Source organism: Schistocerca gregaria, chromosome 1, assembly GCF_023897955.1.
Source record: "Schistocerca gregaria isolate iqSchGreg1 chromosome 1, iqSchGreg1.2, whole genome shotgun sequence".
NCBI classification, from domain to species: Eukaryota; Metazoa; Arthropoda; class Insecta; order Orthoptera; family Acrididae; genus Schistocerca; species Schistocerca gregaria.
In genome coordinates this window covers 618,444,160-618,588,338 of record NC_064920.1, presented here as the reverse complement: position 1 = coordinate 618,588,338, position 144,179 = coordinate 618,444,160, and the positions used below count along the sequence as shown (strand labels likewise).

Sequence of the window (144,179 nt, the reverse complement as noted above, 5' to 3'; positions counted from 1 at the left end):
ATAGTTAAATTTCCAACACCTTTCAAAATTTTAGTAAATTGGGGAAGAGTCCCTTGCTGTTCATTTTATGTACTTTGGTCTTTAAGAAAATCCATGTTTTTGGACCACATGGCCTCTATCTCTGCTGCCATGTTTCCTACTGACTGACTACGACGTTAGCCAAGAGAGAATAGTTCTTCAAACAATGGAAACCCCAGCTAGGAATATCAACACTGTAGGACAAGACAGATAGTTACTTACCGTAAAGATAACACACTGCATTGCAGACAGGCACAATTAAGACCCAGGGCGGCCGTGCAGTTCTAGGCTCTACAGTCTTAGTTAGGTTTAAGTAGTTCTAGGGGACATGACCTTAGAAGTTGAGTCCCATAGTGCTCAGAGCCGTTTGAACCATTTAAGACACTTACACATATGCTTTTAGCCACAACCCTCATCAGAAAAAGAGAAACGCACACCATTCATTCACACAATCAAGCGCACCTCACGCACACACGACTGCCAACTCTGGCAGCTTGTATCAGATCTGGACGAAGGTATTGGAGATGGCAGTCGTGTTAGTGGGTATGCTTGCTTATGTGAATGAATGGTGTGTTTTTCTCTTTTTCCAACGAGACCTGTGGCCAAGAACTTGTATGTAAATGTATTTTAATTGTATCTGTCTGCAATTTAAAATGTTGTCTTTATGGTAAGTAGGAATCTATCTTTTCTTAGAGTATAATTTGCATGAGATTATGGATATTTTGCTGTCAGGCATGTAACAGTGTTACATGTGAATTTCTGCATTTTAATTTGAGTAGCCTTTCACACCGATTGGGAGCACAAGAAAAAATATTGCAAATTAAAGGTACAACATTACTGGGGGTTTTAGGTTTATAGTCAACATATACTTTCAGTTTTTAGGAGAATAGTGACAACGTACGCTAACAGAAAAAAATGCTACTCAAGAAGGAACTGTGAGACATAAATCAAAGTTGGTAGTTGTGTTTCTACATCTGAAAGATGATGTGTATTCCAGTTTCACACCTATCACATAACAATGGTGGTAGTAGTTCCACTATGTGGATGCAAATCAGGTTAGCTTTAAATATCTGCTGTAATGGTCATGAGAATTAGTTTCCTTTGAGACTAGATGTGGTGATTAGATGTTAGTCAAGATGTCTTTTAGGCAACACATCATTATCAACACCCCACTGAGTTTGAACAAGGCCATGTAATAGGGCTGCAAAAAGTTGGATGTTTCTTCTGTGACACCGGTGAAAGACTTGGTAGGAATGTAGCCACTGTAAGATATTGCTGGCAGTGGTAGTCATGAAAATATACGGTTACAAGAAGACTGGGTTCCATACAGCTACATGGCACTTCCAAGAGGGAAGACCATTATGTTTGGTGTATGGCTCCGGCGCGTCAGACTGAACGTGCAGCAGGAATATGAACAGCAATTAACACCATGGTGACACAGCGAACTGTTACAAATCAGTTACTTCAAGGACAGCTCCGAGCCAGAAGCCGTATAGCGAGCATTGCGATGATCCCAAACCACTGCCATTTGTGTCTTCAGTGGTGTCAAGCCAGAGCTCATTGGAGGTCTTCTGTGTTTTGTGATAAAAGCTGGTTCTGCCTCAGTGCCAGTAATGGCTGTGTGTTGGTTATGAGGAGGCCAGTTGAGAGCTGCAACCAACCTTTCTGTGTGATAGACACATTGGACTACACCTGGAGTTACAGCTTGAAATGTGATTTCTCATGACAACAGGAGCACTCTCGTGACTATCCCACACATCCTTAATGCAAGTTTGTATGCCAGTATGGTGATTTGACCTGCTAGGCTGACACTAAAGGACATCATTCCAGTGGATGTTTACCAACAGGATAACACACACACACATATTGCTGTTGTAACCCAACATTCTCTACAGTGTGTCAACATGTTGCCTTGGCCTGCTCTATTACCAGTTCTGTCTCCAATCAAGCACATATGGGACGTCATCGGAAGACACCTGCAAACAGCATTAATCACCTCTGTATTGACCGACCAAGTGTACCAGGCATGGAACTTCATCCCACAAACTGACATCCGGCACCAGTACAACACAATGCATGCACACTTTCATGCTTGCATTCAACATTCTGGCAGCTGCACTGATTATTTATGTGCCAACATCTCACATTTGCCGTGACCTATTTCATGCTTACATTAACCTGTGATCTTGCAATTTTAATCACTTAAATATGTTACCTAGACAAATGTATACTTGAAATTTCATTACTCTACATAATTTTTTTTTGTTGTAGTGATTTTTTCCCATCAGTGTAGTTTGATGTTATATGACATAGTTCTGGGTCCACTTGATACTAGTCAGTGCTTAAAATATTAAAAGCTCTGATTTTCTTCAGATTCATGTACCTGCATGTATTTTCGAACAGTACATATGTTGTTGATGCCTTATAGGGTTCTTACTGGCCAGAAAAGGCTTTCTCTGCTGACCATATTTGTAAGTTTGTCCACAGTTTCACTGCATGCTGTGCCAACCATTTATTCAGAGCGCATGAACATTTATATTATTTTGTTTCCTTCAGTGCTGGCTTCATCTACAGCATTGCATTACACCCTACACCATATTCACTATAAAAATGAACAGGGTAAAGATTTAAGTTACATTGCCTGGTGTGTATTGCGGAATTATTCGCACATATTCATGAGGAAGTGTATATCTGTGTCTGTGTATATCCTTGTATGTTGTTGTTGTTGTTGTTGTTGTTGTTGTTGTTGTTGTGGTCTTCAGTCCTGAGACTGGTTTGATGCAGCTCTCCATGCTACTCTATCCTGTGCAAGCTTCTTCATCTCCCAGTACTTACTGCAACCTACATCCTTCCGAATCTGCTTAGTGTATTCATCTCTTGGTCTCCCTCTATGATTTTTACCCTCTACGCTGCCCTCGAATGCCAAATTTGTGATCCCTTGATGCCTCAAAACATGTCCTACCAACCGGTCCCTTCTTTTTGTCAAGTTGTGCCACAAACTCCTCTTCTCCCCAATTCTATTCAATACCTCCTCATTAGTTATGTGATCTACCTATCTAATCTTCAGCATTCTTCTGTAGCACCACATTTCAAAAGCTTCTATTCTCTTCTTGTTTATCGTCCATGTTTCACATCCATACATGGCTACACTCCATACAAATACTTTCAGAAACGACTTCCTGACACTTAAATCTATACTCGATGTTAACAAATTCCTCTTCTTCAGAAACGCTTTCCTTGCCATTGCCAGTCTACATTTTATATCCTCTCTACTTCGACCATCATCAGTTATTTTACTCCCTAAATAGCAAAACTCCTTTACTACTTTAAATGTCCCATTTCCTAATCTAATTCCCTCAGCATCACCCGATTTAATTTGACTACATTCCATTATCCTCGTTTTGCTTTTGTTAATGTTCATCTTATATCCTCCTTTCAAGACACTGTCCATTCCGTTCAACTGCTCTTCCAAGTCCTTTGCTGTCTCTGACAGAATTACAATGTCATCGGCGAACCTCAAAGTGTTTATTTCTTCTCCATGAATTTTAATACCTACTCCGAATTTTTCTTTTGTTTCCTGTAGTGCTTGCTCAATATACAGATTGAATAACGTCAGGGAGAGGCTACAACCCTGTCTCACTCCCTTCCCAACCACTGCTTCCCTTTCATGCCCCTTGACTCTTATAACTGCCATCTGGTTTCTGTACAAATTGTAAATAGCCTTACGCTCCCTGTATTTCATCCCTGCCACCTTCAGAATTAGAAAGGGAGTATTCCAGTTAACATTGTCAAAAGCTTTCTCTAAGTCTAGAAATGTAGGTTTGCCTTTTCTTAATCTTTCTTCTAAGATAAGTCGTAAAGTTAGTATTGCCTCACGTGTTCCAACATTTCTGCGGAATCCAAACTGATCTTCCCCAAGGTCCGCTTCTACCAGTTTTTCCATTCGTCTGTAAATAATTTGCGTGTATTTTGCAGCTGTGACTTATATGCTTGTATATGCAACAAAATTTATGATATTAACCTGATATTAAATTCCTGCCACACTCAAAAGTACATGTTCATACTCTTTGTCAGTTATGGCATCCGCTGTAATAAAAGTGGCCACAGTTGTTACTACAATCTTGACGAGGCTCCTTGCATCACTTTATGGGTTCCAAAGTATTATAATTATGCAATCAGCCATTGTAGAATACATAAAAGTGGTATTTGAAGCTCTTGTTAAGAATGGGTATCTCACATGCATACTCTTTGATCTGTCCTAGTCATAGACCACATGATTTTATTAAATATACCAGAATAGTTACAAATACAAGCTGTAGCTAGCAACTTATTCCAGTTGTAGCTAGCAGATATGTTGCAAACAGCAGACATAACACAAACCTAAAATAAGGTTAAACATTTAATGGAACACTTGCCAGAACTAAAATATATTGATACAGGATTTACTCAGGGTAGCATATTATGGCTAATACTGCTCCTGGTGTACATCAGTGGCTTTCCTTGTAGTGATTGTCATAAGGGAGGGAGCAGTTACCTTTGTTGATAACCGCAGCAACTAATCACTAAAATCAAGAAAATTTCTTGCAGAAAGCAAATTAAGTGCTCAATAAAGTTTAAAAATGTTAATATACAATAAAGTAACATTGAAAACTAATGCTATGAATTTCAGTTTGAACAGGATAAATGACACTGTTAAATTAAATGTAGATGGGATCTCTAGACTGTGTGGAACAAACGAAATTTCTAGAAATGAATACTGACTATTAGGAAACATACATGCGAACAGAATCTCATCAGCATGTAACACCAAGTGTCTGTCAGTTATATTCTATTCATGCTACTCTATAATTTTCAAACTACAGAAAAGGGCCGTAAGATTCATAACCAAAAACTGTAATCAGCTCATGCCGTGCTGTACAACTTTTGAGATTTTAACTCCATTGTGTGAGTAAATTTATCATTCAGTTGTGCACATAAAAAATAACCTTGATAATTACTACACAAACAGCTCTATTCACAGCAATGGAACAAAATTTAGACTGAAGGTACAGTTAATTAGAAAAAATCAAACAATGGAAACTCTAGGTTGCAATATCCACAATCTAAGGGAAAGATAGATTGCTACTTAGTGTAAAGATGTGATACTAAGTTGGAGACAGGTACTACTAAAGGAAACTTACACATTAGCTTTCAGCCAGAGTGTTTGTCAGAAAAGGAAACACATATATGTGCATTCACATAAGCAAGCATGCCTCATGCATGCTAACATGCCAGTCCCGGCTACTTGAGATGGCGGTCGTGTGTGTGTGTGTGTGTGTGTGTGTGTGTGTGTGTGTGTGTGTGGTTTGCTTGCTTTTCCGATGGAGGCCGAGGTGGAAAGCTAATACGTAAGTGTCTTTTAATTGTGCCTGTCTGCAACTTAACTTCTCACCTTTAGGGTAAGTAGCAATCTATCTTTTTCTTACAGTGTTACACTTTGCTAGAAAAAAGTAATAAAACCCAAAGCAGCAATTTCTCCCAAAGAATTACAATTATTTGAAATTTCTTAAAGCTAATCATTAAGTTATTTTATTAGTAGGAGTTAGCTAATTTCACTCCTTTGGTCATTATAAAGCTACCTGTTGATAAGAATAATAACAAAAATAGTGGACAGCTTCAAGCAAAAAGAAAAATGCAAATAAAAAAAGTAAATGAACAAAATCATTTTTTAGTTATTTGAACTACAATTTAATGCGCAGAATACTACTTCCCCAGACAAAAATCTGACACAGACCAAATCCGTGCGGCAAAATTACAAACAAATGGCACACATAGTTTCCTTCCCTTAAACTGACTGATGACTGTGGCAACAGGAAGGGCATCTGGCCATAAAATTACAATTAAATCAAATTTGGCATATCATTAAAAATGGTGGACCTTGTAACGCAGGATAAATGCTTGGAAAGAGAGGGATAGGCTTTGTACATCACACTATCAGTTTTATGACATCCAATATTGTAGGGGAAAAACACACTACTGACATCAAACTCAGTACCACAACCATAGAAGGATGACTACAGCAACCACATGGCAATCCGTTACCTCCTGAAAATAGATATGCTTGGGGAAGCTGCTCATCAAGAAGGCTAATCAATTAAAGTCTCTTTCCTTACATCCGTGCTACGTGGAGAGACCATGATCCCATGGTAAGTAATAATGCCAGCTCTGCTGTCATCAGAAGTATCTTTCTCTATGCAGGTCACACACTGCTACAATAGCAAATGAACTGGAGTCACTTTCAACCTTAGACTGGTACTTGATTGATGTGGCCACACTGTGACAACATATGTCATCACAAATGTGTTTCACAGATAAGCAGAAAAGGAATTTCAGCTGATATTCAAAACCGCCATATGTTGCTGAACATAAATTGTGGTAACGAGAGAAACTGATACGAGTATTGGTTAAGCATTTTCTAAGGGGCTTTATAACGGAACAGTGTTACTTTTTGTGACCTGTGGTTTGTTATAAAAATATGATCTGACACATTAATAAAGATGGAAATAAATGATAATTGACACCCTCAGCTGCCGACAGGTGTTGTTGATATACCTCAATGGGGACAGCTGAAAATGTGTGCCCCGACTGGGACTCGAACCCGGGACCTCCTGCTTGCGTGGCAGATGCTCTATCCATCTGAGCCACAGAGGACTCAGATGAATGGCATGACTGCAGGGACTTATCACTTGCACACTTCCCGTGAGACCCACATTCCCAACTGTCCACAATTTACATACGTAATGTAACTAATAGAGGATGGCTGCGGTCTCCAAGCGGTTCTAGGCGCTTCAGCCTGGTACTGCGTGACTGCTATGGTCGTAGGTTTGAGTCCTGCCTCAGACGTGGATGTATGTGATGTCTTTAGGTTAGTTAGGTTTAAGTAATTCTAAGTTCTAGGGGACTGATGACCTCAGATGTTAAGTCCCATAGTGCTCAGAGCCATTTGAACCATTTGTACCTAATAGATATTTACCCCTCTGCTCATTACCGGCACACACTAAGGTGACAATTCCCGTAAGAGTTCGGGCAACCTGTGCACATTGCACAGACGAAGGTCAGTGGCTGGGTAGCCTTTAACTATATATGAAGATAGTAACTGCTCTCGAAAGAACAGATACCATTGATGGCCGTGCAGCTTCTCTAGAATAAATGATAATTAACTGGAACCTTCAGCTGCCGCCAGGTGCTGTTGATATGCCGCGATGGAGACATCTGAAAATGTGTGCCTCGACCGGGTCTCAAACCCGGGATCACCTGCTTACATGGAATCATCACCTTAGTGTGCGCAAGTAATGAGTGGATGGGCAAATATCTATTAGGTACATTACATATGTAGATTGTGGACAATTAGGAATGTGGGTCTCACGGGAAGTGTGGAACGGATAAGTCCCTGCAGTCGCGCTATTCATCTCTGTCCTCAGTGGCTCAGATGGATAAGGCGTCTGCCATGTAAGCAGGAGATCCTGTTTGGGAGGCACGTTTTCAGCTGTCTGCATCAAGGTATATCAACAACACCTGTCAGCAGCTGAGGGTTTCGATTAATTATCATTTATTCTAGCGAAGCCACAGCCATCAATGGTATCTGTTCTTTCGAGAGCAGGTATTATCTTCATATAAAGATGGAAACGGTGTTCATACGGAAAGAGAGATGTAATCAGCACCTTATGAAACCCCGAAGATTATTTGATATCATGTATTTAATTACTATTCTAATTTTAAATATACATAATGAACATGAAATGGGAACTGTCTAAGCTAACCCTAAGTCTAATGTAAATAATTGTTATGTAATGCATAGTATACTGCATAGAAACTGTGGTAGACATTAGGCCTTACGAAGGGCAAGGTGTTCCCCTTGTAATTCTGTTCTGGAGATACTTCTTTTCTGCTAGGGGAATTGTGCAACAGGTTGTCCCCGTGGGTAGCACAGTGAATCGGTGGGAAGCATGACATGGCATTTTCCATTTTGGGAATCAACTTTTTCCAGTAAGAGATGTGCTGCAGACAGACAGATGGTCAGAGTAGCCTGCTGGTAGTGATAGTGAGAGACTGCTCTCAGAAACACAACAAATATTTGTGCTAACTTTGGGACAACTGATGGCAACAAGTAATAACTAGCACTTGTGCAAATAAAATTAATCTCTCTTAGATCACTGCTGTCGATGCAAGACTTTTGCCATCATTATTGGGTGTACGGCCAGTGTAGGAGATCGCTCCCCACACCATGATGCCGGGTGTTGGCCCTGTGTGCCTCGGTCGTATGCAGTCCTGATTGTGGCGCTCACCTGCACGGCGCCAAACACGCATACGACCGTCATTGGCACCAAGGCAGAAGCGACTCTCATCGCTGAAGACGACACGTCTCCATTCGTCCCTCCATTCACGCCTGTCGCGACACCACTGGAGGCGGGCTGCACGATGTTGGGGCGTGAGCGGAAGACGGCCTAACGGCGTGCGGGACCATAGCCCAGCTTCATGGAGACGGTTGCGAATGGTCCTCGCCGATACCCCAGGAGCAACAGTGTCCCTAATTTGCTGGGAAGTGGTGGTGCGGTCCCCTACGGCACTGCGTAGGATCCTACGGTCTTGGCGTGCATCCGTGCGTCGCTGCGGTCCGGTCCCAGGTCGACGGGCACGTGCACCTTCCGCCGACCACTGGCGACAACATCGATGTACTGTGGAGACCTCACGCCCCACGTGTTGAGCAATTCGGCGGTACGTCCACCCGGCCTCACGCATGCCCACTATACGCCCTCGCTCAAAATCCGTCAACTGCATATACGGTTCACGTCCACGCTGTCACGGCATGCTACCAGTGTTAAAGACTGCGATGGAGCTCTGTATGCCACGGCAAACTGGTTGACACTGACGGCGGCGGTGCACAAATGCTGCGCAGCTAGCGCCATTCGACGGCCAACACCGCGGTTCCTGGTGTGTCCGCTGTGCTGTGCTTGTGATCATTGCTTGTACAGCCCTGTCGCAGTGTCCGGAACAAGTATGGTGGGTCTGACACACCGGTGTCAATGTGTTCTTTTTTCCATTTCCAGGAGTGTATTAGATACAGGCTCCCAGGTAGATGCTATTTTCCTTGACTTCCAGAAGGCGTTCGATATAGTTCTGCACTGTTGCCTGATAAACAAAGTAAGAGCCTACAGAATATCAGACCAGCTGTGTGGCTGGATTGAAGAATTTTTCGCAAACAGAACACAGCATGTTGTTCTCAATCGAGAGACGTCTACGGACGTTAAAGTAACCTCTGGTGTGACACAGGGGAGTATTATGGGACCATTGCTTTTCACAATCTATATAAAACACCGAGTAGACAGTGTCGGAAGTTCCATGCGGCTTTTCGCAGATGATGATGTAGTATACAGAGAAGTTGTAGCTTTAGAAAATTGCAGCGGATAGGCACTTGGTGCAGGGAGTGGCATCTGACACTTAACATAGACAAATGTAATGTATTGCGAATACATAGAAAGAAAGATCCTTTATGGTATGATTATATGATAGTGGAACAAACACTGGTAGCAGTTACTTCTGTAAAATATCAGGGAGTATGCGTACAGAACGATTTGAAGTGGAGTGATCATATAAAATTAACTGTTGGGAAGGCAGGTGCCAGGTTGAGATTCATTGGGAGAGTCCTTAGAAAATGTAGTCCATCAACAAAGGAGTTGGCTTACAAAACAATCGTTCGACCTATACTTGAGTATTGCTCATCAGTGTGGGATCTGTAATAGGTTGGGTTGCCAGACGATATAGAAAAGATTCAAAGAAGAGCGTCGTGTTTCGTCACAGTGTTATCTGGTAAGCTTGATATCGTTACGGAGATGTTTAGCAAACTCAAGTGGCAGACTCTGCAGGAGAGGCGCTCAGCATCGCGGTGTATCTTGATGTCCAGGTTTCGAGAGGGTGCGTTTCTGGATGAGGTATCGAATAAATTGCTTCCCCCTACTTATACCTCCCGAGGAGATCACGAATGTAAAACTAGAGAGATTCGAGCGCGCACGGAGGCCTTCTGGAGTCGTTCTTCCCGTGAACCATACACGACTGGAACAGGAAAGGGGTATAATGACAGTGGCACATAAAGTGCCCTCCGCCACACACTGTTGGGTGGCTTAAGGAATATAAATTTAGATGCAGATGTAGATGTTTAGTGCCTATTGGTAGTTTCACTTTTCTTCTGCCTCTTCTGTAGATGCTCACGACAAAAGCATATGAGCAGTAAACCAGCTTCGCCATTTTTGAGATTTTTCATCCATAGGCTTTGTGTAACAATAACCTGTCCTTTGTCAAAGTCTCTTAACTCAATGGATTTTCCCATTTGCAGCCATATCTTCGTTAGGGTGATCCCCCATCCATGTCTGCTCTACTTACATACTTTTGTTACCAAATCGTGTGTCCGTAACACCACCAGGCTGCATTCAGCATTGCAGTGGTCAGTGGTTCTCAGTGTATTTCATGTGTTTTAAATCTAATTTTAAAATTAAATGCTACATCAAGAAGGAATTGTGAGACAAAATAAAAATGGTAGTTGTGTTTCTACGGCTGAAAGATGATGTCTATTCCAGTTTCACACCCTTCACATAACAATGGTGGTAGTAGTTCCACTATGAAGATGCAAATCAGGTTTGCTTTAAATATCTGCTGTAATGGTCATAAGCATTAGTTTCCTTTGAGACTGGATGTGGTGAGTTGATGTTAGTCAATAGTGTCTTTTAGGTAACACATCGTTATCAAAACCCCACTGAGTTTTTAACAAGGCCATGTAATAAGGCTGCAAGAAGCTGTGTGTTTCTTCTGTGACACCAGTGAAAGGAGTACACCCACTGAAAAGCGGGAACGCTGGGTTCTCTCTAGGCACAAAAAAAGTTAGCAAACTTGCTAATTTTCGAGGGAGCACATATTCATTTCCTCAAAGTTCAGGATTTATGTAACTGATAGTCCAGAAGCTTTTTAAAGTAATAATTGAATACAAAATAATTTCATGTCAGTTTCGTCATAATATAACGAACATTAACAACTTTCATGAAATACTCAATTCAATAATTGTTGTTAGGGGAACAAACAAGTACATTTTCTCAACATTCGTTCTCCTTCAAGACATGGCGACCGATTATAGCAAGTACTAAATTATTTTCTAAAGTATTTGTTCACAAGGTGACATGCAAGGCACCATGGTAAATTACAAATCAAAGTCTCACTCCCAAACACACTCAAGTGCCTTTGATGGATCCTGAGGTACTAAATAACTTTTTTTATTAATTCAGTTAAGGAAGTAACAAACAGTGTTAAAGAAACAAGTTCTTCCGCAGCGGACCTGCTGGGTGCCCCTCTGCCCAATGAACATGTATTTCACTCGAATCCTATCACATCCACTGACTTTTTAAAAAGTGTTGACAAATTTTCAAATTCAAAAAGTGTGGATTGCTACTGGTGGTCCAACTACATCATTAAAATTACAATACACTTAATATGCTCACCATTAGCCAGTACTTTCGATAAATGCTTAGAATTTGGAGTTTGTTCTAATACAATCAAGATATCTAAAGTCATCCCAGTTTGTAAAAAGGGGAATAAAAAATTGCCTGAAAGCTATCGACCAATTTCTATTGTTCCAATATTGACAAAAATATATGAGGCACTAATGCACAACCAGCTATATACCTACTTTGAAGATCATGGCATACTTTTTAACTTTCAGTTTTGATTCCGCAAGGAAAAAACACAACTGCTGCTGTTTTAGAAATCAGCGATCGAACATTATCTGATATCGAAAACAAAAACAAAGTATCACTTGTATTATGTGACTTAAGCAAGGCATTTGATTGCATTCCTGTTGACATCCTACTAAAGAAATTGGAGCAATATGGGTTGCAACAGAACACTTTAGCCATCATCACTTCTTAATTGGACAACAGGAAACAATTCGTTTCAGTCGGGAATATGCATTCTTCCCCGCTAGAGATAGACACAGGTGTTCCCCAAGGATCTATCCTCGGACCCTTCTTTTCCATTTTGTAATCAATGACCTGTCTTACAATATACCACATTCTGTCATATGTTATGCAGATGAAACTACACTGTTTACCTCTCATCACAACATCTGCGAACTCAATCACATAGCAAAAGAATCTCTTGAAATAGCTTTGGACTGGTTTACTGCTAGTAAACTTCCGATAAAACATAACAGTTCATACCAGTCATGACAATGGATATAGAAACTAAATCACTAAAACTTAAAGGTATTCACATTGACTCCAAAGTTAATTAACAAGAACATGTCAATCATGCGTGCAAAAAGATATCTCGGGTATCATACCTCTTTTTGAAACTAAGGGACATGATAAGCCTGGATTACCTTCAGATGACATACTTTGTACTTTTCCAGTTGCATATATCATCATATAGCCTTATTATATATATATATATATATATATATATATATATATATATGACAGAACTTATTGACAGGGGGGAAATTCATGACCACAATATTATGTCTAAGTCGAATATAGATATACCTATGCACTGGTAGCAATGACTGGAAATACTTACAAAGTAAACCCACTCAGAATTTTCAATAAGTTACGAGTCTTTGCCCAGCCCATGGCTATAATTAATTTTCAACATAAGTGGTACAACTGGTTAAGAAATCACCCATTTTATAAAATTAAAGAATAGTTTCATTTACCAGATTATTATATTAACTTTTAAAAACTGTTACTTTTAATTGTATTATTATGCACTGCATAAACTTTGTAGAACTAATATTTAATGCTACACATTGTATTACTGTGCACTGTATATACTTTATTTTGTATCAAATTGACGAAATCCATATCATTGTCAAATGATTTATGGTGATTAAAAAAGATTCTTGATTCTTGGTATCGTCTGAAGGGACGAAGTCGATCACCAATACATCATTATGCTTTCCGCTATTGCTGCCTGGTGACAAATCCAGGAAGTTCATGATATATATTCTCTTCCTAAGCCAAGGAGCTGCAGAGTACTTTCTATCTATGGATTGTTCTCTATGAATAACCTTTCAATGGCACTGTGGGAAATAAACATGAATTTTGGCGACCTATGAATGAAACCAGACAAAATGTGTCGCAATACCACCATATAGGTGTATAATTCTGCTGTTTTCACACTACTTGTCGATAGGTGAAATTATTGTCATGCAATTTAGGTATCAACATCAAAAAAAGTTTTGCATCACCTTGGTTCCCAGATTTCCGGAAACTGAACAGAAAATTTGGAATAGAGATCACCATAAACATAATTTCTGCCCTTTTTTATTACTCATGAAAACCACACATATTTTGTGCCACAGGGTGTATACGATCTGGGGAAAATCTGGGAATTTTTTCATCCTGGAGAAACAGGGAACAACACGGGAATTTTTTTAGAATTCTGAGAATTTTTTATTGTTTTAGTTTTCAGTTAAATTTTTGTGATTTTGACTGGTAAGAACCAATAGTCTAACAAAGGATCTTATTGTATCCTGCTTCTGCAGAATAATACTACAGCAACAAAACATGAAGGAGAGAAAAAAACCTAAGTCGCAAAGTAAATGCGCCATATACAACAACAAAACACAGTATTCATACGAGCGTCTACCAACAGCAAAGTGTGTCAAAGGCCTTAGGAAGATTATGCAATGCTTCCTAACAACAAGTTGCCTCCGATGATCGTGGCGTGACAGCTGTTTACATTAAGCCTAGTATATGCGACGACATTGGGTTGCGCCTCTCATTGTTTGGAATGAGTTGCACGCAAGTGGTTTCATATATGGCTGTAGGCATGGGACACCAGTACACACTTCTGTTTCGTCGCTTTGTGGATCCCTGAGTCGTGCCTGAAATGGAAGTTTTGGCACGTCGCACGAGATGTGATGGAGTTAAAGCTAATTGCATGGAATCGGTACATAAGATAAAAATAAGAAACGTGTTTCGATTCGTGACCAGATGAAGAAAAGACGTCAGCTCGGTTGCTCAGCATCCTTGCTCAAATAATTTATAACATAAGATCCCAGAAGTTCTTTTAATTATCGTACAATGTCACTAGAACTGTTCACATTTCTTCTAAATAGGGTTAATTATGCGATTAGGAATAAAAGTACTGTAAGGCACGAAGCACTGTCGCCAAAACTGAAATCACATTCAAGAACACTCGGCACGCTATAAGATACGGTTTTAGTTGGTGATGACACTATTTCATTAATACCAATAATGATTAACATTAACAGTAATAGTTATTAACATTCACAACAATAATTATTCGAAGCAGGCCGCATTAAGAAGAGAATGGTTTGCAAACTACTTTCTTGGAGACATATCTGTACAGTGGCAATATTTCAAAATTCTAATATATGTGACTGGGGAGCACTGCAGCGACGTTTTAGATAGATGAATATTGAATAAAGAATGCAGCTTTTTGAATTTGTATAGCCTTCCCTCCTGTCAACAATATTCCCTAACAAAGAGTTGGCCAACTCGAATGAGGAGATTTTAGTCTTGTAGATGAGAGCATTGCCACAGCTAAAATTACATTTGCTTGTATATTTCTTAAGTCAGTTGTATATCTGCTCCTAACTCAATACATTTTGCCCTGTAGCTCACATATTGTCAAGCCACCAATGTTATGATCGCACATGACGTTCTCAGCGGCAGCAATATGTTGCTTATTTTTGTAATCAGCATCACTGAAATCCCACAAACACCTATGCAAAGCATAGATATTCAAAAAGCGAACATTATTCTCCTTTCCCCACTTCATATTTCAGTTTGTCTACACTCTACGAACACACATAACTTCAAAACTCATGCAACTAATGTCGCCAAAGTTGGAACACGCCGAAAGTGTTTCGTTTCACCAACGGGTTGCCCAAACGCGCGGCGCGCATGCGCAGTGGCCGGTAGCGCAGTTGCCTGCAACCTAGTTTCTCCATGTAAACTAGCCCTTAGATTTGATTGAACAGTTGAGGGCGGGCTCTTGCGCATGCGCAGTTGTGTTGCATATGAGTAATACCTTCTCCCACTTTTGGATACAGATGTGTGGCTTGGCGCCACTATCTAACATTGCCCCGGTTCGGAAATATCGTAGATGTGGGGCTGATGCACAGTGCAGCCTGAGTTGTAGTGAGGAGGTGGGTAGTCCCCACATTACCTGTGTTTGCGTTTAGTGATTTTGCTGTTTGCTCTTCATTTATTGCTCTCACATTAAATGAAAACAAAACGTATTTCTGTGAACTGGGAACTATAAGATGAACTAAAATACGTTCTCATAATTATAGAAGGCTAAATATGTTATTAGTTTCAGGTTTTATTTCCACCTTTCTGACAGTCAAGCATTAATCACCTTGCAGAACAATGAAGTTATTTTTGTTGGTTTCCTAAAGAGATTTTGCTTTTATTAATCTAAGGCAGTCACTTTATTTGAAACGAAGTGTTTAATTTCACTCTGTTGGCTAGTTTCAACTGTTTTCTGTGTTTCAAGTGCACATTTTACATCTTCTAACTCGTATGGCATTATGCCATAATAAAGAACCAAACATGAGGTAATACAGTACAGGTAATCAAAAAAATTTTCATCCAAGTCTGGACATTTCAATGTGCACTTTAAGCCTAATTATACATTTTAGTATGGTTCACGAAATTACGATGCTCTTCAACTATCCTCTGATGTCTAGTTTCTTTTATGACATAATGCAAGAGCTTTTAATGTTTTACACGTGCGAACATATGGGGTTCCTTCGTCATCGTAGCTGCGCAAGTGCAGTGACGCCTGTTACCTGGTGCTCTCTCTCAACTGCTTAAACGAACCAATTTCTAACAGGTCCCGGGAAAATATTGCGAATGGCGGTTTGACAAGCATTCCTTTCAAAGTAAATTTCCTTTTCGCAAGACGAGTGCGAGAATGTACCAAAAATTTCTTAAATCACAGAGCGTTTGACTCTCATTTAAAAATCAACTTTTTGAGGACGACCACCCAGTAGAATTTCGAGCCTAGATCATCAGACATTTACGTCGCTATTAAAAATTTTACTGGCACATTTGTGTGATGTATCTTAAACTGTAGCACACGCAGAGAAGAGCAACATTATATGTGGAAGCTTTGCTTCTCTTGCAGCTTATTAATCTTCAAGACCAAGCAAGACCAATATCATATGTGAAATCTTTGTTTTTCTTGTAGCAACACTATTATATTAATTAAAACCATTAACTTTTCTTATTTGTGTGTTCGCGCTACTTAAGAGTGATCTTGCTATTGGCTGACATCATCACGTGTCCTATACTGTCATCAGCTTGCGAGATCACGTGACATGAGCTATGACTGGCTTACAAAAGCATGTCGCAATCTCGATTTCAATGCTTCAGAACATAACATGTGGTGTTTGGTGGAATTCGACATTATACCTTCGCAACGTGAAAATATTCAGCGTACATGTTGATGCACATCAAAGACCTTTCTAAAACGTGTTTTTCCTCTCAGTTTCGTTTTCTAAAGAGCTGGGAAATTCTACATAGGTGTATAAAACAATGAGCAAAGGATTGATAAGTTTTACAGTGCTGAGGAAAAGTATGCTGTCACGTAACATGGAAGAAGTGTATTTTCAATCGGGAAATATCCGGGAATTTTTTTTTCCTTGTCCATGTATACACCCTGTGCCACCATACAGCGAGACCTTCAGAGGTGATGGTTCAGATTGCTGTACACATCGGTACCTCTAATACCCAGTAGCGCGTCCTCTTGCATTGATGCATGCCTGTATTCGTTGTATAAATGAATGTAATCTATTTTATTTGTAGTATATGCATATTGTGTTACCAGTAACATCATTGCTGTTCATTTCAAGTAATGTATCCTTGATGCCAAACGAAATAATAATAATGTATTCGTCGTGGCACACTTGTACAGTTTCATCGAGGCACTGTTAGTCTAGATTATCCTTCACCTCAACGGCGATTCGGCATAAATCCCTCAGAGTGGTTGGTGGGTCACGTCGTCCATAAACAGCCCTTTTCAATCTATCACAGGCATGTTCGATAGGGTTCATATCTGGAGAACATGCTGGCAACTCAAGTAGAGCGATGTTGTTATCCTGAAGGCAGTCATTCACATGATGTGCACTATGGGGGTGCGAATTTTCGTCCATGAAGATGAATACCTCGCCAATATGCTGCTGAAATTGTTTCACTATCCGTCGGAGGATGGCATCAATGTATCGTGCAGCCATTATGGCGCCTTCCACGACCGCCAGTGGCGTACGCCAGCCCCACATAGGCTAATACTACCCCAAAACAGCGGGGAACCTGCACCTTGCTGCATCGGTGGACATTGTGTCTAAGGCGTTCAGCCTGACCGTGATGCCTCCAAACACTTCTCTGACGATTGTCTGGTTGAAGGCATATGCGACACTCATCAGTGAAGAGAACATGATGCCAGTCCTATGCTGTCCATTCGATATGTTGTTAGGCCCATCTGTATTTCGCTGCATGGTGTCCTGGTTGCAAACATGGAACCATCAGAAAGGACCGGCCTCCCCCCTGCCAGGGAGGCGTTTATTGACATCTCATAAACAACATATCCCACCACTATGGCAAGTATCAACTAACAACCATTCCAACAACATTATGACACTATTGGAAGATGGAACTTGGCAATGGCTGTGCAACAAAGTGTGGTGAGGGTATGGGGGTAATTCCCGAAATGGCCCAACTCCAGTTCTGCAATTATGATAACGTCATAATTGGACATAGATTGATGGAAGCAGTTTCATGTTATGGGAGAAATTTTCCTGCGTTTGCATGATACCTATGGCAGTAATCGGTGAAACACTGACAGCTGCGAACCATCTGCATCCCTTCATACTTCATGACCTCACCGAAGGCGATGTCGCCTTTAGCAGTACAATAATCTGTGCCTCAGAGCCAGAATCATACTACACTGGTTTCAGGAGCGTTGTACTGTCTCGGCTATCAAATTCACCAGACGTAAATCCCACATAAATCATCTCGATTGCTTACAGGCGCTATCATTGCATACGCAAATCAGCGGCCCTTCATTTATACAAAATACGTGACCTGTGTGCAGACATCTAATGCCACATAGCTGCTGAAAACTGCTAACAAACTTGTGGATCCCTTATACGCAGAATCAGTGACGCATTTTTTTAATTTTTTTTTTTTTTTTTTTTTTTTTTTTTTTTTTTTTTTTGAGAGACGGACGAATAACCTATTAAGTAGGTTGTCATAATGTTTTGGCTAATCAGTGTAAATGCTTGAAATGAAATGTGGACACTCGTTAATTTTCGCAGATGTTGTATTAAATCACTACACTTCTCACACCTGGTGAGTTAATACGAGTATGGCTCTCCTACACAACACTAAAAAGTAAATTGTCTGTAGCTCGCTTGACTAAAGTGATATAGATGAGGAAGTTGTGCTAATATACAACTACATGTTCTTCACATCTCTAATAACTTGGGTAGATTAAAGTGCCATAATGGCTTTCCTCCATCAGCATACTTGAAAAAATATGGTGAAACATTCGTCACACCAAATAATGATGGCGAAAGTCTTGCATCCTCAGCAGTGATGTAATAGAGAGGGATTTTGTTACTTGTTGCCATCAGTTGTCCCAAAGTTGGCACAAATATTCGTTGTATTGCTGAGGGCAAGCACTATCACTACCAGCAGACTACTCTGACCATCTGTCTGTCAGCAGCACACCTCTTACTGGAAAAAGTTGAATCCCAAAACGGAAAATGCCATGTCATGCTTCCCACCCATTCACTGTGCTGCCCACTGGGACAACCTGTTGCACAATTCCTCTAGCAGAAAAAATGTATCTCCAGAACAGAATTACAAGGGGAACACCTTGCCCATCGTCAGGCCTAATGGCTGCCACAGTTTCAATGCAGTATACTACGAATTACATAACAATTATTTAAATTACACTTAGGACTGGCTTAGACAATTCCCATTTCATGTTCATTTATGTGTATTTAAGATTAGAACAGTAGTTAAATACATGATATCAAATAATCTTGGAGGTTTCATAAGGTGTTGACTACATATCTCTTTCTGTATGAGCATCATTTCCATCTTTATTAATGTATCAGATCATATTTTTATAACACACCACAGGCCATATAAAGTAACACTGTTCCATTATAAAGCCCCTTATGAACCAAGACTTGTGTCAGTTTCTCTTGTCATCTTATTCTAAATGGTACATTGACACAATTTATGTTCATCAACATATGTTGGTTTTGAAAATCAGCTGACATTCCTTTTCTGCTTATCTTTGAAACTTTTTGCGGTGTGTTTTGTTGTCACAGTGTAGCCACATTGGTCCAATCCTAGGCTCTTGGTTGAAAGTGACTCCAATTGTAACGCATTTGCTATTGTAGCAGTGTGTGGCCTGCATAGAGAAAGATACCTCTTATGACAGCAGATCTGGCATTAATACTTACCATGGGATCATGTTCTCTTCAGGGTAGCACGGATGTAAGGAAAGTGACTTTAATTGAATAGCCTTCTTGATGAGCAGCTTCCCCAAACATATCTATGTTCAGGAGGTAACTGATTTTGGTACTTAGTTTGATGTCAGTAGTGTGTTTTTTACCTACAATATTGGATGTGTCATAAAACTGTTAGTGTGATGTACAAAGCCTATTCCTCTCTTTCAAAGCATTTATCCTGCCATACAAGGTCCACCATTTTTCATGACCTGTCAAATTTGATTTCATTTTAATTTTATGGTCAGATGCCGTACCTGTTGCCATAGTCATCAGTCAGTTTAAGGGAGGGAAAATATGTGCGCCATTTGTTTGTAATTTGTGTAAACTTTGTTGTCTGTGAGAACATATTTTAACTGCTTGTGTATCATATTTTTTGAAGCTGAGAGTGCGGGACCAGTCTAGCATCTGACTTACCAATTGACGAAAACTACCTGAAAATCATGCTCACACTGTTGAGTGTACTAGACCCACGGTCATAAACTGCCGCACGGATTTGATCTGTGTCAGATTTATGTCTTGGGAAGTAGTATTCTGTGCATTAAATTGTAGTTCAAATAACTAAAAAATGATTTTGTTCTTTTGCTTTTTTATTTGCTATTTTCTTTCTGCGTGAAGCTGTCCACAATTTTTGTTTTTATTCTTATCAACAGGTAGCTTGATAATGAGCAAAGGAGTGAATTTAGCTAACTGGTACTAATAAAATAATCTGAATCACTGGCTTTAAGAAATTTCAAATAACTGTTATTCATTGGCAGACATTGCTGTTTTGGGTTTTATTATTTTTTCCTAGTAAACTGCAACACTGTAAGAAAAAGATAGATTGCTACTTACCCTAAAGATGAGACGGCAAATTTAAACGACATTTACGTATTAGCTTTCCGCCACAGCCTCCACGGGAAAAGCAAACACACACACAAACACACACAAGAGGAAGCAAACCTCACACATACGAGCACCATCTCAAGCAGCCAGTACTGGCATGTTAGCATTCATGAGATGTGCTTGCTTGTGTCAGTGAATGTGTATGTTTCCTTTTCTGACAAACGATTTGGCTGAAAGCGAATGTGTAAGTTTCCTCTGGTAGTGCATTTCTGCAACTTTGTATCACATCTTTTGACTAAGTAGCAATCTATCTTTTCCTTAGATTGTTGAAACTCCAACCTGGAGTTTACATTGTTTGATTTTTCTAATTAACTGTGTCTTCAGTCTGAATTTTGTTCCATTGCCATGAATAGAGCTGTCTGTGTAATAATTATCAAGGTTATTTTTATGTGCATAACTGAATGGTAAATGTACTCACACAATGCAGTTAAAATCTCCAAAGTTGTACAGTATGGCATAAGCTGATTACAGTTTTTGGTTATGAATCTTACGGCCCTTTTCTGTAGTTTGGAAATGATCGAGTATTATATAACTGACAGACACTGGCTGTTACATGCTAATGAGATTCTGTTTGGAAGTATGTTTCCTAATAGCAAACTAGCTGACAGTTTCAGAGGTCTTTCAGATACATTTCTTTACCCAATTCTTTCTACTAGATTTACCAACGGAATGTACTCTCTTAGGAAATGCCTCTCAAATTTTAATTTGAAAATGTTCATTAATTTGTTAAATTTTTCGTTTACATGTGTTCATGAATATACCTCTGGCTATATCTGGCTTGTCGTATGCCATTCATTTCAAAAACACGCTTCTGAAGATAAGCACGATTGTTTGTTGCTTTGTTGTTTTGAGTTCAGCAGTTTCACCAAAATGGTCTCATACCCTAATGGTTTGACAGCTACTTTAAAATATTTATGGCTGATATCTGTTAGAACATGGTCAATAACTGAAGATGAGTGATTGATTATTCTTGTGTGGCATTTGTTACACGTTGCGAGAAATCATACAGGATATTCAAAAATCTGTTGCTCACTTCTCTACTTTCGTCATACTTATATTTAAATCTCCACATTTAACAGTATGTCCTTTAGGAGTACATATCTTCTCCAGCACTTTTATTAATTTAGTGAAAAAGGTTTCACTATCACAATTAGGTGTCCTATATGAGCATAGTATAAACAGTTTCTTTAACTTTATTTTGTACTTTTAACTCTACTACTGAGAGTTCAAAATGTTTTTCTTCACTCAGACATGTCCTCTTTTTACATAAGTAAATAAGCCTCAGACGTCTTTAATGTCTGCTATAGTAACAAGCTATTTCACTAGAAGGTAAAACTATTTTATTCAATTTCAGTTCCTTTACAGCAGTGACGAATAATGCCATAACCATGATGTCTACAGTTTCCAGTTCAGTTACTAATTGTTGCAGTTCGTTTCTTATTGACTGAACATCTTGGTGAAACACGGTAAAATAATTAAAGTTACTTATCTTGGGCAGTTCTTCTTCCTTCCTTCTATTAAAAAACCTGTAGATGGGAGGAGGTACTGTTCTGCTTTTACTCACACTGTTTCAAGCTAGTTCTTCTACAGTTTCTGCCCTGACTACTATTGATTGCTGCTTCGTTTGTGGTTCCCTCCATTACCATTGTTCTTCTACTTTTTTCCACTTTTTCCTGGATCTTCCATTGCCACTGATTTGATATCGTTGTTGTTACTGCTGCTGTTGCAGCTGTAAATGCTGACATTGGGTCCTCTTCTGCCAATGTTATTAAAGCTGCTTCATTTGCAAATGGTGCTTCCATGGTATCTGCATGTATAAGGGCAGGCATTTCATCAATAGCCAGTTGCTAGTTGTATTTCTGAGTGGAGGCTCTTCTGTCTGAGTGTTATGTTTCTCCAGTGGAATTGAATCGTATATTTCACTGTTTATGTAAATAGGTTTCATTAACTCTGCAATTTCTTTTACATAAATAGGATTTGCCTTCCTTGTTCAAGTCGATTCCAAGTTTCGTGAAGCACATTATTTCCAAATCAATTATATCAAGAAAGAAAACATCCATCGATATGCAGATTTCTTGGTGAACTCTGCTCACTTTCTGGATTTCCTTGTTTACACAAGATTATTTCATTAGATCATGCCTCTGAGTTAAGGATATTGCAATAACTGTTCGATCTTTTATTCGGTTTAAGTGTCCGATAAAATTCAATAAGCTGGTTTTTATGTGTCATATGCACCACAGAATATTATTATGCACTGATTTTGCAGCGCTTTATTGCTATAACTTCACTATGTGAGTGCAGGCTTTCTCGGCAAATTTCTTATATGAAGTCTTTACGAGTTGTCAGCCGAGTAGCGTCGTCCTCTCGTAGCAACGTTTCGATGGAATGCGTCTCCATCATCTTCAGGCGAAGTTGCTACGAAACGACGACGCTACTCGGCTGACAACCCGTGAAGACTTCATATATGACTACACTGTTCTAAAATTGCTTTCATACAGACATTTGGTTTGATGAAATCTGTAGCTTTGTGTTTTTCGTGATAGTAGCGTTTCAGCTAAGCCTCTTCTGTTACCCTCTCGATGTAAGACAATATCCACCATGTTATTAAACAAGATGTCTTGTCCTAATTTATCTCTGTTGCGACGCTGCCGCGCGCTAATTCAAGCTCGCCGGTGTCTGTGTTTGTGGTGTGTGCGCGTGTGTCAGTGCAGTGCTGTGCGGTCGTAATTACAGTACACGATGTCTGTGCAGTTCCGCGCCCAACCTCTAGAGGCGCTGTGTTTTCTAGCTTTCATATACGTTCTGTTTATTATTATTGTTCCTTGTTTTTTGAGTTAATTGGTAGTTCCGTGCCTTCTGGCTTGTGTGGACGAGTACTGTTTTCTCTCCTATAACTACGGAAGTTTTCCCAGGATTAAGGATCCTTCTGTAGAGACCGGAAGCAAATTTTGTAACTCCGATCATTCCATGCATGCCGGGCGTCGTCAGATACGCGCTCGCAATGAAGTTATTGTTGCTGAACTGAAGGTCTTTATTTTTCTGAATCACATTAAGCAAAGGTCGGACAGCCACCACTTTAGCTGAACCCGAGAAGTGGTGACCCCGACGTGATCCAAGCAGAAACCGACGTGATTAAGAAGAAGCAGGCGTGAGCTACGTAAATAACGAGCACATAATGACCGAACAGCAGGCCGTCTCCAGGACTTCAGTCCGTTTGCCGCCATTCTGGCCCGACAACCCGGTACTCTGGTTCGCGCAGGCAGAGGCAAGTTTTGGCTGCGCTGGGATAACGGCCGAAGCAACTAAATTTGCGCTGATTGTGAGCCAGCTCGACCAACGTTACGCAGCCGAGGTGCAGGACATAATCACAGCACCGCCCGAGACTGGAGATTATGTCAGGCTAAAATCAGAGTTGATTCGACCGGTGGCCGCGTCACAAGAGGACCGGATACGTCAGGTTCTGACACAGGAAGAAACTGGCGACAGGAAGCCTTCTTAATACCTAAGACACCTACGCAGCAAAGTTGACACAGTTACTGGGCCAGACAGTCTGCTCAGAACGCTGTGGAGCAGTAGGTTCCCTCCGCAAATAAAAGCAATAATCGCCTCACAAACGGACATGCCGCTGGATGACGTGGCGCAGCTAGGAGACCGGGTTCAGGACGCGATAACACCGGCTCAGGTCAGCGCAGTCGTGGCGTTGGACAACAGTATAAACAGTACCGCGTCTGTAGCACGGGCCGGCCATGATTCACTCGTGGCCAAGGTTGAGCTTTTGTGCGCCCAGGTCAGTGCGCTGCTGGCACGTGACGACGACAACGATAGAAGAAGCCGATACAGACGGCGGCGTTCGAGAAGCAGATCTTCCGGTGGTACTACCACTCCGCAAGGCGAGGTACCGTTGTGCTGGTACCACCGACGATTCAGCGATCAGGCAAGGAAGTGCACATCGCCATGCTCGCACCCTAACACCACCGGCGATCGACAATAGGCGCAAGCGACTGCCAGTTATCCTCGAAGCGCCTATTCGTTACCGATAGGAGTTCCGGCGTATAGTTTTTAATTGACCCTGGGTCGGACCTGAGTATGATAGGATGAACAGCCATACATCGTTGCCGGCCGCCAACAGCCTTCCGTCTGACTGCTGCCAACAATTCTTCCATCGCAACATATGGCACACAGAGGATGGAGCTTAATGTCGGCCTACGTCGCCCGTATGAGTGGAATTTTACAGTGGCTGACACCACGGAAGCGATCGTCGGGGCTGATCTCCTGGCGCACTACCACCTGCTGCCGGGCGTCGCGAACGCACGCTTGGCAGACAGCGTCACTGGCTTAGCAGTCATGGGTTTCCGTCGCAACACCGCAATGCACAGTGTCAAGTTGGTCCATGCTACGGAGGGTGAGTACACTGAATTACTGCTTAACTATCCGAACTTGACCAGGCCGCCCGGCGCTCCCAGGTTCATACCACATGACATGGTGCATCACATTCAAACGGCGGATGGTCCCCCAGTAGTATGCCGACCTAGGCGTCTCGCTCCAGACCGATTGTCGATAGCGAAGGCAGAATTTGACGCCATGATTCGCGAGGGCATAATGCGGCCATCTAAGAGCCCGTGGTCCTCCGCATTACGTCTTGTTCCGAAGAAGAGTGGAGCTTGGCGCCCATGCGGTGACTACCATGAGCTTAACGCACAAACAGTGCCAGACAGATATCCCGTTCCATTACTGAGGGATTATAATCACGCTTTACACGGTACCACGGTGTTCACAGTTCTGGACTGCGCTAAAGCGTATACACAGATTCCGGTGGCCAATGACGACGTTCCAAAGACTGCGGCAATAATAACGCCTTTCGGTTCATTTGAAAGCAAATTTATGACTTTCTGTTCACGCAATACCGCTCAGACCTGGCGAAGGTTTATAGACTTGGTTCTCCAGGGGCTGCCGTTCTGTTTATTATTATTATTCCTTGTTTTTTATGTTAACTGATAGTTCCGTGCCTCCTGGCTTGTGTGGACGAGTACTGTTCTCTCTCCAACAGCTACGGAAGTTTTCCCAGGATTAAGGACCCTTCTGTAGAGGCTGGAAGCAAATTTTGTAACTCCGATCATTCCACGCATGCCGGGCGTCGTCAGATACGCGCTCGCAATAAAGTTATTGTTGCTGAACTGAAGGTCTTTATTCTTCTGAATCACGTTAAGCAAATGTCGTACAGCCACCAGTTTAGCTGAACTCGACATCTCCACTAATTTGCGTATCACGTCCAATTGATCAATTGGGATTACTGTTTTTTTGTGAGCATGCTTTTCCTATCTTCTCACACATGCGAAGTTTTTGTTTAACTCGCACATACACGGAATTCACGGCCTTTCGTACGATCACGACGGGAAAATTAGGTGACGTCCTCAACATGATGAAGAGGAAAATGTTAATCGCGTTCTGGACCACCACCTCTGAAGGTCTCGCTGTATGGTGGTACAACATGCAATGTGTGGTTTTTATGATCAATAAAAAGGGCGGAAATGATGTTTATGTTGATCTCTATTCCAATTTTCTGTACAGGTTCCAGAACTCTAGGAACCAAGATGATGCAAAACTTTTTTTGATGTGTGTATTATATGACACATAGTTAAGGAGATATGAGGAAAGGGAGACGTACAGTGAAAGGTGGAAGAGTAGGAGCTGGACATAGAATAAGGAGAGCAGGTGATGGCTAGGGAAAGGGGAAGTGGAAATGGATGTAGAAATGAAAGAAGGGGGGATGGACAAAGGGTGGAGAGGGGTGGAGAAGATGGAGAGAGAGAAGAGGAGAAGGAGATGGATGGAGAGGGGGCAGAGGAGAGGGACAGAAAAATGAAAGAGAAGGAGAGGGGCAGAGGGGGGTCAGAGAAGGTGGACAGAGAAAGGGGGAAGGAGGAGATCGACTAATGAGCTTGAAATGAGTACATATTAGGGCAGCAGCAGGTATTCATGTAGTATTTAAGTAAATTACATTATAGTCAGACTTTCAGAAATACATAGTTTATTGTTTTTTTTTCATTGAGTTCTCGGAATCATTGTTTCCATGTTATTGTACACTAATGGTCAATTTACATTGGCCATCACGTCATGTCACAGCATGTCACATGATGGCACCATTTTGTCAAAGAGTATTCACAGTGTCTGTCATGGCACATCAATGCACTTAGCCCAGTGCCAAACTGTGAATGCAGGCCATCAGTTACCATCTGTATTCAACATTAAAGTTTATTAATGGCCAAAGCAAACTTCATTATGTACATTCTTGATCAGTTTTGTGTGGTAAAGTGCTTTGATGTGAAACAAAATTTTGAAAATGGGCATTTATTTAGTAACTAAAATGCACTCACATAAACGCATCAAATAATATTTAGGTAATAAATAGCATCTGTTACCTTATCAGTTACATTTTTTCTTACATAACTAATAATGCAATAAAGAGCTACAGTCTTCTTCTTCATTGGAGCTGACATTTTCACTCATAATGATGTTTAATGAAAATTGCTTTACCAAGTTATGTTCTTATTTACAGAGTAGAGTAGAGTAGAGTTCTATTGGTCCTGCTAGTCATATTGCACACAAATGGCACATTCTTATGTAGGACAAGTCAATGTATAATAAAATATAATAAGAAGCAATTTATATGTACTTTAACATCATTATTTCCACATTAAACAATCTTTGAGTTACAATATACAGTGCAAATTTTGTACAAAAATAAAGGGAAGATATTACAAAGCAGAATGAGCATAATCTATACTGGCAAATTTATATTTGTATTACAGTAAAATTTATATCTTAAATCATCAAGGCTCTCATAGCACTTATGTGATTCATCACTAACGAAAAACACAAATTTTTGTTTACTTCCTGAAAGAACTTGTGGAGGCTGTAAAAATAGTGATCAGTCAGATATGCCTTAGCAGCTGACTTGAAATTTGCCATGTCATTTATTGGTTTAGTTTCCGGGGAAAGTTTATTATAAATAACTTCCTCATAGTATAGTGGAGGTTTATTATAAATAACTTTCCCATAATACAGGGCATCCTTTTTATTTAGGGTGGTATTGGTGGGCTTTATATGAACGTTTCCTTTCTGCGTACTATTATGGAAGTGGATATCTTAAATTTTTTCCAAGCAAGTGGGACTTTTCCATTGAATACTTTACCACAAAAACAATTATCTCATACACATATATACATGAAAGTTAGAGGATTTCTAGCTTTTTAAAGAGTGGTCTGCAGGGTTTGTTCTGTTTTACACTTTCCATTGTTATTATAATTCTTGTTTTTAGCCTAAAGAGCTTTTGCCTAAGAGAAGAATTACCACAGAAAATAGTTCCTTGTATTAAGTTATGAGTTTATATAGAAATAATATACAGTTTTGAGACAATCTTTGTTGCAGCATCCTTCTAATATTTTCATTAAGAATTTCTTACAGATTTTTCAATATGCATCCCTCCATTTAATATTATATTGGAGTGCTCAACCAAGAACTTAATGCTGTCTACACTATGAAGATCCTTGACAAATATCTGAATCTGCACAGTTTGTTCATCCTTGTTCATATTTCAGAAATGTAGTACCACTGTCTTACTTGCATTTATTACCAATTTGTTGTGACTGAACAAGTTTTCAATATTGTTCAGTGTCTCTGTTGTAGACTTCTGAAACATTTTCATTTCTTTCCCACTCACTAGTACACATGTATCATCAGCAAACTGGATGGTGTTCTGGCAGAATTTGTTAGCTCATTCACATACAACAGAAATACAAAAAGTCCTAGCACTGCACCTTGTGGAACTCTATATTTAATGGCTCCATAATATGAATTGTGTGGGGTCCATTTGCTGAAACTTTGATTTAGTACTTCAACTACTGGTTTTCGATCGCTTAGGTGTGATTTTATCCAATTGTTAAATGTTCTCTTCAACGCCCATGTTGTCAAACTTAGGCAAATGTTTTGTGTGACCTCTGACAACAATACTTCTGGTCAGGTGACTACAGGGTAATAAATACAAAATCAAATAAAGGTAATGCAGGAGTTGGTTTAATAATGAATAAAAATAGGAATATCAATAAGATACTATGTACAGCATAGTGAACACATTATTGTAGCCAAGATGGACACAAAGCCCTCGCCTACCACAGTAATACAAGTTTGTATGTTAACCAGCTCTGCAGATGACGAAGAGATTGAAGAAATATATAATGTGATTAAGGAAAGCATTCAGATAGCGAAAGGAGATGAAAATGTAATAGTTACAGGGGACTGGAGTTCGATAGAAGGAACCAGAAGAGAAGGAAAAGTAGTAGGTGAATGTGGAATGGGGATAGGGAATGAAAGAGGAAGCCACCTGGTAGAATTTTGCACAGAACAATACTTAATCATAGTAACACTTGATTCAAGAATCATGAAAGAATGTTGTACACATGGAAAAGGCATGGAGATACTGGAAGGTTTCAGATAGATTATATAATGGTAAGACAGAGATTTTGGACCTAGGTTTTAAATTGTAAGGCATGTCCAAGGGCAGATGTTGACTCTGACCACAATCTATTGGTTATGAACTGTAGATTAAAACTGAAGAAACTGCAAAAAGGTGGGAATTTAAGGAGATGGGGCCTGGATAAACCAAAAGAATCAGAGGTTATATAGAGTTTCATAGAGAGCTTTAGGGAAGGATTGACAAGAACAGGGGAAAGAAATACAGTAGAAGAAGAATGAATAGCTTTGAGAGATGAAAAAGTGAAGGCTGTAGAGGATCAAGTAGGTAAAAAGGCGAGACCTAGAAGGAATCCGTGGGTAACAGAAGAAATATTGAATTTAACTTATGAAAGGAGAAAATATAAGAATGCAGTAAATGATGCAGGTGAAAAGGAATACAAACATCTCAAAAATGAGATCGACAGGAAGTGCAAAATGTTTAAGGAGACATGGCTAGAGGACAGGGTCATGGATGACGAGGCATATACCACTAGAAGTGATACAGGAAAACTGAAGAGACCTTTGTAGAAAAGAGAACCACCTGTATGAATATCAAGAGCTCAGATCGTAAACCAGTCCTAAGCAAAGAAGGAGAAAAAGAAAGGTGGAAGGAATATATAGAGGGTCTATACAGAGGTGCTGTACATAAGGGCAATATTGTGGAAATGGGAGAGGACGTAGATGAAGATGAAATGGAAGATATGATACTGTGTGAAGAGTTTGACAGAGCACTGAAAGTCCTGAGTCGAAACAAGGCCCTGGGAGTAGACAACATTCCATTAGAACTACTGACAGCCTTGGGAGAGATACTCCTGACAAAAATCTACCATCTGGTGAGCAAAATGTATGAAACAGGCGAAAAACCCTCAGACTTCAAGAAGAATATAATAATTCCAATCCCAAAAAAAGCAGGCGTTGACACATGTGAAAATTACCGAACTATCAGTTTAATAAATCACAGCTGCAAAATACTAGCGCGAATTCTTTACAGACGAATGGAAAAAATGGTAGAAGCCGACCTTCTGGAAGATCAGTTTGAGTTCCGTAGAAATATGGGGACACGTGAAGCAATACTTACCCTACGACTTATTTTAGAAGTTAGATTAACAAAAGGCAAACCTATGTTTCTAACATTTGTAGACTTAGAGAAAGCTTTTGACAATGTTGACTGGAATACTCTCTTTCAAATTCTGAAGGTGGCAGGAGTAAAGACAGGGAGCGAAAGGCTATTTACAATTTGTACAGAAACCAGATGGCAGTTATAAGAGTCGAGGGACATGAAAGGGAAGCAGTGGTTGGGAAGGGAGTGAGACAGGGTTGTAGCCTCTCCCCGATGTTATTCAATCTGTATATTGAGCAAGCAGTAAAGGAAACAAAAGAAAAATTCGGAGTAAGTATTAAAATCCATGGAGAAGAAATAAAAACTTTGAGGTTCGCCGAAGACATTGTAATTCTGTCAGAGACAGCAAAGGACTTGGAAGGCAGTTGAACGGAATTGACATTGTCTTGATAGGAGGATATAAGATGAACATCAACAACAGCAAAACGAGAGTAATGGAATGTAGTCGAATTAATTTGGGTGATGCTGAGGGAATTAGATTAGGAAATGAGACACTTAAACGAGTAAAGGAGTTTTGCTATTTGGGGAGCAAAATAACTGATGATGGTCGAAGTAGAGAGGATATAAAATGTAGACTGGCAATGGCAAGGAAAGCGTTTCTGAAGAAGAGAAATTTGTTAACATCGGGTATAGATTTAAGTGTCAGGAAGTCGTTTCTGAAAGTATATGTATGGTGTGTAGCCATGTATGGAAGTGAAACATGGACGATCAATAGTTTGGACAAGTAGAGAATAGAAGCTTTAGAAATGTGGTGCTACAGAAGAATGCTGAAGATTAGTTGGGTAGATCACATAACGAATGAGAAGGTACTGAATAGGATTGGGGAGAAGAGGAGTTTGTGGCACAACTTGACTAGAGGAAGGGATCGGTTGGTAGGACATGTTATGAGGTATCAGGTGATCACCAATTTAGTATTGGAGGGAAGCATGGAGGGTAAAAATCGTAGAGGGATTCGGAAGGATGTAGGTTGCAGTAGGTACTGGGAGATGAAGAAGCTTGCACAGGATAGAGTAGCATGGAGAGCTGCATCGAACCAGTCTCAGGACTGAAGACCACAACAACAACAACAATAACAACAACGTGGTAATGCCGATGTGTTTAGTGATATAAAGGAAACCAATCATATCTTTTATTACGATTAACTGTACAACCTAGGCGATAAGACAGTTGTGAATATTGTTAGTGTTCGCTATGCAATGTTATTTTCTCTTAATATTTCGACTGTCATTGGGTTTTGCGTCAAGTTATTTTTGACACTGTGACAACTAGTTGTCTTACCCTGTGTGATATTGCGTAGGCTGTAAATATGTATATTATCGTAATTAACACCTTACTTATTTTACTTTAAATGAAGATTGGTACTTGTATACACTAGGCGGTTCCTCATTTAAAAGAATTTTGTAGGATTTTATTATTTTAAAAAGGATTTTATTATTTTAAAAAAGGGCTTTGTTGCTATGGAGATCTTGGTTGTATGCTGTCTACTGCTGATCTTTTTAATGAATTTATATGTTCCCTTGTAAGTAAATCTATGATGTAAAATAGTTTTATGACTGTCAAACATGTACAAATGTTTTAGTCTATTGTGCTGGATGTACAGAGAGGTTTAGTTTAATGCTGATAACATCTATATACACATTTTAGTCTATTGTGCTGGATTTACAATAGATTTGATTTAAGACTAATACTTCTATCATTTTTAAGTTAAAGTGGAAGTATGATTACATGTCAATTGTAAACTCTATTTGTACACCCTTATATTACGAAGTATATATTCCTTTACGATGCTGGGACCTGAAGATGGCAAAATGAATTGCCGAAACTGGTTGTGTTCGAAATAAAATAAATTAACCTAAAGTATATGGCTGTTGGTAAAGTTTATTGAAATGAAAAGTACATACCAACTGAGGTCCCCTGGCCATAATGGATCGACAGAGACTAAATACGGTGGACCAAATTAATACAAAAATTGCCAAGAGATTTACAAAACTTCAAAGTTGAGGTGTTCCCTGCAACCCTAGAAAAGTTTCTTGTAGAAGAAGGATTCTATAGAGTGGCTGAGTATACGTGCACAACCTGAGTGGAAAATTGTATGCACCACAGTTAAAGAAAAATTAGCATAGAAAGCAAACTGGAATTAGAACCACTCATGCCCCATGTTAGATAATATCATGTCACAAAATTATATAATTTTAAACTTTAGAACATTTATTTTGAATCATTCTACATTATGTAATATTATGTATGTACTGTGGAAACTGTTGTATGTATTTACTGTGTAACCAATTATATGTATATATTGTCTAGATTGTAAGCATAATGATGTGTCTATGTTATAAGTTCATAGCTGTACAAAAGGTAATTTATAGCGCCAATAACAATCACAATCATGTGATCTGCTGCGATGTGACTTGAAATGATTTGACGTGACAAGACGGCAAATGTGAATTGACCATAACCAGTGTTTTATTTTATTACTTAGTTCCATGTATGTTTTCTATGTGACCCTGTGATAGCTGGTATAGGTATTATTTACTTTGCCTCAGTTTGTCATCTACAATGTTCATTAAAGTTGCAATGAAAATCTGAACTCATTACCATCGTCTTTCATAGGACATCCATTTCCTGGTTTCCATATTCGGAAATCATTTTGTTGCTGACTGTGATTATTCTAACAGGGTGTCAAATGCACTAGAAACAAAATCCGTTTCATATTGCATACCAGATACAAACTATTAAAATCGGAATGACGAATTTCCTATCAGTGATAGAATGCATGCTGCGCCGAAACATATTACTTAGGTCACAAACTGGTGTTAAGAAAAAAGTTGGGAAGTATTATTAATTTTTACGATAATTTTGATTATCGTGCCTGTATCTTGAGCATATTTGGCGATATAAGCTTTTACTATTGGCCTATGTTTCAGGACACAAATTGCAACTATATATTTCCACTATCCAAAGAAAAGTTGTTTTACCATAAACATGCAATAACTAAAGCACAAGTGCAGCACACAGGAGACTACTGTACAACTGCTCAGTAAGTTTTTGCTGTCTGCCAAAGGAAAGCACTGCGAACCACAGTCTTATGTTAGACTGTGCTTCCCGTCCACACGCAACGATCTGTCTGCGCACATCACATCTGCGCAGACAGATCATTGCGTGTGGACAGAAGATTGGCACCAACCTGAGGTGTGTGCAAACCTGGAAGTTGGAGCTGGAGGTTTGAGCGAAACCTCTCAAATCTGTGGGTTTAAACCACATCTGCGCAGACAAGTTGGTGCGTGTGGACAGGAGATCGCCGCAAATCTGGCGCGAAACAGCTGTTTGCTCAGTTTAGTGTTTGAATTTGTGCGCACAGGGCATTACAATGGCTGATAACTCGTCAGTGTTCTGGAGAGTTCGTTAGTGAATTCATTGAAATATGTAGAAACCAGCCATGTTTGTGGAAGATTAAAAGTAAAGAATATAGTGACCGAGACAAAAAGACAGCACTATACAATGCTCTAATTGAAAAATTGCTGGCAGTTGATGCCTCGGCAAACAGAAAAACAGTAATAAAAAAATAAATTCGTTGCGAACTGTTTACCGAAAAGAGTTATTCAAAGTTCAGAAATTTAGAAGATCTGGTGTAGGAGAAGATCAAGTATATCAGCCAACATTATAGTATTTTGATCTGCTTGGCTTTATTAAGGTTCTCCCTGCAAATCTCGCAGTAAATTTACGCGAGAAAACTGCTTTCGCTTTAGCAGCCACTGTCTACACCATTCTGACCTCTTTCTGTGTTTCCTGCGGTTGGTCTGAATGTTTTTTGCAACACAAGTTGCGAACACAGACCACAACAGAACTTCCTCCATTTCTGTATTTCAAAATAACTGAATATTTTTTTGACGTTTACGGGGAGTGTAGTCGCTTGCCACTGATTTCTTTTCTGCACCGACAGATGGCGGGCGAGTAATAGATTGTGGTTTGTGTCATGTGAACCGTGGAGGTAGAATAAGGGGAGATGGCGCTACAGACTTACGCTGTACGTTGTTTTGAAGCCTGTGGAACGAGCCTGCGCCATCTCAGATCCCCCAAAACATTAGCATACGAGTGTTTACAATTACTTCTTGTTCGTTATTTCTGTAGTGTGCACGCGATATTCGTTCAACATAGTAAATGTTACACTGTTTTAGTTAACAACAAAGCATAAGAAACGAACTTCAAAAGTTTTTCTGGTCTTAAATGCGTATTTGATACATTAATACGACACGAAAATTTGACGCTTCTGGCCTCAGTACTGTAATTCCTTTTTTTATACACTTCGAATAACCGAGAAGAGAAGTATGTGCTATGAAAAGCGTGCTTTCGTAATCCATTTCTCCTCACTTTCATTGTGTTTGTGTCGATAATTGATAAAGCCAGAACTCCAAAAGCAATGATTGATAGTTTAGAGGCACCGATTTATATTCATTGTATTTTCAAGTCAAATGCAAATTTCAAATGTTCCAGTTTGCAAGAAACAAACCCTGTTTCCTTCGGTGTCTCATAGATCTATGCAGGGGTGAAATAAACAAGCCATCTGTCATGTCAACAAAGTGAAAGATTCGTTAAATTACGAAGGAAAAGAAGTGACTTTAAGATTATCAGGCCCATTGTAGTTTATACATCTGCTTCGTTTCTAAATTGTACCTACCAAATGACATTCAGTGTGGCAAATAACAGCAGTTTACAGGGTAACACGATAACACAGTGATTAATGTAATAATCTAAGACTGGTCTTAGATAGGGAGCTTTGCTTTAACAAATATGTAACCCTTTAAGTACTTATAATTTAACCACTGTAACAGGTGTTTCACACATTTTACTGAAGATTTAATTAACTAAATGTAGTTACATTACGTTTATATTAGATTATTGCATTTTAAAACATTAGTTCCCATTTCCAGGATATTTCTTGCCAGGACTTTTCGGTTACTTGGGAATAACCAAACAATGAAAACCAAGTGTATTGCTTACCTCACAGAAATAAGACATCTACATCTACATGACTACTCTGCAATTCACATTTAAGTGTTTGGCAGAGGGTTCATCGAAGCACAATCATACTATCTCTCTACAATTCCACTCCCGAACAGCGAGTGGGAAAAACGAACACCTAAACCTTTCTGTTTGAGCTCTGATTTACCTTATTTTATTTTGATGATCATTCCTTCTTATCTAGGTTGGACTCAACAAAATATTTTCGCATTCGGAAGAGAAAGTTGGTGACTGAAATTTCGCCACGACGAAAAACGTCTATGCTGTAATGACTTCCATCCCAACTCGTGTATCATATCTGCTACACTCTCTCCCCTATTACGTGATAATACAAAACGAGCTGCCCTTTTTTGCACCCTTTCAATGTCCTCCGTCAATCCCACCTGGTAAGGATCCCACACCGCGCAGCAATATTCTAACAGAGGACTAACGAGTGTAGTGTAAGCTGTCTCTTTAGTGGACTTGTTGCATCTTCTAAGTGTCCTGCCAATGAAACGCAACCTTTGGCTCGCCTTCCCGACAATATTATCTATGTGGTCCTTCCAACCGAAGTTGTTCGTAATTTTAACACCCAGGTACTTAGTTGAATTGACAGCCTTGAGAATTGTACTATTTATCGAGTAATCGAATTCCAACGGATTTCTTTTGGAACTCATGTGGATCATCTCACACTTTCCGTTATTTAGCGTCAACTGCCACCTGCCACACCATACAGCAATCTTTTCTAAATCGCTTTGCAACTGATACTGGTCTTCGGATGACCTTACTAGACGGTAAATTACAGCATCATCTGCGAACAATCTAAGAGAAGTGCTCAGATTGTCACCCAGGTCATTTATATAGATCAGGAACAGCAGAGGTCCCAGGACGCTTCCCTGGGGAACACCTGATATCACTTCAGTTTTACTCGATGATTTGCCATCTATTACTACGAACTGTGACCTTCCTGACAGGAAATCACGAATCCAGTCGCACAACTGAGACGATACCCCATAGCTCCGCATCTTGATTAGAAGTCGCTTGTGAGGAACGGTGTCAAAAGATTTCCGGAAATCTAGAAATACGGAATCAACTTGAGGTCCCCTGTCGATAGCGGCCATTACTTCGTGCGAATAAAGAGCTAGCTGCGTTGCACAAGAGCGATGTTTTCTGAAGCCATGCTGATTACAAGTCAATAGATCGTTCCCTTCGAGGTGATTCATAATGTTTGAATACAGTATATGCTCCAAAACCCTATTGCAAACCAACGTCAATGATATAGGTCTGTAGTTAAATGGATTACTCCTACTACCATTCTTGAACACTGGTGCGACCTGCGCAATTTTCCAATCTGTAGGTACAGATCTATCGGTGAGCGAGCGGTTGTATATGAGTGCTAAGTAGGGAGCTATAGTATCAGCGTAATCTGAAAGGAACCTAATCGGTATACAATCTGGACCTGAAGACTTGCCCGTATCAAGCGATTTGAGTTGCTTCGCAACCCCTAAGGTATCTACTTCTAAGAAACTCATGCTAGCAGATGTTCGTGTTTCAAATTCTGGAATATTCCATTCGTCTTCCCTGGTGAAGGAATTTCGGAAAACTGCGTTCAACAACTCCGCTTTAGCGGCACAGTCGTCGATAACAGTATCATCGGCACTGCGCAGCGAAGGTATTGACTGCATCTTGCCACTTGTGTACTTTACATACGACCAGAATTTCTTCGGATTTTCTACCAAATTTCGAGACAATGTTTCGTTGTGGAACCTATTAAAGGCATCTCGCATCGAAGTACGTGCCAAATTTCGCGCGTCTGTAAATTTTAGCCCATCTTCGAGATTTCGCGTTCTTCTGAACTTCGCATGCTTTTTCCGTTGCCTCTGCAACAGCGTTCGGACCTTTTTTTGTGTACCACGGGGGATCCGTTCCATCCCTTACCAATTTATGAGGTATGAATATCTCAATTGCTGTTGCTACTATATCTGTACAACTTAACAGTTCATCAGAATTTCAAGTGTATATAAGTAAATAACGCTTAAAGAAGCCCACTTACGAATGGAATGTGATTTGTTTAAACTTTAGACTACAATCACAACTATTAGTACACTCGCAAGTGACGCAAGCTGGCATTTTTTTTTATCAAAACACTTCACGACTACACGGAATCAAACCACCAGAAGCGAATGTTTTGGGGTAGCTAACATGGCGGATCTTCACTTGGGACGGCTTCAAGTTTGTGAGGTCATGACAACTCCTCTTATTTTTACCTCCATGGTGTGAACCACGGGCGCCTGTATTAGAGGCCGGAGTCGTCAAGCTGACAACGACGTAGCCTGTGACGTCAATAGGCCGGCTAGCGTGAGGCCGTGACTGAAGTTTTGATTTCGTCAAATGCAGACGACGTGTCAGATATAAATACGCAATCACTTTTTTATGTAGATTTGGTCCCTATAAATAACACAGTAACTTAGAAAAGCTAATTTCTCGCAGTATTATGCCGAATTTATGTGAGAATTACGCATTTTATTCTCGTTTCCTTGCAATGATGAACTTTTCAATAACTCACATGTGCTTCATAGCAGTATATTAGACTTTTCTTAACCGAGATTTGGAGATACAAGTTCAGCAAACAAGTTTGTGAGGTGCCTACTAACATTATTTGCAGACTTGCAGTTATTTCAGTCTGTTATTTGAAATGTATTATCATGTTCCTTCCTATATAAATGACAAACACCTTGGAGGCTGCACCTTACTTAAATACGATGGTAACCCAGGGAATATTTTTGGCACAGCTTCTGGTAAAAGCAATGACCTTTGACGAGGAAACTCGTGGCAGTTCCCATCAGAATCCTTGTAAATCTCCACTCTTGATACATCACTTTCTTCAAAATGTTTAATGCAAACAACACTTCTATTTGATGGAGTCCAGTCCTTTCTGGGGATATTTCTTGTCCATCGTTTTCTGTTTTTCTCTTCAGTTGGGAATCTGTACACTGAGATGTAACCCTCTTCCTTGCTGGATTTGTAGTTGCTGTTGCAACCAGGAACACAATATTTTTTTGGCATCTGCAAATAGAATGATGATAGAATGATGCATTAATTGCTGACATCTTAAATCAAAATACTATTATGTAAAAATAACAAATGAGAAATTGAGTGGACTGTTTTTTTTCTGCTGCTTAGACATCACGAAACACAAGTCTACAAATAGAATCAAATGTGTAGAAATATTCATAATACTAACACAAAATTACTTAGGAGAAGAGTCTGATACTAAACTTATGAATTCAAAACTTTATTTTTCAAATTGTATCTAGAATATAGTAGAACTTTTGTTGCAATTGTGTAGGCGAAAGTCGTTCACGTAGCACATTTGCACATGTACATGTAAAAACACTACCAACCTCACAGAATTGTATACTAACATTGTGTTATATCTTAGACTGTAGTCACGAGTACTTGCTATAATTTTTGCAGAGTCCAGTATAGCATAATTAAACTGTAATGTCAGATACAACAGACACCGCGAAAGTACGTAAACAGCTGCTTCCGTTCGCTACCTTATAGCCACAGCAATGCGGTAGGCCTTAACGTAACGTTGCCACATTTCAGTCCTCCGGCCTCTAATACAGGAGGCCGTGTGTGAACACACCACATTTGCAGCGATCTTTTGCATGTACAGACATCTGCACCGATGTCTGCGCAGACAGATCGTTGCGTGTGGACCGGACTTACGGGCTGCAAATTCAAGGCCAGTCGAGCGCAACCGATCGGCTCACACAATCGGCAGTAAGATTTGCTGTTCATAGGCACAAGTCCTTCTTTGGCGTCATATAAATAAACCTCATTGGATGTCACTTTTTCGTTTGCATGTTTACATTGATATTTACTGTAATTGAGCAATGTTTTGAATAAATATTTTTCTATTATTGACCTTGCTTAACGTAATAAAGATCAAAATTTGTCTACAATAGATTCCAATCCGCACTAATGAAGTACCCCAATTAAATAAACACGCTTTTGGTGTGACAAAATCGCCTTGGTATCTTGATACGCATAAACCAAACACGAAAGCAGCGTACCCAACAGTCACGTTCATTTACGAGTTTTGTGAGTTCTGTTTAATATGACATGCCGTGGAAAAATTTCATATAAAATATGTGAATTACGACAAATGTGTCTGTTCCAACCGGATGCCTGTGATGTGTGTAACAGTCAGAAGGAAAAAATTGAAGTCATGTGTTTGTGTGATTGTGATACTTCTAATTTTCAGACTGATTGCTATATATGTCCTCTCGAAGAATATCAGAGAACTTGCAGACCTAGGAAAGTGCCCTGCATGTTATGGGGTTGATTTGTGCCCGATTGTGTTGGGAGATGGCATTAAATTAAGCAATTTTGATAGTCTAGCGTCGGTGATTAATATTATAGGTTATAAAAACGTGTGGTTTGGAACGTATAAAAACGCAAAGATTGTGGTTAAGAAGTTGGGTAGCGATTGGGAACTAGAACAACTTGATAATAAACTTTGTGGAAACGAGGGGCGTAATTGCAACGTCACTAGATCCGTTTCTCATGTCACCAATCTGTCAGTGATTGAAAATTATATGAAGAGTCTCACAAGTCGTGAGGGTTCAGTGAATGACGTTCTGTCAGGTGATTTTTATGTATGTCCTACAGCATCTGGGGTTAACAGGCTGTTACAGCATGTAAAATTAAGGAATGAAGCTATAGATACAAAGACATTTCTACAAAATGTATGGACAATTATGCATATAAACCCAGAACCTCTCATCCTTCAGGTATGGTTGACGTTCCAAGTACCTATTTTTACTAAGTAAACAGGTAGTACATTATACACTCAGTGCAAGAGGAGTTTTGCTGAATGCAAACATAAATCTATGATATGACTATACTTTTTATGAGTCATTTTCCTAGAAAATATGGTTTGTTGTGTTTGCATGGCAGTGTGAGTCAGAGTTGTATGGAAAAGTTACAAGGATACATACAATCAGACTTAGCTAAGTCTGCCTCGAGCAACACTGGAATATTAATGTAGGTACACTTATGAGCTTACTATACATAATGACCTATCATAGATAGTAACCACTGAGATCAATGACTTGCAATGTAGGGCCAATTTAGAGATAAGCTTGTACAATATTGTAATTTTTGACACATCCTAGCAACTAAGATGATTTAGTTTCTTGGCCAGAAATGTATCTTGTGAATTGAGTATACCTAAGAGTTTTTTTTTTAAGTGATGCCAGGAATAAGCATTATAAAATTATCTTTCATGATGAAGGACACTACTTGCTAGTTGGCAGACTCCACATAGTAACAAGATTTGCTAAATAATGATGTAAACTGAGTCTGGTAATTTATGAACAGTTATCTTCCCATCTCACAGCAAGCAGCTTATCAAAGTAGTTTGTTGCAAACTTAATGTTGTCTCCAAATCAATTCTGAAAAAAAAAAAAAATTATGCATGTTTAATTTTGGAGCACACACAAATCTTTGAAGCCATGTTTCTCTTTCAGCAGAATAAGTTTTTCCATGATGTTGTCTGCTAATGATTGTCAGTTACCCAAGCTTGACTTTCTAATTGTTTTATTTTAATGTGTTAGCTGGAAGCCCTAGCTATTGCTACAATTGTCAGTTACCATAACAGAAGAAACTGCATGTCAAAATATATTTATGAATCATGTAAGTTTCTTTCTGTGTCTGTTGTTTTTTTGTATGTTATTTTCATAGGTTGAAAATGAAAACCCAGACTGTCACATGCCAGATAAATGTGGACATCGTGTACAGTCACATAAAACCACACACTGACCGAATGTTGTTAATGTGGGGTCAACAGAAGCGTCCAATTCCACTTGTCTGCATTGACACATGACGTAATGGTGTGGTATGTGACGTCATTATGACAGGGAGTTTTTGAGTTGGTTTTGTTTGTAGATGCTGTGTTGTATTTGATGGTGCCCTCTGATGGTGGATGTAGACATGCTGAGTGACATTTTTGATATTGGCTTCACTTGTGTTTTGGTTGTCATTGTCCTAACATGGTTTTGAGTTTAGGTAGTTGGGGCAGTAACGTGGCCTGTGATTAAGGTTCTTATCTGTTTATGTGTTTGATGTTCTTGTTAGGTTTGATTAGTTTGGTGTTTGTTGTGTGGAAAGTAGTCAAATTTTTATTTTATTTTTGTTAGTTACGGATATGACAGTGAAGTTCATGAATGTATCATTACATTCTGAGGTGGTGGTGGTATGATGTCTATCATACAGTTTCTGCAGATTTTTTTTTTTCGGTCTAAGAAATAAAGATGGAGGGCCTTGTCTGATTACTCTCTCTCTCTCTCTCTCTCTCTCACTCTCTCACTCTCTCAACTGCAAGCTGGGGTGAGGGGGGGGGGGGGGGAGGGTGCGAGACAGGTGTGTGTGGGGATAAGGACGAGGGGGGGGAGGGCAGTAAAGCTAGCTGGTTTTCTTCCTTTTTTTCTGGTTGCCTATCGGTGACTTTTTGTGAGTGGTCCTTTGCTCATAAAATAGCTGTCATGTAATCTCTGATTTTGTGTAATATGTATGTTTATAATATCCCAGGGTTAGATAACTAGTCAAGGCCATTAGTCTTCATTCCTTTTTCGTAGTGCTAGTCCCATGGCGGGAGAATCTCTGTATAGTTATATGTCTGATTCATTTCAGAGATGTTCCTGTAATGAATAATGATTGTAAGGTAAATATTTGATTTTGTACTTCATAAACATACCAAGTGGAGTGGCCCAATGGTTAGCATACGCGACTCTCATGACTGTTCAAACCTGCGTGGAGCCATCTCAATTTAGGTTTTCCCTTGACTTCCCTAAATTGCTTCAGATAAATGCTGTGATGGTTCCTTTGAAAGAGCATGGCTGATTTCCTACCCTAATCTGAGCTTGTGCTCTGTCTCTAGTGACCTCATGGTCGACAGGATGTTAAACGTCATCTCTTCCTCCCTCTTCTGCTTCATAAACATATGTGAAAACATGTAGCAGAGTAATCGGCCAAGGCCCTCTGCCTCTGTTCCATTGCAGTAGTGTTATTCCCTTGGTCCCAGATCCTCAGAGTACAGATCTTCAGTATATACAAGGGCTATTCAGAAAGTAGAGAACGTTTTGGTATTTAAAAAAAATGAAATACTGGAAATACATACACTGAAAGAGTGACTGACATACTACTTTTCCACATAGTCACCAAACACATTGAGGCACTTATGATAGCAGTGGACAAGATTTGAAATACCTTTGTCGTAAAATTCTGCCGCCTGAGACTTCAACCAGTGAGTCACGCCTGCCTGGAGTTCTGCGTCGTCATCAAAGCACTGCGTTGCAAGCCAGTTCTTCATCTTGGGTAACAAGTGGTAGTCACTTGGTGCAAGATCAGGGCTGTAGGGCGGATGAGGGAAAATTTGCCATTTGAATGAATTAAGGAGTTCTTAAGTGCAGTTTGCCGTATGAGGTTAGGCGTTGCCGCACAAAAACAAAATTTTGGACATCAGCTTTCCTCGGCATTTGTTTTGAACTGCTCTTCTAAGGCTGTGCAAAGTTTGACAGTGCCAGGCAGAATTTATGGTTGCTTCACATTCGAGAAAATCAATAAGAAGCACACCTTGCCTATTCCAAAGCACTGTTGCCATCAACTTCCTGCAGTTGAAGCAGAGATGGCTGCCTTTACTGGTCCCACACTTGCTTGCTGCATGTTTGGTTTGATGAATCATAGTTTGTAACAACTGTGTGACATAATTTTCATACTAAGTATGGTAGAGATTTCTCCAGTAAGCCTACCATTTATGAATGGCAGAAATGTGTCATTGAGATCAGCTGCTCGGTAAGCCATAAAATTACTTATATCAATCAAATGTGTCTGATGACATTGTAATACAAGTAAGGCAAAGCTTGTTAACAGTCCTACAAAATAGACCTAGAGTGCTGTCCATGAGCTAGGCATTGCATGTGTGTCTGTTTGAGCTACAAAGACCTTTGTATCTCATACCACACAAATTAACAATAGTGCAAGAAATGACGACACTGATAGGATAGGTCATAAGGATTTTTCGGATAGGTCATAAAGATTTTTCTGGGGAAATGTTACATCATTTGGATAAAGACAAAAATTTCATTGGAAACATTATCCTTAGTTTTGAGTTGAGATTTAACTTAAGTGGTAAGATAATAAACAAAACTGTAGGCCTTGAGGAGTGAAAATCCACAACAAACCATGGAAAGTATTTGTGACAGCCAAAAATTTAGTGTCTTTTGTGCATTGAGCAAGAGCAAAGTCTATGGCCCTTTATTTTCCAAGAAAAAACAGTCAACAGAATAGTGTACTTAGATGTGCTGGAAAACTTTTTAAGTATGCTGACTGATGAGGCCAAGAACACTGTGTACACTTCTTGCAAGATAAGGCACTGCTGCACTATCTCAATGTCATCTGGGACTTTCTCATTAATTGCGTTCCAAATAAATGGACTGTTTGAGGTGCACTGATTCCTTGGCCTCACGTACACCAGACCTGACACCTCTTGTTCTTTTTTTTCTTGTGGGAATTCATCAAAGATGCTGTACTTGTACCAACTTACCAGCTTGTGTAATAGATCTTGGGACAAGAATCTATGCTGCAACAAAACAAGTTATGCCTGACATGCTGCAGCATATTTGGGAAGAAATTGACTACAGGTGGAATATGTGCAATATAATAAATGGAAGTGTCATTCAGTCTGTTTAGAAACAAGCTAAAAGAAACTTAAATCATTGAAATATTACTTTAAAACCAGGAGATCCTTTATTAAACAGTGGGTGTCGAATGAGATGATGATGGTGATACATACACTCCTGGAAATTGAAATAAGAACACCGTGAATTCATTGTACCAGGAAGGGGAAACATTATTGACACATTCCTGGGGTCAGATACATCACATGATCACACTGACAGAACCACAGGCACATAGACACAGGCAACAGAGCATGCACAATGTCGGCACTAGTACAGTGTATATCCACCTTTCGCAGCAATGCAGGCTGCTATTCTCCCATGGAGACGATCGTAGAGATGCTGGATGTAGTCCTGTGGAACGGCTTGCCATGCCATTTCCACCTGGCGCCTCAGTTGGACCAGCGTTCGTGCTGGACGTGCAGACCGCGTGAGACGACGCTTCATCCAGTCCCAAACATGCTCAATGGGGGACAGATCCGGAGATCTTGCTGGCCAGGGTAGTTGACTTACACCTTCTAGAGCACGTTGGGTGGCACGGGATACATGCGGACATGCATTGTTCTGTTGGAACAGCAAGTTCCCTTGCCGGTCTAGGAATGGTAGAACGATGGGTTCGATGACAGTTTGGATGTACCGTGCACTATTCAGTGTCCCCTCGACAATCACCAGAGGTGTACGGCCAATGTAGGAGATCGCTCCCCACACCATAATGCCGGGTGTTGGCCCTGTGTGCCTCGGTCGTATGCAGTCCTGATTGTGGCGCTCACCTGCACGGCGCCAAACACGCATACGACCATCATTGGCACCAAGGCAGAAGCGACTCTCATCGCTGAAGACGACACGTCTCCATTCGTCCCTCCATTCACGCCTGTCGCGACACCACTGGAGGCGGGCTGCACGATGTTGGGGCATGAGCGGAAGACGGCCTAACGGTGTGCGGGACCGTAGCCCAGCTTAATGGAGACGGTTGCGAATGGTCCTCGCCAATACCCCAGGACCAACAGTGTCCTTAATTTGCTGGGAAGTGGCGGTGCGGTCCCCTACGGCACTGCGTAGGATCCTACGGTCTTGGCGTGCATCCGTGCATCGCTGCGGTCCGGTCCCAGGTCGACGGGCACGTGCACCTTCCGCCGACCACTGGTGACAACATCGATGTACTGTGGAGACCTCACGCCCCACGTGCTGAGCAATTCGGCGGTACGTCCACCCGGCCTCCCGCATGCCCACTATACGCCCTCGCTCAAAGTCCGTCAACTGCACATACGGTTCACGTCCACGCTGTCGCGGCATGCTACCAGTGTTAAAGACTGCGATGGAGCTCCGTATGCCACGGCAAACTGGCTGACACTGACGGCGGCGGTGCACAAATGCTGCGCAGCTAGTGCCATTCGACGGCCAACACCGCAGTTCCTGTCCGCTGTGCCGTGCGTGTGATCATTGCTTGTACAGCCCTCTCGCAGTGTCTGGAGCAAGTATGATGGGTCTGACACACCGGTGTCAATGTGTTCTTTTTTCCAGTTCCAGGAGTGTATATTACAAACTGGAAAATTTATGAACTTCCTAAAATAAGACAAACGATATAACTTACAATGTGTATTTAAAACAAATACTAACAAAGAGATAGGGGGGCTGGCCAGTATTTACCTCAGCTCAGTACAGCCGATAGATACACAAAACAGAACAGAAAATTTACATTCCTAGCTTTCGGAACTTTGTTCCTTCATCAGGGAGGAGAGATGGGAAAGAAAGGGAAGAACGGAAAGTGGATTCAGTTACTCACAACCCAGGTTATGAAGCAACAGGGAAAAGAAATCAGGGAGGGTAGCAAGGATGGAGGCATGGTTGTCAGAGGGAAGCCAAAGATATTCTACTGTAATTACTGTGCCAGCTTCAAACCAAAGAGGATGCATACAGAAGTAAAGAGATATATAGTATCAAGATAAACACAACTATGTAGGATGAAAAGATGTCTGAATGGCTAAAGAGGAAAGGGAAAGAGGAGAAGACTGAAGAGTAAATGGGAGTGAGGTTATCTAACATAGGTTCAGTCCAGGGGGATGGCGGGATGAAAGGATGTGTTGGAGTGCAAGTTCCCATCTCCGCAGTTCCGAGGGACTGGTGTTGGGTGGGAGAAGCCAAATGGCACATACAGTGTAGCAGGTTCCCAGTTCCATAGAGTTATGCTGGAGGGCATGCTCTGCTACTGGGTATTGGACGTCTCCTAGGCGGACAGTTCGTCTGTGTCCGTTCATGCGCTCAGCCAGTTTAGTTATTGTCATACCGATGTAAAAGGCTGTGCAGTGCAGGCATGTCAGCTGATAAATGACGTGTTGTTTCACATGTGGCCCTGGCTTGAATTGTGTATGTTTTACCAGTAGCGGGACTGGAGTAGAGACATCTGTTCTGTCAAAAGGCTTAACCTTTAGCCCCACGCCTAAATTCAACCACACTGCCCTGGTTAAAGATGTCCTCTCATTCACCCGGAACCTCAACTAGAAATATCACTTCACTACCCAAACACAGCCCCCAAATACTAGACCCAGTGTTGAACCTTGTCTAGAACAGTTCCGACTGCCTTCTCAAAGGGATCCTCTTCCCCTCCTCCAAAACCATCCCTTGCAGACATTTCAGGAATTCCTCACATCCAGTGTTCCCTCTCAGTCCTTCTTGAAGAACATCCCAACATCACCCCAGCTGAATCCCATGCCATTAAGGAGCTGAAAACAGACCTCTCTATTGTCATCCTCCTGGCGGATAAAGGCTCCACAACTGTGGCACTTGACCGGTGTGGAGTATGTGGCAGAAGGACTGCGTCAACTCTCCGACACCTCAACCTACAAAGCTGTTACCCAGGACCTCATTCCCTCCATCCAGACTGAGCTGCAGAAAATCCTAAAAATCCAAGGTCCCTCACAAGGCCTCACAACGGCTTCCATAGACCTACTCACTCCACCTGAGCCACGTACACCTACCTTCTACCTATTACCCAAAATCCACAAAGAGAACAATCCTGGCTATCCCATTGTAGCAGGCTTCAGAGCCCCAACAGAACGTATCTCAGCTCTGGTAGATCAACACCTCCATCCTATCACCTGCAGACTCCCATCCTACATCAAAGACACAAACCACTTCCTAGAATGCCTCAAATCCATTCCCACTCCTCTCCCACCTGAAACCTTTGTCACCATAGATGCTACATCCCTTTACACAAACATCCCACATACCCATGGTCTCTCTGCCCTTGAGCACTACCTCTCCCAACACCACCCAAATATCTTCCAAAAACCTCGTTCCTTATCACACTTACCAACTTCATCCTCACCCATAATTACATCACTTTTGAAGGCCAGACCTACAAGCAAATCAGGGGAATGGCCAGGGGGACCAGGTTGGCTCCGTCCTATGCCAACCTCTTCATGGGCTGCTGGAGGAGGGTTTCCTGAAGACCCAACAGCTGCTTCCCCTGGCCTGGTATAGGTTTATTGATGACATCTTTGTGGTCTGGACTCATGGTGATGAAACACTCCTTAATTTTCTCCATAACCTCAACTCCTTTTCGAATCTGAATTTCACCTGGTCCTTCTCCATAACCCAAGCCACCTTCCTGGATGTTGACATTCATCTTGTTGAAGCTCACATCCACACCTCTGTCCATATCAAACCTACAAACAAACAACAGTACCTTCACTTTGATAGCTGCCATCCATTCCACATCAAACACTCCCTTCCCTGCAGCCTAGGTATTGGTGGCCATTGTATCTGCTCCAGTGACGAATCCCTCAACAATTACACCAATAACCTGACCAGTGCTTTCCTCTCCCGAAACTATCATGCAGACCTTGTCCACAAACAGATCTCCCGAGCAATACATTCCTCCCCATCCAACAACAATGTTCCTACCCCAGACCACACAGAAGCATCCCCCTGTCACCCAATATTATCCTGGCCTCTAATACATCAACAAATTACTCCGTCAGGGATATGACTTTCTCAAGTCACCCCTGAAATGAGATCATCCCTTGACAAAATTCTCCCCACACCACCCAGAGTTGCCTTTTGTCGCCCCCCTAACCTCTGCAACATCTTTGTCAAACCCTACAATATTCCCAGACTACCTTCTCTACCCAGAGGTTCCTACCTCTGTAACCGACCCCGCTGCAAAACCTGCATCCCCCCACAACCACCTACTCCAGCTCCGCTACTGGTAAAACATACACAATTCAAGCCAGGGCCACATGTGAAACAACACATGTCATTTATCAGCTGACATGCCTGCACTGCACAGCCTTTTACATCGGTATGACAACAACTAAACTGGCTGAGCGCATGAATGGACACAGACGAACTGTCCTCCTAGGAGATGTCCAATACCCAGTAGTAGAGCATGCTCTCCAGAGTAATTCTAGGGACCTAGGAACCTGCTACACCCTATGTGCCGTTTGGCTTTTCCCACACAACACCAGTCCCTCGGAACTGCGGAGATGGGAACTTGCACTCCAACACATCCTTTCATCCCACCATCCCCCTGGACTGAACCTACGTTAAACTACCTCACTCCCATTTACTCTTCAGTCTTCTCCTCTTTCCCTTTCCTCTTTAGCCATTCACAGTAATTACACTAGAATATTTTGGCTTCCCCCTGACAACCATGCCTCCATCCTTGCTACCCTCTCTGTTTTCCTTTCCCTGTTGCTTCAGAACCTGGGTTGTGAGTAACTGAGTCCACTTTCCCTTCTTCCCTTTCTTTCACCTCTCTCCTCCCTGATGAAGGAACAATTTTCCGAAAGCTAGGAACGCAAATTTTCTGTTCTGTTCTGTGTATCTATCGGCTGTACTGAGCTGAGCTAAGTACTGGCCAGCCCCTCTATTTTTGTTAGTATTTGTTTTATATCTTTATATGAGATTTTCCATTAATCATTTTACTGTGTATTTAAACACACATATATTTAAATTGGAGCAGTGATTTTGTGTTTATTTAAGTCTCCTCAAATATTACTAACCAAAAAAATCGTTTTGGGACATTATTTTAATTGCCAGAGAGGCAAAAACTGGCATCTCTTAGCTTTTCTGCATTTGTTCATAGATCCCATGGGCTAGGGATGCTTGTTTTTGTCTACAGTTTGGAACTGACCAGCTGATCTTGTTAAATACACATAAAGTAGGTTTCCGGGAAGATTCACAATGTATGCTGAATGTTGATGCCAAAAGTCTACCAATCTTGTGTAAGTATTAGAGACTTCCTGGTGATGTGAAGTATTCCCCAGAAATATTAATTGAGAAATAGTCTACATCTGTTGGTTCTCTAAACTTTCTCAATAGTCTTCCCCACATGTAGCATATCCATAATACTTGTGTGTTGGTTGAACATACTGGTAAGAAATCTAGCAGCACACCGTGGAACTGCTTCATTGTCTTCCTTTAATCTGGCCTGGTGGAGATCCCAAACATTTGAGCAGTAATCAAGAATAAGTGGCTTGAGTGTTCCGTATGTGGTCTCCTTTATAGATAAGCTACCGTTTCACAGAATTCTTCCAGTTATCTGACGCCAATCAATTGTTTTTCCTCCAACCGACCGTAAGTGCTCGTTCCATTTCATGTCACCTTGCTACATTATGCTTAGATAATAATCAGCATGACTGTGTTGAACTACACACCACTAATACTGTATTTGGACATTGTAAGCTTGTTTTCTCCAATCAGCTGAATTTATTTTGATTTTACAACAAGCTGTCATTCACAACACCAAATAGAAATCCTGTCAGTGTCATCCTGTATTCTCCCACAGCCATTGAAAGACAACATTACCCTGTACACTACCTCACTACCAGCAAACAGCTGCAGAGTGATGTGATAATGCGAAAAGTGCTGCCAGGAGCCAATATTTATCACAGAAGAGCTGTGAGGGAGAAGAAGGGGAGGACCCAAGAGAATACCCATGTTTGAGTTAAAGGCCAGTCTTACTGCAGAGCTGATTCTCTAAAAGGCCTCTTGAAGCAGTTTTGAGAGTTGCATGGAACTCACAAAAACTGGCAGTTAATTGGGTAATCCTCCCTGGTATTGGATATCGTAACATGTTTCTGTACTCTGAAGTTATTCTTCCACATTAATCGATGAAGTTATTCTTCCAGGGTACTCCCTGCTGGGGTTCTTGTAAAATAAATCCCTTTTTAGTAGATGAGTGTTGCAGCTTATTCAGTATGCATAGTGATTAGTCAATAAAACATTTGTATTAGACTGTGGAACTATCAGTTAGCTACAGGATCTGTTACTGGGAGGGACAAACTTTGTAACACAGTTTGGGTAAGTGAACTACTATACAATGAGATGACAAAAGTCATGGGATAGCAATATGCACTTACACTATGTGATCAAAGGTATCCGGACAGTTGGCTGAAAATGACTCACAAGTTTGTGCCGCCCTCCATCAGTAATTCTGGAATTCAGTATGGTGTTGGCTCACCCTTACCTTTGATGACAGCTTCCAGTCTCATAGGGATACGTTCAGTCAGGTACTGGAAGGTTTCTTGGGGAATTGTAGCCCATTCTTCACGGAGTGCTGCACTGAGGAGAGGTATAAATGTCAGTCAGCGAGGCCTGACAGGAAGTCGGCATTCCAAAACATCCCAAAGGTGATCTATAGAATTCAGGTCAGGACTCTGTGTAGGCCAGTCCATTACAGTGATGTTATTGTCATGTAACCACTCCACCACAAGCTGTGCATTATGAACAGGTGCTCGATCATGTTGAAAGATGCAATCGCCATCCCTGAATTGCCCTTCAACAGTGGGAAGCAAGAAGGTGCTTAAAACATCAATGTAGGCCTGTGCTGTGATAGTGCCATGCAAAACAACAAGGGGTGCAAGCCCCCTTGATGGAAAACATGATCACACCATAACACCACCACCTCTGAATTTTTACTGTTGGCACTACACATGCTGGCAGATGACGTTCACCAGGCTTTTGCCATACCCACACCCTGCCATCGGATCTTCACATTGTGTAACATGATTTGGTACTTCACACAAAGTTTTTCCACTGTTCAATCATCCAATGTGTACACTCCTTACACCAAATGAGGCATCGTTTGGCATTTACCAGTATGATGTGTGACTTATGAGCAAGTTTTCTCACCTCCCGCCTAACTGTCATAGTACTTGCAGTGGATCCTGATGGAGTTCGGAATTCCTTTGTGATGGTCTGGATAGATGTCTGCCTATTACAAATTACGACACTCTTCAACTGTCGGTGGTCTCTGTCAGTCAATAGATGAGGTTGGCCCTGCACACTTTTGTGCTGTACATGCCCCTCATGTTTTCGCTTTATTATCACATTGGAAACAGTGGACCGAGGGATGTTCAGGAGTGTGGAAATCTTGCATACAGACATATGACACAGGTGAAACGCAATCACCTGACCACGTTTGAAGCTCGTGAGTTTTGCGGAACACTACAATCTGCTCTCTCATGTTGTCTAATGAATACTGAGGTTGCTGACATGGAGTACCTGGCAGTAGGTGGCAGTACAATGCAGCTAATATAAAAAACTTATGTTTTTGTGGGTATCCAGATACTTTTGATCACATAGTGTGTATAGATGGGGGTAGTATCATGGCACACAAGGTATAAAAGGGCAGTGCATTGACAGAGCTGTCATTTGTACTCAGGTGATTCATATGAAAATGTTTTTGACATGATTATGTCCCCATGATAGGAATTAACAGACTTTGAACATGGAATGGTAGATTGAGCTAGACGCAGGGGACGTTCCATTTTAGAAATCATTAGGGAACTCAATATTATGATGTGTACAGTGTCAAGAATGTGCCAAGAATACTAAATGTCAGGCATTATCTGCACCGTGGCAACACAGTGGCTGATGGCCTTCACTTAGTGACCAGGAGCATCAGTGTTTGTGTAGAGTTTCCAGTGCTAACAGACAAGCAACACTGTGAAATAACTGCATGAATCACTGTGGGACATATGACAAATGTATCAGTTAGGACTGTGCAGTGAAATTTGGTGTTAATGGGCTAGGCAGCTAACGACCGATGTGAGTACCTTTGCCAACTGTACAACACTGCCTCCAGTGCCTCTCCTGGGCTCATGACTAATATTGGTTGGACCCTTGATGACTGGAAAACCATGGCCTGGTCAAATGAGTCCATATTTCATTTGATAAGGGCTGATGGTAAGGCTTAAGTGTGGCAAAGACCCCACAAAGGCATGGACCCGAGCACTGTGCAAGCTGGTGGTGAATCCATAATGGTGTGGGGTGTGTTTACCTGGAAATAACTGGGTCCTTTGGTCTAACTGAACTGATTATTGACTGGAAATGTTTAAGTTCAGCTGCTTGGAGACCATTTGTAGCCATTAAAGGACATCATGGAATTTTTATTTATGACAATGTGCCATATCACCGTGCCACAATTGCTTGTGATTGGTTTGAAGAACTTTCTGGACAATTTGAGTGAATGATTTGGCCATCCAGATTGCCTGACACGAATTCCATCAAATGCTTAAGGGATATAATTGAGAGTTCAGCTTGTGCACAAAGTGCTGCACTCGCAATACTTGCAATTATGGATGGCTATAGAAGCCAGTATGACTCAATATTTCTGCAGAGGACTTCCAAAGACTTGTTGTGTCCATGCCACATCAAGTTGCTGCACTATGCCAGTCAAAAGGAGGTCCCATTACTTTTGTCACCTTAATATATTACTTAGTTCTAAGTAGACTGTTTTACATCCAAGCTTTGAAAACAAACAAAATGCTCATCATTCCACTAATATTTGCTTATTACAAACCATTTTTTTTTCTTATTGTGCTATCATCAACTAGAGTCTACAAAAGACACTAGTATGCAAGGAACCACATCTTGGAAACTAAAGATATCACCAAAACACAGAATATTTTTTCATGTTGTTAGCTATAAAATGTCAAATGGAGTGGTCAGTGCTCATAATGGATATTATGAAATACCGAGTGATCAAAAAGTCAGTATAAATTTGAAAACTGAATAAATCATGGAATAATGTAGATAGAGAGGTACAAATTGACACACATGCTTGGAATGACATGGGGTTTTATTAGAACCAAAAAAATACAAAAATTTAAAAAATGTCCGACAGATGGTGCTTCATCTGATCAGAATAGCAATAATTAGCAGAACAAAGTAAGACAAAGCAAAGATGATGTTCTTTACAGGATATGCTCAATATGTCCACCATCATTCCTCAACAATAGCTGTAGTCGAGGAATAATGTTGTGAACAGCACTGTAAAGCATGTACAGAGTTATGGTGAGGCATTGGTGTCGGATGTTGTCTTTCAGCATCCCTAGAGATGTCGGTCAATCACGATACACTTGCGACTTCAGGTAACCCCAAAGCCAATAATCAAATGGACTGAGGTGTAGGGACCTGGGAGGCCAAGCATGACGAAAGTGGTGGCTGAGCACACGATCATCACCAAACGACGCGCGCAAGAGATCTTTCACACATCCAGCAATATGGGGTGGAGCGCCATCCTGCTTAAACATCGTATGTTCCAGCAGGTGTTTATCAGCCAGGCTGGGGATGATGTTATTTTGTAACATATCGGTGTACCTCTCACTCGTCGTGGTAGCAGTCACTGACATTTTGCTGTCCAGCGCCATCTGTCGGACATTTTGAGAACTTTTTTCTTTTCCATTCTAATAAAACCCCATGTCATTCCAAGCATGTGTGTCAATTTTCACCTCTCTATCTACATTATTCCATGGTTTATTAAGTTTTCAAATTTATACTGACTTTTTGATCCCCTGGTATGTTATGATAGATAGTAGGTTAGTGTGGTACAGCTGCAATATAAATAGTTGTCAAAGTATCTGTAACACATTTCAGTGCAAATAACACAAGGGCTCTGGTTGCTAATATTACATACACAAGAATTATTATTGTTCTTTTATCATCATCCTGTGTGATATGTACTGATTTACATCTTCCCAGTGTAAAACAAAATTGGTCCAATCTGAAATATCAGTGTCATTGGATATTCCCTCTATATGCAGAACATTTATACACAGAGTCACCCCACCCCCCACCCCCTCCCCGTGCAGGTCCAGGGATAAGAATAGGCCCGAGGTATTCGTGCCTGTCATAAGAGGTGACTAAAAGGAGTCCCACATGTTTCGGTCTTTATGTGGTGGTCCCCTGTAGGGTCTGACCTCCATTCTTCAAAATTTTTGTGAAGAGCAAGCCAATTGGGGAAGGGTGCCTTACATGGCGCATCGTGTCCATCATGCCTTGAGATCTGTAGCTCGCTTTCTCGTCGTTGCATTGCAGTCCCGCTCATTCTCCATCTCTTGGGTGAGGACACCTTCCTGGGTGCGTTTTGTACCATGCACTATGCAGTGTCGCTTTCTGTGCCGACGATGACCATGGACTTGTTTGCACCACATATCCAGCATGGTAACCATTCCATTGTGGTGGGGCTGCTATGTACCCTGTTGGTTGTAGCCCCCTGACAACGCAAGGGATTGCTCTGCTGATGACTGTGCCATTAACTCCCCACATATGCCAAGGAGTAGGTGCCTGTCACCCTGGGGCATCGGGACTCCTGGAAATGTCCATCCTGCCAGGCGGCTGGTGGTGCCCGTGGGGAGGGCCCCTGGCCAGTGTGGGTGACATCAGGGAAGATGACGTGCAATAAAGCATACCATGTCATCACTTGCTGGTGATCAAACACCAGCAGTCCTAAGTGTTCTAAGTCTTAGTACAATGCAAGGAAGTACAGCCCTAAATCATTCCCCTCCCTGGCCACACCATGGGAGGAACACCAGGCTAAGGATAACTGTGAACCTTACTCACTCCGGTACCTCATATGTACGAGAACTGATGGGGACTCCTTTGTTTCGATGAAACCACAGTTTTTTGTAGACCATTTAGAGGACAAGTTTGGGGAGGTGGAGGGCTTGTCCAAAATGTGGTCATGGTCACTCTTGATAAAAACAGCATCCTCTGCCCAGTCACAGGCATTACTCACTTGTAACAATCTTGGGGATGTTTCTGTAACCATCACGCCCCACAAGAGCTTAAATATGGTCCAGGGTGTTATATTCCGCAGGGACCTTCTTTTGCAGTCTGATGACGAGCTGCACGCCAGCTTAGAGTGACGAGGTGTTCATTTTGTCCGGCGCATCCATCGGGGTCTGAGGAACAATCAGGTTGCCACTGGTGCCTTCATCTTGGCCTTCGAGGCTGACACATTGCCCAAAAAGGTCAAGGTGATGGTCTACCACTGTGATGTAAAGCCATATATCCCTCCCCCTTTTCAGTGCTTTAAGTGCTGGAAGTTCGGCAATAAGTCTTCCCGCTGTACTTCCAGCATTACATGTCGAGATTGTGGACATCTGTGGCAACTGAGGAGAGCATCATTCCCCTGCTCACCAGACTGCAGGATCTTACCCCACCAGACTGCAGGATCTTACAGCATGAAAGGAAAATCATGGAATACAAGACCCTGGACTGACTGACCTACACTGAGGCTAAGAGGAAATATGAGCATCTACATCCTGTGGCTATGACCTCCTCTTACGCCGCCTCTACAAGAACAGTTGTAGCCCCATCTGTTCTCCGAATTCCGGTTGGCTCTCCAAGCTGGAAGACTACACCTGCCCCCTTGATGGTGGGGGGCACTTCCCTTCCTCTTGCTCCTGCACCACCTACCTTGGGAGCACTGTCCCCCCAACCATCGGGGACACCAGTCTCCACTTCTCAGCCAGAGAAGCATAAGTCTTCTTTGGCTCCTCTTGGTAGGAAAAGGTCCCTTTGGTCACTCTCTTCCCAGGTTTCTGCTGGTGGGAAAGATGATTCCTGCCAGTGGCTGAAGTGCCCAAAAGTAGCTGGTCGTAAGGCTTCACGATCATCCTCAGTCTCGCAGAGTGAATCAATTAAGCCCTCCCAGCCAGAGTAACCCAAGGAGCACCAAGAGAAATCCAAAAAGAAGACCCCAAAACCAAGGGACTTGCGGTGGCACCCACACCACCGCTACCTACAAGCTTTGCTTCTGAGGATGAGGTGCAGATTCTGGCATCCGCTGAGGACCTAGATCTTGCTGGACCCTCAGACACCATGGATGCAGACTGCTCAGGAAATAAATTGGTGGTAATAGGTGACCACAAGGTGTAAAATGCCTCATTGGATGTTCCCTGCCTTCCCACCCTCATGATCACATCATCCTCCAGTGCAATTGCAGCGGTTTTTTCCACCACCTAGATCAGCTACAGCAACTTTGGGCTTTACACCTGCTTTCTGCATTGTCTTCCAGGAAACCTGGTTCCCACCAATGCGGAACCCTGCCCTCCGCGGCTATAAGGCATATTACAGGAACAGTAGCAACTATAATTGAGTGCCAGGTGGAGTTTGTGTCTATGTCTGAACTCAGTATGCAGTGAACATGTGCCACTTCAAACTCCTCTTGAAGCTGTGGCTGGCAGGGGAACGATGATACAGGAAATAACTGCCTGAAACATATATATTCCTCCAGATGGTGCAGTACCCCTGAATGCATTGGCTGCACTGTTTGACCACTCCCCAAACCTCTCCTACTTTTGGGAGATTTTAACGCCCATAACCCCTTATGGGGTGGCATCGTGCTTACTGGCCGAAGCAGAGATGTCGAAAATTTACTGTCACAACTTGACCTCTTCCTCTTAAATACAGGTGCCCCCACATGTTTCAGTGTGGTACATGGCACATATTTGGCCAGTGATCTTTCAGTTTGCAGTCCTGGCCTCCTCCCATCTATCCATTGGAGAGCACATGATGACCTGTGTGGTAGTGATCACTTCCCCTTCTTCCTATCACTGCCCTGGCATCAGGCGCATGGATGCCTCCCCAGATGGGCTTTAACCAAGGCAGACTAAGAAACCTTCACCTCTGCTGTCACCGTTGAATCTCCCACACATGGTAACATCGATGTGATGGTTGAGCAGGTGACTACAACTACCGTTTCTGTGGTAGAAAACGCAATCCCTCACTCTTTAGGGTGCCCGCGGTGAAAGGCAGTTCCTTGGTGGTCGCCGGAAGTCGCTGAAGCAATTAAGGAGTGTCACCAAGCACTACAGTGGCACCCTTCCCTGGAGCACCTCATTGCCTTTAAGTGGCTCTGTGCCCGCGTTTGCCATCTTGTCAAACGACGGAAGCAGGAGTGTTGGGAGAGATACATCTTGACCATTGGGTGCCATACGTCACCTTCCCAAGTCTGGGCAAAGATCAAACGTGTTTTTGGGTACCAGATCCCAACAGGTGTCCCTGGTGTTAACATAAATGGAGTGTTACCTACCAACGAAAAAGGGATTGCTGAGCACTATGCTCGAGCCTCTGCATTGGAGAATTACTCCCCAGCCTTTCGCACTCTCAAACGGCGGCTGGAAGGGAAAGTGATTTCGTTCACTACAGGCCACAGTGAATCCTATAATGCCCCATTTACAGAGTGGGAGCTCCTCAGTGCCCTGGCACATTGCCCTGTCACAGTTCTTGGGCCACATCGGATCCACAGTCAGTTGATTAAACATCTCGCATCTGACTACAAGTGGCATCTCCTCATCATCTTCAACCAGATCTGGTGTGACGGTGTCTTTCCATCGCAATGGTGGGAGAGCACCATCATTCCGGTGCTCAAACCTGATAGAAACACGCTTGATATGAATAGCTATTGGCCCATTAGCCTCACCAACTTTCTTTGTAAGCTGTTGGAATGTATGGTGTTTCGGCAGTTGGGTTGGCTCCTGGAGTCACGTGGCCTACTGGCTCCATGTCAGGGCAGCTTCCGCCAGGTTCGTTCTGCCACTGATAATCTTGTGTCCCTCGAGTCTGCCATCCACACAGCCTTTTCCAGATGCCAACAACTGGTTGCCGTCTTTTAAGATTTACGAAAAGCATTTGACACGACCTGGGGACATCATATCCTTGCCACACTATACGAGTGGGGTCTCTGAGGCCCACTTCCAATTTTTATCCAAAATTTCCTTTTGCTTCACACTTTGTGTCCAAGTTGGTGCCTCCCATAGTTCCATCCATATCCAGGAAAATGGAGTCCCGCAGGGCTCCGTATTGAGTGTCTCTCTCTCTATTTTTACTGGCTGTTAATGGTCTAGCGGCAGCTGTAGGGCCATTTGTCTCTCCTTCTCTGTATGCGGATGACTTCTGCATTTCTTACTGCTCCTCCAGTACTGGTGTTGCTGAGCAGTGCCTACAGGGAACCATTCACAAGATGGAGTCATGGGCTCTATCCCACGGCTTCCAGTTTTCAGCCGTGAAGTCGTGTGTCGTGCACTTCTGTCAGCATCGTTCTGTTCATCCGGAACCAGAATTTTATCTTACTGGCGATCCACTCACTGTAGTGGAGGCATATTGATTCTTAGGATTGGTTTCTGATTCCCGATTGACTTGGCTACCTCATCTTCATCAGCTTAAGCGGAAATGCTGGCAGCACCTCAATGTCCTCTGCTGCCTGAGCAACACCAACCAGGGTGCAGATCACTCTTTGCTACTGCAGCTCTACAGAGCCCTTGTTCAATCCTGCCTTGGCTATGGGAGTGTGGTTTATGGTTTGGTGACACCCTCGGCGTTGCATTTACTCGACCCAGTGCACCAGTGTGGCATTCACCTAGCAACAGGTTCTCCTAGAATGAGACTGGTGACCAGTGTCCTGGTGGAGGCTGGAGTCCTTCCATTGAAGGTTAGGCATGCACAACTGCTTGCCAGGTCCATTGCACATGTTCATAGTTCTCCTTTCCCCAACTGCGGCAGCCCATCTCCCACATCAGCGGCCCAGGTCAGGGCTAACGATTGCGGTTCGTGTGCGATCCCTTCTGTCTGAACTGGAGTGCTTCCCTTTACCACCTATACTTGAGGTCCATTCATGTACACCTCCATGGTGTACACTTAGGTCGTGACTTCGCCTGGGCCTTTCACATGGCCCTCAGTTAACCCTGCGACTCTCTGCTGTCACTTCTTCTCGATTCTCGACATGTACTGGGGCCATGAAGTGGTTTACACTGATGGTTCGAAGGTGTGATGGTCACATTGGCTTTGCCTATGTTCATGGAGGGCATATAGAACAGCACTCTTTGCCTGATGGCTGCAGTGTTTTCACTGCAGAGCTGGTGACCATATTTCATGCTCGTGAGCACATCCGCCCTTGCCCAGGCGAGTCATTTCTCCTGTGTACTGACTCTTTGAGCAGCCTACAAGCTATCGGTCAATGCTACCCTCATCATCCTTTGATAACAACGATCCAGGAGTTCATCTATGCCCTGGAATGGTCCAGTCATTCACTGGTGTTTGTCTGGACCCCAGGTCACATTGGAATCCCAGGTAACGAACTTGCCGACAGGCTGGCCAAACAGGCGACGTGGAAACCGCTTCTGGAGATGGGCATCTCTGGACCTAGCCTGTATTCTGACTTATTCTGCAGGGTTTTTTGGCTTTGGGAGATGGAATGGCATAACAGTACGCACAACAAACTGCGTGTCATCAAGGAGATTACGAATGTGTGGAAGTCTTCCATGCAGGCCTCTCGCAGGGAATTAGTTGTCTCTGCTGGCTCCGCATTGGCCATGCTTGGGCAACCCACAGTTACCTCCTGCACCTTGAAGACCCACGTCAGTGTCAGTGGGGTGCCCGGTTGACAGTGGCCCATCTTCTGGTGCACTGTCCCACTTTGACTGCCCAGCGATGGAATCTTGGGTTACCAGACTCGTTGCTGCTAAATTTATCTGACAATGCCTTACTGGCTGATTTAGTTTTATGTTTTATTCATGAGGGTGGGGTTTTATCATTTGATCTAAGTTTTAGTGCATGTCCTTTATCCCTCTGTGTCCTCCACCCTAGTGCTTTTAGGGTGGAGGTTTTAATGTGTTGCAGAGTGGCTGGCTTCTCCTTTTTATTCTCATAGTAAGCCAGCACCAGTCATCTGCTTTGTTGTTTTACTCTCTTCATCCCATTTCTTGCATTTCTGTGGTTTTCTTGTCCCCCTTTTGTCCATATTTACACGTCTGCATTTTTTTTCTTTGGTGAATTTGCATGCTGCCACTCCATTGCTTGCCTCTTCATCTCTGGTGAAAAGTGATGGAGCCATGTTTCATCACCTGTCACAATTCTACCAAGAAATTCATCTCCACGATTCTTATACTGTTGCAAAAGTTCGCTGCATACCATTTTTCTTGTTTCTTTGTGAGCCACTGTCAACATCCTGGGAACTCACCTGGCACAAATCCTTTTTAATGCCAACACTTACAGTATTCTGCAGACACTTCCTTCCCGTATCCCAACATAGCATGACAATTCATTCACTGTGTTGCATTTGTCAGCTGTCACCAGTTCGTTAACTCTCAGCACACTGTCTAGAGTGTGTGCAGTACGAGGCCTGCTGCTGTGAGGACAATCCTCAATATTGCCTTGCCTGCTTTCATCACGTAACCTACTAGCCCACCAACTAACTGTACTGCTATCAACAGCAGCATCTCCATACATCTTTTTCAACCTCTTGTGGATGTTTCCCACTGTCTCGTTTTCACAGCACAGGAATTCTATGACAGCACGTTGCTTCTGAGGAACGTCAAGTGTAGCAGCCATCTTGAAGACATGCTGTGATGGCGCCACTCATGGGAACAGGTTGAACTAAGTTTGAAAACGGAAGGATGTATCTACACACTGTAAAACTTTCACACATGCTGAATGAAAACTGTATTTTTACAAAAATAGTGTGCATTTCTTTTGGAGTGACCCTCGTAGTAAGCACAAAAACAGAGTTTTGTCTGAGAACCATTGCTTACCATAGCAACTGGATCAGATGCATATAAATCTAGTGGTTAAGCAGTCATGAAGAATAATACCTGTGATTAATCATCCAACCACATAATGTTTTTATACATATATAATTAATACCTAAACAAAGGTAACATGATAGCTGCTACTTAGCACAGTTTTCTTCTCATCTAAATTTTTTATTTAGTTAGCATTTCATATTTGTAAGTGTAAAAAACACATTTCATGTGTAGTACAGTATAAAAACATGCTGAATTTGCTTAATCAGCCAAGACACATCACCCCTATTTTTTGGTAGTGGTCATATTGGGAGAACAGTTACTAATAAGTTTTCAACATGTGAGTATCACAGTATATATATATATATATATATATATATATATATATATATATATATATATATATATATATATATATATATATATATATATATATATATACCAAGCGGGAAAGTGCCGGCAGACAGGCACATGAACAAAACACACAAACACACACACAGAATTACGAGCTTTCGCAACTGGCAGTTGCTTCGTCAGGAAAGAGGGAAGGAGAGGGAAAAATGAAAGGATGTGGGTTTTAAGGGAGAGGGTAAGGAGTCATTCCAATCCCGGGAGCGGAAAGACTTCCCTTAGGGGAAAAAAAGGACAGGTGTACACTCGCACACACACACACACACACACACACATATCCATCCGCACATACACAGACACAAGCAGACATATTTAAAGGCAAAGAGTTAAGGGCAGAGATGTCAGTCGAGGCGGAAGTACAGAGGCAAAGAAGTTGTTGAAAGACAACCTGTCTTTCAACAACTTCTTTGCCTCTGTACTTCCGCCTCGACTGACATCTCTGCCCTTAACTCTTTGCCTTTAAATATGTCTGCTTGTGTCTGTGTATGTGCGGATGGATATGTGTGTGTGTGTGTGTGCGAGTGTACACCTGTCCTTTTTTTCCCCTAAGGGAAGTCTTTCCGCTCCCGGGATTGGAATGACTCCTTACCCTCTCCCTTAAAACCCACATCCTTTCATTTTTCCCTCTCCTTCCCTCTTTCCTGACGAAGCAACTGCCAGTTGCGAAAGCTCGTAATTCTGTGTGTGTGTTTGTGTGTTTTGTTCATGTGCCTGTCTGCCGGCGCTTTCCCGCTTGGTAAGTCTTGGAATCTTTGTTTTTAATATATTTTTCCCATGTGGAAGTTTCTTTCTGTTTTATATATATATATATATATATATATATATATATATATATATATATATATATCCAAGTTTGTGTCTGTTCCTGACAAAAATTTTCAGTTCCGATTTCAGAAGCAAAAAGATGCAGTTACTGTGTTAATTAATGATTATTATGTAAATGTTTGATTCTGTGTGGTGTAAGTGGGTACTATGAGACCTCATATTTAATATTTTCAGAGTCATTTTTGCACCCCATCACCCCATATACAACTTTCTGTTCCGATGCCAAACTGCTCTTCAGTTTGTGCAACTTGTTTGTTAAGGTTTTTGAAGCCAGTGCTACAAGGGAAAAATCAGAACACTGTGCTGATGAACTATAGGATATAAAGGCAATTACAATTAAACTTTTGCTACTTGAGGGACTGCTGCCCCCCCCCCCCTCCCTCCCTCCCCTGCCCCCCCCCCCCCCCCCCCATGAAAACAAGCAAGGGACTTTGGGACAATGAAAATTTGTATAAACATTATTCAAGACATGCAAAAGAGAAATAATAAAAATACTATTAAAACTCATTTTAATTTCCATATTTGTTAACGATGTACCTTGTTTACGTACCAGTCTGCAAATGTTGTTCATTGTGATAATCATCTGCGTGACAGCTTGGAACTTCTCTAGAGATTGCTCTACAGCTGCCGGAAACATCTCAGGTGGGATGTTGGCTACCTCCTTCACCATGTTAATCTTCAACCTCCAGTGTGTGTTAGTGCCTTTTGGTAAAACCTGTCCTTCAGGTAAACCCATAACCATTAAATCACACAGGTTCAAATCAGGTGATCTTGGTGTCTACACAGTTCTGAATGATCGGCCAGTGATTCAGTTTTATCGACCTCATGTTTTATGGAGTAATTGAGTGACCTCATGAGCAATGTGGAGTGGAGCACCATTGTGCATCAAAACAGCTGAGTTCAAAGCACCTCTCTCCATATAGCAGAGATAACATGTTGGTGAAGCAAATCACAGTAACATGTTCAATTCACATTGCTTGTCCTTGGTCCAAGTTCCTCCTATGACACTGTACTATTACTGGTGCCTAACAGCAAGTCATGATACTAACACTACTAATGATGCAAATGCTGCATCACACATTCTGAACATAATTCCAAAAAGTTGGGTACCCATACAGTGAACAGTTTTCCTTCTACGTTGGTTCCATTAGTGAAAGTTTAGTTATAACCACACTGTTTTTAGTTCCATTTAAGCATTCATGTTATAGTTTCATAGCATATATACAAAAGTAATTTATTTACATAAGACTGCTAGCAATACAAATTATTGATGTAAAAAATGTTCTGCATCTGTTAAAAATTTTGGTATCTCCCAGAAATCCATGAGCAAGAAAAGTTTGTTCAAAATTTGTGCAGAGAACTTCTGCTTTAAAGCATCATGTATACTGGGAACAACATTAATTGTTCACTTTATTTCTATCTGCAGTTAGTTTCATTGCATCCTTGAAAATGTAGCTTTGCTGATTTAAAGTTACAAGTTAAAAAACATTGTATGAATTCCTTATTCCATTTACAAGTGGAATATAGAAATAATATAAACTTTTAATTGATGTAAGAGGTAGTGAATTGTCACAAGTTTAGTCTGTGGAATACTGCATCACAATCTTCACTTCTCTCTGAAAAATTAATTTTTTTATTTTTTTAGACGGTCAATGACTTGCTTTGAACACCTATAAATTGAGATCTTTTGACATTTCTGTAATTCACTTTTGTGAGCCAGGCTGGCCTATTTTGTATGATCTTCAGATTTGTTCCAATAAATGGTTTTTCATTGCCTGTCTCTCTCACACTTACTGTTTCAGATCCTACCAAAGGAAGATGGTTGGCCAGTTCCATTTTATTATGGTGCCTGTGGCAGGCTCATAATAGAAGAATATGCTGGAGAAACATTAACAACATATTACACAAAACCGTGGGTAGAAAGGGCAAAACTTGCTCAAAAGCTTCTTGTTGCTGCCAAGAAGTTAACAAATGACCACCCAGGTTTCAGATTTTACCTGACAGATGTCTCACCTGACAACATTGCAGTAGACGCCAGTGGTAGTGTATACTTCATTGACTTGGAAGATGTAATAATTGTGGACAGGAATATTCCAGACCATGGTACGTACAGTACTGAACATTTCTTCTAGTGAATATTTATGATGCCACAGGTTAAATAATGTTACAATATTATGACGAGGGTAGATTACTACTGTTGTATAGATGAGATGTTGAGTTGCTGATGGGCACAACAGGACTGTTGTGCTTGTCTGTGACTCAACATCTCCTATGTGGCATGTATAAATCTATCCTTATTATAATATTGTCATTAGTCCATCCAGGATTTCCATTGTTTAAATAAAGTGAATAATTTAGAAGCAAGAGAGACCACCCATCCATTAGCAGAAGTGTTGAATTGTCAGCAGGCACACGCAAAAGGGAAAGAAAGCTTAGTAGCTTTCTGATTAAATCCCCTGATGAATCCCCCCACAAAACACACATTTGACAAAATGATTTTTTTTAATGGCATTTATCTGGCCAAAGATAAGCCCAAAAATTTCACTGTTAAAAGAATAATAATCTTCACTTCAAGCATTAGGCCATTTTTTTGTCATTTGCATGTTACGGTACTCATAACTTCCTTGGTCTTCCTTGACATCTTGACAACCAGCTTAAATGTTACTATCTGGAGTGGTAATCTTTCTCCACTCATTCTATTGAGATGTTCATTCCAATTTCTTCTACAGACATAAAAAAAAAAGTTTTGCATCACCTAGGTTCTGAGAGTTCCGGAACTTGTACAGAAAATTGGAATAGAGATCAACATAAACCTCATTTCCGCCCTTTTTATTGCTCATGAAAACCACACATTGCATGTTGTACCACCATGCAGTGAGACCTTCAGAGGTGGTGGTCCAGATTGCTGTACACACTGGTACTTCTAATATGCACAGCACATCCTCTTCCATTGATGCATGCATGTATTTGTCATGGCATACTATCCACAAGTTCATCAAGGCACAGTTGGTTCAGATTTTCCCACTCCTCAATGGCATTTCAGCATAGATCCCTCAGAGTGGTTTGTGGGTGACGTCATCCATAAACATCCCTTTTCAATCTATCCCAGGCATGTTTGATAGGGTTCATGTCTGGAGAAGATGCTGGCCACTCTAGTCGAGTGATGTCATTATCCTGAAGGTAGTCATTCACAAGATATGCACGATGGAGGAACAAATTGTTCTCCATGAAGACAGATGCCTCACCAATATGCTGCTGATATGGTTGCACTATCGATCGGAGGACGGCACTCATGTATTGTACAGCCGTTACAGAGACTTCCATGACCGCCAGCGGCATTCGCTGGCCCCACATAATTCCACCACAAAACAGCAGGGAACTTCCACCTTGCTCCACTGTCTGAGGCATTCAGCCTGCCCAGGTTGCTTTCAAACATGTCTTTGCCAATTTTCTGGTTGAAGGCATATGCGACACTCATCGGTGAAGAGAATGTGATGCCAATCCTGAGCGGTCCATTCGGCATGTTGTTGGGCCCATCTGTGCTGCACTGCACGGTGTCGTGGTCGCAAAGTTGGACGTCGGGAGTGAAGTTGCGCATCATACGTGGTGGCGTTGCTGTCAGGGTTCCTCCAAGCCATAATGCTTAGGTAGCAGTCATCCACTGCAGTAGTAGCCCTTTGGCAACTTGTGCGAGGCATGTCATCGACAGTTCCTGTCTCTCTCTGTATCTCCTCCATGTACAAACAACATTGCTTTGGTTCACTCCGAGACACCTGGACACTTCCCTTGTTGAGAGCCATTCCTGGCACAAAGTAACAAAGTAGATGCGATCAAACTGCGGTACTGACCGTCTAGTCATGGTTGAACTACAGACAACATGAGCCGTGTACCTCCTTCCTGGTGGAATGTCTGGAACTGATTGGCTGTCGGACCCCCTCCATCTAATAGGCGCTGCTCATGCTTGGTTGTTTACATCTATGGGTGGGTTTACTGACATCCCTGTACAGTCAAAGGGACTCTCTCTGTGATACAGTGTCCACAGTCAATGTCTATCTTCAGGAGTTCTGGGAACCGGGATGAAGCAAAACGTTTTTTGATGTATGTATTTAGTTGGGGATGTTAAATATAGTCAGCTCTTCCATAATTTCCTAATTTCTAAATCTATCAGCTCTTGTGCATCCATTTACTGCTCCTAAAAACTTCATCTCTATTGCCTGTATGCAGCTTTCTTTACGTTTACTTATAATCCATGATTCACTTCCATAAAAAGCATTGGAACTGCAATTGTCTTATAAAATTTCAGTCTTCTTTCTTTCCTAATTTTATTTGTTAGAAATCTGTTTGTTGTTTCACATATATTCCCATACTTTGCTAATTTCTTCCGTATGTCTTCATCACTTATAAGTGATTTCACAACACAAATAATTAAAATGTTTGACCTATTCTATTGTTCTACTGTTGATCAGAATTTTTTATCTGTACAGGATATTTCCCTTTGAAATCCATTTACTTTGTCTTCTGTTCTGAAAACATCAAATAGTATTCACAAACTTTACCTAATAAAAGTACCAGTCCTATTTCAAATTCATCTTCTATGTTCCATGTGGAGTAATATTCTTCATATCACAAGTTCTTGTAATATTCTATCCATTTTGCTTGTTGGATGTTACTTTTGAGCAACTTCTTTTTCTGTTTGATGTAGGATTTTCATTGTTTTATAACCTGTAATAGAGCTATAATAAGCTGTAATAGAACTAGATAATAATTGTTTTAAAGAATCAACCACAATTTGACAATTAAAGGAAATACTATTGGTTAATAAACTAATCTTAAGCAACTGGGTTCAAAGGCCCATTGAAAATAGTGTAGAATGTTTACAACCATGACAGTACAACAAATGACACTGCAAGTTACATAGATGGCAACAAGGTTCAATTCTGTGTGGTGATTATAACATATTACATAAAACCATAACTCTAGTCATTTGAAAAATAATAAGTACTAGGCTTCATCAGACAACAATTACAGTCACTACTGTACCAATTTGGACCAGTGCCTATAATAAGGACATGCTGAAAAGTAATGTCTCTGAATTTTTTATTATATTCTCAATATTAGTTGAGGTATTATATGTCAAGCATATTACTTAGTAGACTTTCCCACTTTGCTGATGCAAGTTGCAACCCTCTGCCTATAGAGGGCTCTGAATTGTAGCATGTAATGTGGTGGTGTATAACATAACCATGTTGGTGCATGAGAGACCCTCAGGAAACTGAAATCACCACCTCAAAGAGTTCACCCACATATGGAGCACCATCTCCTTTAGCATGAAAATGTCAGACCACACAGCTCTGCAACATCTGCAACAATCCGAAAACTTGGCTTCGCTGTCATTGATCATCCTACATAGTCACAACTTGGCTCAGTCCAATTTTTTGTCTGTTTCCAAAACTTAAAGAACACCTTTGAGGACTTCACTTTGATAATGATGAAGTGGTGCAACCAGCAGTGAGGTTGTGACTCTGTAAATGAAGTCAGACATCTTACAGTGATCGTATCAACAAACTGGTTTCTTTTGGGAGAAATGTGTTTGTTTCCAAGGTAAACTATGTTGAGAAATAAATGTGTAGACATGAAGAATAAAGATGTGGAATGTTAATAAAGTTTGTTTTATTTAAAAAACTTTAAAAGTTTTAACATAAAAAATTCGAAGGCCTTACTTACCAGCACACTCTTGTATATTGTGTCTGAGCATGCCACAACGCTAGCTATACTAAACTAGTGACACTTAAAAAACTCTTCAGACTGCAACAAGAAAATTTCCAATGAGTACTTCAGAATTATCATTATGTACAATAGCTGTATACCAACCCACACTGGGAAGATTAAAATTTCAGTAACCCAGAAAGCTAAATAATTTTAAATTGTACCCCATAAAGTTAGTGATGAACAGAATTCCACTTATTTTCTAACCTATCTTGGATAGCCAATAAAAGAGAAGAATATTTGAAACAGTAACAATTGCAAAACACTCCTTAAAAGACCTGGTGTTTCAAAATGAATATCTAGGTTTTAAGGCTATTTAGTATTTATTGCATTCAACTTAAAATTATAAATAATACATTAAATGAAAGAGCAATTCGAACAGCATTTTTTGTATACCTGTGTTCACGCCCATGCACTGTTTCCCATGTTTTCCATGCCAACTTTGCAATAGTGATGTTGCTGCATGACAATGAGGATTATCTGGACCTTGTCAGCTTCAGTGATGAACTGACATATCATGTAAATGGAAATAATTTCACATAATGTGCACGTCAGGAGTCAGCAAATCTCCATGAGAAGGTATAGTTGCAACCAGACTCCCTACATTGAAGGTGTTTGTGCCATATCCCGGTAGGAAGTTCATGTGCCTTCCTTTTTCAGTGAAGCAACTGTAACTGGTGTTTCTTATCTTTATGCACTAGAACATGGCTCTTTCCTTAGATGGAAGAAACTTAACGTCAGAACTTTATTTGCCAGCAAGGTACTGACATAACTCAGTACACTGTTGAGTAAACAACAGTGTACCCACCACAACATTGGTCGCAAGGGGCTTGTCACGAACCCGCTCTACTGTTCAGGAAAAGTTATCTCCATAAGGACACCGTTACGGTGTGGCTAATGGCTGCATAATACTTTAGTAGAGCTGGCCATGACGTCTCCTTTGTTGATGCTGCTGAGTCTGCGTTGTCCATGTGGCTTCTCGTTGTCTAGGCGATGATTCCTTTGATGCTCTGGGTCCAAGAAGAGGTGTGGGTTTTTTAATTATTACTGGACTATCGAAAAATGACGCAGTACACATTTATTGCCAAAACTATATACACAACTGCACTCAACCATGGCCAACACTCAAGTGGCCTTAAACCCGTTGTAGACCAAAGATCAGTTGTAAGCTACAAAGAACATACAATTCCAATATCGATTATTGATCGCAACACCTAACTTAGTATTATCTTAAGCAAAAGCTTTTTTTAACATGACTTTAGTGTATAATAAAATAAAATGATGTCTATTTGTCAGTTCCATTACAATAGCCCTCCAAGAATTTTGTAAGTATGAAAATGTGAACAAAATTCTGACATCAGAATAATGGAACTGCCAAGAATATGATTTTAAATAAATTAAAATTTTTAATAAGATTGTTTCCTTTTAATTATACTAACATGGAAATTGTTATACTAAGTAAAGGAAAACATACAATTTTTAACCTTAGAATAAATGAAATACAAAAGACGATTCACAATTTTCACTTAGAAGAGTCCATAATGTTGCAGCACTTCACATGAAACCATTGAAAGACTAACTTTTAACTGCAGGCTTGTTTTCTATTCTTTTGTTGCCCACTTTTTACACTACTCACAGTCTGTCCCACATTGACCATCTACACATAGGTGACTTCCGTTAAAGGTCTGATTTCTGCATGTCCTGCAGTGCGTCTTTCCAAAGCTTAGCTGTTAGTATCACTTCATTGACTACAATGCCATGTTATCTAAAAAAAAAAATCACATACAGAGATCACCTTTTGGTTACATAATGTTTATATGTAAGTACATGGTTAGGATGCGTAGTTAACCTTCTGGTAATGTTTATCTAGTGGGAGAAGTTTACAGAATCTGTCTGAGTAACACTACAAAGTTATGAACTGGTCCAACACAGATCCTTTAAATACTAATAAATTCAATAAACATGTAATACAAATGCATCAACATATTGGGTGTAAAATGTCTTATTACAGTTTTACTATGTTTTCCTGTAGCCCCTCTTATTTTCACCCCGATGACTGGCATTTCAATGTAATCTTTCTCGCACTTCAGCTTTTTGCTTAGAATTTCAGATATTCCTGACACCTGACTCCCTGTGACTATAAGGCACTTGCTTTCCCAGGTACCAACTTTTGCTCTAATGAACGGACTACCTATGTCATCACCTTTTTGAGGCTGAACGTATTCATACAATAAATCATTCTGAATTTCACTGAAACAATGACTTTCTGACTTACAAGTACCTATATTACTGTCACCTTTATTATCTACGGCCATAACATTAACACACACATCATTAGCACTGTCACTTGCATTGATAATTTCATTAATCCAAATATTTTCACCCATATAACATTGTTCACCATTAAGGTATTTATCCTTCAGTTGTTCAACAATAATATGTTTAGTGTTTTTCCACCAATCAGGATATAAAATTTGAGACATATTAAGAATCATTTTTCTAAAATTGCTATCATTTTTAATTGTATCAGTATTTAGCCACATATTATAAAGAAATAACTCACCTTTGTTCATTGCAAATGGTAGCCTACTTGCACAGTCAGTTTTACTGTTCAGGGAATCTTTATCAACTGCCCAGGTTCCTTCGTAAGATGTTGGATTACAGAGCCTATCGGCTGTGACACTGGCATTACCACCACTTAAACTGTTAATAACATCCTTGGGTACATCTACAACATGCATATCAGTTTCTCCCACAACACCTAATGCCTCCATTTCCTCTTTAAAGCAAACAAAATATTTTTCACCATCATCATGTATCATTAAATCTTCATTTTCCTAAATACTACAATCATCAACCTCTCTCTCCTGAAAACTTAAAATGTTGCTTTCACACCCAAGTGTTTTTAATTCTTTGCTCGTTAAATCAGTGTCAACCATTTGCTCACCTGGTTCCTTCTTCAGTGCATTAATTCCTAAATCATTTAAACCGTTAACCTGCTGGTCCTCTGACAAACTACAAGCTTCTGCCCATTCATAAAATTCAACTAAGTCAATTATTTTCTCTGGGTCTTTATTGCAACTAATGTGTTCGTTCTTAACAGGTACTGTGTTTAGAGGGTAGTACAGAGTCATAAGATAACTACTCATTACTTGAGATGTATCTGTTGGTGCAACGTAGTCAGTGTTATTGGTCCATCTATTATATATGCTTTTCGCCCCTACCTTGTGGACCGACAATGGAGCGCATGCTAGTTTTTTACTTCATGACTTCCCATAACATTCTGACTCCCAGCGTCCCTATGTTCACGCTAATTCCTGTTTTCAGACTCCCTGTAATTACTTCTGTTCCAATTGTTCCCAGATTGTCCTCTTGAATGGAAATTATAGCTTTCCCTTGAATGGAAATTGTTATTAATATTGTGACTATTTTGTTCCCTATGATGAAAACTATGGTTGTTGGACCTACTGTTTTCCCTCCTGTTAAAATTAGTGTTTCCCCAACTATGATCCCCACCTCTTTGTGTGTGATTGAAATAGTTTTTTGGTTTCCCCACTTTGTCTATAATCCTGTCAAGTTTGTCCACGTAGTTTAGAAATTGTTCAATGTTGCCATCTGGTCCATACACTAGGTCCCATTGCACATCTGTTGGCAACCTCCTCTTTAAAGCATCTATCTGCGTGAGCTCATCAAAGGGTTTACTCAAATGTACAAGTTTCTTCAGTTGATTCTTACAAAACTGTTTCATAGTCCCCTGTGTTTCTCTGTAATTTGGTCCATTCAGGAACTCGCTCTTTATCCTGGCTTGTTCAGTTTCAGACCAGAACCGTCTTAAGAACTCAATTTTAAATTCGCCATAAGACATGTCCATAGAAAAATTTTGATTGGCCCATGACAAAGATTCCCCCTCCAAAATTTTTTTAACAAACTTAATTTTGAAACTTTCACTCATATTGGGCAAAAAATTGTCTCTAAAACTCTGCAGAAAGTCAACAAGATGCAAACTACACTCATTAGAAAAGTTTTTAACTGGAATATTGGATAATAAAGTACATGTGTTCATAAAAAAATTTCTGTTAGCTACATCATTGCTAAATATTTCAAACTTCTGGTTTAACTCTGATACTGTACTTTTTAATTCATTAACATCTGTCTTAGTTTCAATCTCATGGAGTTTTACTGTGTTACTGACTGTTTCCACTTTATCACAACGTTTAGTTTCGAATCTACTCTACTTTCAAGATCTACTGCCATAGCTTTTACATTTACACTATTATCATTTTCAAAACACTTTGCATTTTTCTCTCTGTCTGTGACCAGTTCATTTTTTACAGACTGAATTTTGTTACTCAGACTAGATTTTACGTATCCCACTTTAGATTCTACCGCCAAAATCTTTGTTTCTGCTTTGCTAAGTTTCTTGTCTATCTTTGATATATCATTGCGAAGTTTATTACCCCAAAGTAAGACATTATCAAATTTTTTGTTCATAGCTCCTTCTAGACGCGACACTTTCTCATTTATAACCCGAAAACTGTCCGCGACCGTCCAATTCATGTTTTGCAATTGATCTTCATTAGCTTGTAAGCGGGCTGCAACAGTTTGATTTAAAGCTAACGATTGTTCCATCATTTGTAACAGTGATTTAATGTCCGACGTCTCACGTTCAGATGAATTAAGACTTTGATCCGCTTCTTTGACCAGCTCATCTTCCGTTTTTATCGGCATGTCTACGTCCCCAAATACTAACAAATTTTCACAATCCTGCTCGGATTCACTTGCCCCCTTCACAATGGTCATTTTCATGAAATTTCACACACAAAATAATAAAAGGAATAAACAGCACTACACAAATGTACTTATCTTTTCAGTCTGGGTCCTCACTCGTGTGGTCAGTCCACTTTACTACTTCGTTTCGTCTCCCTTGACTTCCATGTATTGCACTTCTTCCTACCACGTGGTCATTAGACTTCTGCAAAACAGATTTCGTCAATCCAGTACATATAAATGTCTTAATCCCGGACGAGCCCCCAGTTGTCATGAGCCCGCTCTACTGTTCAGGAAAAGTTATCTCCATAAGGACACCGTTACGGTGTGGCTAATGGCTGCATAATACTTTAGTAGAGCTGGCCATGACGTCTCCTTTGTTGATGCTGCTGAGTCTGCGTTGTCCATGTGGCTTCTCGTTGTCTAGGCGATGATTCCTTTGATGCTCTGGGTCCAAGAAGAGGTGCGGGTTTTTTAATTATTACTGGACTATCGAAAAATGATGCAGTACTCCACGGTTTCTTTGTATCAAAAACACATTTATTGCCAAAACTATATACACAACTACACTCAACCGTGGCCAACACTCAAGTGGCCGTAAACCCGTTGTAGACCAAAGATCACGGTTGTAAGCTACAAAGAACATACAATTCCAATATCGATTATTGATCGCAACACCTAACTTAGTATTATCTTAAGCAAAAGCTTTTTTAACATGACTTTAGTGTATAATAAAATAAAATGATGTCTATTTGTCAGTTCCATTACAGGCTGGGTGACAGCAAGTTTTGCATGGCCTCCATGTTCACTTTATCTGATGACACATGATTTTTATCTTTGTTGATTCATAAAGTACCATGTGCTTGTGCCTCCACTGCTGGCTTATATACCTGACTTAAGAAATAGAATTGAAGCAGTTGTTGCAACAATTACTCAATACATGCTAATAAAGTTTTGGGAAGAACTCACCTTGACTTGATGTGAATCGTGTAATGACTAGTCCTCACACTGAAAACTTTTAAGAAAAATTGTGAGTTTCTCTTTCATTTGATGTATTACTTATATTTGTAATTTGAATGTAATAAATGCTACTAAGCCTCAAAACTCTAATATTCATTTTGAAGTGCCAGGTACAGTCATCAGTAAAAACATTAAATATCATAGTTAAACTTAGGTAGGTTAAAGACTTATTAGGCTTGGTGACTTTCACATTAAGACTAACTACACACATTGACAAGATGTTCATGAATACAAGTCAGACTGTCTAACTGATTACATGAGTACCTACCAATGAGAAAATGAAGATGTTGCCAGTGCTGATGCTGATGGTAGACATACGGGCCTGATCTTTGGCCCGAGGTGTGGAGTCTAAGCTGGTTACAGCTATTCCTCCAAGATCCTCATTTGTTGGAACAGTGTTCCCTCTCGTTCTGGATGGTCCTTGGGTGTTGCCTGGTCATAATTAGTGGTTGCCAGCATGCCGGCATGCTGGCAGTGTCTGTGGATGTTCCTGTGGTACTAGGTGTTGTTCCCTTCCCGTGCTATGTTGTTCAGCACGGACTGCAGTTCAGGTGTGAGCTTCCTCGTGCCGTCTCCAACTTCTTTCTTCAGCCGTGCGACCGCGTCCTCCAAGGTGAAGCCTCAGTCCCGCGGCGTGAAGATCAGGTTAGAGTTTACGGTGTGCAGGTCCTTCTTTGTGACGAATTCGAGCATAATTGCCCGATTTCCGCCACGAAGCTTGAACGGCCTGTGTGGAAGCGGTGGCTTCCGTTTTCCTTCCACTTCTGCGACAGGGTATGGTTTTCTCTGGATGTCGTACTGCCCATCCCGTACCATGGTCGTGATCTTCTCTAAGACCGCTGAGGGGTTGGTGACATCCGGGAATGGGATGGTTGTGGAGTACACCCCTCCCACCTCTTGTATGTCCTGCAGCTGCTGCTTCGCCACATCCGGCAGCGGCGGCGGTGGTGAGACGGACTGCACCATATCCATGGGCATCTCTCTGGTCTCCTGTATTGCTACAGGTTTTGGGGAGATGTCCGTTTGCGCGGACACATCCGTCTGCATGGTCAAGTCCGTTTGCGTGGACGCATCCACCCCAACTTGACGTACCACTGTGGGGGTGGCAATGGGTGCAGGTGTCTTCTTTTGCATCAGCCGGATTTCTTTCCGCAACTCTTGCAGCTGCCGATGGAGACCGATGACCTCCTTCTGCATTGCCACTCTCTCTGCCGCCATCGCAGCTTTGAGGGCGGCCACGGCATCGTCGGTAGCGGCGCTGGGCGGGATTGCATCCGCCCCGTTTTCCCCCTTGTGCGGGGGTGGCGGGACAGCTGCCTCTTCTTCATGGACCGATTTCTTGGCAGTTGTTGGTGTCCGCTGCTTCAGATATGCGCAGCTGAGTGCGTTTGCGGCGTTCGCACCGCCACAGTTAACGCACATTGGCGCGACGTGTGGTGGCTTGTCGCAGTCACGTGTATCATGTGCCTTTGCACATTTCAGACACGCTACTGCGTCCCTACATGCCCTGGCGATGTGTCCCATCTTCTGGCAGCGGTAGCACTGCCTCTTGTGCTGCGGTCGGCTGCGCGTCTTCTTCTTGTTGCTGCCGCGGCCCTCTTCTGCCAGGGTGAGCAGAAGCTTTGCCACAGCAGCAAGTTTGCCTCCCTTTCCACGTCCGGACATGGTGATGGGTTACTGGCGTTAACGGTAACGGTGCGAGCCACAGTGAGTCGAGCATTGAAGCGTCATGTTGCCTGTATGCTCTGTATCAATAACAGTTTTAAATGAGTAATAGAATTCTCCAAGTAAATTCAAATGCAGTTACTGAAGTAATGAACTGGAGACAGTTACTGAAGTCATGAACTGGAGAAAACAGCACCCCAGTACTGTTTAGTTAATTCAAGCACTTTAAGCCTCAGAAGAATCATAGCAATAAATTTAATGTTTCTTGTACTGCCATAGCTTCATAAGGAAACATATCCTCTCCTGGATGTTTAGCCGCGCTGATGTAATCTACAGCGGTATTATATCCTCGTCAGTCAATGCTGGCTGGCAGTAGGGACTCGTATCAGTGAACAACCAAGTCCTGGAGCACAACTATGACACACTTCTTGTAGCCACCTCAGTTAACCCAGGGTCACATTACGAGTGCTACCCAGAACCATGCTGCTCCCTGGCTCACAACATACTGCCTTCTCCCTACCTGCTCCTGACATCGCTAGTTCAATGGCCTACAGGTGGCATCACAGCCATGATCAAAGATCCTCATTATAACTTGAGTGTGCCTACAGTTGGTACATACATCCCCCCCTTCCCCTTCCCAATCCTAGAGCTGTGGAGCAGTAGCTATAGAAGCTCCCTTTTTTCAATCTTAAGTCTTCTGCCATGATTGCCATATGCCAACCTTTTTATCTTAGAGTAGAACTACAACCTACATTGTCAATTATCTTCTGGTTGTATTCCAGTCTTTGTCTTCCATTACAGTTTTAATCCTCTACAGCTCCATCTAGGAGCTAGATAGTAAAAAAAGAAACATACTAATTAACAAGTCTGTCACTCACTGGTTTTCACCTGGGAAAGGTGAAATCTCACAGTACACTTTCATTCAGAATCAAATAATGGTAAGTTGACAGGGATCAGGAAAGCTACTACCTACTGCATTAAAACAGGGTAAAAGCTTCTTAATGGTTTTGTCAACAGTTTTATTCGTGACACCAAGTGTGTCTGCAACTTGATAAGGAGTGGGCTGTTGGGCCCTGTTACATCTTGTATTTCATACCTATGAGCTTTCCTAGTATTATTTTTCACTTTTATCCCTCTGGGCAACCAATTACTGTGACAATATCAATTCAGGCAACATGTTCTTGATGGAAACCATAAGTTACCCATTGGAGTCAGAACCTTAGAATCAAAGAAGAGCTCTTTTCCTGTCAACAAAGGAAAATTGAGGGGAAAATATCTTGTAGTTACAAATTTTTGCATACTGCTATGAGGGAGTATCCTTAACAACAAACTAAAACTCCTAACTGGTGGGGTGTGGGCATTGACATAGTGGTGGGGGGACATTCATTTGAAGAACAATTTTTTGTGTCTTTCTCAAATAACTTGAAAACCATGGCTCCTAGTGAAGATATTTTGGAAAGTATAAAATTAAACTACATTAAATTTTCTATTTCTTCTGGAAGACTAATAATTTATACATTGCAGGAGATGGAAAACTCAAAGATTATGAAAAATATTGTTTTAATGGTATAAAATTAATGTTTATCTTTAAATGAAGTGGGTTAAAAATCAGTATTAACTGTGTATATCATGTAAAAATGCAGTAAAGCCATATTAAGGGATAAATTGTGTTCTGAGGATGTAACAGGGTGAAGTGGGGGGATTGTAGCGTAGAAGCACATGGTAAGGTAGGTCGTCAGATTGTATTCACGGACTTTCTTCCTTCATAGGTCTGAAAACTGAAGATCGAACAGATGATTCCCCACTTTATTTACCCCTCTCTGTCACAAGAAGCAACTACAGGGTGTTTCACAGAGTTATAACAACCCTCCACTGCGTGCCATATGAAGCACTGGAAATGCAGTGTGCCTGCACATGGCTAATCCCCACAAAATGCATTAACGATACACGTAAGATAGATATACAAGGTATATCCTCAAAGTAAGTTCTGTTTGATTATATGAAACAAACGTGTACAAACACAGAAAAAATATTTATTGTACACAAGTCTACAACTGTTAAACTACTTTTCTGCATAGCTCCCAAAATTTTGTAGGTACTTGTCATAGCATGGCACAAGTTTTTGTATGCCTTCTTCATAGAAGGTTGCCGCCTGTGTATTCAGCCATGTGGTAACATGTTCTTTCAGTTTGTCATTATCATTGAAGTGTTGACCATCAAGGACAGATTTTAGATGTAAGAAGAGATGAAAGTTGCTAGGAGCAAGGTCGTGCTGTACAGAGGATGATCAAACACATCCCAGTGAAATTCCCATAAGAGTTGTTTGATCACATTCGTTGTGTGAGGTCAGGCATTGTCGTGGAAAAAAACAACACCTTTTGACACTAATCCTCGGCGCGTCTTCTGTATTGCTTGGCACAATTTCTTAATGGTCTCGCAGTAACCATGTGCATTGATTGTTTGGCCTTGTAGTAAGAAGTCAATCAGCAAAATGCATTTTCTGTCACATAAAATGGTGCACATGACTTTTCAAAGTGTCAAGATTTGCTTAGGCTTAACCTTTGTTGGGGATGAAGTGTGCCTCCATTCCTTTGTTTGCCGTTTTGTTTCAGGGGTGTCGTACAATACCCAAGTTTCATCCCCCGTGACTATCCGAGAAAGAAAACCATAGCCTTCTTCATTGTAGCATGTCAAAAACTGAAGTGCACTGCCCATCTGTCATTTTTTTGTGTTGTTCAGTAAAAATTCTAGGTACCCAACATGAGCAAATTTTTCAAAATTTCAGTTTTTCAGTAACAATTTCATGAATAAGTGATCGTGAGATTTTCAGAACTTCCATAGCAAGGGCACTAAGTGTAAACGTATGGTTGTGCTTAATCTTCTCTTCAGTTGTGTGAACCAGTTCATCAGTAACCACAGACTGGCGTCCACTCCATTCTTCATTGTGCACTTGATCATGTCCTTCGTTGAACAGTCTGATACATCTTCTAACTGTTGAATCACTCATAGCATTATGTCCGTAAACCTCTCAGATTTGTCGATGAATTTCCTTTGGTTTAACTTTCTTTGCATTTAGGAAACAAATCACAGATCTGATTCACATGCTTCAGCATTTTCAATTACGGCTGACATTATAAAGAAGCACTACAAAGCACACCTCAGCAGCAGTGATCTGAAAATAATGTACATGTCTTCTCTAATGCTGCCTTGAACACAAATAGAAATGGAACTTACTTTGCGGACAACCCTCGTATACTAATAATGCTAATACAGGTAACGCATATGGATAGAATCTGTATAAATCTCTGCACACAGTTCTACCCCACTGGAGGGGAAATTTATTCTTAGTCATTCTGTATGACAGATATAGGAAACTCAGGAAAGTCAACTCCATCCACTTTGAGTGCTGCTAGATTTTCAGTTTACAAGCAGACTATGCCTTCCTGGCATTTGCTTTCCAGTTCTCTTGTGTGAGTGGACAAAATAACTTAACTGTGCTTGTGTTTATATAGTGGAGTTATTTTCAGTTTATTGCATGAGTAATTTTCACAGATGTTAAGTGAGATATTATGTAAAATATGTTCCCGTAAACAATAGCTGAGGAATGTTTAGTTTGGAAGTGTGATGCTGGTAGCAAGGATGCCCCTGTCCAGTAGGGGGGGGGGGGGGGGGGCAAGGAGCTGTAGGGCTGTGGCCTCCTCCTCCTAACTCTCAGACAAAGGAAAAAATAAAGTTTAGTCAACTGTTTTTCTCTCAAGAAAATTATTTGAAAGTTGGTGGTATACAGGTTTTTAACTGGATCATAACTGGAATTTTTTGATGGCTACTTACAAGTTGCAATTCGTCTTCCAAAATATTAAAAATACTCCATACCTCCAGGTCATGCCCCCCCCCCCCCCCCTCTTACAAACTATCATATGGGTGCCCTTTGTTGTCAGTGACCTATTTTGTGTTGGTGGGAAAGATACTGGAATGGTAAATGTGACATGTGGCACCTTGCAGCTGTCCATCATTGACAGTGTATTGTGAAGCCATGCAATTGCGCAGTAGTCACTTGGTGGTGAATTAATGAGTCATCATAAAGTTACTGAACTTCTCTTGCCATTAACAGTGTCACTGATAGGTGGCATAAATATTTTCCATTCAGGAATTGCTGGCACTGATGCACTGAGTGGAGTCACTCACCACACATCCTCAGTATATCTTCCAAGATATGTGTGAACAATCCCGATGGAATGTTCAAGTCTAGAACATTAATTTGCTGCCTTACTTATGTTGAAAAATCTAAAGATCTATAAAAACACCTACTTGTTCTACCTCTGTTGGAGAGGCATGCAATTTAGGCTGCTGGGTCACTTTAGATGTTGGGAGAGTTAAGGCTGGGATGATGATTTGATACCCTTTATGCTGTGAAAAGTATTCTGAACAGTCATAGTGAAGACAATGAAATCGGCATTGTTAAATACATTTGATAGCTTGTTACACTTGGGACAGGCTCTTCTGTGTGGTTTACAGCTGACTCTTCCAGCTGTTGAGCTTTTTTACATAATAGCTTACTTAATAACAGCAGATAAGTACTCACTTAATAAACTGAAAGGAATTCAACTATATGACCATAAATTCAGTGAAATTATTTTGTCCATTCACATAAGAGAAATGGACAGGAAATTCTGGGAAGTATAGTCTGTCTCCAAAACAAAAAGCAAGCAGCACTGGAGGGGGAGGAATTTTCCATTCCTGGAAGAATGCAACAGAAGCCTTACAGTGTAGAGCAGGTTGCAGAGATTTATGAGATTCTGTGCACATGTATTTCTTATGTTAGTGTTATTAGTAACTCATGCTTGTGTTCCATACAGTGCTAATGCATTTTGTGGAAAATCCCGTAAGCGTGTCTGCGCACTGTGTCACCAGTGATTAATAAGGTGTGCCATGGGGGCACCTTATAATTGTTTCTTGTGATGTTGTGGTATAAATGAAATCGTGAATCACCTGCTTGAACTTCAGTCTGCAGACCAATGCAGGAGGCAAGTGGACGAACACAATCCGGAACTGTACTTCACATTGTGTTTCTAACCCACACATGCCCCCTTTCACCCTGTAACATCTGTGGGACACAATTTATCCATCAATATGGCTGTGCTGCTCTTAGATGTGGTACACACCTTTCATATTTGCTTTTAACCCTCTTCATTTAAAGATTTATGCCATTAAAACAATATTTGTAATACTTTGCAATTTTTCTGTCCCCTGCAAGATGAAAACTATTAGTCCCAGAGAAAAAAATAAATAGGATCTTTTTTGTAGGAAATTTAATGTACTTTTAGTTTTGTATTCGACAAATTCCTGTTGGGAGCAGCGGTTTTTGAGTTATTTGGAAAAAAAGAAAACAAAAATAAAAAGTGATCTTTAAACACTCCCCACCCTCTAACACTTGCACCCCACCAGCCTGGATTTGTATATGTTCTTCAGGACACCCTCTCATAGCACTGTGCAAAAAATTTGCAACTACATGATCTCCCCCCCCCTCCCCCCCCCCCCCCCATAAACATCTTTAGGTCTTTGTTGAGTGGACTATGCAGCAGACATGAATTGGTGACTTTCATGTCTTGCTGTGGTGTAGGCTAAAATCAGCTATGTTTACTAGACTTTTTTTGCTTTGAATGGTCATTCCTTGCATGGGCATGGCTATTGACTACTCCTCCTGGACCATCCTATTGAAACCCTTACTAGGTCCTGCAGCATTATTTGAGTGGGAGGCTATGTTTTATCCCTTTTATGATACTTAAACAACCTGTAATTACAATATCCAAGTCAGGTACCATAACCAACAACCATCAGAGTCAGTTAAGTGACACAACAATTGCTGCTTGCAAGGCTTAAGGTTATATGTGTGTCCCAACATAGTTAGAAATGTGACCCTGGTCAACTTCATATAATCTGAGTACCAACAACTAAATACAACAGGTGAGCTACTTTAACAAATGTAAGTTATATTGGGCCCTAGGCCCACTACAATTCAGAACTGTCTTAAGGCCCTGAAACATGAATTACAAATAACAATGGCTGACAGGCTACAAGGGAAAAACAATCACAACAACAATAACAATACAGCAGTTGTCATCTCCAGCTGGATACCCCAGTGGCTACCATATTGAACAAGTTTCCGCCAGGTAAACCAAATCTGGAGACCCACTGAAGCATAAACAATTGCTCAAACTTCGTGATAAAACAAAAAATATGAGCACCAACACCTAGCAATGTATTACAAAACATTGGTGAACCAGGCCCATTCAGTTCGAGACGTGCTGCAATATAACCAAAGGCAACTTCGCCCTATTACTATCCAAGACTTGATTCAAATTGTCCCAATGTTCCTCCATAGTCTCACTATACATAACCAGGTTATCAAGTCAGAGTCCTAGAATTCTTAAGTAAGGGGATCTGATAATAATCTTGTTCAAGTCAATTACTGTTAACACCACAGCACCCTTGAGCCAAGCAAAACACAAATGGAGATCAGAAACTGGAACAGGTCCAAGAATTAACTTCCTGTAATCTACAACAGGTGTTGAGTCTACTTCTGGCTTGTTGTTGTTGTGGTCTTCAGTCCTGAGACTGGTTTGATGCAGCTCTCCATGCTACTCTATCCTGTGCAAGCTTCTCCCAGTACCTAGTGCAGCTTACATCCTTCTGAATCTGCTTAGTGTATTCATCTCTTGGTCTCCCTGTATGATTTTTACCCTCCACACTGCCCTCCACTACTAAATTGGTGATCCCTTGATGTCTCAGAACATGTCCTATCAACTGATCCATTCTTCTAGTCAAGTTGTGCCACAAGCTCCTCTTCTCCCCAATTTCATTCAATACCTCTTCATTAGTTATGAGATCTACCCACCTAATCTTCAGCATTCTTCTGTAGCACCACATTTCAAAAGCTTCTATTCTCTTCTTGTCCAAGCTATTTATTGTCCGTGTTTCACTTCCATACATGGCTACACTCCACCCAAATACTTTTAGAAACGACTTCCTAACACTTAAATCTATACTCGATGTTAACAAATTTATCTTCAGAAACGCTTTCCTTGCCATTGCCAGTCTACATTTTATATCCTCTCTACTTTGACCATCATCAGTTATTTTGCTCCCCAAATAGCAAAACTCCTTTACTACTTTAAGTGTCTCATTTCCTAATGTAATTCCCTCAGCATCACCCGACTTAATTCGACTACATTCCATTATCCTCGTTTTGCTTTTGTTGATGTTCATCTTATACCCTCCTTTCAAGACACTGTCCATTCCATTAAACTGCTCTTCCAAGTCCTTTGCTGTCTCTGACAGAATTACAATGTCATTGGCGAAACTCAAAGTTTTTATTTCTTCTCTGAACTTTTCTTTTGTTTCCTTTATTGCTTGCTCGATATACAGATTGAATAACACCGGGGATAGGCTACAAACCTGTCTCACTCCCTTCCCAACCACTGCTTCCCTTTCATGCCCCTCGACTCTTATAATTGCCATCTGCTTTCTGTACAAACTGTAAATAGCCTTTCACTCTCTGTATTTTACCCCTGCCACCTTCAGAATTTGAAAGTGAGTATTCCAACCAACAGTGTCAAAAGCTTTCTCTAAGTCTACAAATGTTAGAAACGTAGGTTTGTCTTTCCTTAATCTTCTAAGATAAGTTGTAGGGTCAGTATTGCCTCACGTGTTCCAACATTTCTACAGAATCCAAACTGATCTTCACCGAGGTCGGCTTCTATTAGTTTTTCCATTCGTCTGTAAATAATTTGTGTTTGTACTTTGCAGCTGTGACTTATTAAACTGATAGTTCGGTAATTTTCACATCTGTCAACACCTGCTTTCTTTGGGATCGGTATTATTATATTCTTCTTGAGGTCTGAGGGTATTTTGCCTGTCTCATACATCTTGCTCACCAGATGGTAGAGTTTTGTCAGGACTGGCTCTCCCAAGGCTGTCAGTAGTTCTAATGGAATGTTGTCTACTCCAGGGGCTTGTTTCGACTCAGGTCTTTCAGTGGTCTGTCAAACTCAATATCATATCTCCCATTTCATCTCCATCTACATCCTCTTCCATTTCCATAATATTGTCCTCAAGTACATCACCCTTGTATAGACCCTCTACATACTCCTTCCACCTTTCTGCTTTCCCTTCTTTGCTTAGAACTGGGTTTCATCAAAGCTCTTGATATTCATGCAAGTGATTCTCCTTTCTCTAAAGGCCTCTTTAATTTTCCTGTAGGCAGTATCTATCTGACCCCATTTGTCCCTTATCCATCCCTGCTTAGCCATTTTGCACTTGCTGTCGATCTCATTTTTGAGACGTTTGTATTCCTTTTTGCCTGCTTCATTTACTGAATTTTTATATTTTCTCCTTTCATCAATTAAATTCAATATTTCTTCTGTTACCCAAGGGTTTCTACTAGCCCTCGTCTTTTTACCTATTTGATCCTCTGCTGCCTTCACTATTTCATCCCTCATTCTTCTTCTACTGTATTTCTTTCGCCCCATTCCTGTCAATCGTTCCCTTATGCTCTCCCTGAAACTCTGTACAACCTCTGGTTTTTTCAGTTTATCCAGGTCCCATCTCCTTAAATTCTCACCTTTTTGCAGTTTCTTCAGTTTTTGTCTTACAATTTAAAACCTGGTTCCTAAATCTCTGTCTTATCATTATATAATCTATCTGGTACCTTTTAGTATCTCCCGGGTTTTCCATGTATACAACCTTCTTTCATGATTCTTAAACCAAGTGTTAGCTATGATTAAATTACGCTCTGTGCAATATTCTACCAGACGGCTTTATTTTCTGGCTTAGGGGATAAAAATATCGGTGCTATTGAAGTTTGTTTTGACAGTGTATGATATCCTGTTATAACATCTTACCACTTTGCACCTATTAAAGTCATTTACTCTGGGTGGTGATAATCAATACAAGGCAATCCTAACAGAAACTTTATCTGTAAGCTCTATTTTATATATCAAAAGCAAAGTGATTCCTATTCTGCGGTCAAGACATCACTAAAGTGTATGCACAGTTTAAGAATTTGAAGCCTCTGCTGATTACTCAGATGCTCCAAGTCCTTCAGTGACAAATCACTTATTGATGTTGGCCCCATCCACCTCTGGATTATTTCCTTTCATTGGCTTATTTTCACCACCATCATGTTCACACATTGGAAACCTGAGATTCTGAGCAAACCTGAAATAATTACTACTGTGTCCCAGTAACAGCTAGCCTGATCTTCCTTATAACATCGAAACCAATAATAAAAGGAGTTGACAAATTAGTTATTACCCTATTTTAAACTTCCATGAAAAGTGTTGTATTCTCAAACAGACAAACAAAAGCCATCTGATTTCAATCTGCATGTCGTTAGGTGCTTCTTTGTACATTGATTCATGTTTGATTTTTTTCCATTTCCAACTACTACTGTTTCTGCTAATCCACCCCTGATCCAACATCTTCATGATGCTGCCAGAATCCACCTACCCACATACTGGCTCAGTTGAAGCTATTTAAGCTGTCTCCACTTCATGGTTGTAATTGACCCAGTTCTAGGCACAAGACTCTCTCACTCTGGTTAGCTCTGTCTGTTACAAGATAAATTGCTCTTGAAGACCTTGCTCATATCCATAATGCAAATGGATGAGCTCCTGCATGGCTGTATGTGGTATGAGTCCCTGGCATATTCTCTTATGAAGATTGTGCAGCGTTTGACCTTGGATAATGGCATTTTGCTCCTTTCCCAGCAAGCCACCATTTACCTTCGTGTTTACTTGTTGTAACAATACTTCTTGTATAATGTTTAAGGCTGCATCCTTGTCTTCCAGTTTATCCAAAAAAATATAGAAACTTAACTGCCTTTGGAATGGATCTTACTGAAAACTCACCCACTGTCTGTAAAGAAGCTTGAAGCAGGTCCGATAACTTACTGAAGTGACCAGTCCCAGTACTCCAAACTGTTTTTTCTTCTGAAACCTCCTTATCTTTGGTGCCTAATTTAGAAGTAGCGAACCACAAGAACTACGTAAAACACTTCTCTTGCAATTCCAACTGTGATCTAATAGATGTAGTAGCACTAGTCACAAACAACAAATCCTTAATTTGGTTCATACAATGTTCCAACTTGGCACCAAGGTTTCAAACTTGACATGCAGATGGGGCACTATTAACCAAAAGATTCTTTCAAATATAAAACTCTTCTATTGCCTTATCTATATAGGAAGTGCAGATTTGATCTCTTTTTCCTTCTTGGGCAAAGTTAGTGGTAGCTTTGATCCGACTTCCTTCACATTCTCCAACTCTGAGAGAGTTCCCTGGTGGGGCTTCACCACTTTAATCCTCTAATCCTCCTGATGGAGATAACTAGGGCACCAAAGAATCTTGGTCATATATCCTGTACATCTGACTGACTTAATACATTATACAAAGCTATTCAATTGTAGCATCAAGGCATAACACCGATAACCTAGTGAGCACACTCTGCTTCATAGCACTTGAAACCCCTGCTTGGTCCTATGAGCAATACTTGAGTGGAAGGTTGTGATACTTAAACAACCTCTAGTCACAACATCCAGGTCGGGTACTAAAGCCAACAACCATCTAAGGCATTTAAGCAACACACCAATTTCTGCTTGTGAGGCTTAATCTTATATGTGTTTCCCATCATACTCATAAATGTAACCCTGGTCAACTTCGTATAAGCTGAGGACCAACTAAATATAATGAGTGAGCTGCTTCAACCAATGTGCATTATATCGGGCCTTAGCTCCACTACAATTCAGAAATGCCTAAGGCCCCTACACATGAATTGCAAATAACAACCACTGACAGGGTAAAAGAGAGAAACAATCACAGTAACTCTAATACTACAACAGACTTCATCTCCAGCTGGATACCCCAGTGGCTGTCATACGTACAACTTCAAACGCCAGTGACCCCCAGATAAACCTAATCTGGAGACACACTGAAGCACAAACATCTCTCAAACTCTGTGATAAAACAAAAAATATGAGCACAAAAGCCTAGCAATGTCTTACAAAACTTTGATGAACTAACCCCACTCAGTGTCAGATGTGCTGCGATATAACCAAAAGCAGTGACACCCTTTTACTATTTACTAACACACAACTTGTGGAAATACTTGCAACCAAAGAGAAGCCCCCTCAGTGGACATGCTTATCTGGAAACTGAACCAGTTCCTTATGAATATTACCAACAACAATAGACTAGTACACTGTAAAATGACAAGGATACATCACCAGAACATCAGACACCAAATTTAATAAATGTCAAGCTAAAAAATATATTTAAATAAAAAGTAGAGCAATGCTAACTACAGGTCATCAAACAAATTCCTCTCAAGGAGAAATATGCAACCACAACAATATATTGCCAAGAGTGAAAGATTTGCAGTCCCTGCTCATATTTCCTTAACAACAGCTAACACCAGCAAAAAAAAAAAAAAAAAAAAAAAAATAATCATTGAACTTGCAACAATTGACAGGTGAAAGCTAATGAAGTAATTGATGATCTCTAACTATGCATTTCTTCAAAGGACATTGACCAAAACAGAACATAAAAAAAAGAAAGCATTCATAGCAGGTCTCAAAGCTAACAATGTGTCGGTGGTCCACTACACATACTACTGCAAATTCTATGTTTGACTCACTGCCTGCTTGCCAGGCTGCTGCCAGCACTGCCCTAGCTAATACTGGAGGATACTGCTCACTTTTCTGGTATTGCACACACAGTGCGTCTTTTAAATTACACTGGGTGAAGCCAAAAGAAAAACTTATGGGAAGTGCATATGGCACATTGTATGTAGGGAAATCATAATTAGAGTTGGGGGGAAGGTTCAAGGAAATTCAATATCACACCCAACTAAAACAGCCAAGCAAAGAAACTGCCTGTGATGTGATCAAATGAGGTATAGCAAGTCTAATGCTCATCACAGGGGTGTAACAGGCAGCACAAGTTGCAGTCAGCTGTAAAAAGATGTGTGATACCTTAAAGTCAGATTGCCCACAAAGATAACTGCTTGGGGTACCTGAGTTAGGCAACTAACTCAGTCATTGATAAAATCTTGTCGGGTTGACAGGCAAGTCAATGCGCTATTCTCCAATAATGTTTCAGCAAATTTCTTACTTGCAATCTTCAAGCAAAGTGTCGGTTCACATCTTGTCTGGGTCTTTATAGCCAACTGGATCATCCTCGGTGTGTGTGAGTGGAATTGGTGAAGTAGCGCATGGTAGGGAGAACTACAGGTGCCGGGTCTGAGTATATTGTCTCAGTGCGGCCTTTTTATTTCATCAGCCGCCACCATCCTGCCTCCATTGGTACATTCTTGTTAGATTCTTGATAATGTTGTGTCCGACGCGGTGCTGATTCGGAAGCTGCTAACCCGATTGACCAGGTTATCATTGACTTGTATCTCCACTGCCTGTTTAATTATAGAGTCCCAGAAATCTTTTGCTCTACACAGAATCTTGGTTTGTTCAGATTGAAACATGTGTTCTTCATTGAGGCTGCACTGCTACCATGGATTTTTCCTTTTGCCCAACACAAATGCTTCTCACATGTTCAGAGATGCATTGTGTGCTGCAATACTGCCTCTGTCTGATATATTGTTTTCCACATTCACAGAAAATGCTGTAGACACCCGATGTTTTTAGACCCAAGTCGTCCTTCATTGAGGTCAGCATATTCCTGATTTTTGCTGGAGGATGAAAGATGATTTTGATCTTGTTCTTTTCCAATACCCTGGCAATCTTTGCCTTAAGCGGCCACATGTGTGGGAGGAGCACCAGGCCCTTGTTGTCCACTTCTTTCTGAAGGTCCTCCTCCTCCTACTTCTTGCTCATTTTGAGAGTGTCTAATCTGCCTTTCAGTGTAGCCATTCTTCTGGAATGTTTTCATCAGATGCTGCATCTCATCAGATGCTGCATCTCAGGAGGTAGATCGTTCTTGTTGCATATGTCATGAGCTCTGTGGATAAGGGTGGTAAGGATGGATTTCTGTTTTTCTGGGTGACGGAAGCTATTGGCAGTGAGGTATAGGTCCTTGTGCGTTTACTTTCGGTGGACTGAGTGTCCCCGGGTGCCATCCGTTTCCTTCTTAATTAGGATATTGAGGAAGGTTAGGCACCCATTTTCTTCTAATTGCATTGCAAACTTGATGTTCTCATGTATGCTGTTCAGTTGGTTGAAAAATTCTTTTAGGATGTCCTCACTGTTTGGCCACACCTTGAAAGTATTGTTCAAGTACTGATAAAAGACCTTCAGTTTAAGGCGTGATTTTTCCAAGACGATATCGAAGTATTCAGTTTACAGGTTGGGATACTTGGTGCTAGTGGGGATCCCATAATGATTCCATCCATCTGTTGGTAAAACTTGCCCCCACACTGGAAATATGTGGTTGTGAGGGCACAGCAGAATAATTCCACTGTGTCTTCATCGAAATGTTTCTCAAGTAGTTTCAAGGAGCCCTCTAGCGGTACCCTCGTGAAGAGAGATGTGACGCCAAAGCTGACCATAATATCATTGTTTGGGGAGAAGGACCCTACAACAGCTGTGACTAGGAAGACCAATCAGTCTTCTCAAGAACTCAGGTCTGGACCAGGACCTGGTAAAAAGGTTTTACCCCAGAACTCTGGTTCCACCACGTTTATACAGGCTGCCAAGATACACAAGAGGAAGGTACTACTATGCCTGACAGTAGACACAATCATTCTCCTACATATGGCATAGCCAAACACCAGGGACAACTACTCAGACTTCTTGTGGGCAAATCTCCTCACCACATCAAGAATTCCATGGAGTTTGTTAAGACATTCAAGGAGTGACGTCTTTGATGTCACATCCCTTTTCATGAGGGTAGCACTACAAGACTCCTTGAGACTACTTCAGAATCATTTTAACGAAGACACAGTGGAATTATTCCACTATGGACTCACAACCATGTATTTCCAGCCAACTGGTTGATGGAATCACTATGCAATCCCCACTGGTGCCACTTATCACCAACGTGTACATGGAATACTTCAAAGATATTGCTTTGGAAACAGTGCGCTTTAAACCCAAGGTCCTTTATAGGTATGTGGATGGTACTTCCTCGGTCTGGTCGCACAGGGAGAAGCCCTAAAAAAAATTTCTCAACGATCTGAACAGCATAGACCAGAACATCAAGTTCACAATGTAATCAGAAGAAAATGGATGCTTACCCCTCCTCGACATCCTAATAAAGAAGAAAATGGATGACACACAGAGACTTGTACCTCAACATCAATAGCTGCCATCACCCAGCTAATGAAAATCTGTGCCCACTACCCTTGTCCACAGAGCTCATGATACATGCGAAAAGGAGAGTCTACCTACTGAGATGCAGCACCTGAAGAATACCTTCCAGAATAATGGATACACTGAAACAAATATTAGAAGCACTCTCAAGAAGAGCAAGGAGGAGGACCACCTTCAGGAAGAACAGGATGACAATGTCCTGGCATTCCTCTCGTATGGGGGGCCACCCGTGGCAAAGATTGTCAGGGTACTGGAGAAGAACAAAAGCAAAGCCACCTTCTGTCCTTGAGCAAAAACCAGGAATATGTTGCACTCAATGAAGGGCAGCTTGTGTCTAAGAACATCAGGTGTCTACAGCATTTCCTGTGAATGTGGAAAACTATATTGGGCAGGTGCAGTGTTGCATCAAACAATACGTCTCAGAACACTTGAGAAGCATTTGCCTCAGACAAAAGGAAATGCTATGTATAGCGAAAGGTCTCTGAGACTCTATTATTAAACAGACATTGGAACTATGAGCCAATGATAACCTGGTCAATCGGGTTAGCAGCTTCCAACTAAGCATCACATGGGCCACGACATTAGCAAGAATACAAGGAGAGCACACTGATGGAGGCAGGATGCCGAGATCTGGCACCTGCAGCTGCCCCCTACAATGCGCCGCCATGCTGATTCTGCTCACGCCTGAGTGGCCCAACCAGTGCCAGTGATACAGAGAAGCCCATGGTGCAGCAGCTATAGAGGCCCAGATGAGATGTGAACTGGACACTTCGCCTGAAGATGGCAAGTAAGAAACTTGCAGAAACATTGCCGGAGAATGACGCATTGACTCGGCTGTCAGCCCAAGAAGATTTTATTATCAGGATTTGCTGAGAAACCCTGCATTCTCATATAATTATGTCAGTCATTAAAATATGCTGAACAAAATATAATTTTTAACTTTCCTAGAATCCCAGGAACATATCATCAAAATGTGGTTTTCTTGATTCATTTCTGAAATACAGCTTTTCCCCTTGTTACCCAAATATCCATCCTATGTTTAATATTTCTTATTTATCTTTTCATACTTAAAAATCTGGAAATATTAATTTTTTTTCATGAAACGTATTGTAGTTATTGTGTGTTGATGCGCACATGTTATCAACTGAAGTACTAGTAACCACTTCACCTCCTTCCAGTGAAACATTTATGACCTAGTTAAGAGCTACCTACAAGCAGAAAAGTATTGCTTCTCAGTCTGGGAGTAAATAGTATGTTATTTTGCTAATTTCTTCATATGTGGGTACACATTCTCTATGTAATTTCTGAATAGTGGAACCATTGGGAAAAAAGCAAATGGTGCGAAGTTCTGTTATGCAAGATAACATTTATTGTACCATGTATGTATATGACATTACTGGAAAGTTTCGACTGTGACAATCATACTACACACATCGTCAATGCAAATGCATTTGAAAATGGCCACAATAAATGTCATCTCGCATAGTAGAATTTGTCATCCTAAGATGGTTTTTCTAAAAATGGTTGTTCATCGATAAATTTTATTTTGCCTTTTTTTTACTGCTACAGAAAGATGTGGCACTACTGTTGTTTTGAAGTGATTGGTCTGGTAATCTCATTGGATGTACTGATAGATCAATCAACATGATTATATGTATGTCGGGAATTATGCTTTCATTCGTTGAAGTCACTAGGTGTGGTGAGGATGGATAGGTCTGCAGCCAGCAGGTCACACAGCAAAACACTGGGCTGCCATGGACTGCCATAGCTCTCACTTGTCACCATCAACCAGTGTTTACAGCAAACTCTCTGGTGTGTGTATTCATGATGCTGCTCTACATGGTTTCCTCCTTGACTGTGATTTGGTCTTGTTACCTACCGTCTACATTTTGACTAGCATACAGACTTGCTTGTCAGACTAATGCAGTACTGTCTTCACTCACTGCTCAATTGAAGCTGCACTTTCAGTGAATGAACCTGAGATTCTGGTTCATCTTTGAGTGCTTTCCAGTCTAATCTACAAACAGTGTTCTCCTGCACTGACATGTGAATCATTCAATAAGCTTCTAGAGTATTGTATCAGCCAAGACTATAAAATCCAAGATTGTTTTGTTGCGGAAAATCATATGCAGAAACAGTAGTCTGTGGAATGGTGATTAGAGTACCACTCAACAGGGAAGTGTGTGTTCAAGCATTACAGCAATCAGATCGTTCTTTAACTGAAGTTTTGATGTTACTAGGGTTTCAAGAGTTCTAAAGCAGCTCAGGCTTCCATTTTCACAGACTGAGAGATATCAGAACTATTATCTTGATTGGCAGCTATGGCTCCCTCTCAATTGACCAAGACTTAAACCCAGTGTTTAATGGCTTTTCCAGCTGGCCTCAGTAGAAATGTTGGAAATTGCTCAGTTGCCCAGATTGTTTTTTCTTACATGCTGGATGTAATTGCCACCATTATAATTATGTCTGTCAACAATGTTGAATAGCAGATGTTTGTCAGAGCTGGCCATGTAGTTGAGGGTGCAACAGTCAAGGGGAGGATCTCACCATCTTACACTAACAGCATTGGCTTGATTATTAAAAGGAGCGTGTCTCTATCCTTAAAACCAGGTAGTTCTGGAATCAATCTCTAACCAAGTGACTAACACCATTCCTTTCCTTGTAGTAGCAGAACCCCTAGTGGAAAATACACACATGTACAGCCTTTGGATTTTCTGTCCAGTACTTGATGCAGGGAATTAAGAATGCTATTCCAAAGTGGAGTCCTTGTGTCTCCAGGATGCTCCCATTTTTACTCCAGAACAGTCGATAAGTTTTAATTTTTTTCACCCACTTTACATTAGAAGAGTCAGCAGTACTGAAATTTTTCAAAGCCTGTACCTTTATGGATGGATGGCCTTAAGCCAATGTCAAATAATGTGGCACCTATTTTCCATATTTCTGTATCAATGGATGTCAAGAACAAGCGGGTTTTTATGGACAAAGTTATATATTATTCTGAATTTAACAGCCAAATTGCAACGATAGCCCACCCACTGAATCAGTTGCGGAGAAAAGGAGAATTCTCTATTGAAGGAGCGGTATGAACTCTTCTCACTGATAATAGACCACATTTTGCATCCACTGGTTTTCAGTGATTTTGCACCTGGAATGGAAGTTTCACCTCCCTCTAGTCAAACATTTTATGTGAACATTTAAAGCACAGACGGAAAAACTATTGACATTCATGTTTCCTCTTATCAGGTGGCACCAATCCATGATTGAAGCCCAAGGGAAGTTTTGTATGGATGCTCTCATCATTCCTTGTTATACCTGCTGCAGCCACCATCAGTGCAAGAAGAAGCTAAATCTTTTAAGTTTGGTATCCCCATCTGGGCGTGCACATTCGGACATATCAGGCTTCCTTCACTGGCACTGGAAGCAATGCAGTTTGCTCCATCCAGGGCAAATCCTGCCTCCAGATCTGTCATACCAGTAGGAGCAGTCTTTTTCAACCACCCCAAGGACTAAAAGCAGCAGACATGGAGTTCAGAATGATGTCCCAGGCAGTGAGCACCATGCTTTCCTAGTTCTCCAAGTGTGGCCATCGCCCCCAATGGATCTGTATCTGTATCCGTTTGCACTGAGTCTGATGTCCCACCCACAAGGCATTGGAGTGGCCTCTCTACAGTCGCTAGCACCCGAAGCCACGCCCTAGCCTTCACAGTAGGCCACACTGTGGACATCTCATCATCCCCAGCTCTGATCAGGATAGTTCTGGAGGAGGGATCTTGTAAAGCCACCAGAAATATTGATGGATCAATTATTGATATACTTATGGCAATGGCAAACCACCTCTGCTTAGGACCTTGCCTAGTTGGTGGTGTGTGTCTCTTGCGTCGTCCCCTACGCTCCTCGGAGTATGGGACATCATCATCATCATCATCATCATCACCATCACCATCATCATGCATACATCTGATGAGATTGCTAGGCATGCCATGGAAGGATACATCCACCACCACCACCACCACCACCAGAGCAATGCCAGAATACCCATAGTAGGTTTAAGGGCTCTTATGGATTGTCATGGCTCTCACTTGTCACATCCAGCTGATATTTACCACAAGCTCTCTGGTTTAGCTATTGGTGATTACCACATGCAATGTGGTTTTTTTCTGGACTTATTGTTACATACCATCAATGTTTTGGTTAGTTGACAAACTTGCCTGCCCACCTAATGTGGTACTCCTTCACTAATTGCTCAACAGAAACTTGTGTTTTCAGTGAAGAGAGCAATGTAACTTGAGTACACTGATTGCTTGGTTTATATCCAAGTACTTCCTAGTGTTCTTCTGAACTAACATGTGAGTCATTGAACAAACAGCCAGAGTACTGTATTGACCAAAAGGTATTCACCTCTAAAAGTCTATGGTTGGTTGGTTGATTGATTGGAGGAGGGGACCAAATAGGAAGGTCATCAGTCCCATGATCTAAGGTGGCACAAACCAAGGTAGCAACAACACAAATAGCACAGTTCAGTCAAGGAGAAGGAAAAATGTTCAAATAAAGAAGTAAAAGGAACTTTGGAGCAGCAGGAAGAGGAAAGAACAGGAGGGGGTGGGGGAAAACAGTGAGAATAAGGGCACCCCAGAAACACTACACATGTTGGGACACCAGTACCACCACACCATAGCATGATTATGACACAACGGGGACAATACAAGCGAAAGAAGACATAAGAAAAGGGTAAACAAAATGGCACAAAAGTCCAGGCAAAATGTTGGGTAAAAGGGGGGAGGGGGTTACCAGCCAGTGAGGAGGCAGGTGTAAGGCCTCCATAACCAATGTCAACACTAACTGAGGGATTTCAATTCCAGAGGGAAATTCAAGGACTTAAACCTGGGAGGCCAAACCACTTTCGCAAAGAAAACCAAGAACAGACGTAACCATGCACAGATCATCTGCTAACACCCGGGACAAGGAAGATGGGAGTGCATATTTAGTAAGAAGGGCCAAAAGGCAGGGGCAGTCCCGCAAAATATGAATCACTGTGGGAGGGGCCTGCAACTGCAAAGGGGTGCAGCTCATTGCAGAGTGAAAAACGATAGGTCAACCTAGTATGGCTGATACAAAGATGGCAGAGGATGGCAGATTCACACTGGGAGAGGCGGAAGGAAGAATGTCACATGGTGGGAGACTCCTTCATTGTGTCAAGTTTATTAGATGGGGGTAGCATCCCAAGAGTTGACCCATGATTGAGCAAACAGGGATTTGGCATAAAACCGCAAATCTGCCCCTGCAGGGATCATGGAGAACCTTGGGTAGGTAGTAGCCCCCCAGCCGCAGCCAGATATCAGCAAGTTCATGAGATGCCTACATGGCTGGGAATCTATAGGAAATCAAACAGATAAGCAGCATTGCCAAGATTGGTGTGTAGGTCATGGCTAGCAGAGACTGAGGGATAGCAGAAGAAACACCAAGTGACTCTTTGAGTCTGTACATCACAAAACTCTGTAAAGCAGAGGGTCCAATAGATGGCCATCAGTTCTGCAGGTAACATCCCACACATGGCAGGCAAGAGGTGGTGTTCTGTGTCAACATAAGACATGAAGGTATATCCCTCATGATCATCGGTTTTAGAGTCGTTGCTGTAAAAAGACAATTGCATCCTGAAACTCCTGTAAGAGTGGACAGAACAAACGAGAAAACACCATTGGAGCGATAAAGCCTTATGACTGTGGAGGAGATCTGGGGCCAGGGAATTAACCTACTGGTGGTGGTTGGGAGAGAACATGTGGAAGAAGTGGAAATCATGGTGGAGAGACACGAGGTGGAGCCCAACCAGTAAATTCACCCGAGGATGGGCAGTGTGCTGGCAACATCCTGAAGCCCTGAAAAGAATAGAATGAGAGGGGTGAGCAGGGGAAGAGTGGATAGTGAAGGCATAGGAATCCATGAGCTAGGACTGCCAAACCAAGAGGAGAGGGATCCCACTGTCAACCAGAAGACTATCAACAAGGCTAGTGCAAAAGGCACCAGTGGCTGAATGGATACCTTGACGGTGAACTGGGTCCAAAGGAGCAGTGTGAAACTTGACAACCATAGCCTATATGGTACAGTACTAATGCCTGATAAAGGCAGAGAAGTGTTGAATGACCCATGCACCGAGGTGAGGACAAGGAAGCAGACATTGAGTTTATGAAAACTACCAACCTTCAGATGATGGATATGGGGCAACCAAGTAAGCTTATAGTCAAAAAGAAGATGTGAGAAACAGAACTGTGGGACCATGGTCAGTTATTGGGCATAGAGGTAAAGCTGCAGATCAGGATGCACTGTGGTAATTGAAAACTGTGTGAGAGTTTCCTCATGGAAGTTCACTGGATGACCCCCTGCAGCTGTTGTTCCACAGAGGCCACCAAGTGGGAGATAGCCCATATACAGAAATCTAAATGCAGGGGCCACAAGTCTGTTAATAGGGATGAGAAAAAGTGAGACTTAATAAAGAGCCCTGTGGAATGTCATTCTCATGGGTCTGTGGGGGCTGACAACAGTGCCAACCTGAACTCTGAACGACCAGTGGGACAGGAACTGGCTAATAAAGATGAGGGGGGGGGGGGGGGGAATAGTACACCGGGGGGCCCTGAAAAGGGGGGGGGGGGCGTGGGGCTTCTCCTGGGACTTGTGTTTCTTCTTCTTCTTCTTCTTCTTCTCTTTCATAGGTCCAGGAGGGCAGGGCATGGAGGGAGAGCAGGCTTTTGCAAGAGCTGGAACTTGGGGAGGGGTCCAAGGAGGGAGCCCAATCAGTGGTGGGTGCTGAGAGGGACACTACTCCGGCAGGGGAGGGGGCGGCAACACTTGAAGGCAAGTGCGTGGGAACCACAGGGGAGGGGAAGAGGAGAGGGGAATGAGACTGGGGTAAGGAGGAGGGAGGAGGGGCAGAGAAAGTAACAGAGGCAGAGTTAGATGTCATTGACACAGGGTGAAGTCTATCGTATCTCAGATGAGCCTCGTTGTAGAATAAACAATCAAGGGCCTTATACCGCTGTGTCTTCTTTTTGTTCTTATAAAGCAGGCAATCTGTCGACCATGGAGAGTGACAGTCATGACAACTGACACACACAGAAAACAGGGACTCCTATCATGGAGTGGATGTACACATTCACCAGATAGAGTGTCCACCGCACAATGGGAAGGCATAAACCCAGAACGCAAGCACCAAAAACGTCTATTCGGTGGTGGAACATATGGCTTCACATCACACTGATAACTCATAACCTTGACCTTCTCCAGGAGTGTAACTCCCTAAAATGCCAATCTAAAGGTGCTGGTTGCAGTGCAATTGTCCTTACAACTTTTCTGGACATTCCGAACAAAATGCTTCTTCGTTCCACATTGGCTTGGAGTTCATCATCAGCTTGAAGGATGAGACCCCTACGAAAAATGACTCTGAACCATATTCAAAGACTGATGAGGAGTAATGGTCACTGGGACATCGCCAAGATGGTCACAAGCATGAAGGGCTGCAGATTGGGTAGCAGAAGCAGTTTTGATCATCAGTCAATCCTATGGCATCTTACTGAGAGGCTCTACTCTGCCAAACTTGTCTTCAATATTTTCCACAAAACATAATGGCTTGGTGGCAGTGAAAGTGTCCCTGTGAGGCTTGTGACGACCAGGTACCAGGGAAAGTGTTTCATCCGAAGCCGGCGAGCCTGGCTCTCCCCTCGGAGTGTAGCCAGGGAAGGGAAGGCTGCAGCATTATAAAAAGCAGCATTAAACGATCCATTACCGGCTGAAGAGATGGCCGTAGAAGAATGGCCAATTTTTTTGGAGATTAATATGTACCCATGGTCTAGGGGTAGTGTCTTTGATTCGTAATCAAAAATGTCTTCGATCCCGTGTTCGATCCCTGCCACTGCCTAAATTTTGATAAATAATCAGCATTGGCGGCTGAAGACTTCCGACATAAGAAGTCAGCCTCATTCTGCCAACAGCCTTTTCAAAGAGGGCGGAGGAGCGGATAGAGGTTCAGGGCACTCTCTTGTCCTAGGGGTGGGAAATTGCCCCTAAAGGCGGAAGAATCAGCAATGATCAACGACATGAGGATGCAGAAGGCAATGGAAACCACTGCATAAAAGACACGTAATGTGTATCCACAGGACATGTGGCCTATAGTTGAAGAAGTGTCATGATGATCTCTCCATTGGCAAAAGATTCCGGAATAGTCCCCCATTCGAATCTCCGGGAGGGGACTGCCAAGGGGGAGGTTACCATGAGAAAAAGATTGAATAATCAACTAAAGGATAATGTTCTACGAGTCGGGGCGTGGAATGTCAGAAGCTTGAACGTGGTAGGGAAACTAGAAAATCTGAAAAGGGAAATGCAAACGCTCAGTCTAGATATAGTAGGGGTCAGTGAAGTGAAGTGGAAGGAAGACAAGGATTTCTGGTCAGATGAGTATCGGGTAATATCAACAGCAGCAGAAAATGGTATAACAGGTGTAGGATTCGTTATGAATAGGAAGGTAGGGCAGAGGGTGTGTTACTGTGAACAGTTCAGTGACCGGGTTGTTCTAATCAGAATCGACAGCAGACCAACACCGACAACGATAGTTCAGGTATACATGCCGACGTCGCAAGCTGAAGATGAACAGGTAGAAAAAGTGTATGAGGATATTGAAAGGGTAACGCAGTATGTAAAGGGGGATCTAATAGTCATGGGAGACTGGAATGCAGTTGTAGGGGAAGGAGTAGAAGAAAAGATTACAGGAGAATATGGGCTTGGGACAAGGAATGAAAGAGGGGAAAGACTAATTGAGTTTTGTAACAAGTTTCAGCTAGTAATAGCGAATACCCTGTTCAAGAATCACAAGAGGAGGAGGTATACTTGGAAAAGGCTGGGAGATACGGGAAGATTTCAATTATATTACATCATGGTCAGACAGAGATTCCGAAATCAGATACTGGATTGTAAGGCGGACCCAGGAGCAGATATAGACTGAGATCACAATATAGTAGTGATGAAGAGTAGGCTGAAGTTCAAGACATTAGTCAGGAAGAATCAATACGCAAAGAAGTGGGATACGAAAGTTCTAAGGAATGACGAGATACGTTTGAAGTTCTCTAACGCTATAGATACAGCAATAAGGAATAGCGCAGTAGGCAGCACAGTTGAAGAGGAATGGACATCTCTAAAAAGGGCCATCACAGAAGTTGGGAAGGAAAACATAGGTACAAAGAAGGTAGCTGCAAAGAAACCATGGGTAACAGAAGAAATACTTCAGTTGATTGATGAAAGGAGGAATTACAAACATGTTCCGGGAAAATCAGGAATACAGAAATACAAGTCGCTGAGGAATGAAATAAATAGGAAGTGCAGGGAAGCTAAGACGAAATGGCTGCAGGAAAAATGTGAAGACATCGAAAAAGATATGATTGTCGGAAGGACAGACACAGCATACAGGAAAGTCAAAACAACCTTTGGTGACATTAAAAGCAACGGTGGTAACATTAAGAGTGCAACGGGAATTCCACTGTTAAATGCAGAGGAGAGAGCAGATAAGTGGAAAGAATACATTGAAATCCCCTATGAGGGTGAAGATTTGTCTGATGTGATAGAAGAAGAAACAGGAGTTGATTTAGAAGATATAGGGGATCCAGTATTAGAATCGGAATTTAAAAGAGCTTTGGAGGACTTACGGTTAAATAAGGCAGAAGGGATAGATAACATCCCATCAGAATTTCTAAAATCATTAGGGGAAGTGGCAACAAAACGACTATTCACGTTGGTGTGTAGAATATATGAGTCTGGCGACCTACCATCTGGCTTTTGGAAAAGCATCATCCACACAATTCCGAAGATGGCAAGAGCTTACAAGTGCGAGAATTATCGCACAATCAGATTAACAGCTCATGCATCGAAGCTGCTTACAAGAATAATATACAGAAGAATGGAAAAGAAAATTGATAATGCGCTAGGTGACGATCAGTTTGGCTTTAGGAACAGTAAAGGCACGAGAGAGGCAATTCTGACATTACGGCTAATAATGGAAGCAAGGCTAAAGAAAAATCAAGACACGTTCATAGGATTTGTCGACCTGGAAAAAGTGTTCGACAATATAAAATGGTGCAAGCTTTTCGAGATTCTGAAAAAAGTAGAGGTAAGCTATAGGGAAAGACGGGTCATATACAGTATGTACAACAACCAAGAGGGAATAATAAGAGTGGACGATCAAGAACGAAGTGTTCGTATTAAGAAGGGTGTAAGACAAGGCTGTAGCCTTTCGCCCCTACTCTTCAATCTGTAAATCGCGGAAGCAATGACGGAAACAAAAGAAAGGTTCAGGTGTGGAATTAAAATACAAGGTGAAAGGATATCAATGATATGATTCGCTGATGACATTACTATCCTGAGTGAAAGTGAAGAAGAATTAAATGATCTGCTGAACGGAATGAACAGTCTAATGATTACACAGTATGGTTTGGGAGTAAATTGGAGAAAGACGAAGGTAATGAGAACAGCGAGAAACTTAACATCAGGATTGATGGTTACGAAGTCAATGAAGTTAAGGAATTCTGCTACCTAGGCAGTAAAATAACCAATGACGGACCGAGCAAGGAGGACATCAAAAGCAGACTCGCTATGGCAAAAAAGGCATTTCTGGCCAAGAGAAGTCTACTAATATCAAATACTGGCCTTAATTTGAGGAAGAAATTTCTGAGGATTTACATCTGGAGTACAGCATTGTATGGTAGTGAAACATGGACTGTGGGAAAACCGGAACAGAAGAGAATCGAAGCATTTGAGATGTGGTGTTATAGACGAATGTTGAAAATTAGGTGGACTGATAAGGTAAGGAATGAGGAGGTACTACACAGAATCGGAGAGGAAAGGAATATGTGGAAAACACTGATAAGGAGAAGGGACAGGGTGATAGGACATCTGCTAAGACATGAGGGAATGACTTCCATGGTACTAGAGGGAGCTGTAGAGGGCAAAAACTCTAGAGGAAGACAGAGATTGGAATACATCAAACAAATAATTGAGGACGTAGGTTGCAAGTGCTACTCTGAGATGAAGAGGTTAGCACAGGAAAGGAATTCAAGGAATTCGTGGTGGGCCGCATCAAACCAGTCAGTAGACTGATGACCCAAAAAAAAAAAAGTTTCATAGGCTCAGCATCCACCTTATTATACCATCCACTTTGATAAGGGGCTTTCCTCATGGGTGCTTCTAAGCCATAGCAAGGGCCATTTGGCATGGCAGCCATTGCCAGGATTTCCAACGTCCCCGAATGACAAGCAATCACTCCTAGGCATACATGAAGAGGCAACAACTCAAGTACCAGAAGTGTGATCTCTATGTTGTCTGGCGGCTCAGCCAGATGAGTGCACATCGGCCCCACTACACAGACTGGTTACATGTGCTGGTGACGTAGCAGGGTGGAAGGGGCCAATGATGGCTAAGAAAAAGGGGAAGGAGGGGGGTGGGGGAGGAATACACACTGTAGATGCCAGGGAAGTCTTCTTCGAATGGATGACACTAAGGGGAGAAAATTTAGAAGTGGAATTGAAACCCCAATGGAGGAACAAAACCCCAAAAAGGAAGGATGAAAAGTATAAGGCTAGGGGAATGAAACCAGAAGCAATACAAGAAACTAGGTGGATAGCAAAGTCGACATATCTACATCTACATCTACATGGATACTCTGAAAATGTCATTTAAGTGCCTGGCAGAGGGTTCATCAAACCACCTACACAATTCTTTATTATCCAATCTCATATAGGGCGCAGAAAGAACAAATACCTATATCTTATGGTGATCATTTCTCCCTATGTAGGTCAGTGTCAACAAAATATTTTTGCATTTGGAGGAGAAAGATGGTGATTGGAATTTCTTGAGAAGATTTTGTCACAAAGAAAAACGCCTTTCGTTTAATGATGTTCAGCCCGAATCCTGTATCATTTCAGTGACACACTTTCCATATTTCATGATAATACAAAACATGCTGCCCTTCTTTGAACTTTTCCAATGTACTCCACCAGTCCTATGTGGTAAGGATCCCACACCATGCAGCAATATTCTAAAAGAGGATGGACAAACGTAGTGTAGGTAGTCTCCTCAGTAGATCTGTTACATTAAGTTTTCTGCCAATAAAACGAAGCCTTTGGTTAGCCTTCCACACAACATTGTCTTTGTGTTCCTTCCAAGTTGAGTTGTTTGTAATTGTAATTTCTAGGTATTTAGTTGAATTTACGGCCTTTAGATTTGACTGATTTATCGACATAAGTAAGAATACCAAGAGAGGGGATGGAGGGGGCATAGGGAAGGAAAAAGGAAAGGAAGGAAGAAAGGGGCATGGGGAAGGAAATGCAGCCCGAGAAGGAAGAATTGGTGGGCTGCAATAGCTTGGGGACCTGTGAGCGTCATGCACGAATTCACATAAAACCGTGAGACCCCTGGGGGGGAGAAGTCTCTTGTTTTGCATATTTCTGCAAGAGTCAGGAACTGTTACTGTATGTGATTTATTTTTATATAATTTGTGTTTAATAAACTGTGTATTGTTAAAGAAGCAAACTTACAGCAGGTGGATTATTACAAGACCAGCTGTAAAATCGAATGTTTGTGTATGGAAACATTTTTTGCAGAAAGGGTCTTACCAGTAACATGAAATGTACATGTACATTAGAATATCTCTTAGGTCACTAAATAGTGTGCCTCTGTAGAGTGTAAACCTGCCTGCTGTGATATTTGTAATAGAATATTAAAATGTTGTACCTGATTGAAAGCTGCCCCCCCCCCCCCTCTCCCCCCTTGAGGTAACTTGTAAACAGCCATTTACTTGACATATTTCCTGGCAGACTTGAATGTGTAGTAGCATCACCCATCTATTCACAAACCCATCTGTAAACCAAGTTAAAGTAAGCATATCACTTATAACTGAAGAACCATTTCCCACCTTTCAATTCTCTCTCTGTTTTTTTTTATTTTTTTTTTATTTTTTTATTTTTTTATTTTTTTTTATAATAATGACCAAACAAAGGCAGACAAAATGTGTAAATACCATGTAACAGAAGACTTACAGCCACACACTAAGCTGACAGTCTCACTAGCTTTTGGTGTCAGGTGTTCCTTTGTCCACTGAAAGAGAGAAGAAATGTGCTCCTTTGTCCATTGAAAGAGAGAGAAAAGGGTTAAGACAAATTGGAGCATCACTGTGAAAGTTTGGAGAATTTATAAGGTTGTCACTTGTGGTTGCAGTTCCAAGAAACATATTACAGTAGCAGCATCCAGAATAACCGTGATGCAGTTTCCACAATTTTGTCATTTTTTGAATTAGTTGGTAAACACATTTATTGGAAAAATTAAATACAAGTTTAACATATAGAAATTAAGCAGTCTGTTTTCTTTTACAGAAAAGCCAGTTTCTTGGACATCTCAACATGTGAGTGAACTGTATGAATGCGCAAGTTGTTTCACTTTTTCACGGAGTGAAATTTGCAACCATCATATCAGTGATCATAATTTGTATGCTGTTTGCCAGGTAGGGTATATTAAATAATATGTACTTTCAATTCATTTCTGATTCGTGAAAAGTGACTTTACTGTGTTTCATTAATTATGGAAATAATAGTATTTTATATATGGATGAGTTTATCTGTTGAGTATACTGTGCTTTGGAGTAGAAGTCACAGTGGATTTAAGCCTCCTGTAATCCACATTTATCTGTACTGAGACTAGTGCATTCTGTTTTCAAATAGAAGTGCAATTAGATGTAAGCATCATGTTTCTATTATAGTATAGCTATAATATGGATCATTAGAAGCCAGAATTCACAACATGATTCAACATTGGAAAACACAAGTTGTTAACAGTGTTTCGCTGAGCTGGTGTTACAAATATGCATAAAGACAAGATGGCTAACTTGTTAAGCTGAAGTTCAGAGTATAAAGAACCTGTATGATTTATGATCTAAATCAAGCATTGAATATGTTGCAATAAAATATATGGCGCTGGAAAGAAGAAAAGCCACAGTGACATCAAAGTCATTAGAGACAGACCACTGCTTCAGTTGGATAAGTATGAGGAAGATGTCGTATCTACAGTCCTGTTGCAAATAACAAAGTACACATAACAGTGACTGAGCACTGGAGAGTATGCTCACATGGAACGATACAATGGGGGGAAACATTTCAGACCAAGTTCAGTAACAAGCAATTTCATCATAACAAATCACTGAACAGTCCTAATTGGCATGTACAGTCTTCATGGAATGCAAACGATGTGAGAAAGAGTGACTGCTGCTGATGTGTAGCCATCTCAATTTGACCAGTGGTGTCACTAGCAGCAAACAATGCAGGCTCTCTTGTTTCATTATTTTGCTTGTGGCACCAAATGGGAACTCTTCTTATGTGATGGATTGGCGTAAGTGGACATGCTGCCACATCTTGCCCCCACCCCCTTTGGGGAGTTGACACTGCAGGCGTCAATAGTAAAAGCCAGAAGCCCAAGTGAGTGGGCCTTTCACTGGACAGGGACTGGTATGGTCAACGAGGTCATGAGATCCACCCAAGCGGCTCCACATCAGAGGCATCAGTGCAGCTGCATATTGATGACATTCTTCTCCATTGGCTTGTTGGCGTTCAATGAGGCATTGCTGTCTCCAGCCCAGTGGGGTGCATGGCAGGAAGTGACTTGGACAGTGTCGAGGCACAGGAATGGCGCCACACATAGCAGCAATGTGGAAACTGCAGCCCATGCAGGAGGGCAGCTTCCAGGTGATCTTCAGCAAACGGTGGGAAAGGACTCAGTGCGGCTGTTGGCTGTACACCAATGTTGTCAATGCCCAACATGTCTTCAAGCAAAAGCACCCCTACGGCACTCGGCCCCTAGAATCGAGCGGCCCTTGCAGGCAGGCTCTCTGCCAACATCTGCTGTTATTGTGGGTGCAGCAGATTTGCATCTTACTGATGACACAGCTAGTTATGTTGGCAAGGGAGTGACATACCACCAGTGCCCATGATGAACATTTGCTGACCATGTGTTGCTCACACTATTGCCAGTGCCAATTCATGTCAACCAAAAGTATATGCATTTTGCAAAGGGCGGAAGCAGACCTCAAGCAATGACACAGGGCAGAGCAAGTGCAACAGAGAACAGCACTGTCAGCCATGGAAGATCTCCACAAGGCTTCTGCCATAAAGTGGCGTGGTCCTGTAGGTGCTAAGTAACAGGGAAATGCTAAGTCTGCTAAGAACTTTTTTAACTGTGTCTTACAGATGCACAACATACCCTGCAGGTCCCCATTATGCTACCGATGGAATGGGGTGGGCATGAATTGGGCAGTACCATAGCAAGCTCAGAAATATTGAAATTACATTGATGTGAACTGTGGGATATTATTGAAGACAGTCATCCACGGCAATCCTTCAGGCGCACAGACCTGGGTAAGAGACCACACTGTAGCCTTTGTAGCTGTGGATCATATGCGTGGAACATGTGGGTAAATGGACAGTGTGTTAACTGCCGCCAACCACAGAAATGACAAAAGGGGCTGTAAAGTCAATGTGAATGCAGTTCCATTGCTGATGTGATGTTGGCTGTGGAGTGAAAGTTCTTGGTAGTATCACCTGCTATTCGACATTCTATTTGCATTTATGGACAGTTCTCTCAATCTCCAAGTTGATGCCAGACCAGTAGACAAAACGTTGTGCAAGTACCTTCATATGCAACATACCCCAGTGGCTATGGTGTAAGTGAGCAAGAATATGAGTGCATGGGACTTGAGATACAAGAAGCCCAGAGTTGTCTGAGTTGTTACTAAGGAGAAGAGTGCTGTTGACTACCACCAGCAGATGACAGAGGAGGAAAGAGCTACTGAGCAAACTAGACTCCATGGTGGGCACATGCATAAGCCAATCATTGCACACAAAATCAACCACTTGTTGGAGCCTGGGATCTTGACGGATGGCCTACACGACATGATTAGTTGTCACAGGTAGCTTATCCACAGTGTACTGCAAGTGAGGATTGATCTGGAAATGACAGCTTTAGCTTCTTCAAAGGCGGGTTGGATCACAAGGCTGACGATGGATGGATGGATGGAGTGAGTGGATGGATGGATGGATGGATGGATGGAGTGAGTGAGTGAGTGAGCGAGTGAGTGAGTGAGTGAGTGAGTGAGAGACTGAGTCAGTCTTGTTTTTATCTGAGACTAAGTGAGTTGAGTGACTGTCAACATTTTGAAGTCATAGGGAGAGGCTGTTCAGTGTTTCTGTGAGTTAAGACAACTCAAATCCTATATTAAGAAGCATCAATTGCCAGAACAAGATGTTTGCTTGATGTAAAGATATTGAGGTACTGTAGTGACTTTAATGACACCTTTATGTGGGCAAACACTCTGTTGCAGGGTGCTCATCAAACATAGGAAACATCCTTTTTTTCACAACTCATTCAACATTTGAGTTATGTCCACTGTGTTAGGGAGAAATTTTGAATAAAACTGACTTTGTCCAGAAATGATTGGAGTTCCTTCAGGTTATGCAGTTTAGGGAGGTTATTGATTGTTGGTATATGGTTCTTCATAGGACTGATGCCATCCTTCAAAAGAAGGTGGCCAACATATTCAGTTTCTCTCTGAAGAACTTTTAGGCCTGGCAATTGCAATAATCTGAAGGTTAGTGATATGTTGTTGCCACGAGGAATCCTTGACAATGATGTTATCAAGATGGTTTGCTCAGTATTAACTGTTCCAAAAATCTCTGGAAAGCAGTGCATGCACTTGCAGTGCCAAACAATAGGTGTGAATAATGGTAAAACCCAAAGGGCATGTTGATGACCATTACTGGTTGAGGATTGAGAGCAGAAGCTGCAGGTGTGCCTCTGCCAAGTCAGTTTTTGACAAACACTTACCATCTGCCAGATGCTTGAGTATTTCTTGTGGGTAGGGAATGTGGTAGATATCCACTACTGACTGGATGTTAATGGCAGACTTAAAATTCTTGCTCAAACAAAGTGCCACCGTAGGCTTTCAGATAACAACCAGAGGCATAGCCCACTGTCCGTAAGGAACAGCTTCAACAATACCCAGGCCAGATGTTATCTAACACCTAGAATGGGATGGAGTCAGAAATAAGATGCAGAACATTCTGAATTTGACATCTGAAAACTGTGACTCAATCAAGACCAAAATATGTATTCAGGTATCGCACTTATGGTGGCCAGAATATGTGACTGCCCACGCAACATGCTCATACTCAACATTGATTGTGAACTGGCCTTGAACAAGAATGAGCTGATTGCTGTAACTGATCAAATGATGAACAGTGGAGGGGAGATAATGGTGACCCCAGTACTGATCAGAAAATGCAATGGCTGTTTCCAAATTTGCAGTGTAATATAAATCTTGCTGGGAACTCTGGGCTCCTAGCTGAGCAATGTACATTACCCAAAAAAATTGTAACATGGTTTATGTTGACAGATGTAAAAAAAGATGTTCCATTCCTTACTTAACCTCTTAGATGTTGATTCGTTTTTGCTTTCTAAGGTAACTTGTCTTCTTTCTCATTATCTCCATAACACAAATCATCGAAATCAATTCAGCAGTTTAGTCGTGAAAATGTAACAGACAGAGTTACTTTTGAATTTGTAATATTAGTATTGATGATAAATCTTTAAATTACAATATGTTTTTGGTGATCCAATTTTGATGAAATAAAGCCTATATGTTGGCCCCTAAGATATGTTCAATTTACTCATGAAAACCCCATGAAAATTCTAGTAGTTTCTGAGATTAGTGAGTTCAGGCGGTTGTTATGGTGTTAGATTAACCTGTAAATCATATCTTTATGTCTGTGATCTGATTTTGATGAAGTAAAGCCTGAAATTGCCATAAGCTACACCAGAGTTGCCTGTGAATACCCTATGAAAATTTGTCTAGTAGTTTTGGAGACAAGCATTTTCAGACAGACTGACATGATGGTTCCCACATAAAATTTAATTCTTGACATATTGTTTTTCCATGATTTAATTTTAATGAAATAAAGCCTATACAGTGCCTCAAGTTATGCTCAAGTTAACTGTGAAGCCAGTGAAAATTTGTCTTGTAGTTTTAGAGATTAGCGTGATCAGACAGAAGACACAAGGTTTTTATAGTTTTATTGTTAGTATATATACAGGGGACAATTATTGAACTATATGGGAAAAATGTAAATTAGTTACAAATTACAGTGTAAACACACTTGATTCAACATGTAAACATCACTGCAGATATTCAGATTTAGGTTATGACATGTTCGATATGCCTGCATCCTTGGTGATGATGTGGCACAGACAAATAGTGAAATTCTGCATGACCCGCTGAAGTGTCAGAACATCAGTGCTGTCAGTGACCTCCGGGTATTGCTGTTTTCAACTCAGCAGTGGTTTTGGCGTTATTGCTGTACACCTTGTTGTTAATATAAACCCACACCAGTGGCCTCTGGGTACCCCAGAGCCAGAATGTGGTCCCAAAAGTGCTCCTCCAGAACATAAAACACTCTCCTGCTTCAATGGGATCAAGCACTGTCTTGCATGAACCACATCTTGTGGGAATCAGGGTCACTTTGGATAATGTGGATGAAAACATCTTCCAAAACCTTTAATGCCTTTCAGTTGTCAATGTGCGATCGAGGTATATTGCACCGATTATTCTGTGACTGGACATTGCACACCACACAGTCACCCGTTGAGGGTGAAGAGACTTCTTGATCATGAAATACAGATTCTCAGATCCCCAAATAAGCCAGTTTTGCGTACTGACAAACCCTTCCAAATGAAAGTGGGCTTTGCTGCTAAACCAAACCATATTCACATCAAAGTACTGTTCTGTGAACAGTAGTGTTGGTGCAACAACCTCTGTTCCATGGTCATGGGACTGAATGGCTGATGATGGGTTTGAATTTTGTATGGGTAGAGATAAGGATCTTCTACAACAATTTGTGGCAGTGTCTACCAGTTGATTCAAATCAGTTGTGCAGCTCACCTTATCAATTTCTTGGGGCCAGTTTGAAAAACAGCATGTGTCTTCTTGATGTTTCCAGCCATTTTCACCATTTTTGGATGACCAACACATTCATCACAAACACTACCCATTCTCTGAAACTTCCAAATGAAATTCTTGATTGTTAGCGCATTTGTACCAGTTGTCTTCAGCTTGAACTCACTCACAAAATTCCTCTGAGCTGTTATCGCTCACATAGTAGGTTTTCATAAGACATATATACTCAGGTGAGCTGTGTCATGACATTATCACATGCAAATGGCTGGCAACAATAAGGTGGGTGTGCATGTGCAGACTAATTCTGACCATGCCCCATGACCAACCATGTAGTTTGAACAATGTAACACAAACTGTTCAGAAGTTATGATGCTTGTATTTCAAATAGTTCAATAATTGCCACACTTTATCAAAGTGGATCAGATATTTCAGTAGTGGTTAGAATGAAGTGAAGGTAAAAGGTAAAACTGTAGCCATTTGTTTGGAATGATACAATGACACAACTAGACTGTTTATTTCCAAACTTGGTACTGAATAATGATAAGCTTTTTTGAAGTTGATTGGCTAGCTCTTTATTCACATTTGAACTGCCCCCCCCCCCCCTCTCTCTCTCTCTCTCTCTCTCTCTCTCTCTCTCTCTCTTTCTTTTTCCAGGAAACAATGTTAAACAGCAATATATTCTCCAATCAGATTGTGATACAAGTGCATGGTGCTGTTAACAAGCATTTACAGTTTAGGGAAAGAATTCACTGCAGAGTTCTTGGCATACACATAAAGCAAATCAATTATACCACAAAGTAAATGATATACAGCATTTTCAAACAGAAGCTTTCCTAAGGCTTCAGAATAACAAAATTTATCCGGAACCATGCACCTGCTTCACTTACCCTCCAGCCATAAGAAGGAATAAACAGTGGCAGTCACGAGATACTTGGTAAATTTACTAGAAAACTATTGACAATTTGACAGATTACGACTATATACCAGACAATGACTCAGGTTTATATATTTACCTTTGATAGCAGCCACTCCCCATTCTTTAAAAGTATCTATTCCTACAGCAGAAGTTGGAAACTGTAGGAATGAATGCTAGCAGATTGATGTCACAAAGTTGTGAGGCATGCTCAGAGTCTCAGTTGATGAGGCATTACCTGTGAATGCTTCTCTTGAAATCTCTGCCTGCTACACAAATTGATCTGTAAGAGGGCTTAATATCAGCAAACATTATATTATGAGAGAAGTTTTAATCCAACATTATTGTGATTTCATACTTTTTGAACTAATTGTATTGCTGTTGCAATGCAGATACACATTACGTGACACCCAAATAATGACACACTGTATAATTTTTTAACATAAATTTTAATTGCAAAATTTAAAAAAAAAGTATTTTTCCATCACTAGTTCACTTCTTTAATCTTTGTATTTAACCTTATTTGACTTTAATCAGTGTTCAGCAATATTATAGGCTTACTGAGAGACTCATTGAGCAGTTGCTGGTTATAGTGGGTGATACACCAGACAACAAAGCTCTCTGTATGCAGGAATATAGTTATTCTTTTGGAATAACTGCAGTGAAACAGCTGTGATCAGAGTACATATGTAATGGATGCATCACTTTACTTTGTCTCCATTTGTCATGTATCATAATCTTATTCTACACATAAATGGTAACTTTATGGTCTAATATTGTTATTCATTCCTTCTTTAATTCATACCTGCATGATACTATTTCATAGCTTTTTTGTTAAAGAAGTGCCATAATTATCACTTGTGAGGACATTTGAATTTTCATCTGGCTCACTTCTGCCCCATTTCACTGGAATTGCCCATTCTTAACAACATTGTATCATAGGATAAAATGTTACTGCCAGAAGATTCTGCATTCTTACACAACTTGTATCATAGATTATAAGGGAAGGAAGAAAGAAAGATTAGAGTTTGAAAACCCATTGATGATGAAGTCATTAGAGATGTGAATAGACATCGTTGATGACTACACACCACTGGTTCCCAACCTGAGAGTAATTATCCACTATAAGGTAAAATTTAAATGTTCTGAGGAATTAAAAAAAAGAGGGTTTGGTTGTGTTTTGATCATGAAAGTGTACTTGTTTTTAAAGATTTTTGCTATCACTGTTTCATAATGCTGTAATAGTGATTATATAAGTTGAAATAAATAAACAATGGAAATTCCAAGATGGAATAATGACTCCATTATGAAAAAGATAGTGCTACTCACCATATGATACAATGACACAACTAGACTGTTTATTTCAAAACTTGGTACTGAATAATGATAAGCTTTTTTGGAGCTGAGGCCAGACCTGCGCATAATGAGAGAAGCAGTTTGGGCGATGGGGATAAGGAGGATGCTGGGTTTGGAAGAGGGAGGGATAGCAGGGTAGGGATGGAGAACAGTAAAGTGCTGCTTGTGGGAGCATACAGAGATGAGGTGTACAGGAGTTAGGGCAGTTAGGTGCAGCCATGAGGTTAGACAGAGGGTGGGGGAAGGGGGAGGGGGTGGTAAAGGAGAGAAGTAAAAAGACTGTGCATTAGTGGAATAGAAGGCTGTGTAGTCCTGGAATGGGAGCAGGGAATGGGATAGGTGGGTGAAGGACAATGACAATGGAGATTGAGACTAGGAGGTTTACTGGAATGTAGGATATGTTGCAGGGAGAGTTCCCACCTGCATAATTCTGAGAAGCTGGTGTTGGTAGGAAGGATCCAGAAATAAAGAATGTTACATTGAGCTGTTTGCTCAGCAACTGGTAGGTCCAGCTATTTCTTGGCTACAGTTTGTCAGTGATCATTCATGTGGGCAGACAGTTTGTTGGTTGTCATGCCCACATACAATCCAGCACAATGGTTGCAGCTTAGCTTGTAGAGCACATGACTGGTTTCACAAATAGGTGCCTGTGACAAGACTGCAGTAGATAGTGGTGAATGATATGTGGGACAGGTCTATTACAGGGGTATAAGCCTTGAGGGAAAGGGATTGGGCAGGATATTCTGTATTTCCATGGGTGGTTGAATACCCCTGTGTAGGGGGGAAGAAGTATAATGGGTAGGACATTCTTCATTTCAGGGCCCAAGAAGAGGTAGTCGAAACCCTGGCAGAGAATGTGGTTCATTTACTCCAGTGCTGGGTTACTGAGTCATGAGCAGAATGCTATTTTGTTGCTAGACAGTGTCACTTTGGAAGGCGATGGGTGACTGGAGAGTGAAGGCACAGGAGATTTGCTTCTGTACAAGGTTGGGAGAGTAAGTACTGTCCATGAAAGCCTCAGTGAGAACCTTGGTATATTTCACTAGGGACTGCATATCGCAACGGATGCGATGGCCACAGGTGGCTAGGCTGTATGGAAAGGACTTCTCGGTATGGGATGAGTGGTACAGTAGCTGTTGAAGAGGAGGTATTGCTGTTGGTTGGTGGGTTTGCTATGAAGGGAGGTAATGATGTAGCCAACTCTGAAGTGGAGATCAGTGTGGAGCGAGGTGGCTTGTTTTGTTGAGGAGGACCGGGTGAAGTGATTGGGGAGAAGGTGTTGAAGTTCTGGAAGAATGTGGATAGGGTGTCCTCACCCTTGGTTCAGGTAGCAAAGATGTCATCAATGAATCTGAATCAGTTGAGCGGTTTAGGATTCTGGATGTATAGGAAGAATTCCTGTCGATGGCCCATGAATAGGTTGGCATGGGATGGTGCCAATCAGGTACCCATAGTCTTACTTTGAATTTGTTTGTAGGCACTGCCTTCAAAGGAGAAGTAATTGTGGGTGAGGATATAGTTGATCATGGTGACCAGGAACGAGGTTGTAGGTTTGGAAGCTGTCTTGCATTAGGAAAGGTGGTGTTCAAGAGTTGCAAGACTAAGGGCATTAGGGATGCTAGTGGAAATGGCATCAGTGGTGAGCAGGGCACCATGTGGTAAAGGAACACGAACTGCTGAGAGTCAGTGGAAGAAATGATGGGTAGGTTGCAAGTGACAGATTGAAGGTGTCATTCTACAAGAGCAGAGATTCTCTCAATGGGAGCACATAACCCTCCACAATGAGGCATCCTGGGTGGTTGGGTTATGGACTTAGGAAGCATGTAGAAGGTAGGAGTGCAGGGAGTGGTAGGGGTGAGGAGAGAAAGAGACTCCAGGGAGAGTTTCTGGGATGGGCCTAAGGATTTGAGGAGAGACTGTAGATCCTGCTGGATTTCTGGAATGGGATCACTGTGGTAGTGTTTGTAGGTTGACAAATCTGACAGCTGGTGTAGTCCTTGCACCAGATACTCTTTGCATTTCAAAACCACAATGATGGAGTCTTTGTCAGCAGGTAGAATAATAAGATTGGGATTAGGTTGTAGTTAGTAGATTGTGGTTCTTTCCACAGATGTAAGGTCAGATTGCATGTTGAGGGATTTAGGGAATGAGCATAATGCAAGGTATGAGGTTAAGAAATTCTGGAAAGTTAAGGTGGGGTGATTTGTGGGCAGTGGACGTGGGTGATGGTTGATGGAGGAGTGAATTTAGTCAAGCAAGATTCAACATTGTGTTTTGGTTGAGTCTCATTGATGGGGTTGGTGGTGAAAAAGTTGTTCCATTCTAAGGCTCAGGAGAAGTCCAGTATGATTGAATTTGGAAGTGGGGTAAAAGTTAAGTCCATTGGAAAGGAGTGATACATCTTTGGGGCAAGTGCTTTGGGAGGAAAGTTTCATGACTGTGTTGTGGATCTGTTTAAGTTCTGGATTCTGTATGGTGCTGGAAGTAAGTTTTTGAAGTTAGGGGAAATGTAGTAGGTCTGCGAGGCAGGAGTTGTCAGCTATGATGGGATGTGGGGGAGGTTTGGAAGCTGTTGTAGAGGTGATGGAATGTGGTAGTCTAGTGTGGGAGGAGGTGAAGGGCTTTGAGAGTTTTTTTGAGGTAGCGTTTCCATGCTTCTCTAGTTCCTGGAAGGCAAGAGTTTGTTTGTGAGATGGGAAACAGAAATTTAGAATTGCACAGCAGGAGAATTTTACAATGGAGAGGAGGTATTGCAAGGAGGTTTGGGTGTGATTTACATGATTTTGCAGGACTAGGTTGGTGAGAGTTAAGGACTGGCAGCATCTGAACAGTTGGAGGTCATTGTGGAAGGAGGGGTTGCAGCCGGAGATGGATAATTTGATGGTAAGGCCATTAGGAGGGATTCCTTGAGGGGGAAAAAAAAGGAGCATTATGTGGTACTGGGTTTTTGCTAGGGATAAGGAAACTTTTCTGTATTGGCATGGATGGAAGGAGCAAGGATCCATGGGCGAAGGGTAAAAAGTACTAAAAGGCAGAAATTCTTGTGAGACAATTCACAAAGGTACACTAAAATATGTGGGAAAAATCACAAAATGCACGGAATAGATGAAGTATGGGGAAACAGTATGAAACCTGATTTTGTTAATGCATAAGGATTGGCCCAGAGGGGAAAGAAGTAGGCACCTGTTGAGGTGAAAAATCAAACGTATTTTGAACTGTTTGACTGAATGGGTTGTCGCCCAAGAAAGAAGGAGAGGAGAACGTTTGGTCGGGTCGGAAGCTGCCAGCAGAAGAGACCGGATGGCGTGTCCGCTCACAGCAGCTGGCTGCGCTCCCAACCCCACTTGACCACCTCCAAGCCTCCCTATTGGTCGGCCAAATCAAAGATGCACAGTTCAGTAGTGTTACCTAGTCAGCAACACCTGAATTTAGCTGCTGATGGTTCAACACGTGAGTTTCAAAGCGGTTATGTCCGGTTCTGGGCAATGTGACTGAGACACTGCATCTAGCCGCCAGACAGGAGACACTGACAAACATCAAGTGAAAAATAAAAATAAAATTTGTATGCTAATAAATCCATTCAGTAACAGCCCCCACTGTACACCCTTCTCGACTCTGCAGGAGTGAAGCATGGGGGGGGGGGGGGGGAGTGGTAAATTGACAAATTGACAGTTACTATGGGGCCTTACATAATTTTGACAGTACACTTTGATTTCTTTTTTTAAAATTTGCATTTGTTTAAGTCAGTGTGACAATGTTTGCTTTGGGTGATGAAGACTTCCGTGAGAAAATTTGGTCGACAGCAGATGGTGCGGCAGTGGTGTGAGACGTGGCGAGTGTTGGCAATCAGCTGTTGGCACTGGCAGTGGCGGAGGTTCCTGGCCGTGATGGGTGCAGCAGTGTGCTGTGATGCACCTCTACTTCTGCCAAAGGGGGGGGGGGGGGGGGGCGAAGAGGAGGGGTTCCAAAAGGGGTGATGCACAGATCACAAGAGGGGGGGGGGGTGAAGGGGGAAGAGGGTTGAAACTTTTGAATAACTTTACACACATACTTTGTTGCTTACACCTTTGGGGTGTATTTTACTTATTTACTATTCCTTTCTACTCACTACTATTTCCCACCAGACTACTACAGTATGGGGGCAGCAAGGAACACTCTTGCTCCCATTTCACTACTTATGCATGGTATTCCCCAGGGGGTTGCTGTTCAGGGACAGCAGAAGCGGGGCAACCAAAGTCGCACAAAATGTCCTTTTCTGAACACTACCCATAGCGATAAACCAATAAAGATAATTACTAAAGGGGTACACACAGAACTACGAATAACTATATGACTGAGATAGTGGTGGTGGTGCCAATCCGTGATGCACGCGGTGGCATGGTCTAGCGTAATATGCCCTAACTCTTTGTTTACCAGGTCAGTTAAAGACTGGACGAGCTGGGAATGTGAGTGAGTAGGGAGAGATGGCCAATTGTCAGGTGACGGTAGTACCATCGGAAGCTCTGGTAAATACCACATGAGAGGAGGGAGTCGCTCATTTTTGGTGTAAGGTAAATGTGCAAACACCTCTTCGGTGGGGGTAGTGATATCGCAGTGAGGGCAGTTAAATAGTAAACTGCTACCATTGAGTAGCACACAGTAGAGTTGTGGTTGTTACTGGGTGGGGTACGGTGTCTAAAATGCTGTTGCCTATAGTAACAAAATAATCTTGTTAGCTCCAGCTGGTAGTTATGTTATGAAAGGGAAGTATTACAGTGGATGAAAAGGCAGTAAGTGATTACCTGAGGTTGTAGTGATGGGTGAAAAGTTGATGGTTAACAGACTCGGGTGCATTACGTCACTGGGCAATTTAAACTGGCGATTACAAAGAGCAGCAGGGGTATAAGTTAGTAGCAACGGGGTTGTGAGGGAAGGAGGGGGTTATGGTCATGCTGAAAAGAGGCTTTCTTGTCATCCTGATCGGCATGAGTGCAAAAATGTGGGGTTGCATTAATCAACGCCTGCAATCGATATGTAAGTGGAATTCACGGTATGTAGTGGTTTCATAAGTGATGTGCGGAATCGGAAGCTTTAGTAACAGATGTTGGAGCTTAGGAAGAAAAGGGATTTGACCAATGGGAAAAATCATATTGCGTTTAATGCAGGGTTTTTCCTGGGTATATTTGTGGACAGCCATCTACGATCGCAATGCCAGGGTACCCTGACATATTGGCCATTTATGCCAAGAGGCCCACCTGCTGTGAACCGGAAGGGTGTTCATGTTGAAGAATAAGAAATTGTGTATAATTGGGAACGAGTTCAGGTAACAGGTTTCAGAGTAAAATTGATTCAGTGGTGATAAATTCATTAGTCACAGGGTACAGAGACATGAGGTTAGACACACAAGTCTACTGGGTGATCGGATTCTTGCTTGAGTGACTAGCCAAGACACAGGTTTTCCCCAACTGTTAATATCTCAGAAAGTAGCTAAAGGGCCACTGTAATCATGGGAGGAGCAATACCTCTATTAAATGGCTGGAAAAGCATGTCTAATATACAATGTTACATTAGCTCTTGTGGTCCTCCCAGAAGGCATAGCTAAGCTACCCTTCCCTGACAGAAGAGAAGAAAAGATAGAATAGAGACGTTGACCCAGCAGGAGGTTAAGAGAAAAAGGGGAGGACAAAAAAAAAATATCTGCAGCAACTGATAGGGCAGTAGGGTGCACCATCCACAGAGACTTACACAACAGAATTGGTTGCCTACCACCAGCCTAGCAGGAGAGTAAGGAACAGAGAAAACGAAAATTGGCCTCAGTTGTGTCAAAACAGGTCTGGTCTTAGTTATCTGCCAGTGAATCAACTATGTAGCACCTTGGGGGTGTGTGTTGTCCTTAAAGAACAAGATAAATGGGAAGTCTATGTGGCACAAGGGTAATTACTAATACTATACGAAGATGGGTGATGGCATTTTGAGAAAACTTCTCGAGCGGCTTGTGAGCCATACAGTGAAATCAGTCGCAAACCACATATTAGTTGGTTTGGAGGTGGAGCATCTCATTGCCCGGGGACTACGAAAGTCACATAGCCTTGACAGTAGGAAGGGTTAGTGTGGGAGGACAGTGTCAAATATCTAGGGCTGCTAGTGTGTGAGTGTATGTTTGTGTTGTTGGTTGAAAAACAGCTCTGCTTAACTCCTATGCCAGGGAAAAGTAGGGGGAAGCAGTGCTGTAAAGCAGTTCTGCTTAACCCTCATGCCAGGGAAAAGTAGGAAGGGAGCCGTGTTGCTGCAGTTGTATCATGATTCTGATTAAATCTCGGATTGGAATAGGTGGATAGCCTAAGACAGGCAGGGTGCAGGATGAGTGCTGCTAGAAGAGCCCAGCCAGAGGCTGAATGTGACGATAACAGTTTCCGACTGTAGTATCCGTATTGGAATATAAAAGTTATCCTTCCCCCTCCCTGGGTTGAGGCAATGGTGCATAGATGAAAGAGAAAGTGAAAACTGAAAGAATAAACCAATCATCTGGGTACTTCGTGGGTGCTAACCACAATGTGTAAGGCACACAGCCCTGGAGGACGGTGGTACAAAGTAATGGTCACGGTTGGACAAATAGATGAGCGACTGAGAGCAATGGTAGTGACCCAGTGCAATGCATAGACAAGGAAGACATAGGGCGATTATGTCTTATAGGTGTTAAGTACTACATAATTCCCAAAATCCCTGAAGTAACAGGGTGAGCTACCAAAAAAAGGGAGCGTGAACTAATACGACATTGTACCATAAAACTTTTATTCATTAGGGTGGAAATCTCTTGCTAACTATATTTCTTACAAGATAGCGTGTTACTGTGCTTGGGAGATGATGTCACATCATGGGTGCTAATCATCAACAATCTACTGCTTAGTTCAGTGGGTGCTTCAATCTTGTTACATCATGGGTGTGTTTGAATAAACGAACAGGTGTGTCTCACTTCCTAAACACACGGCGGGGCACTGTACCCAAATGTACCATGCTCATGCATAAAATCTTTACTTCAACAATAAATTACTTCATAAGAAGTCAGCTGAACAACAATGAAACCTGTATTCGTCTGGCTGAAATCTTAAATGTGCAACACACACATAGGACGCTAACTACTATTCTTCATTTAATTGGGTGAAACTTAGTTACTTCTATCCTACCACAAAATCTATCTTGCTTACCTCTCAACTTCAGGGGCACATTCAACTCTTCTCTAATGGGTATTTTATATAACTTGGGTGCTGCAGACTCCTCTAAACATACCAGTCCAGCTCTGGGGATGACCATGGCACATAATAGGATTCCAGAATTTCTAACTCACAAAGTCGCATATCATGACTGAGGGGGAAATTTAGGTGATGGGAGTGTTGCTGTAGTGCAGCATATCTAAAATCCAGGGGTTTGGTGGGCCTTTACCTACCGGAGTCATAAATATAAAATACAAGTGCATATGATGCAACACCAATGGCATAAATTATAAAAATTCATGAATGAAATAACACATATGATATAGCAAGGGTGTTGCTGCGCAGCAAAATGATTATGAAATGCTTAAACCTAACATAAAACCATAAGGGGAGAAAAATACAAGGTACTGGTACCAATTATTAATTAGCTATCAACTGGTAACACATAGTGGGTCAGACATCACTCAACACCTCTAATCATACAAAAGGCGCCTAACACTGAGTGGTAAAACAGTTTATCAAACTCGGTACTTGGTGAGGCTGGTAGTGTTATGAAACTGGCAAGAGGCATAAATGGATAGAGGCACCAGAGGCAGGTTTCAAGTTAGTGCTGAGATTGTAGAGCAGCACTGCGGGATGTGGAGGGCTGAGATAGTGGAACAGCTGTACGGCACGTGTAACGCTGAGATAGCTGGGCAGCGGCGCATGTCCTCAGTGAGTGATGCCTTGGTGCGTTGGCATGAACCATTTACAAAATGCAGTCCATGTAAATTAGTAACATTAGAAGGGATTTAGTGATTATTGTAAAGAGTATTCCAACCTCTTTCGCGAATGAATCAATAAATATGAGTTAAATGGGCTGTGATCGGCACATAATGGTGAAGACATTTACGAATTTTGGAAAGGAACAGGTAGTCGATTATTAAGGTGTGTCAACTAGATGGGAAGTGGTAGGGTGGTACTATACTTTAGGGGAGGCTCCGAAATGCAAAATGCCACCAAGCTAAATGGCGGTGCACGGAAAAACACCCCATAATGGCGCGCTTCATTATTGCAATGCTTTTCCATTTCGCCTTCCATCAGCTGGAGGTCGCTTGCTTCTAAACTCCCCTTGGAGTTATAGTCTGATCAGCGGACATGTTAAGAGCTTAGGTGTGCAAATAAATTTACGGGTGGGTTTTCAAGTGGTTGAAATCACCCGGGCATTGAGACAGAAGAATGTAAGAAATCATGGTTAAAACAGGTATTTCATAAAAAATATGGGTCTTTCTGGGTTAAGTTGCTATGCATGGATTGATAGCAAAGATAGTTCTAATATATGTATGACCCCTCAGCAGCAGGCAGCAGCAAGTATGGCGCGGGAGAGAGGGGAAAGAAGGAGGGAGGGGACATGTGTTGTGGCTGGTGGGTCGGCACGGGTTAGGGAGGGACGGAGGGAAGGGGGAAACTGCAGTGTGAGGTGACTGAAATGGCTCCGCCTCGCGCAAAATGGCTGCCATAAATGTGACTTCCACTTGACAGCTGACTCTGACAGATGGAGTGCATGTGTTTACAATTTCGCTGTATCAGAGTTCAAACGGGAAAATTACTTAATTCAGTCACTTCTTCATACATTATTCTTATTTAGAATTAACTGTATTGATACTGAACGTAGGACTGCTGTCCGACCACTAGGCGTGTCATAACACATAAATAAAAATAACATAAGTAAAATACTGATTATAACTAGGAATTAAGGAGCCTAGGCCAGCATTGCAGAATAGGCTCTCATTCAGAGAGGGGGGCTAGGGTGACATTTTAGTTCTCACAGCATGGGGGCATAAAATACATATTAATAAGGTGGTTACTTGAGTCTTGTTACTTTTTCTTTTGTCTGATATAACTGCAAGGTAAGAAGTAGTACCTGGGTGTTTAGTCCCGGGATCTAAGGGCATATGGGTGTTTAGATCTGAGAACGTATCTGCTGGGGGTGGTGGAACTTTCCTTTTCTCTGTTTCACAAGGGGAACAGAACCTGCTGAAGGTCCAGTGCTTGTCTTAGAAGGTTGGGGGAGAGGCATAGTTCCTGAATAGGGTTTTAGCCTATCAATATGGACAATCACTTTGCGGCCGGGAAGTTGTAATTCTGCATTAACAGGAGAGGTAAGCTGAATAATTGAATGTGGTCCATCATAAAAGGGGGTAAGTTTCTTCACTCTTTCTTTCTTTCCACAAGATTTTTTTTAGTAAAATCAGATCACCAGGTTTATAGGCAGAAAGGATGGGATTTTTATTGCTTCTTTCTATCTACTTCCTGGTTGCCTTGCAGTTGTTCCCTTGTACCTTCTTCCAAATGGCCTTAAGGTGATGGGCTAACCCCTTAACGGCTGTGTGATCGATGCCTGGAGGTAATTTATCGATCTCAAAGGGGGATTCCACAGGGTGGCCAAAGACTATCTCATAAGGGGAATGTTCAGTGGCTTCGTGGAAACGGCTATTGTACGCACTTGCCACGTGTGAAATGTATCTTTGCCAGTCACTGTGGACTCAGTTGATGTAATAGGAAATGTGATGGACATGTTCAATGCGGCCATTTGCCTGGGGCTGAAAAGGGGTGGTTCTCAATTTTTTAATTCTCAGCAATTTGCAAACTTGGACAAATAAGGCGGACATAAAATTGGTTCCTTGATTGGTTATAATGGCTTCAGGGCTACTGAAAGGAAGGACAAGATGATGTACAAAACCTCATACTGTGGTTTCAGCCGACATGTCAGTGATTGGTATCATAATAAGATATTGGGAAAAGTAATCCATAATAGATAGAACATATTTACTTCCTTGTGTACTTACGGGAAGTGGCCCAACTATGTCTAAAGCTACAAACTGAAAGGGTTTTGATGCTCGGGAAGAGGTTGTAAGGGAATTTTGATTGGTGGGGGTGGTGCTCTTTGGGCACATGGTAGGCAGTTTTTATATACTTGACAACATCTCACCATCTGTTGTCCCACCAACACTTCATAGAAATTCGGGCATTTGTCACTCTTCATCCACTATGGCAAGCTTGGATGCTGTTGGGGCACTGGGCAATAATTCTTGATTGCAAGTCTTAAGGTATTACTATACACTTACCCAGGGGGGTCTTGCGGCATAGAATTCCATCCTCTGTAACAAAATCTGGATGGGAGCGATACTGGCAGTATTTTGCATCATTTTCCAGGGAATTTTTTAATTCGTAACTTAGCACATCGTCTGTTTGACCTACTCTCACTTTTCTATTAAGGGTGTCAACGTTCTAGTGCAACCTTCCAGCTTTTTGTTGCACTTGATAGTCATACTCACTCAGTTTCAGGGCCCAGCGGATGAGACAGTTGCTAGGATCTTTTAAACTTAATAGCCACTGAAGTGCTGCATGATCCATTACTGTTGTAAATATTCTCCCGTGAAGATAGCATCTAAAGTAGTTAACTCCAAACTGCCAGAATATCTCTCTTTCAACCCAACTTCTAACATGGCAAAGGAGGTAGTGTCCCTAAGGGCGTGAGCTGATTCAATGTACGTATGGGCATCACCTGGCAGTTTAAGGTGGAGACAGCTTAACAGGAAATCATCTGGCCAAGCACAAGTGTGGCATAGATCTCGGACAGTTTGTAGAAAGGAATTTATTTTTTCATTTGTTTTCCTGGAAAATATCTGGATAAAATTGACTGCAGGGAAACTGTTAGCCAAAGTTGCAGTGTATGGCTGGGGTACTGTGCTACTGGAGGTGCTTGCAGCCGTCGTTTGTGGTGCAGCAGGTCATGTTTTTGGGGTACTTGGATTGGCAGACTGGGTTTGAGCCAATTTTTGGCATTCTTCTGTCAATTATATTTTTTGTAATAATAACTTATCTATTTTTGCTTGAAGGGTGGCTATTGGGTCTGGTGTTTCCGTAGGTGGGGAGTTCCCCTCACCAGTGGTGGTACTATGGGTGTGAGGCATGGTTGCAATGTTAGGACACCTAGTGCTTGCTAACAAATTTACAATTAGAGCACGAGAAGGGAAAAAAAAGGCCTATACTCGACAAGATGACAGCGTATCTGGGAGCAAGGATACGACAGTGAGGAGGAATAAAGCGCCGAACTTACAGAAGTTGCAGCGGTGGTGCATTGGATGATGACGGTAGGAAACGGTGGTGAAGGTAATGTCAGCAGTGTTGATGGCTGGGCGCCATGTCGCAGCTAGTCAGCTGGAACATGCGACCATGCTGCGGAGTGGCGTGGAAGGCGGCTTCCCACAGTGTGACATAGCATCGGACTGACTGGAGGTGGCAGCAGCGTGGCAGCTGCCTGTGTGGTGTGGCGAGGTGCCTGGTCATGCAGCCTGGTGTTCGCTGTGGCAGCTGTTTGGAAAAAACGCTGAAACGGCGGAACACTGCATGGAAAAGCACAAATGCAAGTGCTTGTCAAATGTGAAATATTACTGGCAGCTTCATTAGGTATGGCTGGTTAAACTTCAAATAAGAGGGTCTAACAGGGAGCAATCCCACTTCTGACACCAGATGTTAGTGCGTGAGGATTGGCCAGGAGGGGAAAGCAGTAGGCAACCATTGAGGTGTAAAATCAAACATATTTTTAACTGCACGAATGTTTAATGCCATAAAAAGGAAAAGCAGGCTTAGAGGAGCCGCTGAGACTGAATGCTGCCCAAGAGAGCCTGAGAGGAGAATGTTTGGTTGGGTCAGAAGCTGGCAGAAGAGACCGGACGACGTGTCTGCTCCCAGGAGCTGACTGCGGTCCCACCCCTCCTAGCCTCCCTATTGGTTGGCCAAATCGAAGATGCACAGTTCAGTAGCATTACCTCATCAGCAACACGTGAATTTAGCTGCTGATGGTTCAACACATGAGTTTCAAAGTGGTTATGTCCGGTTCTGGGCAACGTGACTGTGACGCTGCAACTAGCTGCCAGGCAGAAGGCACTGACGAACATCAAGTGAAAAATAAAAATCAAGTTTTAATACTAATAAATCCATTCAGTAACGGCCCCCACTTTACAGTTTTGACCACCAACCCCATCAATGAGACTCAACCAAAGGCCAACATTGAATGCTGCCTGACTCTGTTCACTCTTCCATTTGACTGTGATCCACACTCATTGTCCACAAATCACTCCATCTTAACTTTCCAGAATTTCTTACACTTAAACTATATGGTTAGTAGCAACCTATTCTTTTTCATAATATTGTCGTTATAATAATTACATTCTTCACCAAATCCCTCAACATGCAACCTAACTTTACATCTGAAGTGAGAACCACAATCCACCACCTAAAAACTGATCCCTACCTACCTGCTGAAAAAGGCTCCATCACTGTAGTTTTGAATCACGAGGATTAATTGGTGGAAGGACTACACCAGTTGTCAGGTTCATCCACCCACAAACCCTGCCACAATGATTTCATTCCAGAAATCATGGAGGATCTCCAATCTCCCATCAACTCCTTAGGCCCATCCCTGAACCTCTCCCTGTAGTCTATTTTTCTCCTCAGCCCTGCCACTCCTTGCAGTCTTATCGTCTACATGCTTCATTAAGTCCATAAACCCAACCACCCAAGATGCCCCATTGTAGCTGGCTACTGTGCCCCACTGAGAGAATCTCTGCTCTCATAGACCAACACCTTCAACTTACTACCTGTAACCTATCCACCAGTATAAAAGACACCAACCATTTCTTCCAATGACTCTCCACAGTTCCTGTTCCTTTACCACATGGTGCCCTGCTAGTCCCTATTGATGCCACTTCCCGTTACACTAATTTCCCAATGCAAACGTACAATCTCCATCCTGGTCACCATATCCTCACCCACAATTACTTCTCCTTTGAAGACATAAACTACAAAAATTTGCAGTAAGGCAATGGGCACTCACGTGGCACCATTGTATGTCAACCTACCTGTGGGCCATCTTGAGGAATCCTTTCTAAACAAATAGAATATCAAATCCCTCTCCTGATTCATATTCACTGGTGACATCATTGTTATTTGGATTGAGAGTAAGGGCACATTATCCACATTTCTCCACAACCTCAATACTTTCTCCCTCATTTGCTTCACCTGGTCCTCCTCAACCAACAAGTGACCTTCCTCGAGGTTGATCTCCACCTCAAAAATGGCTACATCAATACCTCTGTCCATATCAGATCTACCAACTACCAGCAATACCTCCACTTCAACAGCTGTCATTCATTCCATGCCGAGAAATCCCTTCTGCACAGCCTAGCCACCCATGGCTATCACATCTGTAGTGACAAACAATCCCTCTTGAAATATACCAAGGGTCTCACTGAGGCTTTCACAAACTGTAATTACCTTCCCAACCTTGTACAGAAACAGATCTCCCATGCCTTACCTCTCCAGTCACCCAGCATCTCCCAAAGACCCATGTCCAGCCCCAGAGGAGCATTCCCCTCCTGACTCAGTTCCATCCTGGACTGGAGCAACTGAATCACATTCTCCATCAGGATTTTGACTACCTCTCATTGTACCCTGAAATGAGAGATGTACTTACTATTCACTATCCTTCACACCCTTGTATTCTGCCTCCCACTATATCCTTGTTTATCCCTACTCAACCCCAACCCCTCCTCCCAACCCCATGCCTCAGGCCTCATATGACTGTGATAGACCTGTCCCATATATCCTCCCACAACCACCTACTCTAGTCAGGTCACAAGCATCATCTATCCTATTACAGGCTAGGCTATCAGAGACTGAGTGAGGTGGCTCAGTGGTTAGCACACTGGACTCGCATACGGGAAGATGATGGTTCAATCCCGCGTCCGACCATCCTGATTTAGGTTTTCCGTGATTTCCCTAAATCGCTCCAGGCAAATGCCGGGATGGTTCCTCTAAAAGGGCACGGCCGACTTCCTTCCCTAATCCGATGAGACCGATGACCTTGCTGTTTGGTCTCTTCCCCCAAAACCAACCAACCAACCAAGGCTATCAGAGAAACCAGTAGTGTGTCACTGTCCTTGATCCACCTATCACATTCCCTGTTCCCACTCTAGTACCACATAGCCTTCTATTCCCCTAATGCACAGACATTTTGCTTCTCTCCTTTTCCACTCTCTCCCTTGCCCCCATACACTCCACTTAACCTCCTGACTGCACTCAACTGTTCAACCTTCTCTTCATTTTGTCCCTGTATGCTCCTACAAGCAGCACTTCAATGCCCCACTCCTACCCTGCCATCTCTCCCCCTCCCCACCCTAGCTTCCTCCTGACTCTTCACCACCCAGATTGCTTTTCCCATCATGCACAGCTGCTTGCAGTGAGGCTTTGGCAGCCAGAGACAGTTATCATATATGCGAGAACTGCGTTTGCATGAATGTCTGCGAGTATGTTGTCTAATTCAGAAGAAAGCCTTTTGGCTGAGAGCTTACTTGTTTCACATCTTTCAGTTGTTCTTGTCTACGACTCAACATCTCCCCCATATGGTTAGTAGCAATCTATCCTTTTTCATAATATATCCAAAAACAAAGATGATATGACTTACCAAACGAAAGTGCTGGCAGGTTGATAGACACACAAACAAACACAAACATACACACAAAATTCAAGCTTTGACAACCAACAGTTGCTTCATCAGGATAGAGGGAAGGAGAGGGAAAGACAAAAGGATGTGGGTTTTAAGGGAGAGGGTAAGGAGTCATTCCAATCCCGGGAGCGGAAAGACTTACCTTAGGGGGTAAAAAGGACAGGTATATGTGTATGTTTGTGTTTGTTTGTGTGTCTATCAACCTGCCAGTGCTTTCGTTGGGTAAGTCACATCTCTTTGTTTTTGGATATGTTTTTCCCACGTGGAATGTTTCCCTCTGTTACATTCTTTTTCATAATATTGTAGTTATAATAATTACATTTTTCGAATACAAGCATAACTTGAGGCACAATGTGGTGAAGGTTACTGCTTGTGAAATGAATGTAAGGCCTGCATGTTCCTCACATAGTCCACCCACTGCACATGTACTTTGTACGAAGCAGCTATGGCAGTAAAATAGAGACATATATGTCACATCTCCTGAAAATACCTTCTCTAAATTGTAGTTAGTTCCACCAGTAAACCAGAAATTACTTCATTATTCACTTCACAACAAATAAACAAACTAATTGACTGTACATGATGCACATTTTAACTGGGTTGATTTTAAATAGAGGTGCAGAGTGTAGGTGAAGCAAGTGTCACTAGGGAGATGAGTGGTGCAAAGGACACATGTTTTGTAACAAGTGTCTGTCCTCAGTGTGGACAGTTATCTCTCTTTTCTGAGACGGATAGGTAGCACTTGTTGTGTCCTGAGTATTGCTTCATAATTCTACAAATAATGTGTGTTAGAAATGAGTGGTTTCAATTGTTACATTGATTCAGTAGACTGTGGTTTAATAAAATACTACAAAAATTAAGTATCATTTACCTTTTGTTATTTTAAAATTAATAAAGTGCAAAGAAAATTCTTTTTTTGTCCTAAAGATTAATTGGGTAATGATGTTGATGATGTTAGGGGAGTGGGGGTTATTATCTAATATCTCAGAAAGTTTGGGAACCACTGCTGTATATAAACAGTAGACAGCTGTTAAGAAAGGTAATGTTGTATTCGTGTTGCAGTTTATATGTTCACTTACAGTGTAGCTGTCTTATGTCACCTAACAAATAGGAAATGCGCATTCTTTTGTAGTTGTGTTACTGTAGATTTCTATATTACGCAGGGTACTGACAGGATTTAAGACTGGAAATGACAGCTTGGAATTCGGATGTGTATCTGTTAACTATAATGCTTACTTCTTGTCACTGTCAGTCAGATGGGACACATGTTACTATGGGTCCTCATAACAAAATCAATCAATGGAAAATCCAGGATGGAATTTAACAATTTATGAAAAGGATTGTTGCTATTTACCATATAGTGGAGGTGCCAGAGTCACAGATACAAACAACAAAAAGACTTTTGGGAAGTGAGCTTTTAGCCAACAAGGCCTTTGTCGAAACACACACACACACACACACACACACACACACACACACACGCAGGCAACTCACATGCTTCAGCTGCCAGAGACTGTGGTCACGTGTATGTGAGTTGCGCACATGTGTGTGTGTGTGTGTGTGTGTGTGTGTGTGTGTGTGAATGTGTGAAACAGCTCCTTCCTTATGTTGGTAAGCAGTGGGTCCATTACGTCTAGATCACTACATATTCTCTGTTGAACTGGGTCTTGTGGGACCTGCCTTTGAATATCCCAGGAACAGAAAATATTTTGTAATTCTGAGGTGAGAGTAAGTATTCATTGATTTCACAGAATGTTAAACTGAAGACATGCAACAGTGGAAGCAGTGTTGTGGAATATAATAATGTAAGCTGTGATTGTGGGGTAGTATTTCACAACAGGAATAGGTCCAGAATTGGGAGATGGAAGTAATTTAGATATTCAGATTATCTGATTATGCATAGTTTTGTTGGTGTTGCATCTCATTACCATACCTTTAAAAAATTCGGAGGTTATCTACAATAGGTACGGTATGTGACCAGGTGTTAGACTGATTTTTCCATGTTTCCCTAAATGTCCTTTTGATGTTGGCTCTTTAAAAGTTGTGTCTATGGAACTAGAATATACTGTAGTTTTCTATATTTCGGTTGTTGCCTCTCTGTGGTTGTAATATTTTCAGGTAATTTCATTAATTGAATATTTTTTATTAATCACATTTTAATTGCAAGTTGACTCCTTACCTTAGAATATAGTGTTTATAATAACTTAACTGAAGCCTCCCAGTTTTGTTCACAAGAGTCAGAACCAAAGCATCACCGTTCTGTGTGGACAACATTGTTATTCACAATTAACAGCTCTGTATGTCTTTCCACTGCACCATGTCCAAGCAAGTCTCATTCATCTTCCCTTTATGGAATAGAGAGTTTTACAATGCACCAAACTAACAGAACATTAAATTATTTAGTTTTGACTGTATTATTAAAAAAACAGAGCATTAAATTATTCGGTTTTGACTGTACTATTTCCAGTATTTTGGATGTGATGAACTCACTGGCCAACAGATCTGACTGGGTTTCTCTCTTATGCGTGACAGTGGAAAAATTCCAACAATGAAAAACACAGATCTGAGAATATTCTGGTTGTGATAATACCAGTGGCTACAGATACTGAGGGGAAACATTCTTAAAGAGAAAAGATTTATTTAGATATTAGACATCAGCATTAAGGAAATGTACTATGGTGCTGAAACAGATTATTGGAGCATTATCTTAATTATACCACTCAGAATAGTAACATTTCCAATAACTCTCAACTGCTACTTTTTGGAAACCTAAGTAACAACTTCACTCCTACAACTGAACATGTATCATATTTAAGAATGTGTTCAGTACTTACCTCAGCTCAGTACAGCCGATAGAAACACAAAAAACAACCGAAAATTTAAGTTCCTAGCTTTCGGAATAAATGTTCCTTCATCATGGAGGAGAGAGGGGAAAGAAAGGGAAGAAGGGAAAGTGGATTTAGTTACTCACAACCCAGGTTATGAAGCAACAGGGAAAGGAAAACAGGGAAGGTAGCAAGGATGGAGGCATGGTTGTCTGAGGGAAGCCCATCAGGGAGGAGAGAGGGGAAAGAAAGGGAAGAAGGGAAAGTGGATTTAGTTACTCACAACCCAGGTTATGAAGCAACAGGGAAAGGAAAACAGGGAAGGTAGCAAGGATGGAGGCATGGTTGTCTGAGGGAACTTAAATTTTCGGTTGTTTTTTGTGTTTCTATTGGCTGTACTGAGCTGAGGTAAGTACTGGCCAGTCCCTCTATCTCTTTGTTAGTAATTGTTTCACATCTTTATATGAGCTTTTCCATTAATTAGTTAAGAATGTGTTCCTAAGATGTGTGATGACCACATGCATTTCTAATACTGCTGTCTAAAGATGCAGCGGTTGAATCTGCAGTTAAGTTAGCTGACCTCTGTTCTAAATGATGATTGTACTGTGGTTTAGTTCTGTTTTAGATACAATTTGTAATAACCTAGATGACTATTGAGATTGAAGTTCTGCAGGAGCCAAATGGAGATACTAATGTTCTTCAGCTAACTTCGGGCATATATTACACCTATTGTTTCAAAGTATAGATACATGAAATTTTGTCATATTTTACTGCTTTTTCTCTTTGCTTTCATTGCCATTACCACAAATTTTGCCAGAACTGATAAAGTTTTCATTCTACATAAATGAATATGATGTTAGTGTCTGTGGTTAGTAATCGGGCATTCCACAGCAGCCTCACTGAATAAGTATTTATGATTCAGATGTGTTACGTTCTTATGGAAGTCATTAAAAGGAAATGTCAAGAGAAACCACCAACATAATTCAGAGTTTCTTTTGTATTAATGCATGTACTGCTTGTATACTTATTATTCATAACTCTCATTGTTTATACCTGTCAAGTTGATGTTTGTTTCCAGCTACAGCTCTGTCAGCAGATTCTGTGTATAGTGCACAGGGGATTTGTAACTTGAAATAAAAACATTTTCTTGTTAATTTTAAATTGGGTGCAGCTTATTTATATATTAATCATAAATTAATGACATGTATATTTCTATTTCTTTAAACTATTTCACATACGTTTGCTCACCTTTTCTTTTTCCATTTTTCATTTTTTACATTATGAAATGTATGATATGACTCTTTTTCATTGACACACATTTGAAATGGTTGGAATGTTATGTCTGTGCAGCTTATTGTTGGCATAAGAAATGCAAACTGTTGACTTTAATTTTAAACTGAGTAATTATATTCTTAATTTCCATGCCTATTACTTGCTTTGTTTATTCACAGCATTTGCTATCACCAAAAGCAGTGCCTGGTATTATGCCAGGAGGACTTCTCCACAGCACTCCACATCTTGTGTTAGAGAATTATCCAGACCTCCCACTGATTCTGACTCAGTGTGGAGAATCAGCAGCACCATTTGGGAGATTTAAGGCAGCAAATCAACTGTTGCATCTACTTGCTAACATTACAGAAACTCACAAAACTCTAAATTAGAATCTACATTGATTTATACACTGTCAATTTTTGGTTTGCTGGCTGGATCTGTGTTACATTATGACTAAATTGTTAATGAATTAGTTACATTGTGCACAGTGGTTTTGTAGATGAATGGATAAAATAATGAATAATTTATCAAAGTATTGTTTCATTGGAGAGAATTGCAGATGCGGAAAGTTTCTATTACTTGCTGCCAGAAATCATATCTAAAAATTATTCTAATCGTCTATAGAGTTAAATAATGACAGCAACTTTGACATTTACAGTCTAGACATGACAAAAAAAGTGCTCAATTTATTGTAGTGATGTTATAATCTGATTAGATCGAAGGAAACATTTTGGAAGAACTATATTGTGAAAAAGACCTAACGTAATCCTTGTGGTGTTTGGAAGAATGTGTACTGGTGCAGTGAAGCAGTAACTGAATCCTCACATGATAATCAGAACCAATGCTTGATTTGTGATGGTATGCATCGATACTCCATTCTGGTGCCTCTGATGAAAGAAAATCAAAATGCAGGTTTTGAGATGTGGCACAATAGAACTTTTGCTGTGGTTGAAGTGATGTGTAACAAATGTTGTACTTACAAATTAAAATGCTCAGAAAAGCATTAAAATAATGTTTTAAGAAATCTAAGTTTCAAAAACACCCCTGTCATGTTACCGGAACTACTTCATTTTACAAATCAAGCACAGATTGGTAACATAAACTTTCAAAATATGACAATTAAATCAAAACCTTTTATTTCACTGAACACTTATTTCTGACCACAAATGATAAATACACACATATGCCAATCCCTTTCTCATCTACTTATCACTCTGGTTACTTTTATAACTTCAAGCACTCACCCTACTTCACTTGATTCACTAGCTTCCACTCAACCCTCAACACAACCCAAAGAACTCCAAAAGACATAGATATCTTACTATTGTCACCATATAATTAACACTACAGATGACCAGGATTAGCAATGTTTGAATAAAAATAGTGTTTGCACCTAAACACAGTTACACCAAAATAATTCCTTTAAGGAATGAATATTTACAAAGTAAACCAGCTTAATTACACCAAAGTCCTGGTGGTGGACAATATTTTGTTCATAAAGGAGCTGCATTTGACCCCTTACAGAGGTCATGAACAGGCGTTTCACTTCTGAAAAATTCAGGTATTTCAGAGGAAACGATGTCACTCCTGGAAGAATTGTTTGTGGATGCATTGAGTCTTATTTTACCTTTTCTATATGGTCTGTAGCTGATTGAATCCATGCTGTTCTTGCATTTTTTCTTACACCACCTAACCGTCTTCCTTTGGATGATTGTCATGGCTGTTTTTTAATCTCTTGGAGTACATTAAGAATTTGCTTGCTCCTCTCTCATCCATTCACCTGGCTACATCTCTCTCCCATTCAATTTAATTTTTAAAACAGTTTTTTTTTTTTTGGCCCACTCTTCTTGTAAATCCTAACGTGCATCTCTACGTTGTTTATTGAGCGTCTCTCACTTTTAGAATAGTTTACACATTTACAATTGCTGTTGCATTGCCATAAGTCAAAACTTATTGTAAACTTTCCTTTTCAGATATATCAGAAACTTTATTTTGTAAACTCGAGTAATTTTTACCCGTCTTCTTATTTCTGTTGGAGTTCATACATCTGATTTCTTCAACTGAAAATCTAAACATTTGATTCAGTGATTTAATTGTTTACTACTATAAGCGATTGTTGTATGTTTTTTTGGTTGTAATTAATTTTCAGACTTAAATGAAAATTGATCAAATATATTATTTAACTTTTGTTGAAATTTATCTGCAATGGAGGCCAACAGTACAGTGTCATTAGCAAACAGAGAAATTTGGATATGCTTCACTAATAAATACTTCTTCATTTGAACAGTTGAAAAATTTCCTCTGGGATTTCTGAGAATGGTTTTGATGATGAGGAATCTCATTACTTGACTTTTTTTTCTATTCTGATTTTCTCATGATCCTGATTAAGTCCAATTGAGCACCTTTTTTGGAACAAAGGGGTCAAAATTGCCTACAGGACACCAGTTAAGGTGTTACAAAATGGAAGGAACCAGATAGACTATTCATGAGGAGAATGAGTTGGCAATAGGTGTCTATTTTGTTATGTATGAGGGGCATTCAAAATGAAATAAGCCGGAGGCATAATTACAGAAACCAGTACCTGTATGTTAGAAGTATTGACCATGGCTGTTGAGACAATTGTCCCACTGTGACACAAGGTAGTGAATGGCTGTCCCATAAAATTGCTGGGGCCGTGATGTTAACCAGTTCCATACGTACAGCCGGACATTGTCATCCGAGGTGAATCATTTGCCACTCAGAGTCTTTTTAAGGGGACCAAAAATGGCCCCCTTCTGATTCACTTCCTGCAGCATGGGACAGCAGTGAATGCTCAGTATTACTCACAAACCTTGACTACCTTTCGCCAAGTGATCACATCAGAGCGACCAGGCAATCTCACCCGTTGGGTCATTCTGCTCCATGACAATGCAAAGCCTCATACAGCCAACACAGTCGTGGCACTACTGCAGAAATTCAAATGGGAGGTTCTCCATACATTGTGTCATTTGGCGTCGTCGGGCCCCATATTGGTGCGAAATAATGTGGCATAAGGGTCTCCTTAGAGTTGAAATGAGTCAGTGGTGATGGTTGTCCCAGTTGGTATGATGTGGAATGGCATCTGTCGCTCACGACAATGGCACCCTGTAACTAGTAGAAAAACACAAAATCCTCACGTGGTTTGGTCATATTTCAGATATCGTCTTTCATGATAAATGTCATTATTTCGATAGAGCAGTGCGTCAGAATGTGTCAGCCGCTCTTGTTTCTTCACTGATAAACGTGGCAATTGCACCACTCGATGATGTGATGACTCCTTTACCTAATGATGACCACCAGCTCTCTTTTGTTGTGAGTCCGCAACAGACTTTTCAGTTTGTGTGAACTGGCTGACTGTAGTTCTTCTTTTTATTATGCCCAGTCATGGCCACATTATGGAATTGCGAGGGCATTAAGTTGATAAATTGTTATTCCGTCGTCAAGATGTCGCTACGTCACATGTTCGATAATTACACGATGTAATTCCAGTGATAACATATGCTTATAAGCAATGTTCAGCATGCGTCATAATCTTGGGACAAATTGATGACTGTTCACTGTTAAATAACCATGAATTCACTTTTCACTTCATAATATGCTAATAGTCAATTAATTTTCACTAATACGCATGATAATGTCCCTTCAATTATGTAGGTGACACAAAGAATTAGTTTGAATCCAGTTTTTTTTGTTCCTTGTAATTAATTGTCCCTACACTGAGCTCGCACACCGATTTCTCACTCAGGCAATTGCTTCCATTTGCATCAGTAATCCTAAGGTTGACGACAACTTCTGACAACTCTGTGTATTTGTACGTTCTTTGTGTTTGCATTTGTTTGTTGCCTACTCGAGACTAATAATTGTTTTTTTCATTTTGTCAGCGATCTTTCTTTTTCAATGTTCTTGAATATTTGTGCATATTCACTATCACAAAGGCTAAGCCCCATCACAAATCTCTCATGATTTAACTTTATCGCAAATCTCCATATCCTGTTATCTTGCTGACGGTAAAGATGACTTTGCTTTAGTATGATTTCTGAATAATACTTTAGTCTAAATTGCAGAACTTTCAAACTTCTGATTAGCTTAAAACAATCTAATAGTGCTTATATGTGTGCTACTATCGCAATAGTACTATAGAGCGACTAGACAGCAACTGAAGCTTCCATTTCCGAGTTACATTGTAGTCACATCGAACTTCCTTTTTGATGCAGCTACAACTCTCTTGTGTGGTAAACGTTATCTTTGGCCAGTTTACCATCTGGGCTTTAACCTTTGTTATTAATTATTTTGCAATTCTTTCTCTGATGATTTTGTTGTGTATCCTATCATAATCTTTCATTCAGTCTCTATTTCATGATAAATATTATTATTCACATGACATTCCTGTAGATCAAATTGCCACATGTGTAAATTTTGTCACCAGTAGCTGCCGTCACTGTCAGGATGACTAATTTTCCTACTTCCTTTACAACAAAGGGTTGTTTATTAGGGCTTCTGTAATGGGCATGTTATAAAATGCACTTACATTATTGAAGCTTGCTTTGAGTTCTACCATTGTCAAAAGTGGCCACAACAGTCATACAGTGAAACTTCATGGGCGTAGCCATCATTGCCAGTATGTTACTGAAGCCCACCGGGACTCAAACTGATTCACTGTTTCGTGATTCTACAAAACGCATGGCTCCTGATAAAGAAATTTGTGAACCTGCTTTAAAGTATGAAAATCCCTCTCTCACAGATCGAGATAAGCAGGAAATCAGTTAGAAGCTTGGTGTGAAGTAGCTGCCTTTGCATTTCTTCCTCAGCTGTTGTTGATTAGCTCATGGGGGCAAGATGTTCTCGTGGTAGATGTTCTAGTGGTAGAAGATGCCAATGCTGAAAACTTATTTGGATGAGACTCTTTCAAAATTTTTGGATTCTCTATTTCTAATGCTGTGCATCTGGTATCAGATCAAGTTCCATACAAAATTGTTGGGCTGCAGCCCTGTGTCTTGACTGGGAGTTGACAATGAAATCATGCATGTTGTCAGACTGCCCAAAGTGTGTCATCCAGCAGTGGGCCCATGAGTCTCTCTCCCCCTGTAGCCCACCATTCTGCACCCCTGGGAGCATATTCATGCTGATTTTGCTGATCCCTTCCTTAACACCTTTGGCTTGTAATTTATGCTTTCTCAAAATTTCAATATAAGATTCATTGCATGTCCACATCCTTGGAAGGATTACCGTACACACTTGTGACGGACAATCGCCCACAATGTGTCTCAGGATTTTGAAGAACTTTTGAATAATTTGTGCAGTTTTACCATTTCACCCCAATCAGAAAATTGAAAATTTTGAATTTGAAAATTCAGATGAAGAAAATATGTCACACAGTCTTCTCCCAAGGAGAAGACAGCATGACATTTTTACCATCTGAGCCCACTTGATAGGTTCTCAAGGTCTTATAGGTTCACTCCAATGGGTGATCATAGCCCAACAGAGCTGCTTCAACATCTGCCAACCCTGAATATTGCTTCAGCTGCTCTGGCCAACTCCTGGCCATCCGCGAGTGGCCACCTCGCAGGGGTTCCATCCAGGCTCTGTCATCTGGGCCCATGGGTTTGGACGGAGCCCTAAAAGGACACTGGTGGTCATCAGGCACTGCAGAGGCCGCTGCCTCTGTTATGCACACCTTCGATACTACGACCAGCTCTGCCCACATGTTACTGACCATTTTCTGGAGACCCCACCACTCTTGCAGCTGCTGTGGCTGCCACACTGGGGTCGATACCCCTCTTCATCTACTGCGTGACTTTCATTCTGGGTGCCCCTGGCACTGGGTAGTGTAGTTAGTGCCGGATGCCTCCATTTTTGGGGACCATTTGCTGCTGCTGCCGCCACTGCTGCCTTTGTCTTCTCCCCTGCCACTGTCACTGAATGCCTGCACAGATGTGGGCATGGATATGATACCTCCATCACCCTTACAGTCTCTCATTGGGGAGTGGGTGCCACACATCCTCATGCCTATCTTATTTCAGATTGTATTTTCCTGTGATGGCATGACACCTATTCCAGCAGTTGTCTCCTTCCAATTAAGACATGAACATCTCCATGATGATCAGTTTTCCCAAAATGGGGAAGGAGTGTTGTAGCCGTATACAGTGAGTGCACATAATTAAACAGTGCATGCCCCTACGGCCGGCATAAAGAAGCTACCTCACTAGGCACAGATGGCCAAGCAAGTGCTATGCTGAGTGCAAACAGCTGTATATAAGCCAGTATGCTAGTCTCTTGGCTGCTCTAATGTTTTGTGGCTAGGAGCACTTCACTGTTAGACTGTGCATGAATGTAACCCATGATTTTGTGTGTTTGTTCTTATTGCAACACACTCTCTTAACTGTATTTTCCTGTACATGGAAATGAATTAAAAGTTGGTTGTGGCAATTCTAATATTGTACTTGTGTAACATTACAGTAGTATCTATTTGAAATAAGTTTCAAGTTTTCCTTGACTATTCAGCAACTGTATCATTTGTCACACCTCACAAATGGAGTTGGAGCACTATCAGTCACTGGCAATATGTTTGAATATTCAGGGAAATTTCTGGGGCAATGAAATTAATAAGTGTTGTGAACTGAAAATTTTTGCCAGAACGGGAATGGAACCCAGATGCTCTGCCTCTCTAGAATGGTTGCCTTAACTGCCTCAGCCATCTGGACACTCTCTGGCCACCTCAAAGTCACAACTCGTCATGCAACAATGAAGACATGAACATCCTCACTGTGATCAGTTTTCCCACAATGGGAAAGGAGTGTTGTAACCCTATACGATGAGTGCACATGTACTTCTCTCTCACAGCATGTGACACTACATACATGTATATGTAACATGTTGCAGTAATTAGTTTTTTTTTACTTTCTTTTTATGAGAAACAGAGCCTTTACTCTGTTTTAAATGATTTAATGGCATGTACTCTGTACTGACATGTAACCAATTTCATAGTTGTTTGATACTAAGTTGTTTGATACTAAGAATTGCATTAAACGAAACTTGTAAAGTATTTGAATGAATGAATGGGTATAAATGTAATGCTATTGTAGTTAAATCTAAAGAAATTTGTTTTCTATATATAAAGATTTGTTGTCTTCTACTTTGATATAGAGTACATGCACATCTAGTGCAAAGAGTAGAGAAAGTGAGACACCACCTAGTTATGCCTGTATAATTACATGTTATTTTCCTTACAATAATATGATACTGTACCAGGTGTACAGGTATGAAATGAGCATTAAGATACAAATGTATCAATAGGGAACATTTGTTGTGAATGAGCCTTAATTTTTTTTTATTTGGTTGCTATGACATCTGTCAAAGATATTTAGTATACATCAAGTCATGTAACAAACAACATCAAATGTTTTCATCATATTAACAATGTTGAATTTTGTACCAGAAAGTGATGATTTGCAGAAAGCATTAATTTTTTGTTTTCATTTGAAAAGAAAGTGCTGCAGAGTCGCATCGAATGCTTGTCAAGGCATATGGTGATCATGCTCTATCAGAAGCAACATGCAACAGATGGTTTCGATGGTTCAGAAATAATGATTTTGATGTAAGAAATGAAGAATGTGGAAGACCACCAAAAAAGTTTAAAGATGCCGAAATGCAAGCAATATTGGATGAAGATGATATTTTGAGTCAGAAGCAAACGGCAGCAATGCTAAATGTTGCACAACAAACGATTTCTGACCGTTTGAAAGCAATGGGAATGATCCAAAAGTGTGGAAAATGAGTGCCACATGAGTTGAATGAAAGACAGATGGAAAACCGAAAAACAATTTGTCAAATTTTGCTTCAAAGACATGAAAGAAAATCAATTTTGCATTGAATTGTTACTGGCGATGAAAAATGGATTTATTTTAAGAATCCTAAATGGGAAAAATCATGAGTTAATCCATGACAACCATCAACATCGTCTGCAAAACCAGTTCAATTTGCCAAGAAGATAATGCTCTCTGTTTGGTGGGATCAGAAAAGTGTGGTGTATCATGAGCTTCTAAAACCCGGTGACACTGTGAATACTAATTGCTACAGACAACAAATGTTCAATTTGAACTATGCATTGATCGAAAAAAAGACCAGAATGAGTCAGAAGACATGACAAAGTAATTTTTTTACATGACAATGCACCTGCACACAAAGCAAAACTGGTTCAGGATACAATCAAAACAATTGGCTGGGAGCTGCAACCCCACCCGTCGTATTCACCAGACTTGGCCCATTCCGACTACCATTTGTTTTCATCAATGGGACACGCATTGGCTGAGGAACACGTCTATTCCTATGAAGAAGTTGAAAATTGGGTGTCTGATTGGTTTGCTTCAAAAGATGAACATTTCTATTGACATGGTGTCCACAAATTGCCGCAAAGGTGGTCAAAATATATAGAAAGCAATGGTCAGTACTTTGAATAAAATGTTTTTACTTTTTGATTCAAAATTAGTGTTCATTTTAACAAAAAAACATTCATTTCATACCGGTGCACCTGGTATGTTGCATATGCTTTGTTTTCCAAATGCCGCCTTTGATGTGTAGGTATGAAATACATATATTTTGATTTGTGCTTCACATCATATATAAATAGAACTGGTGAACTTTTTACGCGTATTAAAACAGAGTTTTTCTACTTTTGCTACTTTCTCATCTGAAATTGGCCAATGTGTGGTCGAAACCAATTGTGACAGTGTCTTAAAATAATAATTATGTATAATTTATCAGTCACTCTTCTCCAAGGTCAAAGTCTTGTATTATTATCATTATTGTTATTTTTTTTTCAAAAACTAATGATGGTGTTACAAAACACTGGACTAGATAGTATGATGGAGAAACATAAATTCCTTCAACATTGTGTGGATGATATGGGACACAATTTTGATATAGATGAAATATTATCTGTTTCACACCATGTGGAAGAAGCAGATAAGTTAAACATCAATGCATTTAAAAGAGTTTTTCTTTTCCTTTCAAAGTTAAATTACACTCGCTGATGAAATCAAATAAGCTTCACATGTTGAGATGCCATGTTGTTTTACTTCAGTGTTTATGAAATCAAGTTAAATGAACAACAAAATTAACAATATGGATGTGCTCAGCTGTGTATATCACTCCCTAGATCCTAGCTACACACACAGATTCAGTTGGGTAAGATATCATGCAGCCTGTTCTGAGTTCAGTTTATGGGACCCCTACATGTATCGCGCATCTGCTCATTCCCAGGCTACCGACTGTGCCAGCCGCATCATGTTTTAGGGACATATCAAGGACAATGCAACCCACCGTAGCTATGGATGTTCTTGCCAGTAACACACTCACACCTACTGTACTGGCCTGCTGTATGACCTCTCCTGCCATGGACCAGCCGGTTTCCCCAGGGACACCTAAGCTGCCATCGTCCCCTCCCCCAGACCGTCTGCCGAAGCCTGCCACCTTTATATTAAGACAACCCTGCATCATGGTTTGCACTCATCTAGCATCTTTTCGAGTTGCATCACATGTCCGATGACAACTCTAAATTCCTGTGTCTCATCATGCACCTCCTCACTCAGACTTAATTTGTGATTTACTCCTCTTGCCACCGCCTCCACCAAAGTACGAGTTTGCGAAGAAAACTGTCATGGAACAAATTTCCTGTTCACCACAAGAATTAATCATCAAGATCTTGTACAAGGCACACCTGGGGGACCGAACTCCATCACAACTCTGGTGCCGCCTTTGGTTACTTGTGAGTGAGCATACCATGGCGGTATGGTGTGCCAGATTGCCTACCAACCTACAGATCCACCTGCTACCGCACACCTTCGAATCAATTGGCTTTCATCTCCACATCGCAGACTAACTGTATTCATTGCTATGACAACACCTTCAGCTCACCACTCACTGCATCTGCTTATCGGCCGTGTGCTGGCAGACGCAGGACTCACTCCACCTCCACGCCTTCTACATTACCTGGCAGTATCCGCTTGCTCTCTCCACCATCTGAGCATGCTCTCTCCACCGTCCGAGCACTCCAGGATCGCCCACGCACCATATGTGCCAATATACATGCTGGAACAAATAAATGAGAACAAGCCTCCTCCGCTGCTGCAGTCACCACCACAAATGCATCCGGCTCATCTATACTGCTGGTACCACAAGATTTTTGGCGCTAATGCCTAGAAGTGCCGATTACCTTGCCAGCACCCAAGCACCACCCGCAGGACCTGAAAGATGCCGAGTTCTATGGGGAATCTCACAGGCATCCTCATACCACTTGCACTCCGTGCACTCGTCCGCCCAGCCGAGCAGTCATTTGTATGTGACTGACATTTCGTCACGGCTCGTTTTCCTAGTCAACACGGGTGCTGACGTGTCTATCATACCTATATCGATGGCTCCCCCTGTCTTTTCACCTACGAAGTCACTTCTATGAGATGTCAAGTCATCAGCTTTACAAACCTCAGACTATGTCGAAGTTACATTGCACTTATCTCCTTCGACTTTCTACATTGCCGACATCGATGAACGAATTCTTGGTATGGATTTTTTGTCCCATTACAAACTCTCTCTGAACGTAGTTCAGGGCTCAGTGCTACACCATCCCACTAACATTCAGATATTGTGCTCCTGCAGTGTTCCACATTATTTCTCTCACGACATGTGAGTTGGTACACGAGTGCTCTGCCCTCGTGTGTGACATCGTGACCTGCGTAACTAACCTATTATCAGAATATAACTCGGCAGCACAACTCCACTGGGAAAACAATGAGCTGAAACAATGAATAGCACACACTAACAACAAGCTCATCGTGGCTTGTACCTTGCTGCTGAAACTGCGGTCCACAGTCCCGCTACCTAATCGTGTTTCTCCAGGAGACACCAGCTCAGACACTCATCAGCTTAGTCCAAAAACATTAATTGCATGTGACGATTTGCGTCCAGTAGACTCCGCATCCCCGACGTGCTTGCCATGTTCACTGCCATGTGTGTGTCAGACAGTGCTTTCAGTAACAGTCACGCACATGATACGACCATGCCCACCATGTGGGTAGCCAGCCACCCTGCATGTTGATAAACATTCCCTCCTCTCTCATGCACCAGCCACATGACTCGGTGGGCATCGCTGTTCCACGCGTGACGGCAATGCCGCTGTCGCCTGCGCCGGGTACGAAGTGCAAGGTTGACAGCAGACAGTTGCCATGCATTCCGACCCTCTCCAAACAAGCACATGCCGCATTCACATACTAGACATGTGACTTTCATGCTGCCTTTTCCCACTCGCACTAACAGCTATGCCTCATTGCACCCTACCCATCCAAAAGTTTCACGTCTGGGCATTGATCAGTCTCGTGCGCAGTTCTCAGTTTGTGCTATCACTGACAGAACGATACACAAGATAGTTATCACTACCAGCCCTCCTATTAGGCACAAGTGTAGATGCCTCAACCCTATTACGTTGTGCGCAGCACAGCAACAAATTAACGAACTTTTGGAGGCAGGTATCCTGCATCCATCAGACAGCAATTGGTCTTCACCGGTCCACTTTGTCCTCAAACATAACGGTTCTTTTCAAATATGTGGTGACTACAGACGTTTAATTGCTTGTACTGTCATGCACAATAACTCTGTGCCTAACATAAATGATTTCACTCATATGTTATCGGGCACTACAATCTTCAGTTTTATTGACTGTAAATGTGCCTACCACAAGATTCCCTTAGCGCCAGACGATATCCCTAAAACAGCTACTATCTTGCCTCTTGCTTTGTTCCAATACATTTGGCCTAAAAAACATGGTGCAAACGTGGCAGTGTTTCATTGACTCCATCTTATGCCAGTTCGAGTTTTGCTTCGCATATCTGGACAACATACTGATTTTCAGCAAGTCAGCTGAGGAACATGAAAATCATTTATACGGCGTCGAAGTCAACAAAGAAAAATTCTAGTTGTGTCAGCCTTCTGTCACTTTCTTGGGTTACACCATCTCCACCGACGGAACACAGCCTCCTAAATCTCCCGTACACGCAATCACTTCACTGCTGCCCCAGGTACTTACAAAGAACTCCGACGTTTCCTGGGCACGATAAGTTACTACCGTCGTCAGCTGCCTTCTGCCACCGCTGTGCAGGCCCCGCTGACAGACTCACTGTCAGATAAACAGACTTCAGGAATGCCCCTGTGATGGAAGTTTTCAGTGCATTAAAGACTTCTTTAGCTCATGCTGTGACACTCGCCCATGCTACGGTCGCAGGTTCGAATCATGCCTCGGGCATGGATGTGTGTGATCTACATCTACATTTATTCTCCGCAAGCCACCCATTGGTGTGTGGTGGAGGGCACTTAACATGCCACTGTCATTACCTCCCTTTTCTGTTCCAGTCGCGTATGGTTCACAGGAAGAACGACTGTCTGAAAGCCTACGTGCACACTCGAATCTCTCTAATTTTACATTCATGATCTCCTTGGGAGGTATAAGGTAGGGGGAAGCAATATATTTGATACCTCATCCAGAAACGCACCCTCTCGAAACCTGGCGAGCAAGCTACACCGTTATGCAGAGCGCCTCTCTTGCAGAGTCTGCCACTTGAGTTTGCTAAACATCTCCATAACGCTATCATGGTTACCAAATAACCCTGTGATGAAACGTGCCGCTCTTCCTTGGATCTTCTCTATCTCCTCTGTCAACCTGATCTGGTACAGATCCCACACTGATGTGCAATACTCAAGTATAAGTTGAATGAGTGTTTTGTAAGCCACCTCCTTTGTTGATGGACTACATTTTCTAAGGACTCTCCCAATGAATCTCAACCTGGTACCTGCCTTACCAACAATTAATTTTATATGATCATTCCACTTCAAATCGTTCCGTACGCATAATCCCAGATATTTTACAGAAGTAACTGCTACCAGTGTTTGTTCCGCTATCATATAATCATACAATAAAGGATCCTTCTTTCTATGTATTCGCAGTACATTACATTTGTCTATGTTAAGGGTCAGTTGCCACTCCCTACACCAAGTGCCTATCTGCTGAATATCTTCCTGCATTTCGCTACAATTTTCTAATGCTGCAACTTCTCTGTATACTACAGCATCATCCGCAAAAAGCCACATGGAACTTCCGACACTATCTACTAGGTCATTTAATTATATTGTGAAAAGCAGTGGTCCCATAACACTCCCCTGTGACACGCCAGAGGTTACTTTAATGTCTGTAGATGTCTCTCCGCTGATAACAACATGCTGTATTCTGTTTGCTAAAAACTCTTCAACCCAGCCACACAGCTGTTCTGATATTCTGTAGGCTCTTACTTTGTTTATCAGGCGACAGTGCGGAACTGTATCGAATGCCTTCCGGAAGTCAAGGAAAATAGCATCTACCTGGGAGCCTGTATCTAATATTTTCTGGGTCTCATGAACAAATAAAGCGAGTTGGGTCTCACACGATCGCTGTTTCCGGAACCCATGTTGACTCTTACAGAGTAGATTCTGGGTTTCCAAAAACGACATGATACGCGAGCAAAAAACATGTTCTAAAATTCTATAACAGATCGACGTCAGAGATATACTTCTATAGTTTTGAGCATCTGCTCGACGACCCTTGTTGAAGACTGGGACTACCTGTGCTCTTTTCCAATCATTTGGAACCTTCTATTCCTCTAGAGACTTGCGGTACACGGCTGTTAGAAGGGGGGCAAATTCTTTCGCGTACTCTGTGTAGAATCAAATTGGTATCCTGTCAGGTCCAGCAGACTTTCCTCTGTTGAGTGATTCCAGTTGCTTTTCTATTCCTTGGACACTTATTTCAATGTCAGCCATTTTTTCGTTTGTGTGAGGATTTAGAGAAGGAACTGCAGTGCGGTCTTCCTCTGTGAAACAGCTTTGGAAAAAGGTGTTTAGTATTTCAGCTTTACGCGTGTCATCCTCTGTTTCAATGTCATCATCATCCCAGAGTGTCTGGATATGCTGTTTCGAGCCACTTACTGATTTAACGTAAGACTAGAACTTCCTAGGATTTTCTGTCGAGTCGGTACATAGAATTTTACTTTCAAATTCACTGAACGCTTCACGCATAACCCTCCTTATGCTAACTTTGACATCATTTAGCTTCTGTTTGTCTGAGACGTTTTGGCTGCGTTTAAACTTGGAGTGAAGCTCTCTTTGCTTTCACAGTAGTTTCCTAACTTTGTTGTTGAACCACGGTGGGATTTTCCCGTCCCTCACAGTTTTACTCAGCACGTACCTGTCTAAAACGCATTTTATGATTGCCTTGAACTTTTTCCATAAACACGCAACATTTTCAGTGTCGGAACAGAAATTTTCGTTTTGATCTTTTAGGTAATCTGAAATCTGCCTTCTATTACTCTTGCTTAACAGATACACCTTCCTCCCTTTTTTTATATTCCTATTTACTTCCATATTCAGGGATGCTGCAACGGCCTTATGATCACTGATTCCCTGTTCTGCACTTACAGAGTCAAAAGTTTAGGTCTGTTTGTTATCAGTAGGTCCAAGATGTAATCTCCACGAGTCAGTTCTCTGTTTAATTGCTCGAGGTAATTTTCGGATAGTGCACTCAG

The 144,179-nt window shown here is 41.4% G+C and overlaps 1 protein-coding gene across 2 annotated transcripts; it reads left to right on the top strand.

Annotated features, from left to right (window-relative positions):
• Nucleotides 1-38,597: 38,597 nt before the first annotated feature.
• LOC126359107 (divergent protein kinase domain 2A) lies at nt 38,598-136,014 on the top strand. 2 transcript variants are annotated; one of them, XM_050007605.1, is made up of 4 exons: nt 38,598-38,639; nt 63,705-64,005; nt 102,836-102,963; nt 129,744-136,014. In XM_050007605.1, exons 1-4 carry the CDS (start codon nt 38,613-38,615, stop codon nt 129,951-129,953), a joined length of 666 nt encoding a protein of 221 aa, XP_049863562.1. In that variant the 5' UTR covers nt 38,598-38,612; the 3' UTR covers nt 129,954-136,014. The 2 variants fall into 2 exon arrangements, with proteins under 2 accessions (XP_049863562.1, XP_049863561.1); XM_050007604.1 differs by lacking the exon at nt 38,598-38,639 and adding an exon at nt 38,819-39,910.
• Nucleotides 136,015-144,179: the final 8,165 nt, after the last annotated feature.

Coding starts and splice junctions, on each gene's coding strand:
- LOC126359107 (XM_050007604.1), top strand. CDS start 39,302: ATGCCTGTGATGTGTGTAACAGTCAGAAGGAAAAAATTGAAGTCATGT. Junction 39,911..63,704: donor CAGAACCTCTCATCCTTCAG/GTATGGTTGACG, acceptor TTACTGTTTCAG/ATCCTACCAAAGGAAGATGG. Junction 102,964..129,743: donor ATTTGTATGCTGTTTGCCAG/GTAGGGTATATT, acceptor GTTTATTCACAG/CATTTGCTATCACCAAAAGC.